The sequence below is a fragment of the Oncorhynchus keta genome, chromosome 4, assembly GCF_023373465.1.
Source record: "Oncorhynchus keta strain PuntledgeMale-10-30-2019 chromosome 4, Oket_V2, whole genome shotgun sequence".
In the NCBI taxonomy this organism is placed as follows: domain Eukaryota; kingdom Metazoa; phylum Chordata; class Actinopteri; order Salmoniformes; family Salmonidae; genus Oncorhynchus; species Oncorhynchus keta.
The window spans coordinates 22,112,814-22,232,856 of record NC_068424.1 but is presented as its reverse complement, the minus strand read 5'-3'; the positions used below and the strand labels follow the sequence as shown (position 1 = coordinate 22,232,856).

General features: G+C 43.7%; 2 protein-coding genes, 1 long non-coding RNA gene and 1 other non-coding gene across 9 annotated transcripts; 1 reads left to right on the top strand and 3 right to left on the bottom strand.

Moving 5' to 3' along the window:
* The first annotated feature begins 21,472 nt into the window (after positions 1 to 21,472).
* On the top strand, positions 21,473 to 65,684 carry LOC118370858 (rho GTPase-activating protein 18-like). 5 transcript variants are annotated; one of them, XM_035756052.2, is made up of 15 exons: positions 21,473 to 21,749; positions 48,257 to 48,450; positions 48,578 to 48,798; positions 52,025 to 52,109; positions 52,391 to 52,578; positions 52,866 to 53,031; positions 53,260 to 53,351; positions 55,754 to 55,831; positions 56,323 to 56,482; positions 60,936 to 61,018; positions 61,795 to 61,992; positions 62,591 to 62,722; positions 62,940 to 63,067; positions 63,187 to 63,251; positions 63,355 to 65,684. In XM_035756052.2, exons 1-15 carry the CDS (start codon positions 21,628 to 21,630, stop codon positions 63,444 to 63,446), a joined length of 2,004 nt encoding a protein of 667 aa, XP_035611945.1. In that variant the 5' UTR covers positions 21,473 to 21,627; the 3' UTR covers positions 63,447 to 65,684. The 5 variants fall into 5 exon arrangements, with proteins under 5 accessions (XP_035611945.1, XP_035611979.1, XP_035611974.1 ...); XM_035756086.2 differs by lacking the exon at positions 21,473 to 21,749 and adding an exon at positions 24,100 to 24,418; XM_035756081.2 differs by lacking the exon at positions 21,473 to 21,749 and adding an exon at positions 34,706 to 34,977.
* A 293-nt stretch (positions 65,685 to 65,977) lies between these two features.
* Positions 65,978 to 119,161, bottom strand: LOC118382690 (laminin subunit alpha-1). Its single transcript, XM_052503978.1, is given in 54 exon segments — positions 65,978 to 66,452; positions 66,632 to 66,982; positions 67,280 to 67,433; positions 69,630 to 69,782; positions 69,997 to 70,186; positions 71,843 to 71,949; positions 72,078 to 72,267; positions 72,490 to 72,669; positions 73,056 to 73,207; positions 73,352 to 73,519; positions 75,118 to 75,232; positions 75,454 to 75,595; positions 75,783 to 75,927; positions 76,101 to 76,373; positions 76,554 to 76,835; positions 77,078 to 77,221; positions 77,399 to 77,553; positions 77,822 to 78,004; positions 78,179 to 78,295; positions 78,414 to 78,516; positions 78,765 to 78,903; positions 79,094 to 79,257; positions 81,005 to 81,121; positions 82,034 to 82,244; positions 86,467 to 86,623; positions 86,852 to 87,062; positions 87,208 to 87,350; positions 90,595 to 90,788; positions 91,808 to 91,897; positions 92,223 to 92,479; positions 92,601 to 92,721; positions 92,828 to 92,955; positions 93,124 to 93,309; positions 93,393 to 93,572; positions 94,846 to 94,989; positions 95,144 to 95,377; positions 95,545 to 95,681; positions 98,471 to 98,651; positions 101,969 to 102,075; positions 103,635 to 103,846; positions 104,113 to 104,199; positions 105,646 to 105,773; positions 106,979 to 107,089; positions 107,822 to 108,148; positions 108,393 to 108,494; positions 109,866 to 110,030; positions 110,264 to 110,404; positions 110,608 to 110,765; positions 111,556 to 111,661; positions 112,885 to 113,063; positions 114,528 to 114,645; positions 115,585 to 115,674; positions 115,973 to 116,152; positions 118,880 to 119,161. Coding segments are annotated over 54 exon segments (8,952 nt in total). The 3' UTR covers positions 65,978 to 66,291.
* On the bottom strand, positions 90,835 to 91,800 carry LOC127920213 (uncharacterized). 2 transcript variants are annotated; one of them, XR_008105399.1, is made up of 4 exons: positions 91,680 to 91,800; positions 91,456 to 91,583; positions 91,264 to 91,423; positions 90,835 to 91,231 (listed from the first exon to the last, which is right to left on the bottom strand). It is a non-coding gene; the product is annotated as an uncharacterized LOC127920213 (long non-coding RNA). The 2 variants fall into 2 exon arrangements; XR_008105397.1 differs by having other exon boundaries at positions 91,264 to 91,583.
* On the bottom strand, positions 94,509 to 94,651 carry LOC118384100 (small nucleolar RNA SNORA29). The gene has a single exon (XR_004825802.1). It is a non-coding gene; the product is annotated as a small nucleolar RNA SNORA29 (small nucleolar RNA).
* Positions 119,162 to 120,043: the final 882 nt, after the last annotated feature.

The following is a 120,043-nucleotide window of genomic DNA, read 5'->3' as shown; positions in this document are numbered from 1 at the left end:
GACCCCCGCACCTCTCTGATTCAGAGGTGTTGGGTTAAATGTGGAAGACACATTTCAGTTGAATCCATTCAGTTGTACAACTGACTAGGTATCAGTTTGAGAGCTTGGGACTTGTCACACTTTGACCATTATTTGTGTTGTTTGTTTCTATGTTTTGTTTGGTCAGGGTGTGATATGAGTGGGCATTCTATGTTGCATGTCTAGTTAGTCTGTTTCTATGTGTTTTGGCCTGATATGGTTCTCAATCAGTGGCAGGTGTTTGTCGTTGTCTCTGATTGGGAACCATATTTAGGTAGCCTGTTTTGTACTGTGATTGGTGGGTTATTGTCTATGTGATGTTGCATGTTTGCACCCTAGTGTTGATAGCGGGTTTGTTTTAGTGTACTTTGTTTTTTGTCATTCATTAAAAGTATGTATTCACACCATGCTGCGCTTTGGTCTCCTCACTACGACGATCGTGACAGAATAACCTACCAACAATGGACCAAGCAGCGTGGTAACTACGATCGTGACAGAACCTTATAGTCCTATCTGCAAAAAGATGATTGTGAGATATTTAGCTTTAAATTTCCGAACCTTCATTGGTTTGAATGGTGACATCAATTTTAATCTTGTATTCTTTTAAACTTAACATGAATTGGGGTATTTAGAGTACCATATAGGTAGAGAACATTGAACAGAACAAGGCTATATCAACTACATTTTGACAAAAAATAACCTCGTCCCGAACTCTTGAATTTTCACTTCCGCTTTTAAAACTGGTTTCAATTGTAAGACTATGTAAAAGTTTTAAACTTAATTTCCTCTAATTCTACACATTTTGCCATTACTTATGCCATGTTATTATGACATCTGAGTGAGACTAACAAAACCAATGGGGGCCTTTCTCTGTAGTTTTACAGGACACAAACATTGTGAATCTCATTTTAGTGTCGGTGCTCCTTTCAAACCTGTTCCAGTGATCTTAGTCTATCCAATTAAGAGCTTGATCAGATATCTGCCCATGTTAAATTACTAATGTATTCTACAGAGGTGAACTGGGGGATAGATGTGATAATAGCATTTAACTTACTTATTGAACAAGCCTAAAAATTAACATTAAAATAAACTTTGACTATCATGATCATAACTACACTATACTTTCACAATGCTGTTTCAAATTTAAAAAATAGCTTGTTTAACTTTTAGAATTTGTTTTATCTTCAAATCGTTCAAAGAGCAAGCAAACAAGTCGAAAATAAATGTTTAAAGGTCCTCTCTGTGCTGGTTGGACTGTGGAGAGTATCCTTGTCTCTCCACAGAGGATGTTGCTCCTCACTTTCCATGCCAAAAGCAACTGCATACCAAACAATCCACTCCAGGAGGCTTTGCCAATTGTAAAACCACTGCACTGTAGAAAAGTGAAATCTTAATCTAACCATCTTGGAATGTAAAATAATGGTCTTTCAGCACAATGTACAATATTTAACAGACTCTCTCAGGGGTGTCATGTAAAAAAAAACTCAAAGGGTTTCGCTCATACACCACCTTGTAGACTGTGGCACAGTACCACTTCTGCCCTAGTATTACCTAGCGTGTAGCTGTAAGGATAATATGTGTCGGGTGGATTGACAGTAATGTTACAGGAGATCTGGTTGCCGTCAGAAACCCTCCAGAAGTCAAGTGACTTTTTTCACAGTAAATCATGTTCACTCATCTGAGAGAAAGAATTGAGAACAACTATTTTGTAACTAACGAGTCCGACCGAGGGTGTTTCCCCTTCCCGGGCGGGTGGAGCTCGGCGGTCGTAGTCACCGGCCTATTAGCTGCCACTGATTGTTTTTCCTCCCCCTCCTTGTATGTTTAGTGGTAGCACCTGTTCATGTTAATTAGTTCGTCTTTATTAGACAGCCGGCCCGGCCCGTCTGGTTGTCGTGCGGGATTATTTCAATGTAACCTTCGGCTCTGTTGTAGAGGTACGTGTTAGTGCCTGGTCGTGATTTTTTCCATTGTATTTTTTGATTCCCTGTGGTTGGGAACGTAACTTTTGTGAGCACCCTGTGGTGCGTTGGTGCTATTAAAAGACGCACAGCATTGAACTCTGTCTCCTGCATATGACTCCACACCCACGACACCCGGAGCATTACAGTAACACTTTACTCGAATCTGTCCAGATATGATGTATTATGATGTGCTTATAATACATTATAATGCCATAATGCCATGCCATAAGCATTTATGATCCCCTTATCTCATAATGACCAGCCATTTTGAATGATTTGAAATGTGCTATAGAGATACCTAACATTATTTGAGGCCTTATCATAACACGTTATATAGGCTCATACAAGCGTTGTACTTTCTGGCTAGTGAAGTGTCACCAAGAGAGAGAGCGCCATCATATATTGTTCATCAGACAGATCACAGGATGTGTGTCAACACTGAGCCAACTGAGCTAACACATTTGATTTGTTCTTGTATTCAGTTCTTGAAATAAAAGATCAAGCACACAATCCTGTTTTTATTATCTTAGATAATCCATGCAATGAGTGTCTCTGGTCATGATAGGTTAAATGATTGGGATGCTCAGACAAGAGTGTTTGCTAGACAAGAAACAGAAACATAAGCCTATTTGACAGACACATCCAATTTAGGATGTACTTGACAATGTGGCTCATAATCACTTCTACTCTGAGAAACTGAGAAAAAAAGTTGGATGGGGATGAAACTATTACAGAATGGCAGATGAATAAGAATAATAGCCAAACACAAACCTGGATGATGCAACTGTGACCACAGCACAGACATGGAAAATCCCTCTCCCATCAAAGTAAACACTCAGCATTCGTATTAGAGGAGTTTCCTTTCATAACAAGGAGAAACATGCCTGAAGTGATAGAGGTAGACAGTGATAAATAGAGCTGCCATCGTCTCTGAAAGTAGTAGGTTGTTGAGACATGAGCTGAGCTGCCACTGCTCAGGTTAGGGAAAGCAAATCACTCTGCAATGTGGACATATTTCTGTCAGTGAAAAAACATAGCATTTTCCGATACTGATTATCTGAAAGACATGGCCAGCATTGGCCACCATATGAGAGTATTGGAAGAAATTGTACATGTGTCATATTGTTGTTGAGTACTTAAGTATAGCTGTAAGCAGAAATATTCCATTGACCTTCTGGCTATTGATTTTGAGGAAGATGTGCGTGTGTGGAAGATTTCTGATAAATGCATGACCGTGTTTACCGAAACAGTGAATAATTCCACTTTAGACACACAGACAGATCGTAAGCAAATATGATACTGAGCGCGGTCAAACAAACTGTTCCGTTAATCAAACAGGAAATTAAACATAGCAGAATGCATTTAAAAAAATACACCATGCTTATTATAAGAAATTCCAAATTCCAAGTACAGGTTTTGTGGTCCTGAATCCTGACATATTTTCTTTCGTTGAACCTCATGTTGATCAACCATTGGATGACAGAATGAACTTTGACAGGAAAATGTAGGCTACAAAACAAAACAAAAATATTTTTTTTCCTTTTTTTTCCCTCACCTTTATTTAGCCAGGTAGGCAAGTTGAGAACAAGTTCTCATTTACAATTGTGACCTGGCCAAGATAAAGCAAAGCAGTTCGACACATACAACGACACAGAGTTACACATGGAGTAAAACAAACATACAGTCAATAGTACAGTATTAACAAGTCTATATACGATGTGAGCAAATGAGGTGAGATAAGGGAGGTAAAGGCAAAAAAAGGCCATGGTGGCAAAGTAAATACAATATAGCAAGTAAAACACTGGAATGGTAGATTTGCAATGGAAGAATGTGCAAATTAGAAATAAAAATAATGGGGTGCAAAGGAGCAAAATAAATTAATTAATTAAATACAGTAGGGAAAGAGGTAGTTGTTTGGGCTAAATTATAGGTGGGCTATGTACAGGTGCAGCAATCTGTGAGCTGCTCTGACAGTTGGTGCTTAAATGTGTGAGGTAAAACCTGATTCTGCTTGCAATGTTTGTTTTTACCATGTAGAGCATTGTATAGCTAGTAAAGCATGAAAAAGAAAAACAGGCCCTGAAATCTAGACTCTTTTAAAGCACTGTGCAATCAGAGATGTCATCCTATGACAATGGAAATCCTGCTTGGCTTGTTTACATGGGTCTGTTAGAAACTGGAACTCTGCGATTGGTGGGTGGCAAGTACATTAAAGTCATAAGGACTAAGGAGTAACTTTCCTGTCCCTGAGCTTGGAGGTTAAAGTCTGGGGATTTGTAAGGACAGGTGAAGCTTTGAACTCACTAGGACCCTAACAAATCACAAGATAGGGTCCCTCCAACAAGAGATCAATCAGTTAGAGTAACAGTAGAATGCAGAGGCTTGACAGGGAGCTGATGAAAGTCCAAGCAAACAGCCCTGAGATATGGCTCCAATTTCATTTGTTTATAAAGAAAGTACTTCAGATAAAAACAATGTGAAGGTGAGAGAAGAGTAACGGCTACTTTGCAATTTACGTATTTTTTTGCTTTTAAATGAACATTGTACTGTAATTGCTAATTGTTTTGTCAGCATACAAGTAGGCTTCTTCTGTATAGTGTTGAAAAGTCTTCAAACCCTGTTGTTACCATTTTCAATTAATTCACTTTTTTTGCATATAGTTCAGAAATGTTATCAAACATACCCACTCGACACAGACGTCATTGCAACGTCTAGTTTTGATTTTCATTTGATTGAGTTGATGTTATTGGATTTAGGTGAATTTTTTTTGTTTACATTCATTTACATTGATGACTTCAATCCAATCAGTTGCCATGTTGATTCAACGTCATCATATTGAATTGATTGAATTTGTTTGAAATTATGTTCAAACAACATTGATTCAACCAGTTTATGCCCAGCTTGAGAGTTTTTCAGCAAACGAAAGGAACTCCTTATCTGGGAGTGTATGTCCATTGAATGAGGGGTCAGAGTCCAGAGCTATATGTCAGTGCTTCTTATTATACCTCATTGGTTCTTATTATACCTCATTGGTTCTTATTATACCTCATTGGTTCTTATTATACCTCACTGGTTCTTATTATACTTCATTGGTTCTTATTTTACCTAATAATAATAATATATGCCATTTAGCAGACGCTTTTATCCAAAGCGACTTACAGTCATGTGTGCATACATTCTACGTATGGGTGGTCCATTGGTTCTTATTATACCTCACTGGTTCTTATTATACTTCATTGGTTCTTATTTTACCTCATTGGTTCTTATTTTACCTCCGTGGTCCATATAGAGAGCGTTGGAAAGTCTGAACATTCAAGTGGAAAAAAGGGAGTCTCACATCAAGGACTCTCCACATCCTGCCGACCCTCTGACACCCCTCCCCTCTCTACTTCCCTCTCTCATCACCCCCCCCGTCAACACCCCTCCCCCATCCCACTGTGCCACCAGCTGCTGTCCCCTCTTCAACAACTGCCACTGTGTGTCACTAGGGACAAGAGACAGCACAGCCAGCACAGCCACACATTAATTCACATCTATACTGCATACTGTATGTGGCCATCAAATTCACTGCATCTTTGTGAAATTATTTTGTTTTCATAGATACCGTATGCAAGACATACTCTAAGTATTTAGAAAAGGATAACATCTGAACTGCCTTTTATGTACACAAAGTATTGCCTTGAAGTTTTTCTTGTCTCGACATTTGACTGTTTTCCCACTTAAAAATCAAGAAACAGCATATCAGTTCATTATAATAATCAGCATCTCTGGGCAAGAATATGTTAGCTAACCCATTATTTTCATGCACTGTTTAGGGCCCCAAACTTTCCATCGAAACAAGCGTTCAACTCTGAGTTGTTCCGTGTTTATGTGGTCTAGCTATGCCACTACTGTGTTTTCTGAGTGGAAGGATTGTCAGAAAGGAAAGTAAAGGTCTGGTTCCCTCGACCTATAAAGGAAGCAGGCATAGCGATCCTGCCATGGTCGACCGTGGATACACTGGATTGAGTGCCTCAGTGCCTGTAAGGTTGCCCTGCTAAGCAAAAAACCTTCTGGGTCGGCCCGGTTTGCACGGTCAGCTCGAGTTTCCAGCTCCTTTCATTCGCCTAGTTTCCAGCGACGAGTTACAAGGTATGCAGTGCTATCTCATGGCTGTGTCATCATGCCACTGCACCCACTGATAGTGGACTGTCCCAAACCAACTGATGAGCCAGCGTAACCATTTTTCACTTTTAATATGCATGGAAGGGGATGTCTGCTTAGATGTGGCTGCTGCAGATGGCTACATGTTTCACCCATGGCTCCTTCTAATAGAATGTATTAGATACTGGTGTTGTGTGATACAGATATATACACACCACACTGGTGTTGTGTGATACAGATATATACAACACACTGGTGTTGTGTGATACAGATACAGTATATACAACACACCAGTGCTGTGTGAGGGGATGTCTATGGAATGATAACACCGGGAATCTTTTTCTATTTTTGAGTTCGCAAGGGGCAAGGTTGGACATGAAAGATGGATCGGGGTGGAGCTGACAAGATGGCACGTGTGTGTGTGTGTGTCTGTTGTGTGTGTGTGTGTGTGTGTGTGTGTGTGTGTGTGTGTGTGTGTGTGTGTGTGCACACGCCTGCATGTGTGTAATTTGCAGACAGATGCTACTTAGAACAGGATACCCCCTCAGCTTTGGGACACTAAATATATTGACAAACTGTATTTCCCATTACATTCATCACACATATACATTTTCGTGAAGAAAAAAAACAGAGTTCTCTCTGGACCCTATTGACAAGGACAAATTTAGATGACTCACCGCCGGAGTATGTCAGATGGGCTGGGGATTAATTGCAATCAAAACCATTCATCTGAATAATTTATTTGCCGGCTTTACCTGTCAACAAAGACATGAATATTCTCTCCACTCTAAACATTTCACATTTTAAGTTGCCTGATTGAATAAATCTTAAGAACTAAGAAATGAACGTAGCTTGCTTAAAAACATAACTTGGGTTGTACATTTCCTCATGTGTTGTAAAGTAACGTTTTCCCCCACTTTATTAAAAGTCACTTGTTGGTACTTTACCCTGGGGTCCTATTTGTCTATGATGGAAGACAGTAGTCTGACCAAGGACTACTGTTCTTAATGATTTATCATGTCTGGGGCTTATGTTAGCTTCTCTATACTCCTGGTTCTCTCAACACCCTTCCATACACACACCCTTCCACACATACAAACACACACACACACACACACACACACACACACACACACACGTTGGACATTTCAGCACACTGAAGAGGCTAATTGTTAAGGACAGACAAAGGTCTGCTGTGAAAAAGATGACCCCCTTCTCTGTGGTACTGTTTTCAGAAGCCTCTCCCCCACACACACACACACACAAGTACCTCTCACACAGTTAGCAGATTGTTAGTCTCCAGCTGTCCTCGACTTGCGCCACCCTATCATTACCCACAAACCACTGCCTCATACAGGGCAGGGCGACGGACGGGTCGCACATCAATGGAGATGTTTTTAGTGAGGCGTTTCTTAGCACCGAAAGGAAATGTTTTGATTTAATGAAGGGGAGATCAGTGAGGCTCCTCTTCACCTGCTGGGATAAAAAGGTGGAGGATTTGAGGTAAACAAAATGGTCCGGAAGCTAAGGTTACACCTTGAGACTAGAACCGGTTACTTACCACAAAACGCCAGATAGCATCTTTACTCTGCAGAAAATGTATTTTCTGACTATTCCTCGTCGTCGTATGGTTTTCAGTGCCTTCAAATGTTGTCCTATCCTGTTACCCGTGGGATAGCAGCGAGTAAATACCCGGGATATAAAGGACTCTCTCCCTGCCATACATACACTGAGAAACATTGGAATTATATTACACTTGATCTTCTCACTATCCCCAATAAGTCAACAAGATAGACAGCAGTGTTTAATGCCCACAACCTTTGACTTCAACAGGAAGACGAGAACAATGTCTTAGGAAATATGATGGGAGCTGGGAAACAAACACCAAGGCTACTTATTTTCCAGTTAAATCAACTGGGAGTCCTGCCAAGTGCTCGGATAGAAGGACTATCTTTCCACCTAAATGGGTTCACATTAAGATTTCAACAGGGATTCCAAGAGTTTGTTGTGGAGGTCAGTGTGGCTGACAGTTATAACGCATCTCAATCGACAGTGTCAGAGAAAACATTATTGATCCATTTAAGGTATTGCCGTTTGTAGCAGCATTCCTTTGTACATTATGGACCCTCGAGACACTATAGTCCATTTGTTATTGGCATGCAGTCCATTGACTGAAAAACAATATCCAGTTGCGTAGGCCTGCAAATAGCACATTCATTCATAGACTACAGTGAATGTCTTCCTCACAAAGAGAAGCAATGATGAGGGCATTTAGGTGAATAAATAACTGTACCTACAAGCTGGGCCTCGTGGGACATTCCTCCCAGTTCCAAGAATTCCTCTGAGTGTAGTGCCTTAGTTATGTAGGTCACCGGGCTACAGGATTTGTGTTTGTTAGTCAAACCCCTGGCTGTACTGCTTGTTAGGTGATGAAGAACATCTGGCCTAATTGGGAGTTGAATGTACTGTAGTGAACGTGGAGTATTTAAAACATGGCAAAGCTCCAGCATTACTCAGTTGGGATGAACATACAGTACAAGTCAAACGTTTGGACACACCTACTCATTCCAGGGTTTTCATTTATTTTTACTACTTTCTACACTGTAGAATAATAGTGAAGTCATCAACACTATGATATAACACATATGGAATCATGTAGTAACCCAAAAAGTGTTAAACAAATCAAAATATATTTTATATTTCAGACTCTTCAAAGTCGCCACTCTTTGCCTTGATGGCAGCTTTGCACACTCTTGGCATTCTCTCAACCAGTTTCATGAGGAAGTCATCTGGAATGCATTTAAATTAGCAGGTGTGACTTGTTAAAAGTTAATTTGTGGAATCTCTTTCCTTCTTAATGCTTTTGAGTTGTGTTATGACAAGGTTGGGGTGGTATACAGAATATAGCCATATTTGGTAAAAGACCAAGTCCAAATTATGGCAAGAACAGCTCAAATAAGCAAAGAGAAACGACAGTCCATCATTACTTTAAGACATGAAGGTCAGTCAATGCGGAACATTTCAAGAACCTTGAAAGTTTCTTCAAGTGCAGTCGCAAAAACCATCAACTGCTATGATGAAACTGGCTCTCATAAGGACCACCACAGGAATGGAATACCCAGTTACCTCTGCTGCAGAGGATAAGTTCATTAGAGTTACCAGCCTCAGAAATTGCAGCCCAAATGCTTCAGAGTTCAAGTAACACACATCTCAACGTCAACTTCAGAGGAGACTGTGTGAATCAGGCTTTCATGGTCGAATTGCTGCAACAACAAAAAACACTACTAAAGGACACCAATAAGAAGAAGAGACTTGCTTAGGCCAAGAAACAGAAGCAATTGAAATTAGACCGGTGGAAATTTGTCCTTTGGTCTGATGAGTCCAAATTTGGGGAAAAGCAGCCAACCAGTGCTCAGCATATGTGGGAACTCTTTCAAGGCTGTTGGAAAAGCATTCCTCAAAAAGCTTATTGAGAGAATGCCAAGAGTGTGCAAAGCTGTCAAGGTCAAAGGGTGGCTACTTTTAAGAATCTAAAATATATTTTGATTAACACTTTTTGGGTTACTACATGATTCCGTATGAGTTATTTCATACTGTTGATGTCTTTAGTATTATTCTACAATGTTGAAAAAAGTAAAAAATAAAGAAAAGTGGGACTCTAACCCGGAAGCTTACAAGAAATCCTGCTATGCCCTGCGACGAACCATCAAACAGGCAAAGCGTCAATACAGGGCTAAGATTGAATCATGCTACACCGGCTCCGATGCTCGTCGGATGTGGCAGTGCTTGCAAACTATTACAGACTACAAAGGGAAGCACAGCCGCGAGCTGCCCAGTGGCACGAGCCTACCAGACGAGCTAAATCACGTCTATGCTCGCTTCGAGGAGAGCAACACTGAGGCATGCATGAGAGCATCAGCTGTTCCGGACGACTGTGATCACGCTCTCCGTAGCTGACGTGAGTAAGACGTTTAAACAGGTCAACATACACAAGGCTGCGAGGCCAGACGGATTGTCAGGACGTGTGTTCCGGGCATGTGCTGACCAACTGCAGGTGTCTTCACTGACATTTTCAACATGTCCCTGATTGAGTCTGTAATACCAACATGTTTCAAGCAGACCACCATAACCCCTGTGCCCAAGAACACAAAGGCAACCTGTATAAAATGTATCACTCCACTTTAAACAATGCCACTTAATATAATGTTTACATACCCCACATTCCTCATCTCATATGTATATACTGTACTCTATACCATCTACTGCATCTTGCCATCTTTATGTAATACATGTATCACTAGCCACATTAAACAATGCCACTTTTATATGTTTACATACCCTACATTACTCATCTTATATGTATATACTGTACTCATGTATATACCATCTACTGCATCTTGCCTATGCCATTCTGTACAATCACTCATTCATGTATCTTTTTGTACATATTCTTCACCCCTTTACACTTGTGTGTATAAGGTAGTTGTTCTGAAATTGTTAGGTTAGATTACTTGTTGGTTATTACTGCATTGTCAGAACTAAAATTTTATTTTATTTTAAATGACTACAGACCCGTAGCACTCACATCTGTAGCCATGAAGTGCTTTGAAAGGCTGGTAATGGCTCACATCAACACCATTATCCCAGAAAACCTAGACCCACTCCAATTTGCATACCGCCCAAAAAGATCCACAGATGATGCAATCTCTATTGCACTCCACACTGTCCTTTCCCACCTGGACAAAAGGAACACCTATGTGAGAATGCTATTCATTGACTACAGCTCAGCGTTCATCAACATAGTACCCTCAAAGCTCATCACTAAGCTAAGGAACCTGGGACTAAACACCTCCCTCTGCAACTGGATCCTGGACTTCCCGACGGGATGCCCCCAGGTGGTGAGGGTAGGTAGCAACACATCTGCCACACTGATCCTCAACACTAGAGCTCCCCAGGGGTGCGTGCTCAGTCCCCTCCTGTACTCCCTGTTCACCAACGACTGCATGGACAGGCACAAGTCCAACACCATCATTAAGTTTGCAGATGACACAACAGTGGTAGCTACGCCTGATCACCGACAACGATGAGGCAGCCTATAGAGAGGAGGTCAGAGGCCTGGCCGGGTGGTGCCAGAATAACTACCTATCCCTCAACATAACTAAGACTAAGGAGATGATTGTGGACTACAGGAAAAGGAGCACCGAGCACGTCCCCATTCTCATCGACGGGGCTGTAGTGGAGCAGGTTGAGAGCTTCAAATTCCTTGGTGTCCACATCAACAACAAACTAGAATGGTCCAAACACACCCAGACAGTCGTGAAGAGGGCACGACAAAGCCAATTCCCCCTCAGAAAACTAAAAAGATTTGGCATGGGTCCTGAGATCCTCAAAAGGTTCTACAGCTGCAACATCGAGAGGATCCTGACCGGTTGCATCACTGCCTGGTACAGCAATTGCTCGCCCTCTGACCGCAAGGCACTTCAGAGGGTAGTGCGTACGGCTCAATACATCACTGGGGCAAAGCTGCCTGCCATCCAGGACCTCTACACCAGGCAGTGTCAGACGAAGGCCCTAAAAATGTACATGAGCCACAGACTGTTCTCTCTACTACCGCATGGCAAGTGGTACCGGAGTGTCAAGTCTAGGACAAAAAAGGCTTCTCAACAGTTTTTACCCCCAAGCCATAAGACTTCTGAACAGGTAACCAATAGTTACCCGGACTATTTGCATTGTGTGGCCCCCCCTCAACCCCTCTTTTACGCAGCTGCTACACTCTGTTCATCATATATGCACAGTCACTTTAACCATACCTACATGTACATACAACCTCAATAAGCCTGACTAACCGGTGTCTGTATATAGCCTTGCTACTCTTATTTTAAAATGTATTTTCACTGTTGTTTTATTTCTTTACTTACCTGCACACACACACACACACAATTTTTTTTCGCACTATAGGTTAGAGCCTGTAAGTAAGCATTTCACTGTAAGGTCTACCTACACCTGTTGTATTTGGCGCACGTGACAAATACACTTTGATTTGATTCTGACATTATTTTCAGTGCAATGTGAGTTTATTAGTCAGTATGTGTAACGAATATGCTGAGAGTTGAGAAGCAGGTGCAACGTTTAATAAAACAACAAACATGGAACGAGACAACATAACAGTAGCGTCTACGCATAAACACAGGAACAATACTGATTGGGGAAAGAACCTAAGGGAGTGCCAGATATAGGGGAGGTAATAAGTGAGGTAAGGGAGTCCAAGTGTGCCTCATGATGACGTGCAGTTGCGCGTAATGATTGATGCCAGGTGTGCGGAAATGATAGATCCCAGGACCGGTGGTTAGTATACCTGTGACGTCAAACACCAGAGGGGAAGAGCGGGTGTAGACGTGACAGTATGGCAATGTAACATTAGCGATCTGTCTGTGTCCTTAGCTAATTCCCTACTTTTCACACTGACAAAATAATAAGCATCTTTAACATTACAGGCTTCACTGTCAAGGTGCACAGTAGAGGTCTAGGGGGACCGATCCCCTCCAGCAACTCTCACCGGCAGTCACGCAATGTTATTTTAGGCGTGATGCAGCTCACTTGCCAGCCATGGTCTTAGCAATGTTGCACCCTATAGGCAATAACAAATGCACAAAAATAACTCAAGAAATAGGTTAAATTAACAGAGATTCCCACATGGCCCTTACATTGTATTACAGGGCTATATCAGCCAATATGCTAGATGTAGTTCGAAGAGAGCATAGTTGGAGAGACTTGCACTTGCTCTTGAGCTATTTTTATAGCCTACCTTTTAGGAGTGGGAAGATTTTCAGACGGAGAAATAAGGGTGATCAATATTTACGCTATGTAGTAAACTATAGCCTTATCAAAGGCTTATTTAGGAAGTATATTCCCCCGGAAAGATAACTGCCCTATGCCTCTCCACCCATGCATAGGCTATTCGCCTACTCTATTTAATGGAGACCACAATCACACCTGATCTCGCAGGTAAGGATACTGAACTGGAAGCAGAAAGAATGATGACAGAGTGTAACGATCTGAGTGTAGTGGGTGAGGAGTCAGGCGCAGGAAGCAGAGAGTTCAGGTGAGTGCTATTTTAATGCACAGTCAAACGGCAAACATAAGCCAACCCTCACGAACACACAGGGCGTAATAAACAAACAAATGCCCCAAACAGGGGGATTTAAACTGTCCAGGGAAAACCCACAAAATGGGAAAACACAAAAGTCATAGACGTGCACACAAGTACACTAAACAGACGGTCACAATAATTAATCCCGCACAAGGAACCCTGCGGGCCGGCTGACTAATAAAGCCTTACTACCTAACTCAAAACAGGTGCACTCAATCAACACATAAGGAGGGGGAGGAAATAATCAGTAGCAGCTAGTAGGCCGGCGACGACTACTGCCGAGCGCCACCCGAACGGCAGTATCCCCCCCTTGACGCGTGGCTCCCGCAGCGCGCCGACACCTGCCTCGAGGTCGACCCGGAAGACGAGGCGCAGGGCGATCAGGATGGAGGATGGAAATCCCTCAACATTGACGGATCCAAAATGTCCCTGGTGGGTACCCAGCACCTCTCCTCCGGACCGTACCCCTCCCAGTCCACGAGGTACTGCAGGCCCCTCACCCGGCGTCTCGAGTCCAGAATGGCCCGTATCGTATACGCCGGGGACCCCTCGATGTCCAGAGGGGGAGGAGGGAACTCCAGTACCTCACCGTCCTGTAGGGGACCAGCTACCACCGGCCTAAGGAGAGACACATGAAACGAGGGGTTAATACGATAATAGGAAGGGAGTTGTAATCGATAACACACCTCGTTTATTCTCCTCAGGACTTTGAACGGCCCTACACACTGCGGCCCAAGCTTCCGGCAGGGCACGCGGAGGGGTAGGTTTCGGGTCGAGAGCCAGACCCTGTCCCCTGGTACAAACACGGGGGCCTCACTGCGGTGGCGGTCAGCACTCCTTTTCTGCCGTCCACTAGCCTGTTGAAGGGATTCCTGGACTGCCCTCCAGGTCTCTTTGGAGCGCTGCACCCATTCCTCCACCGCAGGAGCCTCGGTCTGGCTCGGATGCCACGGTGCCAGGACCGGCTGGTACCCCAACACACACTGAAAGGGGGACACATTAGTAGAGGAGTGGCGTAGTGAGTTCTGGGCCATTTCAGCCCAGGGGATGTATCTCGCCCACTCCCCTCGCCGGTCCTGGCAGTATGACCGCAGAAACCTACCCACCTCCTGGTTTACTCTCTCAACCTGCCCATTACTTTCAGGGTGATAACCGGAGGTCAGGCTGACCGAGACCCCCAGACGCTCCACGAACGCCCTCCATACTCGGGACGTGAATTGGGGGCCCCGATCAGAAACGATGTCCTCCGGCACCCCGTAGTGCCGGAAGACGTGGGTGAATAATGCCTCCGCAGTCTGTAGGGCTGTTGGGATACCGGGCAACGGGAGGAGACGGCAGGACTTAGAGAACCGATCCACAATCACCAGAACCGTGGTGTTGCCCTGAGACGGGGAAGGTCGGTCAGGAAATCTACGGATAGATGTGACCATGGCCGTTGTGGAACGGGGAGGGGTTGTAACTTCCCTCTAGGAAGGTGCCTAGGAGCCTTACTCTGGGCGCATACCGAACAGGAGGAGACATAAACCTTAACGTCCCTAGCCAAGGTAGGCCACCAATACCTCCCCCGAAGGCTTCCCATGGTCCTCCTCACCCCAGGATGACCCGGGGAGGGTAGGACGTGAGCCCACCGAATCAGTTGGTCCCGAACACCAAGCGGCACGTACCTCCGCCCCGCCGGACACTGAGGAGGCGCGGGTTCAGCCCGTAACGCCCGCTCGATGTCCGAGTCCACCTCCCATACCACCGGTGCCATCAGCTTTGAGGCCGGAAGGATGGGAGTAGGTTCGGTGGACCTATCCTCCGTGTCGTAAAGGCGGGACAGTGCGTCTGTCTTCACATTCTGGGAGCCCGGTCTATAAGATAAAGTGAACCGGAATCGAGTGAAAAACATGGCCCACCTTGCCTGACGCGGGTTCAGTCTCCTAGCTGCCCGAATATACTCCAGATTTTGGTGGTTGGTCCAGATGAGAAAGGGGTGCTTAAGCCCCCTCAAGCCAGTGTCTCCACACCTTCAGAGCCCTGACCACAGCTAACAACTCCCGGTCCCCCACATCATAGTTACGCTCCGCTGGGCTGAGCTTACTCGAGAAGAAAGCGCAGGGGCGGAGTTTTGGTGGCGTACCCGAGCGCTGTGATAGCACGGCACCCACCCCAGCCTTGGACGCATCCACCTCCACTATGAATGCTAGAGAGGGGTCCGGATGCGCCAACACGGGAGCATCCGTGAACAGCGCCTTCAACTTGTTGAAAGCTCTGTCCGCCTCTGCTGACCACCGCAACCGCACCGGGCCCCCCTTCAGCAGTGAGGTAATTGGAGCCGCTACCTGGCCAAAAAAACCCCGGATAAACCTCCGGTAGTAGTTGGCAAAACCCAAAAACCGCCGCACTTCATTTACCGTGGCCGGAGTCGGCCAATTACGCACGGCCTTACTGCGGTCACCCTCCTTATCCACCCCCGAGGTGGAAATGCAATAACCCAGAAAGGAGACGGCTCGTTTGGAGAACACACTTCTCAGCCTTGACGTATAGGTCATGCTCCAGCAGTCTACCAAGCACCTTGCGTACCAGAGACACATGCGCGGCGTGAGTGGCTGAGTAGATCAGAATGTCATGATATAAACAACCACTCCCTGCCCGTGCAAGTCCCTGAGAATATCGTCTACAAAGGATTGAAAAATGGCTGGAGCATTTTTTAACCCATACGGCATGACGCAGTACTCATAGTGGCCCGATGTGGTACTAAATGCGGTTTTCCACTCGTCTCCCTTCCGAATACGCACCAGGCTATACACACTCCTGAGATCCAATTTTGTGAAGAACTGCGCTCCCTGAAAGGAATCCACTGCCGTAGCAATGAGAGGTAGTGGGTAGCTGAACCCCACTGTGATGGCATTTAGACCTCTATAATCAATACACGGACGCAAACCTCCCTCCTTTTTCTTCACAAAAAAGAAACTCGAGGAGACTGGTGAAATGGAGGACTGAATGTACCCCTGTCCCAGAGACTCCGTGATATATGTCTCCATAGCCAAAGTCTCCTCTTGGGACAATGGGTACACGTGACTCTTGGGAAGCGCAGCGTTACCCTGGAGATCTATCGCACAATCCCTTCTCGGTCGATGTGGTGGTAATTTAGTCGCCTTCTTTTTACTAAAAGCGATTGCCAAATCGGCATACTCGGGGGGAATGCACACTGTGGGACCCTGGTCTGGACTTTCCACCGAGGTGGCACCGACGGAAACTCCCAGACACCTTCCAGAACACTTCTCTGACCACCCCTGGAGAACCCCCTGTCTCCACAAAATTTTTGGATTGTGCCGGGCCAGCCAGGGAATCCCTAACACCACTGGAAACGCAGGTGAATCAATAATATAGAGACTGATACGCTCCCTATGATTCCCCTGCATTACCATGTCCAGTGGAATCGTGGTCTCACTGACCACCCCTGACCCTAATGGCCGGCTATCTAGGGAGTGCACGGGAAAGGGAGAATCTATCAGCACAAGCGGAACACCTAATTTAATAGCAAGTCCGCGATCCATAAAGTTCCCAGCTGCGCCTGAATCGACTAGCGCCCTATGCTGGGAAGAGGGGGAACAATTAAGAAAAAATATCAAGACAAACATGTGACCAACAGGGGGTTCTGGGTGAGTTTGGTGCTGACTCACCTGGGGTGATCGAGAAATGTTCCGCCTGCCATCTCGACTCCCAGACGGACCCTCCCAGCACCGATCGGCCGTGTGTCCTCTCCGACCACAGTTGGTGCAGAGGGAGCCTCCTCCTCCGGTACCCCTCGGCAAAGCCCCTCCCAACTCCATCGGAACAGGAGTGGAGGTGCTGGAACACACAGGACCCTCTCTGAACGCCCGCGTGCAGCCAGCAGATTGTCCAGTCGGATGGACATGTCAATTAGCTCATCCAAGGAAAGAGCGGTGTCCCGACACGCTAGCTCCCTGCGGACGTCCTCCCAGAGACTACACCGGTAGTGGTCGATAAGGGCCCTGTCGTTCGACCCGGATCCTGCTGCCAAGGTACGGAACTCCAATGCGTAATCCTGGGCGCTCCTCTTCTCCTGCCGGAGATGGAATAGTCGTTTTCCCGCTGCTCGGCCATCTGGAGGGTGGTCAAACACGGCGCGGAAGCGGCGAGAAAACTCGGGGTAGTGCTCCTTAGCTGAGTCTGGGCCATTCCAAACTGCGTTTGCCCACTCCAGAGCACGACCCGTGAGGCAGGAGATGAGGACATTCACCGTCTCTGCTCCCGAGGGAGTGGGTCTGACGGTGGCCAGGTACAGTTCTAGCTGGAGTAAGAACCCCTGGCACCCTGCTGCCGCTCCATCATAGACCCTCGAGAGCGTAAGACGGAGGGTGCTGGAGTCGGGAGATGGGGAATCCTGAGGAGGGGGGACCGAAGGTGGAGAGAGGAGACCGCTTCTCTCCCATCGGTCCATTCTCTCCATCACCAGATCCATCGTCGTTCCGATCCGATGGAGAACGGTGGTGTGATGTAGAACCCTCTCTTCCATGATGGGAGGGGAGTGGCTGTTGCTCCTGCTGACTCCATTCCTCAGTGGTGCGGGATTCTGTAACGATCTGAGTGTAGTGGGTGAGGAGTCAGGCACAGGAAGCAGAGAGTTCAGGTGAGTGCTATTTTAATGCACAGACAAATGGCGAACATAAGCCAACCCTCACGAACACACAGGGCGTAATGAACAAACAAATGCCCCAAACAGGGGGATTTAAACTGTCCAGGGAAAACCCACAAAATGGGAAAACACAAAACCCATAGACGTGCACACAAGTACACTAAACAGACGGTCACAATAATTAATCCCGCACAAGGAACCCTGCGGGCCGGCTGACTAATAAAGCCTTACTACCTAACTCAAAACAGGTGCACTCAATCAACACATAAGGAGGGGGAGGAAATAATCAGTAGCAGCTAGTAGGCCACGGGAAGGGGAGTGTCCTTCGGTCGGAGTCGTGACACAGAGACACTTGCTACATTTTGCATAGGCCTATAGGATATAGCCTACTTTTAAGGAGGAGTATTTGTAGGCAGAGACAAATAAATGGGTATTCAAAACTCATTGAAAATGAAAAGACGTTGTGCCTTTTTCTTTTCAATTAGCATTGATTACCCTTTTTTTTGCACTTCGACTCACGTTGGTTGAGCGCCCTCCACTTCTTTCCATTATCAATATTTATTTACAGACACTGTAGTAAACTACGGTCTAATCATGCTTAAGTTAACTTCATACTCAAGTTAACTGCCACGTGATTCTCCGCCCATGTAGGCAGCCTACTCTATTTCAATGAGACTGCACATACTAGGCGCACTTTAACTCTCACGCCTAACTAGCAGTGAATTCTGAGTGTGTGAATAATGTGAAAAATATGTGATTTTAATATAATAGGTAGGCTAACGCATACAAAGCAGAAAGAGGAATGTTTCCAAATAATCTGTGGAACAAAAAAAAAATGTCATCCCAAAGTCGTCTGTCTGACCGGCAACTCCCTCCAACCACACTGATCTCCTTAGGCATCCTGCAGGAATGCAGCCCTCTAGTGTAGTCAGTACACAACACTATGCTCATCAGATTATCAGGATCTTAGCAGGATCTTATGCTCATGTAACGGATGTGAAACGGCTAGCTTAGTTAGCGGTGCGCGCTAAATAGCGTTTCAATCGGTTACGTCACTTGCTCTGAGACCTTGAAGTAGTAGTTCCCCTTGCACTGCAAGGGCCGCGGCTTTTGTGGAGCGATGGGTAACGATGCTTCATGGGTGACTGTTGTTGACGTGTGCAGAAGGTCCCTGGTTCGCGCCCGGGTATGGGCGAGGGGACGGTTTAAAGTTATACTGTTACACTCATCAGGTCTTAGCCGGATCAGAAGGTGACAGGGGTCCCAGCACAGCCAGGGATAACCAGTCTATGAAGCTCAGGTGAATTCTGCCGTATATTAACAATATCAGTGAATGTTCCATCTTGAATTGATGGCTAGACCTACAGTAGCTACAGGACAGCAGTTTAATCTTAAAGCTACAATCTGGGTTCATGGACGAACGGTAATTACACTTATTGAACCAATGATTCTATTATTGGATAATATAATGTACACCAAGGTAATTATGCCTTATTTTAGGAGGATCAGATGGTGACAGGGGTCTCAGCAGGGTCAGGCAGCCAGGGAAGACCAGTCTTTGAGGAGGTGATGTGAATTTTTGCAGATACAACACTTTATCCTCTCTGTCTAGCAAACACTGGACAAGCCAGATGCTATTTTACGGCAGTCTGTCAAATCTCCAAACTTGACTTCCAAACTGCATCAAGGGTTGATAGAGGCTTTTGCTGATGACACAAAACATGTAAAACAAAAATGTGAGGAAGACCTGGTGAAGCTATTGATGATAATGAATGGATACAGATGTGTTTGAATGCCCAGTCATGTTCGTATCATCTCAGACATAAATTACTGCAGTTTAAGACCATCCATAAAACTTACTATATGCCAGTGAAACTGAATTACATGCACTCAGAAATGTCCTTCCTCTGCTGGTGTAACAGTATAGCTTCCGTCCCTCCCCTCGCCCCTACCTGGGCTTGAACCAGGGACCCTCTGCACACATCAACAACTGACACCCACGAAGCATCGTTACCCATCGCTCCACAAAAGCCATCGCCCTTGCAGTGCAAGGGGAACCACTACTTCAAGGTCTCAGAGCAAGTGACGTTACCGATTGAAATGCTATTAGCGTGCACCACCGCTAACTAGCTAGCCATTTCACATCGGTTACACTGGAGGTGTAAAACACAAAAGGGGACATATTTGCATATGTTATGGTCTTGTGAAAGCTGTCTGAATTCTGGCAAAGAGTTATTTTGTTCTTTTATCACAGCATGTCTACCGATTCTCCCTTCTCCCTCTTTTTTGTTTGCTTAGAAATGTTGATACTGGAGAAACTATCTGAAGAAACTGTGTAACTAAGCATTCATAGCAGCTAAGAAATGCATTACCATTAATTTGAAGCTTGGTTATCCTCCCCCGATGTCAAGTTATGTATCACTAGATTTGATTTATTACAAGATTAAGGCTATACTATATGGAAAACAGTCCGAATAAAGGAGTATGTATTGAAAACATGCCCAAGTTAGGGTAGATACCCATTTAGGCAATCCCTAGCTGCTGGGCTGCTCAGTCCTGGCCCTGGGGGTCTGCTATCCTGTGGGTTGTCTCACTCGCCTTGACCTAACACACCCGACACCAATTAGATTCTAAAGCTGAGTGGGGTGTGTTGGTTTGGGGCGCTGCAGTGTGGTGGACCCATAGGGACAGGATGGGGCGGCCCAGTACTATTAGTCCTATGAGATTAATTATATGGAGGATTTGCTGTTTCTGTGTGTAAATGTATATTTAAGATGTATGTGGTTATTTTCTGTATTTTGTATTTTGTATTTTTTTCAAAATCAAAGGTGTGAACTGCGAAGGAAATTGTGTTGGGAGAGAGTTATTGACTAGTCTGGTGGGGGTCTAGAGTGCAGGCGGCTTGGGCAGGCTGGTCGATTTGGCCGAAATTTGATATAGAGGATGTCTTAATAAAACCAATCAAAACTCTTTGTATTTGTGTTCTTCAAGAGTTGTTCATTTGTTAGGCTATTGGTTCAATACCATTGGCATAAGGAGAGTCACTACCTATCAGGTAACTAGTGTGAGAGCTTGCTGAATAAGGGGGAAACACCCCACGTGGACCTCTCTTCTGTCATCACACCATTTATTAAACTTGTATGGGATGGTACATACCTTTCCCACTATGTGAACTCAGGGGAGACCATAGCAGCACAATGACAGATGAGGTGGTGGTTCTATAATCTCTCAACTGACTGAATGTCAACAAAGCAACTGCACATGTAAAACATTTATGAAAAGGGGTCAGAAAGATACCCGGGGGCATACAAAATCTCCACTGACCTTTCAAATCCTGTCACTTAATGAAATATATATTTATTCAGCTATATGGAAAGTAACTAGAACAATACACAAGAAGTTGAAACACGAGCTAAAATAAACACGTGTACTAATGTTGACATTTGCCCATAGGCTTATCTCATTTACATATGGAAGCGAAACGTTTTATGCAAATAAGCTGATTGGCTGTGCGGCATGATAGCGCCATACGCTCGACCCAGTGGTGTCGGATTTCACCGTGATCTGGCGAGAGAGTGGCAGCGGTGGATCGCTTTATTTATTTTCTGTAAAGAGTAGCGTAGCGAGTGCCCAATGCGAAGTACACTAAACCCCGCCGGTTACAATAGCCAGGCGCCTACTTTGGTATGACACTTTGACAGTCAGCGATGGAAATCATAGACACGGGCAGTGTGATTTTAACAGCTTACCATTCATACGCACCGTCCAGGATACATTTGGTGGATGAGGGCTGTGCGACTCCGCTGTCTCCAAGACACTCTCCTTGCAGGTAACTGGCACGCCACCTAATCTTTGTTGTTGAAAAAAAAACTACAGGAGAAATTAACTAGATGTATATGAGCTGTTTAACAACTACCATGGTGTTAGTATCCATATTCTTTGATGTAGCTTTTAAACAAATAGGACTGGGTAAGGTGCTCTGTGAGCGTGGGAAAAAAATTGGGTCTCTGCAGTCAGTTTACTGCCTCTCTACTTGCAGTGATGATGAGTAGCCTAGCCTAGCCTAGATCTATCCAAAAAGCTTTAAAGATGTTAATGCATTTATGGAATTGTTGCATTGGTTTCTACTGCAATGTCTTGTTTCTGTACACAACCACCATATATATATATGGGATTGTAACATCTCGGGCATAGTTCTGACACCCTCAGGACCTGAAGTGCTTTTCAAGGGTATCAAACAAACATGTGCTAATAAGAAGACACTCTATTTGATGCAATAAGAAGACACTCTATTTGATGCAATAAGAAGCCACTCTATTTGATGCAATAAGAAGACACTCTATTGGATGCAATAAGAAGACACTATTGGATGCAATAAGAAGACTCTATTGGATGCGATAAGAAGACACACTATTGGATGCAATAAGAAGACACTATTGGATGCAATAAGAAGACACTCTATTGGATGCAATAAGAAGACTCTATTGGATGCAATAAGAAGACACTATTGGATGCAATAAGAAGACACTCTATTGGATGCAATAAGAAGACACTATTGGATGCAATAAGAAGACTCTATTGGATGCGATAAGAAGACACACTATTGGATGCAATAAGAAGACACTATTGGATGCAATAAGAAGACACTCTATTGGATGCAATAAGAAGACTCTATTGGATGCAATAAGAAGACACTATTGGATGCAATAAGAAGACACTATTGGATGCAATAAGAAGACACTCTATTGGATGCAATAAGAAGACACTCTATTGGATGCAATAAGAAGACACTCTATTAGATGCAATAAGAAGACACATGCAGGATGATGTTACTTGCTGGCACTGATTTTTGAAGTCAGTTTGACATTGTAGGTTCTGATGGGTATAGGCCAGGGTTTGGGTATGGTTACCTGACCTCAAATCAACTATTTGAACAGCAGGATATCTAAAACTGTTCCGTCCTTCCCTTGATTTGGTGCCTCGGGGGTATTTAGAGACTTGACTAATTGTTGAAACTTCCATCTACATAGTCTGCAATTCAATAACTTTACAAAAAAGGAAGGCTGTACAACATACCATTAAAAAACCCTGTATAATTATGTATCCTGAATATTTAATCAAAGGAGACTGACAACATTGTTTAGATGGAAGGGGGGGAAGTATACCTCACTTTCAGGTCAGTCCGACAAGACACTCACTTTGCAGACATGCACTTGGCAGTCGGCCCACAGAGCACAAGGTGGCATTTAAAAGTGCTTATGTCTGAGTACGACCATTGAACATAACAACCGTAATTATGTGTATTAAATCATTACAACTAGCCATTTTCATAGACACACATAAAGAAAAGGAATAGCAAATTGTTCAGGTTTCAGTGGTGGATTTAACACGCCAATAGTTTATGATTGCTGTGGAGCAGCTTACTAATTAGGGCACAAAAAAATCAGCGTTTCTTATGAACGAGTTCAGGAGTCCCTCCCTGTTTCAATCCATTTTCTTCTGTTTGTTGCCTAATGAATACGACCGTGGATTGTTTGGACTGCAAACTGACTTAACCTAGCTGTGTGTATGTTAAAGTTGGCTGTATTTTACGTCATTGGCAGAGCTACATTCATTTGGCATTGAACTGGAATATTTATTGATGGACTGCTCTGTGTCTGTTATGGTGTTTGGAGTTGGAAAGTAACCACTGTACTGTAAATGTAGTCTTCAGACAACTTTCATGGTCTCTCTGGCTCTTTCCCCATTCTAACTATGAATTAATTACATAAACTGTGTGTGTGTGTGTGTAAATATTAGACCGGAAGATTAAATATTACTTGTACTTATATACATTTTATTGAACCTAAATCAGACCATGAGCCAGGAAAATGAACTCGCGCACATCATTGACTAGATGTTCTGTTATTTGAACACTTTCTTTAGAATTCACTCTATTTCCAAGGATCTGTGTGAGAGCTGTTGACTTGTACGGTGGTGGGTACAATACACGATGTCTGTGCTGACAGTATGTTCCATTTGCTGCCCCACCTGAACAACTCAAGAACATCTAATCTCCCAGCATGGCCAGTTTGCCCAGATGCTTGCTTTGTTTGGCCACTTGTCCCCAGTGTGCGTGCGCATGTGTGCCTGTGTGTCATCGGGGGGTGATGATAGTGATGTCAGCCCCGAGCTACCCAGGGTCAGGCACCGATAAAGGAGCCAGCCTCGTCTTGTGTGGCATGACAAAAAGTTGGCGCACCCACATCCATTAGGTCTGAAAATATTTACATTATCCGAGACACATTTGGTGTTTACCCTTAGATATTTTGAGGTCCTTAGATTTGTCAAATCGGTCTTGCTTTTTTGGTGTGAAAGATTATCTGTTTTTCTGTGGGTATTATGGCGGATATTGTCAAAATATTTTGGGGTGATCATATCTGATGGCGGTTGTGTGTTGATAAGACAAAAACTGCTACCTGTTTTCACATGGAACTATGCTTTGGCTACCAGTACAAGGTTAGATACATATTAAGGGCATGGTGGTTCTTTGTCTCTCTGCTGTTTATACAACTGTATCAGAACAGACACTAGGCAATCTCTTATGTTCATTTTGTATGTATCTACTGTATGTACTGCATACTGTATGTAATGCAACTATCAGAGGAATTATTTTTTACGACAACCATTAGTCATTATCAAATCAAATCAAATCAAATTGTATTTGTCACATACACATGGTTAGCAGATGTTAATGCGAGTGTAGCGAAATGCTTGTGCTTCTAGTTCCGACAATGCAGTAATAACCAACGAGTAATCTAGCTAACAATTCCAAAACTACTACCTTATACACATAAGTGTAAAGGGATAAAGAATATGTACATAAAGATATATGAATGAGTGATGGTACAGAGCGGCATAGGCAAGCTGCAGTAGATATCAAGTAGTATCAAGTACAGTATATACATATGAGATGAGTATGTAAACAAAGTTGCATAGTTTAAAGTGGCTAGTGATACATGTATTACATAAAGATGCAGTAGATGATATAGAATACAGTATACATATGAGATAAATAATGTAGGGTATGTAAACATTATATTAAGTAGCATTGTTTAAAGTGGCTAGTGATACATTTTACATCAATTCCCATTATTAAAGTGGCTGGAGTTGAGTCAGTGTGTTGGCAGCAGCCACTCAAAGTTAGTGGTGGCTGTTTAACAGCCTGATGGCCTTGAGATAGAAGCTGTTTTTCAGTCTCTCGGTCCCAGCTTTGATGCACCTGTACTGACCTCGCCTTCTGGACGATAGCGGGGTGAACAGGCAGTGGCTCGGGTGGTTGTTGACCTTGATGATCTTAATGGCCTTCCTGTGACATCGGGTGGTGTAGGTGTCCTGGAGGGCAGGTAGTTTGCCCCCGGTGATGCGTTGTGCAGACCTCACTACCCTCTGGAGAGCCTTACGGTTGTGGGCGGAGCAGTTGCCGTACCAGGCGGTGATACAGCCCGATAGGATGCTCTCGATTGTGCATCTGTAGAAGTTTGTGAGTGCTTTTGGTGACAAGCCAAATTTCTTCAGCCTCCTGAGGTTGAAGAAGCGCTGCTGCGCCTTCTTCACGATGCTGTCTGTGTGGGTGGACCAATTCAGTTTGTCTGTGATGTGTATGCAGAGGAACTTAAAACTTACTAACCTCTCCACTACTGTTCCATCGATATGGATAGGGGGGTGTTCCCTCTGCTGTTTCCTGAAGTCCACAATCATCTCCTTAGTTTTGTTGACGTTGAGTGTGAGGTTATTTTCCTGACACCACACTCCGAGGGCCCTCACCTCCTCCCTGTAGGCCGCCTCGTCGTTGTTGGTAATCAAGCCTACCACTGTTGTGTCGTCCGCAAACTTATGAGTGATTCTGTATGAAACCAGGACAAAAAAATAAGTATCTCTGCTACTTTTTAAAGTTTTGATCCAATTTGTACACATTACCAACAGAGTGAATGGGAAAATAGATTCAAAATGTTCGCCCTCTGTTGGTGATTTGCTAAATGTGGCATGATACAAGTAAAAAGTGGGCTGTGATGGGTTACATAGCCTATTGTGCCAATTTCTCTGTATAAAATGGGTCATCATTTTAAAACTAGCAAATATCCCACTCTGGAACTTTTACATGGCTGTAGAGTATATTATGTTACGTATATTATGTTCTCTATATATATATATTTTTTTTTTTCAAGAATTAATGAAAAAATATTTTATTTTAAAATTGTACATGCATACATACATACATACATACATACATACATACATACATACATACATACATACATACATATACACACACACACAAGTATGTGGACACAATTTCAAATGAATGGATTTGGCTATTTCTATGGCTTTTCATGGCCGAGCAGCCGCACACAAGGCTAAGATCACCATGCGCAATGCCAAGCGTCGGCTGGAATGGTGTAAAGCTCCCTGACATAGAACTCTGGAGCAATGGAGATGTGTTCTCTGGAGTGATGAATCACACTTCACCAACTGGCAGTCCGACTAACGAATCTGGGTCTGGAGGATGCCAGGAGAACGCTACCTGACCCAATGCAAAGTGTCAACTGTAAAGTTTGGTGGAGGAGGAATAATGGCTGTTTTTCATGGTTTGGGCTCGGCCCCTTAGTTCCAGCATACAATCACATTCTAGACGATTCTGTGCTTCCAATTTTGTGGCAACAGTTTAGGGAAGGCCCTTTCCTGTTACAGCATGACAATGCCCCCGTGCACAAAGCGAGGTCCATACAGAAATGGTTTGTCGAGATTGGTGTGGAAGACCTTGACTGGTCTGCACAGAGCCCTGACCTCAACCCCATCGAACACCTTTGGGATTAATTGGAACGCTGACTGCGAGCCAGTCCAAATCGCACAACATCTGTGCCCGACCTCACTAAATATCTTGTGGCTGATTGGAAGCAAGTCCCCGCAGCAATGTTCCAACATCTAGTGGAAAGCCTTCGCAGAAGAGGGGAGGCTGTTATAGCAGCAAAGTGGGGACCAACTCCATATTAATGATCTTGGTATAAGATTTTCAACCAGCGGGTGTCCACATACTTTTGAGAGAGCGAGAGATGTAGCACCTACAAATGAAACATTATGGAGTCTTAGAAAGGCCAACATGTCATAAATATGCCAACTTTGATTCAGTATTTAGGCTTTTAGATGCAAATGTCAACAAACCTTCAAAGGACCATTCTATGGATAAAATGTAGTGAATAATAAAAAATAATTGTCCCGGTTTTGTATACAACCACTCCTATGCCATTATCATCATGCCATTATAGTCATGCCATTCAAATTGGATTACTATTCATCTCAAGATTTGAGAAATAACTTTTAAGCAAGCAGAGTCTGTCTAAGAACAGAAGACTGTCTGGAATCAAGTTTGCCATATTACACCAGGACAATTCATCAAAACATCATTGACACTCACTGCTATAGCTGTTATAGTTGTATTTCATCCAGTCCACTGAAGCCAGTGCTTTTGGGAGGGGGTTCGTCTATTTTTAGGAGAGCTCAGTTTTCACTCTTGACTGCTTTATTAGCCCACTTCATGAACCATTTGATTTATAGTCTCAAATTAATCTCCCTATCTAACACTGTCTGAAGTGGCACAGAAGGTAACGATTGTTGGCCACGTAAATCAAAGGCTATTTATTGTACAGGACACAGCTGGTCATACCACCACGACTGATGATGTGATAAAATAGAAAAGTGGTAAAAAATAATTTTACTCATTGGATCAGATAAAACAGAGGAGTGTGCTGCTATACACTGAGATTGTGTGTGTCTCACTTCCAGGTAACATAATTCCCACATGCTAAAGGCTGGAGATGTTTGTGTGTGTAGGTCTGTGTACCTTTTTGATGTGTGTGCTGACGTTCGTTTCAGCACCGGCACGTGGGTAGGGGCATTTGGGTCACCGGCAGGATTACTTTCAAAGCTTATTCCCATAGAGTTGTGTGTGACACACAATGGTAACCTCTGGTACTCGGGTGTCTCCCTATGAATGTGCCTATTGTAGCCGGTGAAAGACAAGCTCTCCGCTCTCAACCGCCTTTGTGATAATTAGTGGTATTGATGGCTGCAGGGTGTGCTATTGGGACTTCAGAGCTGTTTTCTCACACACACACACACACACACACACACACACACACACACACACACACACACACACACACACACACACACACACACACACACACACACACCTGACATCTGTGGACATCCATATTGGGTGGCTATTTTTGGTGTTTTGATGACTTTTGGGGGGGGATGACTGTTTTGGCCTTTTGAACGACTGTGTTCTGGTTTTGGATGACTGTATTTGGATAACGTTTAGATGACTGTATTTAGCTTTTTGGATGACTTTCCTATTTTTGGGTTATGCACATTCAATGACTGACTTTGTCAATAAACTCTTTAATCGAAAAGCCATCCTGGCGCCAATCTATTTACAGTTGAAGTCGGAAGTTTACATACACTTAGGTTGGACTCATTAAAACTTGTTTTTCAACCACTCCACACATTTCTTGTTAACCAACTATAGTTTTGGAAAGTCAGTTAGGACAAGTCAGTAAGGACATCTACTTTGTACAAGACACAAGTAATTTTTCCAACAATTTGTTTACAGACAGATTATTTCACTTAATTCACTGTATCAAAATGCCAGTGGGTCAGAAGTTTACATACACTAAGTTGACTGTGCCTTTAAACAGCGTGGAAAATTTCAGAACATGGTGTCATGGCTTTAGAAGCTTCTGATAGGCTAATTGACATCATTTGAGTCAATTGGAGGTGTGGATGTATTTCAAGGCCTACCTTCAAACTCAGTGCCTCTTTGCTTGACAAAATGGGAAAATCAAAAGAAATCAGCCAAGACCTCCGAAAACAGTTGTAGACCCCCATGGGAGCAATTTCCAAACGCCTGAAGGTACCACGTTCATCTGTACAAACAACAGTACGGAAGTATAAACACCATGGGATCACGCAGCCGTCATACCGCTCAGGAAGGAGATGCGTTCTGTCTCTTAGAGATGAACGTACTTTGGTGCGAAAAGTGCAAATCAATCCCAGAACAACAGCAAAGGACCTTGTGAAGATGCTAGAGGAAACGGGTACAAAAGTATCTATATCCAGCTCAGCAAGGAAGAAGCACCTGCTCCAAAACCGCCATAAAATAGCCAGACTACGATTTGCAACTGCACATGGGGACAAAGATCATACTTTTTGGAGAAATGGCCTCTGGTCTGATGAAACAAAAATAGAACTGTTTGGCCATAATGACCATCGTTATGTTTGGAGGAAAAAAGGGGATGCTTGCAAGCCGAAGAACACCATCCCAACCGTGAAGCACGGGGGTGGCAGCATCATGTTGTGGGTGTGCTTTGCTGCAGGCTGGACTGGTGCACTTCACAAAATAGATGTTATCATGAGGATAGAAAATTATGTGGATATACAGTGCCTTGCGAAAGTATTCGGCCCCCTTGAACTTTGCGGCCTTTTGCCACATTTCAGGCTTCAAACATAAAGATATAAAACTGTATTTTTTTGTGAAGAATCAACAACAAGTGGGACACAATCATGAAGTTGAACGACATTTATTGGATATTTCAAACTTTTTTAACAAATCAAAAACTGAAAAATTGGGCGTGCAAAATTATTCAGCCCCTTTACTTTCAGTGCAGCAAACTCTCTCCAGAAGTTCAGTGAGGATCTCTGAATGATCCAATGTTGACCTAAATGACTAATGATGATAAATACAATCCACCTGTGTGTAATCAAGTCTCCGTATAAATGCACACCAAACATGTGGAAGAAGGTGCTCTGGTCAGATGAAACCAAAATTGAACTTTTTGGCAACAATGCAAAACGTTATGTTTGGCGTAAAAGCAACACAGCTCATCACCCTGAACACATCATCCCCACTGTCAAACATGGTGGTGGCAGCATCATGGTTTGGGCCTGCTTTTCTTCAGAAGGGACAGGGAAGATGGTTAAAATTGATGGGAAGATGGATGGAGCCAAATACAGGACCATTCTGGAAGAAAACCTGATGGAGTCTGCAAAAGACCTGAGACTGGGACGGAGATTTGTCTTCCAACAAGACAATGATCCAAAACATAAAGCAAAATCTACAATGGAATGGTTCAAAAATAAACATATCCAGGTGTTAGAATGGCCAAGTCAAAGTCCAGACCTGAATCCAATCGAGAATCTGTGGAAAGAACTGAAAACTGCTGTTCACAAATGCTCTCCATCCAACCTCACTGAGCTCGAGCTGTTTTGCAAGGAGGAATGGGAAAAGATTTCAGTCTCTCGATGTGCAAAACTGATAGAGACATACCCCAAGCGACTTACAGCTGTAATCGCAGCAAAATGTGGCGCTACAAAGTATTAACTTAAGGGGGCTGAATAATTTTGCACGTCAATCTTTCAGTTTTTGATTTGTTAAAAAAGTTTGAAATATCCAATAAATGTCGTTCCACTTCATGATTGTGTCCCACTTGTTGTTGATTCTTCACAAAAAAATACAGTTTTATATCTTTATGTTTGAAGCCTGAAATGTCGCAAAGTTCAAGGGGGCCGAATACTTTCGCAAGGCACTGTATTAAAGCAACATCTCAAGACATCAGTCAGGAAGTTACAGCTTAGTCGCAAATGGGTCTTCCAAATGGATAATGACCCCAAGCATACTTCCAAAGTTGTGGCAAAATGGCTTAAGGACAACAAAGTCAAGGTATTGGAGTGGCCATCACAACGCCTTGACCTCAATCCTATTGAACATTTGTGGGCAGAACTGAAAAAGCGTGTGCGAGCAAGGAGACCTACAAACCTGCCTCAGTTACACCAGCTCTGTCAGGAGGAATGGGCCAAAATTCGCCCAACCTATTGTGGGAAGCTTGTGGAAGGCTACCCAAAACGTTTGACCCAAGTTAAACAATTTAAAGGCAATGCTACCAAATACTAATTGAGTATATGTAAACTTCTGAAAGAAATAAAAGCTGAAATAAATCATTCTCTCTCCTATTATTCTGACATTTCACATTCTTAAAATAAAGTGGTGATCCTAACTGACCTAAGACAGGGAATTTTAACTAGGATTAAATGTCAGGAATTGTGAAACACCTTAGCCAAATACATTTAAACTCAGTTTATGTAAACTTCCAACTTAAACTGTATGTCCTATACTTCAACAAACGTGTCAGTTGTCGATGGTAGCTTTTCTGTGAAACACTTCCCATTTCAACGTAGGGAAATTCCACGGTGACAGAGTGATGTTGAGATGAACTTGTTTCACTTTAAAATGTATGCCAAACAAAATATTTGATTGCTAAGTTTAACAAACCATACATCCATATGCAGAAGTCTTCTTTTAACAATTGCCACATTATTGGACTAAAACACACTTGAGGAACAGTGCAGATGCTAAGTTTAGTAACAGAATGACAGTCAAATCTCTCTTAGTTTGTGACCATGTTTTCAAAGATAATGTTAAATATCTATTCTGAATTAAGATTCGAAGAAAGATTGTGGTGTCAGCTTTGATATGAAAAATATCTTTCTGTTATGTTTCTGTTTCTTACTACAGTAAGTGAAGTATGTTTTGTCCATATAAATTACATCAAATTGATCAGAAATACAGTGTAGACAAAGTCATTTACAACATGAACAATTGGAGCTGGAAACGGCAGATTTTTTATGGAATATCTACAAGGCGTACAAAGGCCCATTTATCAGCAACCAACACTCCTGTGTTCCAATGGCACATTGTGTTAGCTAATCCAGTTTAACATTTTAAAAAGGTTAATTGATCATGAGAAAATCCTTTTGCAATTATGTTAGCACAGCTGAAAACTGTTGTGCTGATTTAAAGAAGCAATAAAACTGGCCTTCTTTAGACTAGTTGAGTATCTGGAGCATCAGCATTTGATTGATTCTATACTTTGTTTGACATGATTCTATACTTTGTTTGACATGATTCTACGACCTGTAATATAACTTTTTTGACTTTTCGTCTGACCTTTCGGCTGGACTTGCACGTGTTTTTTAAAATTTACCAAACGCCCTAACAAAACGAGCTATTTGGACATAAATTATGAACTTTATCGAACAAATCAAACATTTATTGTCGAACTGGGATTCCTAGGAGTGCATTCTGATGAAGATCATCAAAGGTAAGTGAATATTTATAATGTTATTTCTGACTTTCTTGAAAGTCTTTCTAACTATTTCTGACAATATGGTGGATATCTTTTTGGCTTGTTTGGTCTCTGAGCGCCGTAATCAGATTATTGCATGGTATGCTTTTTCCGTAAAGTTTTTTTAAAATCTGACACAGCGGTTGCATTAAATAGATGTTTATCTAAAGTTCCATGTATAATAGTTGTATCTTTTATCAATGTTTATTATGAGTATTTATATAAATTGATGTGGCTCTTCAAAATCACTGCATGTTTTGGAACTACTGAACATAACACGCCAATGTACAATGAGATTTTGGGATATAAATATACACTTTATCAAACATACATGTATTATGTAACATGAAGTCCTATGAGTGTCATCTGATGAAGATCATCAAAGGTTAGTGATTCATTTTATCTATATTTCTGCTTTTTGTGACTCCTCTCTTTGGCTGGAAAAATGGCTGGGTTTTTCTGTGACTTGGTGGTGACATAAGATAATCGTTTGTGGTGCTTTTGCTGTAAAGCCTTTTTAGAAATCCGACACTGTTGCTGGATTAATGAGAATTGTATCTTTAAAATGGTGTAAAATAATTGTATGCTTGAGGAATTTTAATTATAAGAAAAAAAATGTTTTAAAATGTATTTGTCGCCCTGCACCTGCAATGCAGGTGTAGAAGTACGGTGGCTAGGAAAAACTCCCTAGAAAGGCCAAAACCTAGGAAGAAACCTAGAGAGGAACCAGGCTATGTGGGGTGGCCACTCCTCTTCTGGCTGTGCCGGGTGGAGATTATAACAGAACATGGCCAAGATGTTCAAATGTTCATAAATGACCAGCATGGTCGAATAATAGTAAGGCAGAACAGTTGAAACTGGAGCAGCAGCATGGCCAGGTGGACTGGGTATGTGGGGTGGCGGCAAAGGGGGACCAACTGCAAAATAATGCCCATGATTTTGGAATGAGGTGTTCGACGAGCAGGTGTGCGACTCTGGATTTTTTTAGCTTACAGTTTATTCACTGTTAGTCAGAACCTCTACACTAAATAATTTTCTCTGGGTGTTCGCCAGCTCATGCTTTGTTTGACGAGCAGTCATGTAGTGTACTTCAGGGAATTGTCTGATGCCCTCCCAGCTCCCCTGTCCCAATCCCTCAGAATCCATCTCCAATAACCACCATTAGCTCTTAAAGGAAAACTCCTCCCAAAATTATATTTTTGTATTTATTTCATTAGTCCATTGTTGACATGGTTCGAAAATGTTTTGCTTGTCAACAATCCAAGTTTTTAAGATATGTAACTTTCAAAGTACAGAAATCATCCCCATATATACTGGCAAACAAGAAATAATTGTGACCTCCTCTCCTAATTTGGCCAGAACTCTTATTCATTTTACAGCAGGTTTGCATGTCATAAAAACGTATAGAACTACATAGTATATAAATTCTTACTTCCCTCTTTCCCAAGCCAACATAAACAAAATTGTTATCAGTAACTAGTAATTAATTGGTAGGTTTACATTTACTTGTTAATTACGTGAATTTTCATAATCTGACCCTCATTAGGGAGAGAAATAAAAAGAAAAATACATTTAAATGTGTGTTTTTGGTAGTAGAATAACAAGATGAGACTTCTTACAGAAGGCACATCATTTCTGCAAAACTAAATATACATGTTGATATTATTTTTCAAGGGCCTTCAACATAATTGTCTTCAAATATTTTTAAAACCATAAGACTTTTTCTAGTAGATGTTTAAGCCCCATTTTCCATGTATGTGACCAGAAATCTAAGCCTTTGCTTAGCCCCATTTTAGGATGGTTGAGTTCCTTCATTTCTAGAAAAGTTTGGTCATACGCCCATCCTTAAAAACATAGGTGCTGGACTAATAAAGAACACTAGTATAGAACATTGCTTGCACACTGTTAAAGCTCCCAATTCACCGCAGTATGTGGGCCTTCTTGTTCTATACGGAGTTCATTTCCCAAAAATATAGACTCTTAGTTTTCATTTGACATTCGATATGCTCCTATAAACTTCATGTTGGTGCGCATAGATCATTTAACATGGAAATGACCTGTTGTGTTACGGCGTGTTTTTAATTCAGGCAAAGTGACGTGGAACTACAGTGATAAGCCTGAGGAAGTTGTTCTTCTGCCTGACTAAATGGATCAGCAAAACCCAATGAGAGTTTCTATCAATTGCTATTACTATCTGCACATTTCATAATTTCTCACATGCCCCAGTGATTGAAATGAATTAGAAGTGCATGCTTTGTAGAAATGAAAAAAGTACATGGTAAAGGGACATGCACTTTGATTGACTGGTTAAAGTCTGTGAATAGCAAAGTCAAGTGTGGCGCATTGTTTCTGACATCATTCCGCTCAGTGCTTTATTACCTAGTGAGTGAAAACATCCCCTCAAGGCACTCATAACTTGCAGGATGTAGCCTTCAATGACGGGTTTCAAGAAAACAATCATGGAAAAAAGGGTCTATAGTTCAACATGTGCACAAAGGGATTATCGGAAACAAGAATGTGGGTACGCGTGAATGAACTGAAATGTGTGTGGACACTGAACCTGGCGTATCTGAACTATACCCCTTATGATGACCGAAACAAAGTACACTATTCAAGTACTTCTCAAACTGACTCACTCAGTGTTGACATAGTGGAATTGAAACGACCTACCTACGGTGAAGACGTCGGACAGAAATAGCAGCCTTAATACACATGAAATAGGACAACGATTACCTCACCAAAATGAAATGACGAAGGCGACTGACAGGAAGAGTGACTTCCTCCGTTGCACTTTTGCCAATGTTGCCTGTCCACATTCCACTACTCTATTCTCAGGTAGGACTGAGCGATATACAGAGTATACCTGTGCGTTCTGGCTGAGTTTCAGGCAGTCATCAGCTTCCGGAGCTAGTGGACTGAGCTATCCAGATTGTAACAGCTGACTTTAGACTATTTCTGTACCTGAGCAGTCTTAGACTGGACTGTAGAAAGATTCTGATCCTTTCAATTGCTTTATCTCTACACCAGAGGGACTTTGAACATGTAAACACACACTCATGTTCCCCTGTAACGTACACGGCTACTGTATGATATCAACAGTGTCTATGATAAGGGGAAGAAGTTGGACACTTAACAGCGACTCTGGTGTAAACAGTTGAGGGTGAGTGGTTGATTTATCCGGTGGAGAATTGTTTATTTGCTAAGGTGGATTTATTGTTTAACAATTTATATTCAGCACGTAAATGACAGACTACACAATCCTTCCTCCCATGTCTGTATTCAGACACGTGTTGTTTTTAAAAGGATGAGTTAAAAGACTTATGTTACAGTATGACAGGAATGTCTGTTATACATGTTAAAAAAGGAGAATAAGTCAACTGTGATTTTGTGAGATTAAAGGATACTTTGTACCTAGACTCATTTCTAAATGGAGAGTTGTGTTTTTACTGTAGCTCTGACCTGTTTGTCTGTAAACCGCCCCTGAAGTCATAAGATTTCTCTTGACAACAGTCTCAATGTGGAGACGATCTTTCAATCACAAGAGTACTTTGGATCATATCGCTTGATTTGATTATTTCTCTAAAGTAGGAAAGGATACTGCTGGTGTGTGTGTGTGTGTGACAGTTTCGCCCTTGTTGCACTGCCTCTTCCCACAAGAACTGCTTTGCATTATACGGCAGGAGGTGTGAATTTGGAAGGGAAATAATCACTATGCAGTTGATGATAGCAGACTCTCACGCACACACACACACACACACACTGTAATCTGTTACTGCATGTTGCCTAGATTTAGTCAGCATTATGTTGTGCAGTGCACTCTGTAAGAGATCGGGATGGACATGCAAGGCTGACCAAAACAGCAGGCAGCTCTCATGGTGAAAGTGTATTTATGTTAAAGAGACTACAAAAGTGCCTCTCAAGCCTAATTTGATGTTCTGAATCTGTTTTGGGTTACAGATTGTCACCTGTGCCCCCCAGCAAACAGCTGAATCTTCTTAAAACTAGGAATGTTGTAACAATGGAGAAGCATCACCATAAAATACTCAAAAATCTGGAGTGCAATGTCATTCCAGGTTTTATTTAACCCCTTACAGTGCCTTCAGAAAGTATTCACACCCCTTGACTTTTTCCACATTTTGTTGTGTTCGAGCTTGAATTTGAAATGGTTTAATTGATATTTTGTGTCATTGTCCTGCACACACATTATGGGGTAATGTTTTAACTTTCTATTTTTTGATTAATTAGAAATTAAAAGCTTAAATGTCTTGAGTCAATAACTATTCAACACCTTCTTCCAATTCTTATTTACAATGACGTCCTACCAAAAGGTCTCCTGCGGGGACAGGAGGCCTTTTGTGACAAAACACACATCATGACAAGAGAGACAACGCAACACTACATAAAGAGAGACCTAAGACAACAACATAGCATGGCAGCAACACATAACAACACAGCATGGACGCAACACAACATGTTAGCAGCACAAAACACGGTACAAACATTATTAGGCACAGACAACAGCACAAAGGGCAAGAAAGTAGAGACAACAATACATCACACAAAGCAGCCACAGCTGTCAGTAAGAGTGTCCATGGCTGAGTCTTTGAATGAAGAGATTGAGATAAAACTGTCCAGTTTGAGTGTTTGTTGCAGCTAATTCCAGCGAACTGAAAAGAGGAGTGACCCAGGGAGGTGTATGCTTTCGGGACCTTTAACAGAATGTGACTGGCAGAACGGGTGTTTAATATGGAGGATGTGGGCTGCAGTAGATATCTTAGATAGGGGGGTTTGAGGCCTAAGAGAGTTTTATAAATAAGCATCAACCAGTGGGTCTTGCAACGGGTATACAGAGATGACCAGTTTACAGAGGAGTATAGAGTGCAGTGATGTGTCCTATAAGGAGCATTGGTGGCAAATCTGATGACCGAATGGCAAAGAACATCTAGCCGCTCGAGAGCACCCTTACCTGCCGATCTATAAATTATGTCTCCGTAATCTAGCATGGATAGGATGGTCATCTGAATCAGGGTTAGTTTGGCAGCTGGGGTGAAAGAGGAGCGATTACGATAGAAGTCTAGATTTAACTTTAGCCTGCAGCTTTTATAAGCGCTGAGAGGAGGACAGTGGGCCATCTAGCCATACTCTCAAATACTTGTATGAGGTGACTACCTCAAGCTCTAAACCCTCAGAGGTAGTAATCACACCTGTGGGGAGAGGGGCATTCTTCTTACCAAACCACATGACCTTTGTTTTGGAGGTGTTCAGAACAAGGTTAAGGGTAGAGAGCTTGTTGCACATTAAGAATGCTTTGTTGTAGAGCATTTAACACAAAATCCATGGAGGGGCCAGCTGAGTATAAGACTGTATCATCTACATATACAGTACATGGATGAGAGAGCTTCCTACTGCCTGAGCTATGTTGTTGATGTAAATTGAGAAGAGCGTGAGTCCTAGGGTTGAGCCTTGGGGTACTCCCTTCGTTACTGGCAGTGGCTGAGACAGCAGATTTTCTGACTTTATACACTGCACTATTTGAGGTAGTTAGCAAACCAGGCCAAAGACCCCTCAAAGACACCAATACTCCTTTGCTGGCCCACAAGAATGGAATGGTATACCGTGTTAGATTTTCAAGACGATTTTAAATAATAAAACTAATGCAAGACTTAATAATGGCTGTCTAGCAGTGATCAACAACCAATGGTGTATGGTATGTAGATGGGTGAGGGGCAAAAAATTATATTTGATACATTTTGAATTCAGGCTGTAACACAACAAAATATGATAAGTCATGGGTATAAATACTTTCTGAAGGCACTGTACATTTAACCTGTTGGCTTGATTATGTAAATTGTGTTAGATTAAAATGTTATCACAATTTCTAAACTCTCTAAAGTCTATTTTGTTCTACTGAATGCACTTGGTTAGGTTAAAATAGCTCCTGTAGCCTAACTTGATACAAACAAATGTACTCAATATGGTCCACAGCCACTCCTGGCTTGAAACTGGGAAGTGAATTTTTACTTCTCAACCCATTAACAATGTCACATTTTAATTAGGGAAATGTTCTCTTAAGGTTGTTTTTTACTTAGCTTTTTAGTCTATGGTTCATTGTATTATGGGCACATTTCAGTGGTTTCTCAAAGACGTCCCTTTTTATTTTCATTCACCATTTTTGTTTTGTTTTGTCAACAGGGCAGGAGTTTACAGTCCAATACCACTAAATCTCTAGTCTAGATAGATATGTTTTCTACAAGCGGTATTAGGTAAACCTTAGACCATTTGGTAATGATTACACATACCATACTATGGCTATCTTTACAGGCCAAACAGGATGTATCTGCTGCTGCAGTCAACTTCCCCCTGAAACATTATCAAGAGTAGCCTGTTTCTCACAACGGACCTCAATACCATGAATAATAACACACACAAAATGTGCTGCTTTCCCTTTCAATTAATTCAATTCATCTTGAGATGTTACAGGCTGTGTTTGTAATGTATCTAGCGGCTTTGACAAGCGAGGAAAAGGTCATTTGATTAGCAACGCACATTCCTCACCCACCTGAGGATCTCTCCTTTTCAGCCATCTATTTCCTGTTTTGACCGGAGCAAAATCCACTTGTGACTTAAATTTTGCATTTTGCTCTTTCCCATTCTTGTTTGTGCCAGTCGTTTTTTTTCCCGTTAACGTAACGATCGCGGAACCTGTCAATCACACTCTGGTAATGGCTGAAATGGATTCAATTGAATACATTGGCTTTCCGTTGCATCTATAATAACCCTAAAGCTTCGTCTGGGATTTAACACACCATCTCGACAGTTACATCACAAAAAAGAGAAGAAAGATCTAGTAACTTTATTTTTAAGGGTTTTAATATATGTGCAATTTTGATTTAATACATTTAAAATGTTTACAAATGATATGTGCTGTAATGAAGGCAACTACCGAAAATGAACACTCGGATTATAGTGATATTATGTCTGATCTCACAAACAGTATAAAGTCTGTATGTTAAAGGTTTAATTTAGAGCCAAGCGTTTTGATGTTTTAGTCGGATGGTCATCCTTCTCTTGACAAACTTGTTGAATTATTCAAGAGAACGTGACAGCGTCGGTAGGCCTAGAGACAGAGCAAGTTTTTGGTGGTTGAAGCCCTTTTTTAAATCAAATCAAATTGTATTTGTTACATGCAGCAGGTGTAGACCTGACAGTGAAATGCTTACTTACAAGCCCATAACCAACAATGCATTTCAAGTATTAGAGTTAAGAAAAACATTTGACTTAATAAACTAAAGTAAAAAATAAAATGAAAAGTAACACAATAAAATGACGAGGCTATATACAGGGTGTACCGGTATCAAGTCAATGAGTGGGGGTACAGGTTAGTCGAGGTAATTTGTGTGTTTTAAAAATAAATTAAAAAATAATGTAAATGGACAATGTTAAATTATCAGTGTAATTACACACATTGATGACAGACATGGAGACCCACCCAATACTCTGTTGCTGATAAATGCAGGAGCAGATTTCAGGAGCAGGACAAGACACCCTCTTTGACTGATGACTGACATAAGGGCATGTATGTGACAGGCCTAAGTGGCTTATATGATTATGATGGTCATAATACACTTTATGACGCTGTCAAGAAGTATTTTTCTTAGTCCAAGTAAAGTGACACAGGATTGTAATAATGTTTCATGAGTGTCATAAAGTGTATTTTATACAATTGATTTGAAATATATGATGAAAAAAAATATTGTAAAGAATTCATTACATCAACAATCTCAGAAACAAACCTTCAAACGAAGGGAAACTTAATTAGAATATATGTGTAGGTGTCATAACCAGACATAAAATAACGCAATTTAATGTTACAACAGGTGGAAATATATGGGTTATAACCACCGGTTGGTTGTAAGCTGTTATGACACTAGGTGTCAAGTAAAGTATTAAAGAATAGTAAAGTATTACCAATTTTTTTCTTTTAAGCCTTTTTAAAAATTGTACAAATTTTTCTCCCCAAATTTGTGGTATCCAATTGTTTTTTAGTAGCTATCTTGTCTCATTGCTACAACTCCCGTACGGGCTCGGGAGAGATGAAGGTTGAAAGTTATGCATCCTCCGATACACAACCTGGAAGCCATTTGCACCAATGTGTCGGAGGAAACACCTGGCAACCTTGGTTAGCGCGCACTGCGCCCGGCCCGCCACAGGAGTCGCTGGTGCGTGATGAGACAAGGATTCCCCTACCGGCCAAACCCTCCCCAACCCGGACGACACTAGGCCAATTGTGCGTCGCCCCACGGACCTCCCGGTCACTGCTGGTTACGACAGAGCCTGGGCGCGAACCCAGAGTCTCTGGTACAGCTGCAGTACAGCGCCCTGCGCCACCCGGGAGGCCCTTGTTTTTTAAACCTTTTAACAATTTCAGTTGACCGCTGCTACTATGATGAAGAAGGATGAGTGTCCATTTTGCAATATTATTAACGACCATTTTCAATTTAAACAAACTTGACAGTGATGTAGCGCTAGGCTTATCAACAATAGAGATTGTGTTGGGGGAGGAGGACGTGAATTCATCCCGCAAAACATGAGTATATTTGGCTGTGCGTGTCCCAACACGATTTGAACAAAAGTGGACACAACACAAGATGATGAATTTCCATTAAGAAGAGCCATAGAGTAGACATTAGTCATGGGCAGCCACTGTTAATCAGCCTGACTTATGATGACGATCGCTTATGTCATTACCAGCATTTGAGCACTGACCAGGTCCTGAGTTCAGATCCATTATCTAACTAATGACCCTTAGAGACCCAAAACATTCCCCTATAACTTCTAAAACATTACTGATGTGACTGGTTATCTTCCGCTCCTCACTCACATATACACACACACACACACACACACACACACACACACACACACACACACACACACACACACACACACACACACACACACACACACACACACACACACACACACACACACACACACACACACACACACACACACACTCCACTCAAGGAACCTATACATTCCCAATCAAGTGTATTAATCAGTGAGAGGCAGCCATTACAGCCTTGTTCCTATTGATCTGTTGTTTGAGGATGTAGCATGCTGTTAATGCCCCTGCTTTTAAACCAGCCCTTTACTGAAGAGGAGCGCTCGATGTGCTGACACAGCCCATCGTGTGTGTGTGTGTGTGTGTGTGTGTGTGTGTGTGTGTGTGTGTGTGTGTGTGTGTGTGTGTGTGTGTGTGTGTGTGTGTGTGTGTGTGTGTGTGTGTGTGTGTGTGTGTGTGTGTGTGTGTGTGTGTGTGTGTGTGTGTGTGTGTGTGTGTGCGTGTATCTTGCTTATTTTAAGGCCATAATAACCATAATGTCCACAGGCAGATCTGTGGGATCTGAGAGAGGTTCGAGAGGGTCTGCAGACTAAATAGAGTGGCTCCTGGCCTGCGGCGCTAGACTAGACTTGCTGTGTGTCCGGCAGTAGAAGAATTGGCCCTAAGGCTCTTGCTCTTCACTTGCCAGTAACAAGGGCCTCTTGTGTGCATCTGCTGCTGAGGTGGGGGCGCCCCACTCTGACCAGGTGTGTTGGAAATGGACAGTCCCTGTGTCTTTATGTCACCAAGGGACTGTTGAAGAAATAGACAGAGAAGGCCTATAGCTGGTTGAGTAAATGATTGATAGCAGTTGTTGTTGGTTGGGTTTAAGCATTATCCTACCAAACTGGTAGATGTAGGATAAGCTGAGTTGGACCATATGTACCAGACTCTGAGTTTATTTCTGGAAAGCCAGATGTTTTAGCCCCTAGTAGCCAGAGGACTAATCAAGGAAAAGTAGACTTTTAAATTGAACCTCTAAACTGATTTAAGACCAACACGTGTTGATGTTATTTGCACAGCTTTAAAGTTAAGAGGAAATAAACAATCAGTCTACATTTTAGACACATGTCCTAATGTCAGCAACTTGGCACACACATGCTTTTTATTTTATCTATCCTAAAAGTGTATGGACAATTTAATCAATAAGAGAGATGGAAAAAGGTTTTAGCTGATTATCAACTTAGGAAGAAGAGAGAAGGAGACTCCAAAGTAGCTCTGGCAGATTTTGATGGCACACTTCCAATACTTCACCTTTCAGCAGTGGGACAAAGACATTGGCTAGACAGGAGAGCAGTGTTGTTGGTCTGACATGTTTAAATCTGCAGTGAGTGAGGCCAAACACATGTAAATGGTTTTGCTTTTTGGGGGTATTGTTGTTGGATTGCAGACTTGGCTCTTTGGCCCTGGTGTTAACATTCTTTGAGGAATTAGGTGATGATTGGAGGGTCCCTGAGCTTTCTACTCCGATTACAGACCTTCGTGCCCTCTCTCTCTCTCTTTCTGTCTGCTCTCTACTCTCTGCTTTCTCTCCGTCAAGCCCAGACCAGCTCCACATGTTTCCAGTTTAGTCTTTTCGTCACCGTTGACCTACATATAATGTTGGGGGGCATATGCTCCAATTTGATTTCCTGGAGCTGAAATTTCCGCTTTGGTCGTTAAAGAAATATGACATTTTCTCTCTGATTTGAATGACTTTGTAGCATCAGTATTTCTGAACCACATTTCTCTACAGAAACTCATCCCGAAGGGATGTTTTTCAAAACATTTTGAAGATATTTAAATGAAATTATTGTTTAGAGCAGAGCTTTTTGCTCTTTTTACTTATGAAAAGACCTCCGAGTGTAACAATGTTAATGTAATTGAAGTTTTTGGTATTCCCTGATTTTTCTCATTTAAGTGTGCTCTGCATTTGTAGTATGAGTAGTCAAACTGTACAAACTAATTAGTGTATTTACAGGGATCTTAGAAATAAATGACAGTAGTATTGTGAGTGCTATTCCTAATTAGACTCATTTTGGGTTAGATTTTCTTAAATGTAGCACAACTGCCATTTTCTCTTGCTCTCTCTCTCTCATCAAAAAGAGAGGGAGAGGTGTTAACACGGTGGACATGTAATGACCTATAAAGATGAAAGCAGAGAAGAGGAATGGTAACCGGTCAATGTGTCGAGAGGGAGCAGTACAGGGGGAAGGGAGAAGGGAAAGGGTGAAAAAGAGGAGGAGGATTAGAAAGAGACTGGAGGAGGAGGGGAGAAAGCTGGACACTGAAAACTTGTGCCTCCCGCAGAGGGGGAGTGTGACGGCTGGAGGGAGAAAAAGAGGGGGGTGAGAGAGATGAGCTTGTGTTCCACAAAGACTCTCAGTCCATTGGAGGATATTCTGAGATTGAGTTGTGTGTCTCTCTCTCTCTGACTGGCTTCAAACAGCTTTGTTTATATACAAGATGCAGGCACCTCTCTCACACATCTCGAGTTCACTCACTCTTCTCTTCAGCTGGATGAAGAACTGAAAGGTAATCTTCTCTTTCCTCCTCTGAAATACACTCGTTGTGTGTGTGTGTTCTATTAATTGTCGTGAAGTAGAACATTAACTGTATGAGGTGTTAATGGTTACTTATTGTATTCACTAAGGTATTTCCATTGAACATTCGTTACTTTGGTTTATAACCAGTGGTCTTAGATTACGACTTCTTATCTTGCGTTTTGGTATTTGTATGAATGTTTGATTTCTATCAGGGGCAGAGATATTTCAGAGCAATTTTTATTTATTTATTATATCTTACCACCTGAAGGGGTTGTACTAAATTCAATGTCTCTGAATTGACAGTAGTGGAACTGTAGCCACATTGTTCAGTCATTTTAGCAAATGCTCTTATCCAGAGCAATTAGAGTTAAGTGCCTTGCTCAAGGGAACATGGACATTTTTTACTTAGTCAGCTCAGGGATTCGAACCAGCAACCTTTAGATCACTGGCCCAATCTCTTAACTACTAGGCTACCACCCAGTCATCCTCTCCTACAGTACATTACTTGCACCTTAGTTAGGAATATCTCTGTCCAAAACTCTTACTCATGAACTTGAATTTCTTTAGGTTACTTGAACTTGAATTTCTTTACAAAACCTCCTTCACATGACCTAAAGGGAAATGGCTGCCAAGAACTGTGTGTCTCTGTCATACATACCTTTACTGATCTCACACTTCTCTATTTGTGCATTATAAGGATTCTTTAATTATGGGCTTTAACCAGATGTGTTTATTGATGTTTTGAAGACTGGAGATGAACCACTCTGTGGATCAACCAATGTGACTTTGTAGTGTGTCAACTATTGACTTTAGATTTTCCCCCTCAAGGCATAAGTGTTGAAAATTGAGTACTCAAATAATCATTCTGTTCTAGAAAAAAATAACATGGCCCTATATTCACAAAGTGTCTCAGAGTATGAGTGCTGATCTAGAATCATTTAAAAAATATATATATATATCTTTAAGCTCATAAGATTAATGGACAGAGAGGAGTCAGAGGCCCTTATCCTAGATCAGCACGGCTACTCTGAGACACAGTGTAAATACAGGTCTTGACCTTTTTTATATTACCTTACTTGCCAGCATCATAGCAGGTGATCTAGCTAGATAAAATACCCTGTTGTTCACAGGCCGTGTAGGGTGAAGATTTGTTGTGGTGCCGTCCACTGATGGGTGTAAATGGCTCGCCATCAGAAGGCATTGGAGGGTGAACAGAGACCTTGTGTTGATGCCAATCACAGATCTGAATCCTTCCTTCAGCCTGTATAGCTGTGCCTCATAAAGTCAGATGCTTATCAAGAATAGATCTTGTTTTGAAATGAGGAATGAACAAGGAACACTCAGTCACACATATATATATATATACACACACACACACACACACACACACATCCCATTGATTGGGGTGAAAGTGTGCAGATGAGGTATAGCATCTGAACCTGCTCTTCAACAAGTACAGCATATTTCTACATATTTCTACAGCATATTTCTACATGTCAATAGACCAGCCCTACACCTGACACTCCCAATGCATTTTTATTTCATTCTGCTCACATGGAATCCTAGCAAAATGGTTTGTGTGTGTGTTCATTAAAATGTGTATGATATCTGCGTGAGGACACCTCTGTCCATAGGCCTACAATATATCAGTAGTGATAGTTAGAGGCTCAGTGTTCTAGCTGCTTAGCTAATACTTTGCCTTAGTGTGCTCTACAACCATCATACTAAGTACTCTTCCTGTAATGGAGAGCATAGTCCTATACTTTTGGCCATGCAGTGTATGTGGACACCCCTTCAAATGAGTGGATTCGGCTATTTCAGCCTTATAAAATCGAGCACACAGCCATGCAATCTCCATAGACAAACATTGCCAGTAGAATGGCCCACTGAAGAGTTCAGTGACTTTCAACGTGGCAACGTCATAGGATGCCACCTTTCCATCAAGTCAGTCCGTCAAATTTCTGCCCTGCTTGTACAGCTACGAAGTTGTAGGCCACACAAGCTCACAGAACGGGACCGCCGAGTGCTTTCCTTGGTTGAAACACTCACTGCCTCTTGACGCAACGTCAGCACAAGAATTGTTCGTCGGGAGCTTCATGAAATGGGTTTCCATGGCTGAGCAGCCGCACACAAGCCTAAGTTCACCATGCACAAAGTCAAGCGTCAGCTGAAGTGGTGTAAAGCTCGCCGCAATTGGACTCTGGAGCAGTGGCAATGGGTTCGCTGGAGTGATGTATCATACTTCAACAACTGGCAGTCTGACAGACGAATCTGGATTTGGCAGATGCCAGGAAAACGCTACCTGTCCCAATGCATAGTGCCAACTGTGAAGTTTGATGGAGGTTGAATAATGGTCTGAGGCTGTTTTTCATAGTTTGGGCTTAATGCTCCAGCATACAATGACGTTCTAGACAATTCCGTGCTTCCAACTTTGTGTCAACAGTATGGGGAAGACCCTTTTCCTGTTTCAGAATGACAATTCCCTCATGCACAAAGCAAGGTCCATACAGAAATGGTTTGTCGAGATCAGTGTGGAAGAACTTGACTGGCCTGCACAGAGCCCTGACCTCAACCCCATTGAACACTTTCGGAATAAATTGGAACGCCAACTATGAGCCAAACCTAATCGCCCAAAATTAGTGTTGACTTCACTAAAGCTCTTGTGGCTGAATGGAAGCAAGTCCCCACAGCAATATTCCAACATCTAGTGGAAAGCCTTCACAGAAGAGTGGAGGCTGTTATAACAGCAAAGGGGGGACCAACTCCATATTAATGGTCATGATTTTAGTATGAGATGTTCAACGAGCAGTGTTTGCTATTCCTTGAAATCTCATGTGATAACATCATGAGTGTGAGGTAAAGGGGCACCCAGGGGAACAAAAGCCCATTAAAACAAAGTTCCTCTCTGAAAGCTCCATCCGGACCCCCAGCATGCACCACTCCAATCAATAATATCTTCTTAAGTGAGGCCAGGGCCAGCTTTCTGGAGCACGCAAACACACGCACACGCACAATATTTGAGTACAAAACAAGCATGGGTCGTTTTTCCTGAACACTGATGTATTTGTGGCCCCTTGTGTTCTTGCAAACAACATTGTCCATTGTGCTGCAAAGTAACAAATACAATTTACATATTTTAATGAAATTGGGAAGGTTTTCCATGCTGACTAGATAGTAGGAAACAACTGAGAGCCCTGGGGAAGACCCCTTGAACCTCCTCCTCGCCTCCTATTCGTGTCCCTCCTCCAGTTGTGGAGGTGGAGATAAGGGTGTGTGCGTGTGTGTTTGACTGGCTGTCTGTGTGACACTGCCCTCAGTACTCTTCTACAGTCGTTTCCCATCCTATTATTCTTTGGACCAGGAATCCCCTATCCCAGCATTGTCCTGGCCCATCAGATCAGACCCCACCAGACAGAGGGCCAGCTATCCCGGGTAACAGGGCCGACAGGCCACATCAAGGTGCTGCTCTCCTGACCACTCATAACTCTGCCTCTGAAATGAAAGGGTCTGTGATGTGGCCATGCCCCTCTATAATTAGGGAGTTGTAATGAGAACCAGACTGTGACTAGAAGCAGACAGACCTGCGAATGGATTCCATATGATGTTTATGTCAAGGAGTGATCACACGTGTGCACAGCCTGCATGCTCGTACATGCAGGCACCCTCTTTTGTGTTCATTTCAGTTCACCAACTGTTTCTCGGCCGTCATTGTAAATAAGAATTTGTTCTTAACTGACTTGCCTAGTTAAATAAAGGTTCAATTAAAAACATATATAATAATTGATCATTGTGACAAGTGTGCTTGTTAGATGGTGTAGGTAGCGCTTTGTTTGAAGTGCATCTTAGGAAGGCTTCATAAAGCATTCATACATGTCATAACTGTGTGACATAATCATACATTTATTTATTCATATTCATCCTTTATTTAGAGTTGGCTTAACTGTGAAAAACCGCTGGATAAAAAAAAATGTATTCACAATTTAATGTTGTGCACTAATTTGTTTACATTCGTTCTAGTGAGCATTTCTCCTTTGCCAAGATAATCCATCCACCTGGCAGGTGTGGCATATCAAGAAGCTGATTTAAACACCATGATCATTACACAGGTGCACCTTGTGTTTGTATTTGTATTTATTATGGATCCCCATTAGCCAAGGCAGCAGCTGTACAAGGCAAGGATGGGGGCAATAAAAGGCAACTCTAAAATGTGCAGTTTTGTCACATAATGCCACAGATGTCTCAAGTTTTGAGGGAGCGTCCAATTGGCATGCTGACTGCAGGAATGTCCACCAGAGCTGTTGCCAGGGTATTGAATGTTAATTTATCTACCATAAGCCATCAATTCAGAAAATTTGGCAGTACGTCCAACCGGCCTCACATCCGCAGACCACGTGTAACCATGCCAGCCCAGAACCTCCACATCCGGCTTCTTCACCTGCGGTATAATCTGAGACCAGCCACCCGGACAGCTGATGAAACTGAGGAGTATTTCTGTCTGTAATAAAGCCCTTTTGTGGGGAAAAACTCATTCTGATTGGTGGGCCAGGCTCCCAAGTGGGTGTGTCTGGCTCCCCAGTGAGTGTGCCTGGCTCCTAAGTGGGTGGGCCTATGCCCTCCCAGGCCCACCCATGGCTGCGCCCCTGCCCACCACCAATACCAGCCTATTGACTAACTGACCTCCCCCTCATCTTCCTCCCCACCCCAGGAAGGTGCAGTACCAGAAGATAGGCCTACTGGGCAGGATGAGTTCCAGGGGTGCCAGGCCCTCTTCTCCCCCCAGCTCGCTGGAGCGCCCGGCATCACAGGACTCCATGGAGGACTACTGGAGCGAGGTCAAGAACATCGAGGAGGATGTCGAGCAGGGCCACGAGGACCTGCTGGAGAGGGGCAGCATGGATGGTCTGTACCATCCAGGGTTGTATTCATTCAGGCATGCAACAGAAAAACCATAGAGGTGGTTACAAATGTAGATTTTGATCGATATTATATACTGATTTGTCTAAATTATTCTTCCTCCACATTCCAGAGGCTGAGCTTGAGGAGGCGTGGCTGCAGGAGGCGGGTCTGTCCACATTGGTGTCGGGGGAGTTGGGGGAGGGGCCTGCAGAGGCGCTGCTCTCCACGCTGACGCGCTCGCAGGCCGCCATGGTGAAGAAGCGTGTGGACAACTACACCCTGACCATGAGGAAGAGGAACAAGCAACCGGCCAGACACGTCCAAGACGTCTTCTCCACGCCAGATACATTGGTGGGTGCTTTGGGTTACGGCAAGGGTGCTTTGAGTTAAGCACTCAGTAGTTGTGTTTATGGAGTTGGTCTCTATATTTCCGATTTGAAATCCTTACAGGAAACATGTTGACATGAAGTCTGTCTTATGTCTGGCCCTTGATAGGCTATGACTGGTGCTTCTGCCCCTTGGTGCCCCTATGGCCTAAATTCAACTAGATATAGAAACTTTGGTAATCTCACTTTGTGCTACTGATCCTCTGGCAGAGCCAGACAAGCCTCTGTAACCTCAGTACGTATCCAAATCCTGTGTGTCAGGGATGGGGGTCGGGTCACAAAAAAATCTGATCTCATCATGAGGGGCCGCAGTGAATTGCGGGTCAGCGTACCCACATAATTTGTTTTTATCTGACTTGGTTAATTGACTGACTATCAGTAGCTAGGTATCCATCCAATTTGCGACAGATTGTCATGTGAAAATTCAAGAATCTGCGTAAAACAATATGCACATTTTCCAACAGAGTGTTTCCATCAAACTGACTTTTTGTGGACAAAAGGCTTTACGTGATGACGTAGTACACAGAGAACTAACTGAGGCCTAATGCAAGTTAAATGGGTTTCCATTGCATTTTCAACTCAACTGATGGTTTTGTCACAAAAACTGTTGTGTTATACTGTAAAGCAAATGTGCCCACTTGAGCACACAGCCATGCAATGTCCATATACATATCAGTGACTTTCAACGTGACACCGTCATAGGATACCGCCTTTCCAACAAGTCAGTTTGTCAAATTTCTGCCCGGCTAGAGCTGACCCGGTCAACTGTAAGTGCTGTTATTGTGAAGTGGAAACTAAGAGAAACATCAGCTCAGCTGTGAAGTGCTCGGCCACACAAGCTCACAGAATGGGACCGCCAGTGCTGAAGCGCGTAGCGTGTAAAAAAAACGCCTGTCCTCGGTTGCAACAATCACTACCGAGTTCCAAACGGTCTCTGGAAGCAACGTCAACACAACAACTGTTCGTCGGGAGCTTAACGAATTACGCTTCACCATCTGGCAGTCCGACGGACAAATCTGCGTTTGGCGGATGCCAGGAGAACGCTACCTGCCCGAATGCATAGTGCCAACTTTAAAGTTTACTGGAGGAGGAATAATGGTCTGGGGCGGTTCTTCATGGTTTGGGCTAGGCCGCTTAGTTCCAGTGAAGGGAAATCTTAATGCTACAGCATAAAATGAAATGGTTTGTCGAGGTCATTGTGGAAGAACTTGACTGGCCTCCACATTCACCCAGCCTCAACCCAATTGAGATGGTTTGGGATGATTTGGACTGCAGAGTGAAGGAAAAGCAGCCAACAAGTGCTCAGCATATGTGGGAACTCCTTCAAGACTATTGGAAAAGCATTCCAGGTGGAGCTGGTTGAGAGAATACCAAGATTGTGCAAAGCTGTCAAGGCAAAGGCTGGCTACTGTAAACACTTTTTTGGTTACTCCATGATTCCATATGTGTTTTTTCATCGTTTTGACGTCTTCACTATTATTCTACAATATAGAAAATAGTAAAAATAAAGAAAAAGCCCTGAATGAGTAGGTGTGTCCAAACTTTTGACTGGTACTGTATATCATTTTATTTGGGGGGGATGGATCCAAGGCCCTTAAAAAGGGGCCACCAGTTGCCCAGTTGGCTAGAGTAAGGAGACGTGCTTCAGTAGACGTGCTTCAGACACTCAGGTGTGTTACCAACCAGTATTTAAACACCAGCCCAGTTGGTATGGGCCAGAACCATTATCAGATGAGAGGGGGTGGACAATGGAAACACAATGTTCTCATGCTTGCCCAACCCTATAAAGCAGCTCTCGGCAGATAGCTGCCTCTTTCTCGGAAATAGAACTGGACCCCTGACTGACTGTTAGCTGCAATCTGGATGAGCAACAGGCAAGAGAAGAGTGACGGGGAAGTCCAATACTGTTTTCAGATAGCAGCGTACCGCACACACTGCTTTAGATCCAAGGACATCAAATAGCATAGCAGCATTGTAATATGTTCTGTAGAAGGGTTGGTGGTATACCAGGTAGCAAGCCCACAGAGTTGTCATGGGAATTTGGAACAAATATCCAGACTCCACCCTGAGTAGCTAGCTAGCTGCTATGGCTATTAAAGGCTGTTGTGTGGCTATGAAGTCTTGATCGAGATTAAGATATTTACAGCATGAATGAATGGGGAGGGGTGTAACTCATAAAGCGCCCACGCCGAAGAGTGCCACAAGTGCCCCTGTCAGCACTGCTGTGTGGCAGTGGCAGTAGTCTCAAGGATGAGTCACAGATCTGGCAGGGGGCACAGGATTCTGAGTCATACGCACCCCTCAGTTCCAGTGACAGCTGATTCCAGGGCACAGAGAAAGCCTTCACCCTACTCCAGCTAGAATACTGTCTTACTGGCAGGCTTCACAGACCACAGTTGATTTTTTTGTTTGTATGATTAAGGAAATGGATTTAGGCCCCAAGGACATGGAGTCTGGATCCATTAACAGGCCATTCAGTCTAAATGAGGATGGATTAAAGACCATGGCCAGTTTTGTCAAAATCTGATAGTGGAAGATGGTGGCGTCTCTTTTTGTGTTTGGTTGGTGGAGTGTAATGTTACAGCTAATGTAGTTATTTTAATTGCTTACCATTTTAATTCATATGTAATGTATTTAGGCAAACGTTAGTATTTTGATGACTATGAACTCAAGCTCTTTCTCAGACCTGTGAAATGCAATTTTATGTACATGGAACAGTACAAAGGCAACATTTCTATATCCTAGTGCTGTTGACTGGGGTTTGGTCCATGCTCTTTTCACTGACTAGGAGGTGTACAACAAAACAAAACAGCTGTCTCTGTTGAGCGTTCCATTGATACCCACTCTCCTCTCTCCCCATGTCAGCAAATGTACTGCAGAGCCATATGCTAGTAAGTGCATTGGAACGAAACAGCCATATCCCTTATTGCTGTTCACACATCTGATACTGTGACTGATGAGATGGTCAGCTGAACACAATGATGGTGTTAATTCAGTTCAACGCCTGGTATCGTTTAGAAGAAAATGTACTCATTTCACCATAGTCAAATGCTGAAGCAGGATTCATATTTTCATGCGTCCCACTTCAAAATCTAATGTTTAGTTGTTGATAATATTTACTTTGTGAAACAAACTCCACACACACAGAAATGAGCATAAATGATGATCGTGTATGTCCCCTATCCTTTTAGTTGGTTGATCCCATACCGCCTGTGTCCCCCAAGTCACCCAATGGACACATGGCTTCCAGATGCATCCACCGGACGTCTTCAAGAGGTGAGTCTATAGTCTCTCAATATGTTACCACCATTTAATGTCCCCTATTAGTTTGGTTAGATTTGGTCGGCTGACGCAGCCAACTGTGAGGCTACCACTCCAGTGGGTTGAATCAATGTTGTTTCCATGCTATTTCAACCTAATTCTGTCAACGTGATTGGAAAACACATTGGACTGTGACCAACATAGATCATTTCCATCTGGTTTGGTTGGACTGATGTCTTTGCATAGGGGAATATACTGGTGATGTGCCCATCATTCTGACTGTGTGTATGTTCCAGTGCGGCCTGCTTTTCCCAGCTTCTCCCCGGTGGAGAGACGTGTTTCAGAGTGCCCTCCCTCTCAGGATACCTCTGACACCCTGTCTTTCGAGGTGCCTTACTCCGAGGGCGTCACTGCCCACCGCAGGGGCCGCCAGGGGGACTGCCAGGACTGCCAACGCATCCGCAGAGATGACCCCGACCTGCCAGTGAGTCTCACCTCTGACCTTTTGGAACTCCAAAAGGCGTTTATAAACAAATGAATGCAGTAGAAAATGAGAGAGCGACAGACGTGTGGAAGGGATTGTACAGGACAAAAAGTGTCAGAGCGGGGATTTGAACCCCAGAACCCCAGGTGGCTGTGTGTGGTCTGGTCTGGAGGCATCCATGTTAACCAATGGCCGACCTCTGGCAACCTGTTTGAATATATCAAATGTGTTGATGATCGAGACTGTTTCTTATGAATGACCATGGTCTTGTCTTCTGTCTTGTATAGACATTTCAGCTGCCTAGGCCTAAACTAGGCCTCACCCACATCCAAGATCTGTCTTGTGCGGACATGAAGAAGATCGGCTACATCTCTCTGATTGAACTGACCACGTTCTACGACTGCCTGGGCATTGAGCTCAAACGCAACCGAGCAGCACGCAGCAAGGCCCGAGGTGGGTGTTTAACTGGGTCATGTTCATGAGACAACAAACAAAAGAAACCCCACATAAACAGGACGGGACTACCTGGAAAATAAAACATTTTGTTTTATGTTGCAAGATGTTTTAAGACATTTTCAGTTGCGTGCCCTATTGAACACAACCTTGGTGTTTCACATCCTATTTTTACATAGACACGTCATTGGGGTTTTGAACTCTCTCTTTTTTCCCTCCCCTCCACAGAAAGTGGTATATTTGGAGTTCCCCTGACCACTCTACTGGAGAACGACCAGAAGAAATTCCCTGGGTCCAAGGTTCCTCTCGTCTTCAGAAAGGTACGGTACCTGATTGGTTCTATTTGTATTGGTAAAGCCCCCCTTACTTCTACTTTGAAACCACAAGTGTTTCTCCCCTCTGGTTATAGGAATATAGTTATAGAAATTATACTGGGGGGAAATCCCTGCTTATTCCCCAATGGAAAATTATATGGGGTTATTGTGCGTTGCCAGTTCTCCTATACTTCTATGGGTCAGTTAAACTCTCCCTAAATCTCTCACTCCCTTATTTCCTTTCTCTCTTTTTCTCTCCCCCCACCCCTGTTTCTCTCCTCCCCAACTCCTTCTCTCAGTGCTACTCACACCTTGAGCTGGGCAATATTTACAAAAATTCATATCGCTATAAATTGACTGAATTATTACAATAATAATACATTGAGCAATACATTTATAACTGTTGTTTTTTAAATATTACCTTTAAAACTTCTACTAATACTTTGAATGTTGTGCCTATCAATTTTACTATTAACAATCACCCATATTACAAACGTATTCAATTTAAAACTTCACATTTCTCTAGTAGGGCCCAATAGGTTATTTATCGTAATGAACAATATCAGAAAACGTCCAGAATAAGTGGTCGATATTGTCGTATCGATATACATTTTTGGTTTATCGTCCCAGCTCTACTCTCCCCCTCTAACCCGTAGTATCCTGACCCTCATCCCTTCCATCATGCTTTTCCTACTGAAGCAACCCTTTCCCAGGACCCATCACTCCCTGACTCCTCCTCCTCAGCTGGCCATCACTGCTTTGTGTTAACGTAATATGTGTCAGGGGATGCCCACACACGGAATGCTCCCTCCAAGAGCCTCTCCTGTTTCACTGTCAGTACTAGAGTCAGCCTTGTTAAGCGTTGCTTTCACACGTCCTCACAAAGACATTCCGGAGAGACTAAATGTCAGAAGTCCACCATATACTCCTTTTAAACCTACTGAGTAGGGGAGGGGAGGGAAGGGAGGAGAGTCAAGTGATGAACTATAAGCTATATATACTGTTATTTTCATTTGTGTTGTCATGTCAGCTAGGGATGGATGTTAGTTATTGTCCATTTCTATCATAGAATATGTTATCTCTGATATTTTAGAAATATGTCTGAGATGGTATATGCAGTGCCTTCAGAAAGTATTCACACCCCTTGACTTTTCCCATATTTTGTTGTGTAACAGCCTGAAATTAAATGGATTAAGTTGAGATTGTCACTGGCCTCCACACAATACCCCATAATGTCAAATTGGAATGATGTTTTTAGAAATGTTTACAAATGAATAAGAAATGATAAGCTGAAATGTCTTAGATGTAATAGAATATGTTAGCTATTATAGCTCATATATGTTAGAAATATATCTGTGACTGTATATAGGGAGCTGTACTGAAAATAACATCTGACTGTTTCGAGTCCCAGCAGCTGCCAGTCAGTCAGCCAGTGGCACGGACCTAACCTTGGCATAGCTGAGGATTAAGGCACAAATAACCCTGTTACCAGCAGTCAATTTCCAGTCTATCCAGAATTTGCCTAAAATAAGTCACATTGACTGTCTAGACTGACTACAATTACAGGTCACGTATAGTAAATGACTAGAGTATTGGGTATCAAGTTGATGTTTTATGGATTTGGTAGATAAGTGGCTTCTGAACGGGAATTATAGGACTTTTCTTTGAAGCAATTGTTCACTGCTATATCAGTGTTGGTTTATCTTTTGCAGACCTGGAAAGTGGTTTCTGGAGGAGGACTTGATGAACAAGGTCAAACCATTGCTTCAGAATGCAGATTTTGTGTGGTCTAGTAAACAGATAGTTAGCCTTTGGGATCCAAAGCTTGTCATAAAATACAATTGTTGGGTTGCCTTACTCTCTCATATCTGTCATATTGCACTTGCAAAGATCCCAAAAATGATCAAGTGTTAGTACCTTTCAAGGGAAATATTTTATCAGTCATCACGAAGAGGCAGGAAACAGGAGGGTTGTGTCTTTCTTTTGGAGTGGACCAGGTGTGTGTGAGATGGCGGGTCTGATAGCGTTAACCTCAGGTTGCTGACATCTTTCTGTAGAGATGAGATGACTGAAGTCTCCAGTCCAGGTGTGAGTCATGTTCAATAGAGGAAAACAAGTTTGGCGGTGGAGAACAAACATCAAGGCCCAGCAACCGAATCTGTGGGCGCTTTTATCTCTAGTTGTAAATATGAATTGAATGCTGTTTTGTTAGTGGTTTGAAGACCTCCCTGTAAAAAAAAAAAGTTTGCACAAAAAGGACTTCCCTGTCTGTGGAAACCAGGAAGAGGAAACGAATGCAGTCAGATTTGGTTGATTTTGTTTTCAGTTGAGAGTCGAGTTCACATAGAAATGTCCCTCTTGGTTTGTTAAACTTGTGGTTTATAAAATGTGTATGCTTGTGTTTGCAGCTCTTGTCCAAGCTGGAGCAGACAGGACTACAGACTGAGGGGATTCTCAGAGTACCAGGGTCTGCATCCAGAGTAAAGGTAAGCCCCTCTCCCCTTTCCACTAATACAACTGGAGCTTTTCATACTTTAGCTGTCTATCACCAATCATAGAGCTATCTTGTTCTGTGTAACTCTAGCCCATGTCTACCACTGTATAAACATTTCACTGAAGGGAAAGATATGTTTGTTCTTTGATTTATTGCTGTACTTGATCCCATCTTATATTATCCTACTGGGTACCCTCCTTTTCATCATTAGAACAAGCAGACTGAAGAGGGGATGTACCCCCCCCCACTCCCCTCCATTTTGATTTGTTAGGTATCATGGCAGGTCACCCCTCTACACACACTTGACATCTCAACTAGAGGAAGCATGTGGGTATTAGGTTCCCCAAGCACACATGGTGATGGTTAGGGATGTGATTTGTTTTTATGGAGGGGTCAAAGGTGACCGTGGAGTTGAGATTAACCACAGGAGGAACCATTGTGGAGATGATGTGTATATTTTTGTTTTGGTGTTGGTATTTGCAGCATCTGCGCCAGGAGCTGGAGCAGAAGTTCTATGAGGAGCGGTTTGACTGGGAGCAGGTGAGGCACAATGACGCAGCGGGTCTGCTGAAGATGTTCATCAGAGAGCTGCCTTATCCTCTGCTCACGCTCCAGCACTTACCGGCCTTCGCCGCTGCACAGAGTGAGTGCACACAAATGTAGGCCTGTACGCTTACCGTTAAGTGGATACATAATACAGTGCATTTGGAAAGTATTCAGACCCCTTGACTTTTTCCACATTCTGTTACATTACAGCTTTATTCTAAAATTGATTAAATTGTTTTTTTGTCCTCTTCGATCTACACACAATACCCCGTAATGACAAAGCAAAAACAGGTTTTTGAAGTGTTAGCAAATGAATATAAGTTTTTGGTTGATATTTCACATTCAGACCCTTTACTCAGTGCTTTGTTGAAGCACCTTTGGCAGTGATTACAGCCTCAAGTCTTCTTGGGTATGATGCTACCATCTTGGCACACCTGTATTTGGGGAGTTGCTCCCATTCTTCTCTGCAGATCCTCTTAAGCTCTGCCAGGTTGGATGGGGAGCGTTGCTGCACAGCTATTTTCAGATCTCTCCAGAGATGTTTGAACGGGTTCAAGTCCGGGCTCTGGCTGGCCCACTCAAGAACATTCAGAGACTTGTCCTGAAGCCACTCCTGCGTTGTCTTGGCTGTGTGCTTAGGGTTGTTGTCCTGTTGGAAGGGGAACCTTCGCCCCAGTCTGAGGTCCTGATGGCTCTAGAGCAGGTTTTCATCAAGGATCTCTCTGTACTTTGCTCCGTTCATCTTTCCCTCGATCCTGACTTGTCTCCCAGTCCCTGCTGCTGAAAAACATCCCCACAGCATGATGCTGCTTCACTGTAGGGATGTTGCCAGGTTTCCTCCAGACGTGACGTTGGCATTCAGGCCAAAGAGTTCAATCTTGGTTTCATCAGACAAGATAATCTTGTTTCTCATGGTCAGACTTTCTAGGTGCCTTTTGGCAAACTCTAACCGGGCTGTCATTTGCCTTTTACTGAGGAGTGGCTTTCATCTGGCCACTCTACCATAAAGGCCTGATTGGTAGCGTGCTGCAGAGAAGGTAGGACTTCTGGAAGGTTCTCCCATCTCCACAGAGGAACTCTGGAGCTCTGTCAGAGTGACCATCAGGTTCTTGGTCACCTCCCTGACCAAGGCTCTTCTCCCCCGATTGCTCAGTTTGGCCGGGCAGCCAGCTCTAGGAAGAGTCTTGGTGGTTCCAAACTTCTTCCATCTAAGAAGTATGGAGGCCACTGTGTTCTTGGGGACCTTCAATGCTGCAGAATTTTTTTGGTACCCTTCCCCAGATCTGGCCTTGACACAATCCTGTCTCGGACCTCTACAGACAAATCCTTTGACCTAATGGCTTGGTTTTTGTGGGACCTTATATAGACTGGTGTGTGCCTTTCCAAATCATGTCCAATCAATTGAATTTACCACAGGTGGACTCCAATCAAATTGTAGAAACATCTCAAGGATGATGAATGGAAACAGGATGCACCTGAGCTCAATTTTGAGTCTCATAGTAAAGGGTCAGAATACTTATGGAAATAAGGTATTTATGTTCTTGATTTTGATACATTAGCAAACATTTCTAAAAACCTGTTTTTGCTTCGTCTTAATGAGGTATTGTGTGTAGATTGATTTGTATTGATTTATTTTATTTCACCTTTATTTAACCAGGTAGACAAGTTGAGAACAAGTTCTCATTTACAATTGCGACCTGGCCAAGATAAAGCAAAGCAGTTCGACAGATACAACGACACAGAGTTACACATGGAGTAAAACAAACATACAGTCAATAATACAGTATAAATAAGTCTATATACAATGTGAGCAAATGAGGTGAGATAAGGGAGGTAAAGGCAAAAAAAGGCCATGGTGGCAAAGTAAATACAATATAGCAAGTAAAACACTGGAATGGTAGATTTGCAGTGGAAGAATGTGCAAAGTAGAAATAATGGGGTGCAAAGGAGCAAAACAAATAAATAAATTAAATACAGTAGGGAAAGAGGTAGTTGTTTGGGCTAAATTATAGGTGGGCTATGTACAGGTGCAGTAATCTGTGAGCTGCTCTGACAGTTGGTGCTTAAAGCTAGTGAGGGAGATAAGTGTTTCCAGTTTCAGAGATTTTTGTAGTTCGTTCCAGTCATTGGCAGCAGAGAACTGGAAGGAGAGGCGGCCAAAGAAATAATTGGTTTTGGGGGTGACCAGAGAGATATACCTGCTGGAGCGTGTGCTACAGGTGGGAGATGCTATGGTGACCAGCGAGCTGAGATAAGGGGGGACTTTACCTAGCAGGGTCTTGTAGATGACATGGAGCCAGTGGGTTTGGCGACGAGTATGAAGTGAGGGCCAGCCAACGAGAGTGTACAGGTCGCAATGGTGGGTAGTATATGGGGCTTTGGTGACAAAACGGATTGCACTGTGATAGACTGCATCCAATTTGTTGAGTAGAGTATTGGAGACTATTTTGTAAATGACATCGCCAAAGTCGAGGATTGATAGGATGGTCAGTTTTACAAGGGTATATTTGGCAGCATGAGTGAAGGATGCTTTGTTGCGAAATAGGAAGCCAATTCTAGATTTAACTTTGGATTGGAGATGTTTGATATGGGTCTGGAAGAAGAGTTTACAGTCTAACCAGACACCTAAGTATTTGTAGTTGTCCACGTATTCTAAGTCAGAGCCGTCCAGAGTAGTGATGTTCGACAGGCTGGTAGGTGCAGGTAGCGATCGGTTGAAGAGCATGCATTTAGTTTTACTTGTATTTAAGAGCAATTGGAGGCCACGGAAAGAGAGTTGTATGGCATTGAAGCTTTCCTGGAGGGTTGTTAACACAGTGTCCAAAGAAGGGCCAGAAGTATACAGAATGGTGTCGTCTGTGTAGAGGTGGATCAGAGACTCACCAGCAGCAAGAGCGACCTCATTGATGTATACAGAGAAGAGAGTCGGTCCAAGAATTGAACCCTGTGGCACCCCCATAGACTGCCAGAGGTCCGGACAGCAGACCCTCCGATTTGATGAGGAACATGTTTTATTTCATCCATTTTAGAATAAGGCTGTAACGTAACAAAATGTGGAAAATGCAAAGGGATCTGAATACTTTCTGAATGCACTGTACATATACTAAAATAGCTCTCTGACACCCTTATCTCTACTGACCTGTAAGCAGAGACTAATTATGCAGTCTATTCATACTATATATCACCATGGTGAGCATTGTTTACAGCACATGTAAAATGCACTACATGACCAAAAATATGTGGACACTTACTCGTCGAACATTCCAAAATCATGGGCATTAATATGGATTTGGTCTCGCCTTTGCTGCTATAACAGCAGCAAGTCTTTTCACTAGATGTTGGAACATTGCTGCGGGCACTTGCTTCCATTCAGCTACAAGAGTATTAGTGAGGTCAGGCAGTGATGTTGGGCGATTCGGCCTGGCTCGCAGTCGGCATTCCAATTCATCCCAAAGGTGTCCGATGGGGTTGAGATCAGGGCTCTGTGCAGGCCAGTCAAGTTCTTCCACACTCATCTCGACAAACCAATTTCTGTATGGACCGCGCTTTGGAACTAAGGGGCATTGTCATGCCGAAATAGGAAAGGGCCTTCCCCAAACTGTTGCCATAAAGTTGAAATTACAGAATTGTCTAGAATGTTATTGTACGCTATAGTGTTAAGATTTCACTTCATTGGAACTAAGGGACCAAGCCCAAACAGCCCTAGACCATTATTCCTCCTCCACCAAACCTTTGAGTTGGCACTATGCATTCAGACAGGTAGCGTTCTACTGGCATCGGCTAAACCCATATTAGTCTGCCAGACTGTCAGATGGTGAAGCGTGATTTATCACTCCAGAGAACTGGTTACCACTGCTCCAGAGTCCAATGGCTGCGAGCTTTACACCACTCCAGCTGATGCTTGGCATTGTGCATGGTGATCTTAGGCTTGTGTGTGGGCTGCTCGACCATGGAAACCTATTTCATGAAGCTCCCGACGAATAATGATTGTGCTGACGTTGCTTCCAGGGGCAGATTGGAACTCGGTAGTGAGTGTTGCAAGCGAGGACAGACAATTTTTACGCTCTTCAGCACTTGCCTGTCCCATTCTGTGAGCTTGTGTGGCTTACCACTTTGCAGATGAGCCATCGTTGCTCCTAGACATTTCCACTACATAATAACAGCACTTACATTTGACAGGGGCAACTCTAGCAGGGCAGAAATTTGACAAACTGACTTGTGAAGATGGCATCCTATGATGCTGCCACTTTGAAAGTCACTGAGCTCTTCAGTAAGGCCGTTCTACTGCCAGTGAGTCTCTATGGAGATTGCATGGCGGTGTGCTTGATTTTATACACCTGTCGCTCGTGGCTGAAATAGCCAAATCCACTCATTTGAAGGGATGTCCATATACTTTTGTATATGTTGCTTGTAATTTATGATTAATATCCAATTTTTCTCTTAAATGTATTCTTAACGATGTCAATAACAGTCAACAACACTTCCACCAGTTGGTAAAGTGAGCGTGTTTGCGGAGATATCAGTGTATTTTCCCCTCTGTCCCTCCTCAGGTGTCTCCTCTCCCAGACACCAGATCCAGGCCCTGCACCTCCTCATCATGCTGCTCCCTGAGCCCAATAGAGACACACTCAAGGTGAGCATGATCTTTGACTAATGTCCCTAAAGATCAGGGTTCACATCCTTTGTAGCTATCCCAAGACTCATGATCATGGACTGAGAGACTACACTTTCAACTGTGACCTCACCACCCTACACACACCTATCGCACATATCCAGTCCTAAAATAGCTCAAATAAGTGCAGAGGCTAAGAATTTTTTTCAATTGGGCAACTGTGTCCAACTATGCATTCCTACGACTCATAAGCCAATAGTCACAACCATGAGTGACTAACATTCCATTCTAAGGGGCGGTTGCCTTCGTACATGTAAACAACCATGAAGTGTTGCTCAAGCCTCAGTCAAGGCATAATATGATGACGTAACTTGGCACACTTGAAGTGAACTTGAAGAGTAACAACTATGTTTATGTATCGTCCCATGAATGGCTTATTATATGAAGTTTCGATAAGAGGTTTTTGAAGGTGTGAAGGGAAAATGGGTGACAACCCTCTGACGTCCTCGCTTCCTGAGTGGACAGTATATAAAATGACGTGTGTAGGATAAGATATGAGAATGTGTTTCAGTATGGGCACATTTTGGATCAGTAGGCCAGAGTTACCCAGTGATTGTGCCAGTGCAAAGGTTGAACCTGTTTTCTTGAAGGAATAAATCCGAGGAGCGCACACACACACACACACACACACACACACACACACACACACACACACACACACACACACACACACACACACACACACACACACACACACACACACACAGACCCAGTCTAACCCCTCTGTGCCCCTCTAGGCCCTGTTGGAGTTCCTAAGGAAGGTGGTAGCCTATGAAGAGAAGAACAGGATGAGTCTGTGGAACGTGTCCATGATCGTGGCTCCCAACCTCTTCACCTACCGGGGCAAGAACGCCAAGCAGGAGGAGATGCAGGCGGCAGCCGGGGCGGCCCACCTCGTACGGCTACTCATCACATACCAAGAACTGCTCTGGACCGTGAGTTTGCAACACACACGTACACACGTTCCTTGAACACATAGAGATGGGATACGTTCACACACGACTACCCCCAAACATATCTCAACAGTCATCTGGCCTCATCAGGACAGACCAGGGTGCGATTCAACTACAGTAGGACTGCAATTTCCCAAATTGGTGGTTGAAAGATTACGTCTATACTGCTCCAGCATAGCATCTGCAATTTTAAGACTTCCACTACAACTTCTGTAATTTTGCTGAACAAAAACCTCACGTTCAGTAATTCAAGACAAGTCATTTTTTATGTAGACCTTGAGCCTGGTTAAACAAGACTGAAAGCTGAGCTCACCATTGTTTTACTGGGGGGAAAAGTGTTTATGACGAAAACCCACGAGGGAAGTGATCCAGGCACGTTGTATGAAACGCAAAGAGACAAAGAGCAGCTTGACCCACATCTGGGGACTGCTGCCTGACCTATTAGAATACAATGCATAGGACAATGCATAGAATGTAATGCCACTACAGCCCAAATCACCAAGCGCCCGGGCAGACGGGGAGAAAGTGAAGAGAGAGAGGGAGGATAGAGAGATTAATAGGTGTATTATTCTCTCCTCAGGTGCCCTGCTTTCTCATCTCCCACGTGAGGAAGTTGAATGAGGCTAGCAAGAAGCCGCCCAGCTCAGAGAAGACCAAAAGGAAGCTGCTAATGATGAGGAAGAGGAACGCTGAGAAGACTGAGAGGAGCGAGGTAATGATTACTGACTTTATGGACTCTAAACTACTTTAACCCCAACTTGAAATGGTCAATTAGATTTATTCTCAATGTTAGTTTGACTTGACAACAATATCATAGGCTATTGGGTGTATGCTTGTTCCTGACTGTACCTAATTGGATGTGGTCGCCAGGTTGAGTTTACTCATGTAATGGGACTTGAATTGAAGTTGGGTCTTTTCTTTGTCCACAGTTGACTGACCTCCGAGAAGGGGTCATCAGGGTTCACGCCCCACTACAAGCTAAGATCTCCATGGCGATCCAGTTGGACAACGAGACCAAGGCCAAAGATGTGATGGCGCGCTTCGATTATGAGAACGGGTCAGTGGAGGAAAAGTGATGATTACTTATTTCTTCAATGCCTCTGTTGATGTTGCTAATGTATACTATAGGGATGTCTGGGTTTATTAAAATCATTATCTTTTTTTTTTATCTCGCAGTCGTGGCACCAGAAGCACTAGCCAGAGGCCAGTACAGTATTTGTTTGAGGTCGGAGGAAACATAGGTATGTATGATTACACCCGTTTGACTCAAATTATTTTCAATCAAAGGATTATTGTAATTTCTGTCTTCTTTAATGGAACTAAAACAATAACATTTCTCTCTAGGCGAGCGCTGCTTGGACCCTGAGACTCACCTACTAGACGTGTACCATGTGAATCCGCACTGTGAATGGCTTTTAAAACCCACGACCACATGAGAACTGAGGACTCACTCACTCAACAGTCAGCAAACTGAACCACTGCCCTCTTGTGGCCGTCTTGGTGAACTGAGCATGCATGGAGACCCCGTTGACTGTAGGTTCAGTTAAGGTTTTATCCCAAACTATGGACCACTAAAAAGAGCGAGAGCTGGAAGATGAACTATGAAGAGAGACATTCTCCTCCTGAAGGAAGGACTCAACATAGGCCATGTTTGTGGGATTGAACCTTATAACAAACTACTAAATAGGACAGAAGCACTATACTCTGACTAGCTGGGTTCTGGATGGAAGTATTTAGAGGTGGGACAGCTTTGTAAAGACATGCTCCACATACGTGACTGACGACATCCCATTGCTTGCCATTTGAATTTTTTTGTGCCAGATATTCACCTCCTGGGTCGTTCCACCAATTCAGTGCCTTTTGAGGACAGTAACCTATTTTACACTACCATTTCACTATTAGATGTTCAATTTTTCTTTTGAAAAATGTTTTTTAAAAGGAATAGTCTTGCCACATGAAAACGAGTGTTCAGTTTACATAACAGGATTGACCTTAAAATGAGGGACAGACTAATCACATGAAATAATAATCTTCAGAAATGACTTTGTCAAAGCAACAAAATAGCACGGTTTTACAAGGATGGTGAAATGTTGGGTTTAAGTTGCATAAAATCTTCTGAAAATCAGAGGGTGCAAGGAGGGACACTAGCAAGTCTTTATTTATATGAAAAATCTGATTTATTGAATTTTCCATGTGGTCTATATCAAAGGGCACTTCATTAAATAAAACAGGGTTTTAAAATTCAATATTGTTGCACAATTTCTACATAAAATATGAAAAGGATGCAAAAGGAACTCTTTGTGGAACGACCCTGCTACAGAGGCCATGGACACAATCACAGACCATGTGTACCACTTCATGCAAGACCCAGTTAACATTTACTTGCTATATTTATACCACAAATTTATCCTGATAATTGTATTATTACACATAACTTTATCATTTATAAGAGCATAATGTTGATTGCAAAACTATTGGGAATGAGGAGATTCAGAAGAATAGCAGTTTGGGTTGTTGAGTTCATGATGGTGAGGGACAAGTGGAGATGGGAGAGACCTGATACTGAATACAGACATTGGCTCTGTCTGAAACTTTGTTTCATGGTCTCCTGTCCTGCTGACCGCTGATCGGTGTCTAGAACTGATCAGGACAAGGCAGGTGAAAACAACGTAGTGGAAACCTATCCAGTCCTTTCACCTGCTAGTGGTCATCAAGGACATGAGATAAGGAGAGGAAGCGGTTTCAGAGTACTGAGACGCAGGCCCACATCGGAACTGTGACCAACGATTCAGGCCATTGTTCAGCCCACCTTCTTTGCTTTTTGGATTTGCATGTTGAGCACTAATATAAAAATATCTCCCTCCTGACACATCTCCCCACCCCAATGGACTGTGAATGTTGTATATGTGACTTGTAGAAAACAATGTACACACTACACTATGACTTAACAACCCTTTCAACCCTACCTGTAGGCCCAGTCTACATCAGAGACATGCATTACTAATGAACTAAACTGACTTTGCATGCCTGGAGAGTGCTTACAATACTTTAATGAAGGAAAGGAGAAAAGGCATAGAGTGGCCATAAAAAAAGGCCCTTCATAACAGTGTTAGCCTGGCTTCCAAACTGATTTCATTACATTTCACCATCGTTTCTTTCCAAACGATGGTAAGAGCAGTGTTCAGCCTGGTTTCACCAGGCTAGCAATCACTTGCTTATGCTTGTGAATAATGTTTACTTGCAGGTCGTGTCTGTTTTAGCCCAATCAACCTCTCTCCACTTTATTTTACTCTGTGGTCTTAGTAGTTCAATGTTTGCCTGTGCCTTGGTTGTCAGCCTGTGGTTTTTGTTGTTTTAAGTTTTATGTGCTTCCAAATGAACCTGTAGCAGTTGTGTCAACAAGACAAAGGTCGTAATGTTGATTTGACTTTGCGCAGGACTTTTAAAAATGATTTATCCTTCCAAAGCCAGTGTGTAAACATTTTTTGTAAATGAATGTGCACCATAGACTCTTACTATGTGTGTATTTTCTGTATATAGAATACTGATTTAGCATTTTTAACATTTTTAATTTGCATTTATTTTATGAATATTATTTGACCACTGTTGACAGTTTTGTGGCAAAATGTATCTGACACCGTAACAACTGAATATAACGTCAAGTTAAAAATGGACTTGTCTTTCTCTCTTGCCAGAACTGTGTTGTGAAATATGTTAGGAAAAAAAATCAGCTCAGTTTCTCCCCCAAAATAGCATGAACACTAAATTCAGAACACTATTCTGCAGGTACTCCTGGGAAACTATGCAGAAAGACAAACAGACATGGTATAGAACGGAAAACATCAGTAGGATGACCGCTATGGAAGCAGCTTTGACAAGCGTGTTATGCACTGCATAATATGTGGGCAGGCCTATAGTAATAGAGCCTACAGATCAACTATGACTTTGATATACTATGATATTGATATTTTTAAAAGTATTTTATTAGCAAATATTAATTTTCTAGAACATCGCATATAAAAACTAAGACATTCTATTGTCCAATTAATTTGGGGGAGTCAAAATGCACAAAAGAACTTGAACACCAACACAGAAAATGAGTTGATAAAAAAAAAAAAAACTTTCACATTGACCAAACATTACTTCAATCTTTCTTTACAAAACATTACAAATGGAAGTCATTTCATAGGTCAAATTTCAATGGTCAAATCACATGGTCATAGCGTTAGATATGGAATGGTTTGGTATGGCTGGTAAAGTTCTGGTATGGTTGTGGCAAGGTTATGTGGCGGTGCTGGGGCAGGAGTGGGGTGACACTCCTTGGAGGGTGAAGGCAGTACTGAAGTCCAGGATGTTGGTCATGTGACCCTTGATCAAGCGGATGTTACGCATACATCCACGGAACGGCATTCTGGATGTCAGGCAGTTCTGTTTCACACCGACTGTAAACAAAGAGCGAGGTCAATACATGGGTCATAACAAATTCATTTACTTGACACTGGAATTGATCAACATCAAAGCAAAGGGGTGACAGAGGCCCAGTCCAGTGAAGGGTCTTGCATTTAGGGTATAGGGGCTGTTTGTGGAAAGAGACTGAAGGTTTTATAGAGGAGGAACGTACCAGGGAAGCCTCCCACGTAGACCGGGTCCTTGGTCTCAGCCGAGGTGGACTGGGGGTGGGGGTTGTCGGTGAGCACTGTGACTCCGTCCACGGTCAAACTCAGAGCGTTCTTGGTCTTCTTTGCCAGCAGGGTGTGCCAGAGACCGTCACACAGCCACCAGCCCAGCCGCGAAGTGGCCGACACCCGCCCGGCACCGTTGTTCACGTGGAACACCGCCTGTCCGTTGGCTAGCTCCAGCCCGATGGCGTCCACCTTGGCACTGCTGACCCCAAGGAGGACTCCATCTGACACTGTGCTGCGGAACTCCAGAGACACCTCCATATCTGAGCCCACTTTGTACCCATTCTTTACTGCAGGGGACAAACCATAACGAACCAGTTTACATCACTATGTCATACAGTCAAGGAGGACACATTAAGGCACTCCCATTCATGTTTTTAAACAGTTAAATGTAGCTATGCATTGAGCTTGGTAAAATGATCTCATCCTAAGCATTATTCCGGTTGAAAATCTATCAGAAAGGATGTGGAAATGTTGACTTTTTAAATATAGTTGGCAGAAAAATGTAAAATGGCTTTTTTTTGTGTGTTTTTCGCTTCACAAAGACTTTGGCTTGAAGTACGGAGTTTATGGGCGTTATTACTCACTCAGAGCAGCGTATCCGCTCCCATTGAAGAAGGTCCCGTCCTGGGCTGCGGTGAAGCAGTGCGCAGTGGATTGTTCAGACACTGGACTCTGGGTGTTCAACTTAACACTGTTCAGCAACACCTTCTGGATGCAGCCTGCCAAACTATGGGTCACCTGCATGAGGGAATATAAATATTCACATTTGGGGTTGTGGATAAAAATTTACTCAGCAGAAAATGTACCACCTGCTTTCAACACAAACAATGACATAAAAACTATATTTCAGCATGAATAGCAAGTACACTGACTATACCAAACATTAGGAATACCTTGCTAATATTGAGTTGCACCCCCTTAGCCCTCAGAACAGCCTCAATTTGTTGGGGCATGGACTGTACAGTCGTGGCCAAAAGTTTTGAGAATGACACAAATATTAATTTTCACAAAGTCTGCTGCCTCAATTTGTATGATGGCAATTTGCATATACTCCAGAATATTATGAAGAGTGATCAGATGAATTGCAATTAATTGCAATGTCCCTCTTTGCCATGCAAATGAACTGAATCCCCCCCAAAACATTTCCACTACATTTAAACCCTGCCACAAAAGGACCAGCTGTCATCATGTTAGTGATTCTCTCGTTAACACAGGTGTGAGCGTTGACGAGGACAAGGCTGGAGATCACTCTTGTCATGCTGATTGAGTTGAAAGCTTCAAAAGGAGGGTGGTGGTTGGAATCATTTTTCTTCTTCTGTCAATCATGGTTACCTGCAAGGAAACACGTCCCGTCATCATTGCTTTGCACAGAAACGGCTTCACAGGCAAGGATATTGCTGCCAGTAAGATTGCACCTAAATCAACCATTTATCGGATCATCAAGAACTTCAAGGAGAGCGGTTCAATTGTTGTGAAGAAGGCTTCAGGGCGTCCAAGAAAGTCCAGCAAGCGCCAGGACCGTCTCCTAAAGTTGATTCAGCTGCGGGATCAGGGCACCACCAGTACAGAGCTTGCTCAGGAAGGTGTGAGTGCATCTACACGCACAGTGAGGCGAAGACGATGGCCTGGTGTCAAGAAGGGCAGAAAAGAAGCCACTTCTCTCCAGGAAAAACATCAGGGACAGACTGATATTCTGCAAAAGGTACAGGGATTGGACTGCTGAAGACTGGGGTAAAGTCATTTTCTCCGATGAATCCCATTTCCGATTATTTGGGGCATCTGGAAAAAAGCTTGTCCGTAGAAGACAAGGTGAGCGCTACCATCAGTCCTGTGTCATGCCAACAATAAATCATCCTGAGACCATTCATGTGTGGGGCTGCTTCTCAGCCAAGGGAGTGGGCTCACTCATAATTTGGCATAAGAACACAGCCATGAATAAAGAATGGTACCAACACATCCTCAGAGAGCAACTTCTCCCAACCATCCAGGAACAGTTTGGTGCCGTACAATGCCTTTTCCAGCACCTTGCCATAAGGCAAAAAAGATAACAAGTGGCTCGGGGAACAAAACATCAATATTTTGGGTCCATGGCCAGGAAACTCCCCAGACCTTAATCCCATTGAGAACTTGTGGTCAATCCTCAAGAGGTGGGTGGACAAACAAAACCCCACAAATTCTGACAAACTCCAAGCATTGATTCTACAAGAATGGGCTGCCATCAGTCAGGATGTGGCCCAGAAGTTAATTGACAGCATGCCAGGGCGGATTGCAGAGGTCTTGAAAAAGAAGGGTCAATACTGCAAATATTGACTCTTTGCATCAGCTTCATGTAATTGTCGATAAAAAGCCTTTGACACTTATGAGATGCTTGTAATTATACTTCAGTATCCATAGTAACATCTGACAAAAATATCTAAAGACACTGAAGCAGCAGACTTTGTGAAAATATATATATTTGTGTCAAAACTTTTGGCCATGACTGTACAAGGTGTCGAAAGCTTGCCACAGGGTTGCTGGCCCATGTTGGCTCCAATGCTTCCCACAGTTGTGTAAAGTTGGCTAGATGTCCTTTGGGTGGTGGACCATTCTTGATACACATGAGAAACTGTTGAGCGTGAAAAACTCAGCAGCGTTGCAGTTCTTGACACAAACCGGTGCGCCTGGCACCTACTACCATACCCCGTTCAAAGGCAATTCAATATTGTGTCTTGCCCATTCACCCTCTGAATGGCACACATATACAATCAATGTCTCAATGTTTATAAAATCCTTTAACCTGTCTCCTCCCCTTCATCTACACTGATTTGAAGTTGATTTAACAAGTGACATCAATAAGGGATCATAGCTTTCATCTGGTCAGTCTGTCATGGAAAGAGCGCGTGTTCTTAATGTTTTGTACAATCAGTGCATGTTGTGTGTTGTAGTTGAACTTACATTGCCTATCTTCTTGGCGGTGTAGGTCTGGGGAAGTCCTCCCAAATACAGCTTGTTCTCCACATCCAGAGTGTTTCCTTTAGCCGGCACTGGAGTTGACGGCTGGCCGTCGACACTGATAACCACACTCTTCTTATTGAAGTCCGTCTTCACCTGGACACCACAGATACACGACAGGGTTGGGGAGAGTCATGACAACCTGCATGGTAATATCACTGCTTTCAGTTATGATCCGAAACGAACTTGAATTGTGACATGGGCTTGGGCTTTTGTATTCATTAATGATATTGTTATGCGTCCCCTGAATCGACAACAATCACTGCAGTCTACTATCGCTCTTGGCCCAGAAGGGCATATAGTCACTAACTGTGTGCCACTGGCCGTCGTTGACGGGCACAGGGAAGGTGGCGGTGGCGGGGCCGCTGCCCTTGTCACAGGTGAAGAACAGATGTCCTCCCAGCAGCTGCAGAGTGGCGTAGTCCATCTGGTTGGCGTGGGCCATGTAGTAGATCAAACCACTCTGGGTATAGGTACGCACCGACAGCTCCAGAGAGAAACTGTCAGGAAGAGAAGCGAGAAGAGACATGAAGTATTTAAGCTACTGACAAAGCTATATTTTGAGTTAGCTATGATTTACTGTAAGATAAAGACTTTTGTTAATGGTTTGGTAGACCTATAAATAGGCAATGAATGGATATGACCATTTGTGGATAATAGTCAATAATACACAACTGAAGTGGACATTTGTTTAGGAGTACCAACCAATCTCATAATAATCATATATTGATGAATGCATCCACCAACCAAAAACATGTCTCACAACATGTTTGGAATGACAATAGGAGTTGGCAAGAGCATAAGCAGATCTGGGATCAGGCTAATTGAACTGTGCCTTCCTCTCAATCACAAACCATGTAGGCTACAGTGAAACACTTGAGAAGAGTTCTAGCTAAGTCAATGGGAATGTGTAACATTAGCCCTGCTCGTTTCCAAGCAGTCCTGGAGTGCCTGGTGAATAATACATATTTAAACAAAGAGAATGGGTCACAGCCGAGACAGGAAATTAGGTAGACCTTGGGGAGGCTATTATAATTCTTCTCTTTAATGAAGAGATATGCACTCATGCTCAGAGAAAAGCAATCAACGATGATGGCCTTGAGGTTTTTTTTGCAATTCACTATCCTGTATGTTACACGACATGGCCAAAAGTATGTGGACACTTGCTCATCGAACATCTCATTCCTAAATCATGGCCATTAATATGGAGTTGGTCCCCCCTTTGCTGCTATAACAGCCTCCACTCTTCTGGGAGGGTTTTTCACTAGTGAAAAAGGTTTGTGTGCTGCTGCTCGGCCATCAAAACCCATTTCAAAAGCTCCCGACTCCACTTTGCCCATGACAGCCAACAGAGGCTCATCATAAGACATCCCTTCTTCCATGTGTCTCTTAGGGTCAATCTTCAATGAGTTTAAGTTTTATTTTTGTAATAAAACGTTGCTTCCAGAGCCAGTTTGGAACTCGGTAGAGAACAGATGATTTTTACGCGCTACACACTTCAGCACTCAGGGGTCCTGTTCTGTGAGCTTGTATGGCCTACCACTTTGTGGCTGAGCTGTTGTTGCTCCTTCACAATAACAGCACTTACAGTTGACCGGGGCAGCTCTAGCAGGGCGGAAATTTGACAAACTGACTTGGCATCCTATGACGGTGCCATGTTGAAAGTCACTGAGCTATTCAGTACGGGCCATTCTCCTGGCGATGTTTGTCTATGGTTATTGCATGGCTGTGTGCTCAATTTTATAAGGCTGAAATAGCCGAATCCACTTATTTGAAGGGGTGTCCACATACACTGCATGGCCAAAAGTATAGGACTATGCTCTCCATTACAGGAAGAGTACTTAGTATGATGGTTGTAGAGCACACCAAGGCAAAGTATTAGCTAAGCAGCTAGAACACCTTCCTACGCCATTTCAATGTACTGGAATGCTGGCTTGAACCGGTTTTACACAACTAGCTATGGGCCAACTGATATCAAGGCTAACATGACTCAAATTAGATACAACACTATGAAGTGAGAATCCCTAAAGAAATTAATATAGAATTGTGACAATCATAGAAATGACATAGAATATAATCTCTATGATAAAAACAATGCTGTGCCATATGACATGTTTTGGAGAGGGTAGTTCAACGAGCCAGCTGTCAGTACTGACCTCCTCCTCACTGTGTTGGGGTTGATGCTGAGGACCATGTGACTATGTCTGGAGATGCCAAACTGCTGGGCTTCTGGGATGGATGAGGTGTTGTCCAGCGATGCACACTGGAGACAAACAGAGGGAACACAGAACGATGACGGACAACACTATCTGTGACAACATGGTGACCTGTTTGAAGAGCTGCAGCACAGTAAATCCCAACAGATAAGAGGTGTGTGTGTGTCTGCTGTACCGTGAGTGTGCCGGGGGTGAGCGCGCTGAGCTGGCCGGGGGCTGGTGAAGGGGTTCTGGCAGGGTCCGGAGTGGGCTCGGCATCTAGGTCAGTGTCATCAGGTAGGAGGACCCTTTTAGGCCTTTCCTCCAATAGACAGCTGTCCATGTCCACGTTGTGGTACCTCACAGCAGCTGACAGGTCCAACAACCTATAGGGACACAGCACAACATGGGTCAGACCAAAGAGTAACCATCAAGGCCCCAATTGAGGAAGGATGCCATACTCCTTGTTACCAGCGACCCCAAAAAATATTCCTTGAGATAATGCTTAGTCTTGCAAACGTACTTATGGCATCCTCGATTAAAAACATCAATTACTCCAGCACAGTGTGACAAATGAAGTATCGTTGTGTATTGGGTGTGTAACTCACTTGGAGTCCAGGGCCAGGTTCCTGATGCAGCCGTAGAAGGAGGAGGTGGTTCGGAGCAGCCCGGCGCCCTCTGCTGGTGGGACTCCGCCCATGTACAGAGAGGTGAGGGTCAGAGAGGCCTTCTCCGAGGACAGACGTACCATCTCCTGGTGGTCCTCATCCACTAGTACAACCAGCATCCTGGATGGATGACACAGACAGTGGTAAGTTACTACGTGTCAATAATAACAACGCAGTGCTATTCATCTTAGAATAGACTTGTATATTATTCCATACTGGACAACATGATTATTAAAAGATACAATCTGCAATATTTACTGCTGTTCAACGGCCATTTCAAAGTTGATTTAATCCCATGACAGTTGTTATATATATCCATCCTATGTATAACATCAGCATAGAAAGTTATTGAATAAGGTCACAGACAACACGACAAAGGCAGAGAACATTTTGTGTGCGGAAGTATAATTTCAAATGACATCATTTATAATGACTGAGCCATCCATCAGCATGAAATCATGACAGATGTTACAGGTTAATCAGTCCCTCTTCCTGGTGCCACTCACTTCCTGTTCCTCTGCAAGATGACCGAGTGCTCCTGTCCGTCACTGAAACTCCCAGAGTGTGATTTGACCACAACCTTGTGGACGCTCCCGCCCTCTGCCATGTTGACATGAACCTCCAAGCGCCCCGAAATCAGCATGACTGCCAGGAAGGGCTGGACACAAACACACAGAAAACATGGTCAAAATGCGGTTGAACCATAAGTGATTTTGGCAACATTATAAAGATGTATTATGAATGAACATGTATGAGCTCTTATAATGTCTAATTGTTTATCACAGTATATCTGTGGCCTTACCTGGCGAGCCTGTCTGCTTTTGCGGGTGCCTGCCTTGCTGAAGCCTGCCAGGATTATGCCAGTGTCATTGCGGGTAGAGAAGGAGGCCAACAGCTCCCCCTGGGGGTCGAGAGAAACAGAGGGCAACTCCACATAGCCCTCTCTCAGTACAGACACACTGCGGATGGGCTGGAACACACACACACACACACACACACAAGTTACTCATAGAGAATATGGAAAGTGTTTTTACATTCAGTGTAAGATGACTCAACAATATGCCATTATCATGTACTGCTGGGCATCTTCCTCTTTACAGAAATCGACAACAGCAAAATTAAAATGCCAAGACTGTCACTGTCACTATTCACTCTTCCCAATATTGCTGAGTCTACCTTTAATTTGTCTAGAGAGGAAGAAGGCCCCTGAAGAAAGGTTCTTTACTTTCAGCCTTTCTTACCTCTAACACACTGCCTTTCTTACCACTAACACACAGCCTTTCTTACCACTAACACACTGCCTTTCTTACCACTAACACACGGCCTTTCTTACCACTAACACACGGCCTTTCTTACCTCTAACACACAGCCTTTCTTACCACTAACACACGGCCTTTCTTACCACTAACACACGGCCTTTCTTACCTCTAACACACAGCTTTTCTTACCACTAACACACAGCCTTTCTTACCACCAACACACAGCCTTTCTTACCACTAACACACGGCCTTTCTTACCACTAACACACGGCCTTTCTTACCTCTAACACGGCCTTTCTTACCTCTAACACGGCCTTTCTTACCTCTAACACACAGCCTTTCTTACCACTAACACACAGCCTTTCTTACCACTAACACACAGCCTTTCTTACCACTAACACACAGCCTTTCTTACCACTAACACACGGCCTTTCTTACCACTAACACACGGCCTTTCTTACCTCTAACACGGCCTTTCTTACCTCTAACACGGCCTTTCTTACCACTAACACACAGCCTTTCTTACCTCTAACACGGCCTTTCTTACCTCTAACACGGCCTTTCTTACCACTAACACACAGCCTTTCTTACCACTAACACACAGCCTTTCTTACCACTAACACACAGCCTTTCTTACCACTAACACACAGCCTTTCTTACCACTAACACACAGCCTTTCTTACCACTAACACACAGCCTTTCTTACCACTAACACACAGCCTTTCTTACCACTAACACACAGCCTTTCTTACCACTAACACACAGCCTTTCTTACCACTAACACACAGCCTTTCTTACCACTAACACACAGCCTTTCTTACCACTAACACACAGTCTTTCTTACCTCTAACACACAGCCTTTCTTACCACTAACACACAGCCTTTCTTACCACTAACACACAGCCTTTTTTTTTACCTCTAACACACAGCCTTTCTTACCACTAACACACCGCCTTTTTACCTCTAACACACAGCCTTTCTTACCACTAACACACAGCCTTTCTTACCACTAACACACAGCCTTTCTTACCACTAACACACAGCCTTTCTTACCACTAACACACAGCCTTTCTTACCACTAACACACAGCCTTTCTTACCACTAACACACAGCCTTTCTTACCACTAACACACAGTCTTTCTTACCTCTAACACACAGCCTTTCTTACCACTAACACACAGCCTTTCTTACCACTAACACACAGCCTTTTTTTTTACCTCTAACACACAGCCTTTCTTACCACTAACACACCGCCTTTTTTACCTCTAACACACAGCCTTTCTTACCACTAACACACAGCCTTTCTTACCTCTAACACACAGCCTTTCTTGACACCATAGGAGTCTCGGAGCAGGTCAAAGTTGGAGCGGGCAATCTCCATGTTTTTGATGCAGCCCACATAGGACCGTGCTACTACTTGTCTCCTGCAAAAATAATTAAATTCACAATTTACCTCGTTTATTTTACTTCATGTAGAAAAAAACTAAAAAAAATACAAAAATACACCAATTCACACACTAAGCTCAATATTTACATAATGCAGTAGGAGCTCCACCAAAAATATATTAATGAGCGCAATACAAATGCATATCAACTAGGAATATCTTGCAGGTAGGTGAAGTATGCGCCAAAGTAGTTCCAGTACCTGATAGGGCGAGACATGGGCAGTCCCCCGATGTAGATTGGGTCCAGGTCGGAGCGGTTGAGGTCAGAGGCGGTCCCAGGAGACTCCGCCTCCATGATCTCTTTCTCTGATGAGTTGTCTGCCGCCATCACCGCCATATAAACTAGGAGGGGAGAGATACAATACTTTACATGACATAGACATTATACCAGGTTAATTACAACACAATAGGGGTATGAATAGTGTGTCCATAAAGTGCAAGGGAGAAATGAGAAGAAGAATATGTGACCCCAACATTGTTTAGTTGTCAACTCTACAATATAAATATGAGCCTATGACCTTTGACCCACCTTTGCGTTTGTTCCTCTGTAGGGTGATCTTGTACCAGCTGCCGGTGTTGTAGGCTTTGTTGGAGGTGAGGGTCAGAGGGCCAGAGCCCAGTTCAAAGGTCAGACGCACTTGGCCCTCCACCAGCTCAATGGACAGGAAGTCCCTCTGGAATGACAAATATACACATCAATCTATCAATCAATCTTTATTGTCCCCATAGGGGAATTTAGACACATCAGATGATAATAGCTGAACACTATATGCTAACTAGGCTATAAATACAGACTGTTCAGTGTGGTTGTAGTGTGTGTGTGTGTGTGGGCCAGCAGGAAGCGTACCGTGCCGTTGGAGGCCAGGTAGAGCAGCAGGCCGTTGGGGGAGAGGGTCTTGAACAGCATGACGATGGAGGTGGAGGTGGAGCGGAGGGGTTTCTCTACCACTGAGTAACCACTGCCATCAAAGTGGAAGGACGTCTCCTCTGTCTGCGGACTCATGAAGCAGCCGCGACACTGGCCCTCCCTCTCAGCGTAGTTCCACAGCCCGATGTTCTTCTCGTTGAGCGACGCCTCCCCCATACAGCCCTTAAACTGGGTCATTTTCACCACAGAGGACTGTAGACACAAAATAGATTGAATCAGTTGTGTTAGATTACACTGTTTTATTAGTGGAGGAAACATCATGAGAGATGTTGACTCAACTTGAATTGAATGAGTTCAAGTTCTCAAGGACCCAAGGTGCTGGCTAGAACCATGGCTGAGTGAAAAACCCCAAGACAGATCTTAATACCGTACCTTGATTTGGCCTCCCAGGCCACCAACGAATATCAGGGTGGACTTGTTGACTTCCAGGATCGTAGCGGAGCCTGGTGAGGTGGTCTTGACCGCGGGCAGGGGTTCTGACTCCAGCTGGTGGACTGACAGTGTGCCGTGCCTCCCAAAGCGCGTGGCGTTGATGTGGTGCCACTTGTTGTTGTTGATCTGGATGTCGGGGTACTCCAGCTTGGCGTGGCCTGAACCCACGTCCCACAGATACGCCACCTTGCCATGCTGCATCTCCACCGCCATGAAGTCCACCTGATATTCAGCGTAAAATTATACATTTACTTTACACATGTCAGAGAGCCATATGGTTATAGTGGTTACACCTTACATTGACATGATAAAGTGTTTGTGGAGGGGAGTTTACAGATAGATATAAATCAACCATCTGGTTGGAGGTAGGTTATATACAGTAGACTTAAGTTTAAAACTGACTTATGGGTAATCATGATTAGGTACGTCGTGGGATATTCAGCACGTGTCAGTGTGTGACTTACGCTGGAGCTGCTGCCCATGTAGAAGAGCAGGTTGTCAGGCTCGCTGGTCTTGACGGTCATGGTAAGAGTGTTGAAGTTACTGGAGGATACCTCAGGTGTGTAGGCCCTCACACAGTTTTTGTCTGCCAGCACTGCCACCTTGATCTATACAGGAGAGAGCAGGACATAAACAGTATTACAATTGAAAGCAGTGTGTGTGTGTGTGTGTGTGTGTGTGTGTGTGTGTGTGTGTGTGTGTGTGTGTGTGTGTGTGTGTGTGTGTGTGTGTGTGTGTGTGTGTGTGTGTGTGTGTGTGTGTGTGTGTGTGTAGAATTGACTAACAGAGGCAGCCTGTTTGCGGGCCTGGTTGATCATCTCTCTGATCTCAGACAGGTTTCTGCTCAGGTTCTCCCCCAGGGTCTTGAGGGGTTTGAGACGGTCATACAGTCTCTCTGTACGACTCTCTGCCTCCTTCAGCTTAGACTCAGCTGTACTGGCTGAGAGGGACAACAGACAGGACAGGTTCATGATACTTACGTCATCTTACTCATTCCTGTTAGTCACATAATATTTCTAGAAATTTGCCTCTAAAGTGATATGACAAGATAACATGATAACATGACAGGTATTTGGGGCACTACTTGGCTTTAAATGTGGTGTCGTTTAAAGATGGAAGCAAAGATGAAAACCGCTTCCATTACAAAGTTGCTGGCTATAATCCAGCTCGGACCATAGTTGGATGTCTGAATGATGTGTTAGTCTCACCAGTGGATTGTGAGTCGGAGAACAGCTGGTTGGTGTTGGAGATGCTGGTTCTGGCCTGGGCCACAGCCGTGCTGGACTTCTCCAGTCTGACCCGAAGCTCCTCCAGGCGCTCCAGCGCCCTCTGTAGGGAAGTGTTGGCCAAGGCAGCCTGCTCCTTGGCGTCCAGCACCTGCTCACTGGTGCCTATAGGGGGCAGCAGAGGCAACGTCACACAAACTGTTTCCCCACTGTCTAGCGTGCCTCTGAGTTTGTGATAAAGTGTTAAATATATGACATATGTCTACAGTAAGGTAAAGCAGAAAGGATATATAAAAGGACAGTTGAGTTGACAGGGCAGCAGATTGCAGTGCCACTCACCGTTGGGCAGGCTGTGGAGCAGGGCGCCTTGCTCTGGGATGAGACGGCTGGTGTTACAGAGTTTCTCTTTCAGCAAGGCCATTCTATCTGTCACATCACTGATGTTAGCCAGGAGACCTAGGGAGGACACACACATATATAATTTACTACCATAAGGCACTGTGTGCGTGTGTGCGTGTGTGTGTGTGTGTGTGTGTGCGTGCGTGCGTGCGTGTGTGTGCATACTCCAACTCACCCTCAGTGCTGTTTCTCAGGGTTAGACTCTCGGCCAGAATCTTCTCACTACGCTGCACAGCCTCAGATCCCAGATCAGTGAAAGACTCCTCTGGCTGGACAATCTACAGTCAACACACACAGTTATTTACGATACTCCTATAGCTAGCAGGTTTCTGACCCACAACACACTTCATATCCAACGTAGCAGTGGTTATTCTATAGCCTGGTCCCAGATCTGTTTTGTGCTTTCTTTGCAAAATCCTATGGTGTTTGGCATGACGATGACCATAGACAGCACAAACAGATTTGGGACCAGTTATTCTATTATTTGATGTTGATACTGATGTCCACTAAATGAGTGTTGACTCACCATATTGAGGGCCATAGTAGCAGTCAGGTTGGCTAGGTTAGCCATCTCCTCTGCAGGTTGGACGTTAGCTCTGATGTTAGAGTCGCCATGCTCTGCGCTGGTGGCGTTCAGAGTGGTATTCATCACCTCCATTAGAGAGCTACATACAGGAAGAGGAAGTTCGGCTGATGTACTGTACATGTATGGACGACATGGCTATTATATCTATTTAGTCTTTTTTCTATGGCCTAATGTTTGTGATGATGAGGCATTTTGAAATGCATAGACAAAGATACATATGTTGAAGTTCACGCACACACACTCGCCTGACCGCCGGCACACACACATACCTCTGCAGACCCTGGGCCTTCTTGCTGAGTTCCCGGGCGTGGTCCTCAGCCTTGTAGACCAGCTCCAGAGCATCTTTCTTCCTCAGCTCCATTACCAGAGTGTCCACATGCTTCCTCAACATGGGGTTCCACTGTTCCAGCTGGTCCTTGGCCCCCTCCAGCTGCTGTACAGGTCACACACACACACACACACACACACACACACACACACACACACACACACACACACACACACACACACACACACACACACACACACACACACACACACACACACACACAGAAACCAGTTCAAACACACTCTACTAGCAATACAGTTTTTTTTAAACACAGACTCTACTGGTAATACAGTCTTTTTAAAACACAGACTCTACTAGTAATACAGCCTTTTTAAAACACAGACTCTACTAGCAATACAGTCTTTTTAAAACACAGACTCTACTAGCAATACAGTATTTTTAAAACACAGACTCTACTAGTAATACAGTCTTTTTAAAACACAGACTCTACTAGTAATACAGTCTTTTTAAAACACAGACTCTGCTAGTAATACAGCCTTTTTAAAACACAGACTCTACTAGTAATACAGTCTTTTTAAAACACAGACTCTACTAGTAATACAGTCTTTTTAAAACACAGACTCTACTAGTAATACAGTTTTTTTAAACACAGACTCTACTAGTAATACAGTCTTTTTAAAACACAGACTCTACTAGTAATACAGTCTTTTTAAAACACATACTCTGCTAGTAATACAGCCTTTTTAAAACACAGACTCTACTAGTAATACAGTCTTTTTAAAACACAGACTCTACTAGTAATACAGCCATTTTAAAACACAGACTCTACTAGTAATACAGTCTTTTTAAAACACAGACTCTACTAGTAATACAGTCTTTTTAAAACACAGACTCTACTAGTAATACAGTTTTTTTTAAACACAGACTCTACTAGTAATACAGTCTTTTTAAAACACAGACTCTACTAGTAATACAGTTTTTTTAAAACACAGACTCTACTAGCAATACAGTCTTTTTAAAACACAGACTCTACTAGTAATACAGTCTTTTTTAAAACACATACTCTGCTAGTAATACAGCCTTTTAAAACACAGACTCTACTAGTAATACATCTTTTTAAAACACAGACTCTACTTTATAAATTTTAAAACACAGACTCTACTAGTAATACAGTCTTTTTAAAACACAGACTCTACTAGTAATACAGTCTTTTTAAAACACAGACTCTACTAGTAATACAGTTTTTTTAAACACAGACTCTACTAGTAATACAGTCTTTTTAAAACACAGACTCTACTAGTAATACAGTCTTTTTAAAACACATACTCTGCTAGTAATACAGCCTTTTTAAAACACAGACTCTACTAGTAATACAGTCTTTTTAAAACACAGACTCTACTAGTAATACAGCCATTTTAAAACACAGACTCTACTAGTAATACAGTCTTTTTAAAACACAGACTCTACTAGTAATACAGCCTTTTTAAAACACAGACTCTACTAGTAATACAGTCTTTTTAAAACACAGACTCTACTAGTAATACAGTCTTTTTAAAACACAGACTCTACTAGTAATACAGCCTTTTTAAAACACAGACTCTACTAGCAATACAGTCTTTTTAAAACACAGACTCTACTAGCAATACAGTCTTTTTAAAACACAGACTCTACTAGCAATACAGTCTTTTTAAAACACAGACTCTACTAGCAATACAGTCTTTTTAAAACATAGAACAACATTTTTTTATGTAAAGTGACCTCCTGCTTAAATAAAGATGAAATCACCACATTCACACAATAGGGGGATGCTACTTTATTGCAGTTCTACATATATATATCCCCTGTATTTGATATGGATATGGTGGTAATGTGGTGTTATGGTGTGACTTACAGAGGTGCCGTTGCTCATGTCCTCTGCTAGATTGACAGCATCAGCCAGGATGTCCTGAGTCTCCTCTAGTTGGGTTTCTGCTGTCTGGTTCAGCCGGCTCACATTCTGCTTCAGACCCTACGCACACAGAGACAACACAGTCTAAATACAACTACAGGAGAAATGTATAGACCTTCTACAGTTACGATGTTTGAAGATGACCAAAAGTCGAATTCAAATCACTTCGCAAAGTACATTTGACTACATTGTACGTGTATATTCCTACATTTGAATAAAAGTGACCTGATATGATTTGGCACAGATCAACAATATTGGCAAACTCGACTACATGTTATTTATGTTACGTTAAAGTACTTGAGTATATTGAGTATATAGTAAGTGCAGATTATAGACAAATATAATAGAATACATGTAATAGAATAAAACTTTGTCCATCCAGGATACAGATATATACACACATTCTCATATCAGGCACATTTAAACCACTCAGTCCATCATGATGCACACACTAACAACATAGAGGACATTAATACATTCACTCACAACCGACCACTGTCCCAACTGCACTCGATAGATAAGTGCATATACTGATACAATTTAGTAGTCCAACAGCACAAGGAACAAATTAATATTTGAGTACTGAATACAGTGATTATAGTAAGTTTGGTAGAGTGATTATAGTGAGTGTGAGTACTCAGTACAGTGATTATAGTAAGTGTGAGTACAGTGATTATAGTAAGTTTGGGAGAGTGATTATAGTGAGTGTGAGTACTCAGTACAGTGATTATAGTAAGTGTGAGTACAGTGATTATAGTAAGTTTGGGAAAGTGATTATAGTGAGTGTGAGTACTCAGTACAGTGATTATAGTAAGTTTGGGAGAGTGATTATAGTAAGTTTGGGAGAGTGATTATAGTGAGTGTGAGTACTCAGTACAGTGATTATAGTAAGTGTGAGTACAGTGATCATAGGACGTTTGGGAGAGTGATTATAGTGAGTGTAAGTACAGTGATTATAGTAAGTGTACTCACGTGGTACTCTGGCAGGTTGGTGTAGATGCTCCCCAGCAGGGTGTGTGTGTGGTTGTTGTTTTCCCTGGCAGTCATCAGTAGGGCATGGGCATCCTCTAGCTGTTGGTGGTGTTCAGTCAGGGTGTTAGAGATGTTCAGGGTCTGGGACTCTATCGCCCCCTGGGGCTCCAGAAGGTCCTCCAGTACCCTCTGGAGGAGAGCCTCGGTAGCACTGTGGTACAGGTGGATTAGTCACTTCAAAATGAATGAATCAAATCAAAATCAAATCAAATTGTATTTGTCGCATGTGCCGAATACAACAATTGTAGACCTTACCGTGAAATGCTTACTTACAAGCCCTTAACCAACGGTGCAGTTCAAGAAGAGTTAAGAAAGTATTTACCAAATAGACTAAAGTAAAAAATAATCATAAAAAGCAACACAATAACAATAATGAGGCTATATACAGGGGGTACTGGTACCGAGTCAGTGTGCGAGAGTACAGGTTAGTTGAGGTCATTTGTACAAGTACTGTCAGTAGGGGTGAAGTGACTATGTATAGAAACATTGAGTAGCAGCAGTGTACAAAAGGGAGGGGGGCATGCAGTGTATGTTGACACCTCTTCAAATGAGTGGATTCGGCTATTTCAGCCACACATGTTGTTGACAGGTGTATAAAATTGAGCACACAGCCATGCAATCACCATAGACAAACATTGCCAGGAGAATGGCCCATACTGCAGAGCTCAGTGACTTTCAACATGGCACCGTCATAGGATGCTAACTTTCCAACAAGTCAGTTTGTCAAATTTCTGCCCTGCTAGATCTGCCCCGGTCAACTGTAAGTGCTGTTATTGTGAAGGAGCAACAACAGCTCAGCCACAAAGTGGTAGGCCATACAAGCTCACAGAACAGGACCCCTGAGTGCTGAAGTGTGTAGCGCGTAAAAATCATCTGTTCTCTACCAAGTTCCAAACTGGCTCTGGAAGCAACTTTTTATTACAAAAATAAAACTTAAACTCATTGAAGATTGACCCTGTGAAATGCTTACTTACAAGCCCTTCACGAAGAGCGCAGTTCAAGAAGAAGAAAATATTTTCCAAGTAGACTCAAATAAAAAGTAATAATGAAAAGTAACACAATAACAATAACAATAATGAGGCTATATAGAGGGGCACCGGTACAGAGTCAGTGTGCAGGGATACAGGATAGCTGAGGTAATCTGTACATGTAGGTGGGGGAGAAGTGACTATGCATAGGTAACAAACAAATAGCTAGTAGCAGCTGTGCTCAAGAGGTCAATGTAAATAGTCCGGTGGCGATTGTATTAACTGTTCAGCAGTCTGATGGCTTGGGGGTAGAAGCTGTTGAGGAGCCTTTTGGTGCTAGACTTGGTGCTCCGGTACCACGTGCCGTGCGCTAGCAGAGTAAACTTTCCTCTGACACTGCCTATTATATAGGTCCTGGATGGCAGGAAGCTTGGCACCGGTGATGTACTGGGCTGTACACATTATCCTCTGTAGTGCCTTATGGTCAGATGCCGAGCAGTTTCCATACCAGGCGGTAATGCAACCGGTCAGGATGCTCTCGATGGTGCAGCTGTAGAACGTTTTGAGGATCTGGGGGACCTATCTTTTCAGTCTCCTAAGGGGAAAAGGTTTTGTCGTGCCCTCTTCACGACTGTCATGGTATGTTTGGACCATAATAGTTCGTTGGTGATATAGACACCAAGGAACTTGAAACTCTCGACCCGCTTCACTACAGCCCTGTCGATGTAGATGGGGGCCTGTTCAGCCCGCCTTTTCCTGTAGTCCACGTTCAGCTCCTTAGTCTTGCTCACATTGAGGGAGAGGTTGTTGTCCTGGCACCACACTGCCAGTTCTCTGACCTCCTCCCTATAGAATGTCTCATCGTTGTTGGTGATCAGGCCTACCACTGTTGTGTCGTCAGCAAACTTAATGATGGTGTTGGAGTCGTGTTTGGCCACGCAGTCGTGGGTGAACAGGGAATACAGGTGGTGACTAAGTAAACACCCCTGAGGGGCCCCAGCGTTAAGGATCAGCATGGCAGACGTGTTGTTGCCTACTCTTACCACCTGGGGGGCGGCCCGTCAGGATGTCCAGGATCCAGGTGTTTAGTCCCAGAGTCCTGAGCTTAGTGATGAGCTTCGTGGGCTCTATGGCGTTGAACGCTGAGCTGTAGTCAATGAATAGCATTCTCACATAGGTGTTCCTTTTGTCCAGGTGGGAAAGGAAAGTGTGGAGTGTGATTGAGATTGCGACATCTGTGGTTTTGTTGGGGCGGTATGCAAATTGGAGTGGGTCTAGTGTGTCTGGGAGGATGCTGTTGATGTGAGCCATGACCAGCCTTTCAAAGCACTTCATGGATACTGACGTGAGTGCTACGGGGCGGTAATCATTTAGGCAGATTATCTTCGCTTCCTTGGGCACAGGGATTACAGACTCGATCAGGGAGAAGTTGAAAATGTCAGTGAAGACAATTGACAGTTGGTCAGCGCATGCTTTGAGTACACATCCTGGTAATCCGTCTGGCCCACCGGCATTGTGAATGTTGACCTGTTTAAAGGTTTTGTTCACATCGGCGACGGAGAACATTATCACACAGTCATCCGGAACAGCTGGTGCTCTCGTGCATGCTTCAGTGTTGCTTGCCTCGAAGCGAGCAAAAAAAGCATTTAGCTCGTCTGGTAGGCTCGCGTCACTGGGCAGCTCGAGTCTGGGTTTCCCTTTGTAGTCTGTAATAGTTTTCAAGCCCTGCCACATCCGACGAGCATCAGAGCCGGTGTAGTATGATTCAATCTTAATCCTGTATTGACGCTTTGCTTGTTTGATGGTTCGTCTGATGGCATAGCGGGATTTCTTATAAGCGTCCAGATTAGTCTCCCACTCCTTGAAAATGGCAGCTCTAGCCTTTTGCTCGATGCGGATGTTGCCTGTAATCCATGGCATCTGGTTGGGATATGTACGTACAGTCACTGTGGGGACGACGTCGTCTATGCACTTATTGATGAAGCCGATGACTGAGGTGGTATACTCCTCAATGCCATTGGATGAATCCCGGAACATATTCCAGTCTGTGCTAGCAAAAAAGTCCTGTAGTGTATAATCTGCATCTGCTGCTGGAAGTGGTGTTGGAGGGCCAGTAGGAGGCACTCTTTCCTCTGGTCTAAAAAAAATATCCCAAAGCCCCAGGGCAGTGATTGGTGTAGGGTGCCTGTGTAGGGTGCCGTCTTTCGGATGGGACGTTAAACAGGTGTCCTGACTCTCTGAGGTCATTAAAGATCCCATGGCTCTTGGGACTTCGTAAGAGTAGGGGTGTTAACCCCAGTGTCCTGGCTAAATTCCCAATCGAGGCCTCAAACCATCACGGTCACCTAATAATCCCAGTTTACAATTGGCTTGTTCATCCCCCTCCTCTCCCCTGTAACTATTCCCCAGGTTGTTGCTGTAAATGAGAATGTGTTCTCAGTCAACTTACCTGGTAAAATAATGGATAAATTAAAAAGGAGGATAGAATTATGGTCAGATTTGCCAAACGGAGGGTGGGGTAGAGCTTGGTATGCATCTCTGTGTGTGGAGTAAAGGTGGCCTAAGATTTTTTTCCCTCTGGTTGCACATGTGACATGCTGGTAAAAATGTGATAAAACTGATTTAAGTTTGCCTGCATTAAAGTCCCCGGCCACTAGGAGCGCCGCTTCTGGGTGAGCATTTTCTTCTTTGATTATGGCCTTATAGAGTTGGTTGAGAGCGGTCTTAGTACCAGCTTCGTGCTGTGGTGGTAAATAGACGGCTACGAATAATATAGATGAGAACTCTATTGGTAGATAGTGTGGTCTACAGCTTAACATAAGGTACTCTACCTCAGGCGAGCAATACCTCGAGACTTCTTTAATAGAGAAGAGAGATAGAGATCGCACCCCAGCTCTTATTCACCACAAGACACACACCTCCACCCCTCGTCTTACCAGAGGTAGCTTCTCTGTTCTGCCGGGGGCATGGAAAATCCCGCCAGCTCAATATTATCCGTTTCTTCGTTCAGCCACGTCTCGGTGAAACATAAGATATTACAGTTTTTAATGTCCTGTTGGTAGGATAATCTTAATCGTAGGAGTACTCACTCGCCTACGTATTCTCAGAAGGCAACCCGATCTGCGGCCCCTTTTCCTGAGTCTTTTCTTCAAGCAAATTACAGGGATCTGAGCCTGTTCCAGTGAAAGCAGTTTAAACTTCTCATCTGACTTTTTAAAGGAAAAGGTTTCTTCCAGTCCACGGCGAGTACATTAATACGCCATAGTATTAATGTACTATAGTGTAGTAACTAAACTTTAATACAGCTTTACTAAACACCATTACAGCTCATAACAGTGTTACACAGTAGGCCTATAGTCAATCACCCCAGTATGACTAGAAACAGTATTACTAACATTAACTGACCTGAGTTCTGTAGAGACGCTGGCGTTGGCCTGGGATAGGTTGACTAATGTGATGGTTTCCAACATGGCCGCCACCTGCTCCCAGAGACGTGTGCTGTTAGCCTCGTCCTTCTCCAAGTTCTCTGTCCTGTTCAGACCGGCAGCTTCCTCCGCCAGGACTGAGTCAATCACAGAGAGGGAAGGGCTTTGATGTTAACCATTTGTCTTATGAACAAAAATATTTAACTTTTACTCAACCAGGAGATATCACAAATATTGTTCAATATCACAAAACATTAAATTGTTCACTAAAGGGGCATACTTTGAAGTTACACATTTCCTATGGAAACCTAAGATGGAATATAAAAACATAGCAATGCATGTTGTGCGGTTGCTATTTGCTGTACCTTGTATGGCAGTGTGAATGGTGGTGATGTACTCCAGAAACTTGGCCCCCTGGGTAACCCTGTTCTCTGTGGACTGAGCCACTTCCTCTCCATCAGCAGACAGCCCTGTAGCCTGCCGTAGCAGTCCGTCTATGTCCTGGGTGAGATTTGTCAAGTCCTCCTCCACCCTGTTCAGGTGATATGCTGGGCTACTTTCCCAAGACATCAGATTCTAGGAGAGAAATGAGGTCAAGTGTGTTACAACAGTCTTTCCCTCATTGAATGTGTACTGAGTACTTCTGAACTTAAGACAGGGGGTTCAAAAGGTGACTTCCTGACCTCCTAGACAGAGAGGTATAACATGAGTCCTCTTTTACCTTGACCTCTCGTGTGTCGTTCTCCAGGCTGACCAGTGTGCTGTAGGGGGACAGGATGACCCCGGTCAGGTTGACAGACAGGAAGGAGCTCTCTAATGCATCCAGGTCATCCAGGAGGACCCCCGTACACTCATCATCACACGCTAAGGGGAGAGGGAGGGAGGGAGAGGAAGGAGTTCAGGATATCAGATTTCAATTAGGACATTACCGCAGTGCGTGTGTGTATGTGTATGTGTATGTGTGCGTGTGCGTGTGCGCGTGTGTGTGTGTGTGTGTGTGTGTGTGTGCGTGCGTGCGTGCGTGTGTGTGTGTGCGTGTGCGTGCGTGTGTGTATGAAAGATGCAGCAGAGGTAACCGCTGGTACAAGTCTAGAACTGATATGCCCCCAACATTTACACTAATGAATACACCAACAAAGTCTACTCTCGTCACGAAACATATACAGTTGAAGTGGGAAGTTTGCATACACTTAGGTTGGAGTCATTAAAACTCGTTTTTCAACCACTACACAAATTTCTTGTTAATTAACAAACTATACTTTTGGTAAATTGGTTAGGACATCTACTTTGTGCATGACACAAATAATTCTTCCAACAATTGTTTACAGACAGATTATTTCACTGTATCACAATTCCAGTGGGTCAGAAGTTTACATACAATAAGTTGACTGTGCCTTTAAACAGCTTGGAAAATTCCAGAAAATTATGTCATGGCTTTAGAAGCTTCTGATAGAGACGCTGGCGTTGGCCTGGGATATAAACACCATGGGACCACGCAGCCGTCTTACCGCTCAGGAAGGAGACGTGTTCTGTCTCCTAGAGATGAATGTACTTTGGTGCGAAAAGTGCAAATCAATTCCAGAACAACAGCAAAGGACCTTGTGAAGATGCTGGAGGAAACGGGTACAAAAGTATCTATATCCACAGTAAAACAAGTCCTATATCGACATAAGCTGAAAGGCCGCTCAGCAAGGAAGAAGCCACTTCTCCAAAACCACCATTAAAAACTGCACATGGAGACAAAGATCGTACTTTTTGGAGAAATATCCTCTGGTCTGATGAAACATAAATAGAACTGTTTGGCCATAATGCCCATTGTTATGTTTAGAGGAAACGGGAGGCTTGCAAGCCGAAGAACACCATCCCAACCGTGAAGCACGGGGGTGGCAGCATCATGTTGTGGGGGTGCTTTGCTGCAGGAGGGACTGGTGAACTTCACAAAATAGATGGCATCACGAGGAAAGAAAATTGTGGATATATTGAAGCAACATCTCAAGACATCAGTCAGGAAGTTAAAGCTTGGTCGCAAATGGGTCTTCCAAATGGACAATGACCCCAAGCGTACTTCCAAAATTGTGGCAAAATGGCTTAAGAAAAAAAAGTCAAGGTATTGGAGTGGCCATCACAAAGCCCTGACCGCAATCCTATAGAGAATTTGTGGGCAGAACTGAAAAAGCGTGTGCGAGCAAGGAGGCCTACAAACCTGACTCAGTTACACCAGCTCTGTCAGGAGGAATGGGCCAAAATTCACCCAACTTATTGTGTGAAGCTTGTGGAAGGCTACCCAAAACATTTGACCCAAGTTAAACAGTTTAAAGGCAATGCTACCAAATACTAATTGAGTGTATGTAAACTTCTGACCCACTGGGAATGTGATGAAAGAAATAAAAGCTGAAATAAATCATTCTCTCTACTATTATTCTGACATTTCATATTCTTAAAATAAACTGGTGATCCTAACTGACCTAAGACAGGGAATTTTTAGTAGGATTAAATGTCAGGAATTGTGAAAAGCTGAGTTTAAATGTATTTGGCTACGGTGTATGTAAACTTCCAACTTCAACTGTAGTTATTTTGGACATGAGTTTAATGTTGCCGGCGAGTGGGGGGAACAAGTGGAGGAGCTTGTCCGCGTGTATCCAACCAGTCTTGATATGATTGACATTTCCCCCTCTGCCCGTGGTCATGAATCTAGAAGCTGTGAGACAGGTGGCCCTGGTAAAGATTTGCTTGCGAAAGTGCCTCTTCCACAGAAGGTTCTGAGGAAAATGAATAACAGAACTGTTCAAGTGATGACAAAGTGGCTATGCTTCAACACACACGCCACATGTGACGTTGCCTTCCTGAGTCAAAGAGAGGAGGGTTTAGGTGTCCTGAATATTGAGTGGATTTACACTGCTACCAGACTGCCTCACCTGTTGAACATGCTCAACTGTGACAATGTGACAGTTAAGGAGTTAGCCAGATCTTCCCTCCTTCGGGACCTAAAGAGGCAGAAGGTTCCACATACCAGGGACACTGAGGACAACTTCCTGGGCTTCAGTAGGAAGGCCAGTGGAAAACTGGACACTCGGGCTGCGTTGGTGTCTGGTCAGCCTGGCCGGACCTCTATGACCTGTGCAACCAGACTGGAGTGGAGCTCAGGTGGACATGGACTGATATGGAAACTGAGCCAGTGACTGCCTCTGATACAGTTGTGGCAGATTGTGGTGTTATGAAGGCTTCTGTCACCCATGATGGAACATCTCATCCTACATTCAGGACAACACTCCTTGGTTTCAGACGGATGCAGCTACTGCAACACTGGACTGGGTTGACCACTCTGTCTCCCATTCCATGTACCAGAATGCTTCCATGTACCAGAATGCTTCCATGTACCAGAATGCTTCCATGTACCAGAATGCTTCCATCTCCAGAATGCTTCCATCTCCAGAATGCTTCCATTGGCGAGGACATTCTCATCTTTACTGTTAAGGTGAGGCTGCAAGTTCTACCAACAAAATATAATCTAGCCCTCTGGTACGCTTCAAACCATGAACCCATTTTGTATTCTACATAAGTCAAATGTAATGGAGTCCATTGCCCATGTTGTGAATGGCTGCTGTTCATATGAGGATTTGTACAATGCTAGACATGACCGCCTTGTTGACCTGATAGCCAGCAAGGTGAGACAAGTCGTCTCACCAACAGCACACATACATAAACATTCTTGTGTAAGAGGAAGCTGGTTTGATGTTGATGTGTCTTCCTGTGTGTTAAATACACCAGATGTTGTTGGTGGTGGTCTCGGCCACGTACACAGGCTTGCAGTGGGTGGCCTCCAGATTGCGGGCCTGATAAAAACTAGGGCAAAGCAATTGGCTAAGCTCTGCTCTGTTTCAGCTGTCATGGGCCGCCAAGCTGTTTGGAGAAGGAGGTGCTTTATGTACCCTTGAGTACCATGCATACAGGCATCCTTTTTTTGTAAATTTGATTAGTGGATTCAAATAAAGTATTTAACGTGTGTGTGTGTGTGTGTGTGTGTGTGTGTGTGTGTGTGTGTGTGTGTGTGTGTGTGTGTGTGTGTGTGTGTGTGTGTGTGTGTGTGTGTGTGTGGGTTGATACTCACAGACACACTGGTCCCCGTCCAGGACGTGTCTCGCCTCGCACTGGTCACACAAATGTCCCCTGACACCGGCCTTACATTCACACTGGCCCTTCAGAGAGTCACACACCAGATGGAGAGAACCTGCAGTACTACACTGACACGCCTCACACTTCCCTCCTGGACCAGACGGGTTCCCATAGTAACCCACTGAACACCTGAGAAAGGGAGGGGGGAGAGAGATGCGGGGGGATGGCAAAGAAACAGTGAGACGGAGAAATAATGTAATAGAAAATGAAAATATAACGTTTGTCTCAGTCTGAGGTGTAGTGATGGCTTCTAGTGACAGAGACACTGACTTTGATCCAACAAGTCACACAGTAGCTGTGTAGTACTCTCTCTTACCTCCACTGTAGCTGTGTAGTACTCTCTCTTACCTCCACAGTAGCTGTGTAGTACTCTCTCTTACCTCCACAGTAGCTGTGTAGTACTCTCTCTTACCTCCACAGTAGCTGTGTAGTACTCTCTCTTACCTCCACAGTAGCTGTGTAGTACTCTCTCTTACCTCCACAGTAGCTGTGTAGTACTCTCTCTTACCTCCACAGTAGCTGTGTAGTACTCTCTCTTACCTCCACAGTAGCTGTGTAGTACTCTCTCTTACCTCCACAGTATCTGTGTAGTACTCTCTCTTACCTCCACAGTAGCTGTGTAGTACTCTCTCTTACCTCCACAGTAGCTGTGTAGTACTCTCTCTTACCTCCACAGTAGCTGTGTAGTACTCTCTCTTACCTCCACTGTAGCTGTGTAGTACTCTCTCTTACCTCCACAGTAGCTGTGTAGTACTCTCTCTTACCTCCACTGTAGCTGTGTAGTACTCTCTCTTACCTCCACAGTAGCTGTGTAGTACTCTCTCTTACCTCCACAGTAGCTGTGTAGTACTCTCTCTTACCTCCACAGTAGCTGTGTAGTACTCTCTCTTACCTCCACAGTAGCTGTGTAGTACTCTCTCTTACCTCCACAGTAGCTGAGTAGTACTCTCTCTTACCTCCACAGTAGCTGTGTAGTACTCTCTCTTACCTCCACAGTAGCTGTGTATTACTCTCTCTTACCTCCACAGTAGCTGTGTAGTACTCTCTCTTACCTCCACAGTAGCTGTGTAGTACTCTCTCTTACCTCCACTGTAGCTGTGAAGTACTCTTTCTTACCTCCACAGTAGCTGTGTAGTACTCTTTCTTACCTCTCACAGTAGCGTCCCTCATAACCAGGCTTGCAGGCGTTACAGTGGAAGTCTCCCATCACTCCCTCCATTGCACAGGTTGGACTGAAGCTAAACCACAACACACACAAACTGTCAAACAGTGCTATACACACAACTATAGCTCCTCACTGCCCCCTGCTGGGAAAAGGTCTGTATTACCAGAGGATACCCATTCACTAAATCACCCTTGAACTAGAATATTGCCAAGCAGCTTCAGCATTCTAAGAAAAAATACATCTTATGAGATTGAATATGTGCTAGTGTGAAATCAGTAGTTGGACTATCTCTTCAAAAAACATACTATGTGTGGAATGAGATATTATCATTTCAACTCCAAATTCAACACGTCACTTATCAGAACATGCGACTGACAGGGGGAGAGTGAGACAGGTACCTGTTCTCTTTGAGGGGGCAGGCACACAGAGAGCAGTCACTGACAGAGCCTTTTACGTTCCCATAGTACCCAGAGCCGCACACGTTACAGTGCTCGCCTGCTGTGTTGTGCTGGCAGCCCAGACATTCTCCCGTGTCCAGGTCACAGGCCTGGCTGTGGTTGTTACACTGGCAGGGCACGCAGGGCTGGATCAGGGGTCTGTTCCCCCGCAGGTTCAGATCAGTCACTGGTTGGCGGTAGTAGCCGGGGGAACACTCCTACACACACCACAAACGCACACCGATGACTGAGACGAAGTTAAATAATAGACTCAAAATACAGTAGTAAGTAGTAGTACATAATAAATGGTGTTGTTTTTGGTGTGAAAATATATCTGACCTGGCAGGACAGTCCAGCGTAGCCAGCTGGACACTCGCAGGTCTCTATCAGACATGCCACCTCCAAACCCTCTGACCCCTCCTCTGCCTCTAGGGCCGTATCCATGGTGATATTGGAGATTCTAGTGAAAGACAAACACAATATTTACATCATAGTCGCTTTATAGCGTCAACACAAAAATAAGTGTGTGTGCGCGTGTATGTATGTGTGCGTGTGTGTGTACTAACCTGCTCTGCTGCAACCCTGTACCATACGAGGCCTTGATGGTGATGTACTCGATATTGCTCAGGACCGCCAAGAAGTCGGAGTGACTCACAGCTTTCTCTGACACAGAGTTGAAATACTTCCACTTGTGCTGATCAAGAGAAATCAAAGCAGATTTAATTATATTAATTCATTAGTAGGATTTGTAGGCTTTAGCTCAGCCGGATAACAGTCTTATAGCATGCTGGACATAATGGGTTTGAACCCATGGTAGTCCAACTAGTCCAGCTTTAGGTATTGTTTCTGGTGTCCTCCTTACCTCCGTCAGTGGGACGTCCTGACGTGTTTTGACCCTGTTGTCAGGGGCAGGCATATCGATGTAGATGACCTTCTTTCCCAGATGACCCCCCCTCATCAGGACCTGAGGCTCGTAGTTGGCCAGGCCAGCCCCGTCCAGAGCATAGAACGCCACCATGTAGGACAGCTTCCCTCCATACGACAACAACTAACCAGAGAATAAGATGTGTATGTTTATGATTCAGCATCGCTCTCTCACAGACACAAGTAACAGAGGTCTGAGATACACACCTTATTTCCCTGGTAGTGTTTGGGAAGCCTCCAGTAGTAGGGTCCAGGCAGTGTGATGTTTTCTTTCTCCCTGGCGTCCAGCAGCATGTCTGGGGCCTGGTAGTAGACCCCTTCCACACTGCCCTGGGGGTCACGCTGACTGACCACATGCAGCAGCTCTGGGTCAGACCCCAGTGTGATCTGTATGGTAAATATACACAAATGCATGAGCATGTGCATCACACACACACACACACACAAAGATGCAGCCACACTTATTTGCTTCTCCTACAGTTCTTCATATCAAGAGATCTCACTATCGTGTCATTCAGTTTATTGCAGACTTTTCCCAATCAGTGAAGAACCACTCTTTTTCCTCACACCCCCACAAGTAGGTCTACCGCCAGCTCAGCTGTGCCATCTCTTATCACTAATTAGTACCAGGAAATAAATAGACCCGGCTAGCTACATCTGGGGTCCTTTCAGATTCCTCTGCCTGGGTGGCCCGGGAAGGAGGGGGGTGGGTGCCACCTCCGTGTGCCCACGCTAAATGGTACACAGGGCACGTGCGTCCTTGAGCCGGGCACCCAGCGGGCACACCAGGCTGCGAGCAGCAGGCACCGTACGTGGCATCACTAAGCAGCCGGCACACAACAGATGGGCATCCTGTTTAGGCATCTGTCTGGGCATTTCATTTCCTCTTCATTGTGCCCAATTAAAATGAAGCTAATTAGGAGCATTCAGTTCACTCAAGAATAATGAGGATACAGACACTTTTCTTCATCCAGACACAGATGAGAAGAGTAGAGACAGAATACAGCTGACTAGTTACTGTGAGCAGGGACCGAGACATCGCCAGGATGACCTGACCAAATAGCTTAGAACTTCCAAATAACTTGTAGATGATAACTTCCTGGTCATGACACATTATCAGGAAAAACACCAGGCTCCAAGCATGAATCTTTAGATTTGACTTATGCCGTTGGTTAATTGGCTACAAGGTTATAAACAAGCCAGAGAAGACGATTTTGAGCCAAGTTGTTATATTAATGTTTGTTATTTGAAAAATATAAGAGGATTTACCAAACAAAGGTATTACCATCCCAAATGGAGAAAAGAAAGAACAAGTATTTTGTTTGAAAAATGTGCCGTAATTTCATATAGAGGTGGAGGAGTGAAGGCTGCTCAACCCCTTCAGACAATGACGGACGGTTTCTCTATCCTGTTAGCATAGCCACCCATCTGTAGATGAAGCAGATGGGCGGGACTAAAACAGGAATCCTGGGCTGTGTTCAGGGACCAGAAACGTTCAGAACGTTGCACATAGAAAAAGAATGAATAAAGCTGACAAGATTCACTATTCTATGCGACAGACCAGAATATCTGTTCTACATTATACATTTCTATCTAAACCTTCTATAATGTTTATCTCACTGAACAGACCCAAAGTTGAGTTTTGATAGACTTTACTCACCGGTACACGGACCATCCCACCGAGCTCCTCGCAGTCTGAGGAGACTCCGAAACAGAAACAGGGGCTGCAGCCGTCCGGGTTAGGACCAGATAGGCCGAAGGATCCCTTCTTACACTCATCACAGCCACCTCCGCCCACATTGTCCTGGCAACCACAGAACAATTCATTAAAACAGACAACATACATTCGAAAGGACACAATAAAACAAAACACTATTGCAGACCATAACGGATAAGATATTCCCCCATGTGGGTTTACTGCTTGTTTGTAAAACCAGTTTAACCAGAGGTTGCAGTACCTTGCACACACAGTTCCCTGGGTCCTCACAGCTGCACAGGCCCAGTTCCTTATCACAGAACTCCTCTCTGGTGCCGTTGATGTTGCAGTTGCACGCCGTGCATTCTGGGTAGCCCCTGTAGCCCATGGTGCACTGGTCACATTTCTGCCTGGCAAAATCCGGACGGCACAGGCACTGCCCATTGGTGAGGTCACACTGGGTGGCAGAACTGCCCGCCTCACTGCAATCACATGACTAAGGGGGGCAAAGATTAGCTTTTATGAACACCTATTATGATATGAATGTGCTTATTAATCATTTATGAAGCATCTATGTCGGCCTTAAAAGAACATACATAGGCATATGTATGCATTATAAAGGCTTATAAAGCTTATACAGTTGTGTTTATAGAGGTGTTTTACCTTACAACCTGCCACAGTGTCGTGACCCCAGTGACCTTCCTCACACAACTCACACTTCTCTCCTATGGTGTGGGGAGGGCAGATACACTTGCCTGTCGTCGCATTACAGTTTCCGTGGGTGTGGGCACACTCACACTCTGATGGAGAAGAGAGAAAAATAACAGCGAGAGAGCGAGAGAGAGAAAGATACAGAGAGAGAGAGCGAGAGAGAGAAAGACACAGAGAGAAGGACAGAAAGAAAGACAGAGAGAAAGATACAGAGAGAAAGAGAAAGAGAGAGAAAGAGAGAAAGATAGAGAGAGAGAGAGCGAGAGAGAGAAAGATACAGAGAGAGAGAGCGAGAGAGAGAAAGATACAGAGAGAGAGAGCGAGAGAGTGAGCAAGAGAGAGATAAAGAGAGAGATAGAGAGAGAGAAAGAGAGAGAAAGAGAGAGAGAAAGACAGAGAGAAAGAGAAAGAGAGAGAAATAGAGAGAGAAAGACAAAGAGAGAGAAAGAGAGAGAAAGAGAGAGACAGAGAGAAAGAGAGAGAAAGAGAGAAATAGAGAGAAAGAGAGAGAAAGACAGAGAGAAAGAGAAAGAGAGAGAATGAGAGAGAGAAAGACAGAGAGAAAGAGAAAGAGATAGAAATAGAGAAAGATACAGAGAGAGAAAGAGAGAGAAAGAGAGAAATGATCAATGAAATGATCAAATATACAGACATCAAATTCCAATTGGCTATACTAAAACTCTTTAACATCATACTTAGCTCTGGCATCTTCCCCAATATTTGGAACCAAGGACTGATCACCCCAATCCACAAAAGTGGAGACAAATTTGACCCCAATAACTACCGTGGAATATGTGTCAACAGTAACCTTGGGAAAATCCTCTGCATTATTATTAACAGCAGACTCGTACATTTCCTCAATGAAAACAATGTACTGAGCAAATGTCAAATTGGCTTTTTACCAAATTACCGTACAACAGACCATGTATTCACCCTACACACTCTAATTGACAACCAAACAAACCAAAACAAAGGCAAAGTCTTCTCATGCTTTGTTGATTTCAAAAAAGCCTTCGACTCAATCTGGCATGAGGGTCTGCTATACAAACTGATGGAAAGTGGTGTTGGGGGTAAAACATACGACATTATAAAATCCATGTACACAAACAACAAGTGTGCTGTTAAAATTGGCAAAAAACACGCACATTTCTTCACTCAGGGTCGTGGGGTTAGACAGGGATGCAGCTTAAGCCCCACCCTCTTCAACATATATATCAACGAATTGGCGCGGGCACTAGAAAAGTCTGCAGCACCCGGCCTCCCCCTGCTAGAATCCGAAGTCAAATGTCTGCTGTTTGCTGATGATCTGGTGCTTCTGTCACCAACCAAGGAGGGCCTACAGCAGCACCTAGATCTTATGCACAGATTCTGTCAGACCTGGGCCCTGACAGTAAATCTCAGTAAGACCAAAATAATGGTGTTCCAAAAAAGGTCCAGTCACCAGGACCACAAATACAAATTCCATCTAGACACTGTTGCCCTAGAGCACACAAAAAACTATACATACCTTGGCCTAAACATCAGCGCCACAGGTAACTTCCACAAAGCTGTGAACGATCTGAGAGACAAGGCGAGAAGGACATTCTATGCCATCAAAAGAAACATAAATTTCAACATACCAATTAGGATTTGGCTAAAAATACTTGAATCAGTCATAGAGCCCATTGCCCTTTATGGTTGTGAGGTCTGGGGTCCGCTCACCAACCAAGACTTCACAAAATGGGACAAACACCAAATTGAGACTCTGCATGCAGAATTCTGCAAAAATATCCTCCGTGTACAACGTAAAACACCAAATAATGCATGCAGAGCAGAATTAGGCCGATACCCACTAATTATCAAAATCCAGAAAAGAGCCGTTAAATTCTACAACCACCTAAAAGAAAGCGATTCACAAACCTTCCATAACAAAGCCATCACCTACAGAGAGATGAACCTGGAGAAGAGTCCCCTAAGCAAGCTGGTCCTGGGGCTCTGTTCACAAACACAGCGGCAGAATACCTGACCACTGTGACTGACCCAAAATTAAGGAAAGCTTTGACTGTGTACAGACTCAGTGAGCATAGCCTTGCTATTGAGAAAGGCCGCCGTAGGCAGACATGGCTCTCAAGAGAAGACAGGCTATGTGCTCACTGCCCACAAAATGAGGTGGAAACTGAGCTGCACTTCCTAACCTCCTGCCCAATGTATGACCATATTAGAGAGACATATTTCCCTCAGATTACACAGATCCACAAAGAATTCGAAAACAAATCCAATTTTGAAAAACTCCCATATCTACTGGGTGAAATTCCACAGTGTGCCATCACAGCAGCAAGATTTGTGACCTGTTGCCACGAGAAAAGGGCAACCAGTGAAGAACAAACACCATTGTAAATACAACCCATATTTATGCTTATTTATTTTATCTTGTGTCCTTTAATTATTTGTACATTGTGTGTATATATATATATATATATATATATATAATATGACATTTGTAATGTCTTTACTGTTTTGAAACTGTTGTATGTGTAATGTTTACTCTTAATTTTTGTTGTTTTTCACTTTATATATTCACTTTGTATGTTGTCTACCTCACTTGCTTTGGCAATGTTAACACATGTTTCCCATGCCAATAAAGCCCTTGAATTGAATTGAATTGAGAGAAAGAGAGAGAAAGAGAGAGAAAGAGAGAGAGAGACAGAGAGAGACAGAGAGAGACAGAGACAGAGACAGATAGATAGATAGATAGATAGATAGATAGATAGATAGATAGATAGATAGATAGATAGATAGATAGATATGGGAGATATGGGAGATAGAGAGAATGAAGATCAGATCAGAGTGAAACTCAAATGAATGTTAGTTAAAGTTTGGGTAAAGTTTGTGGCCTTACGTGTACACCCTCTGTCCTGGTAGTTGAAGTAACCATGGTAACATCGGTCACATTTGTCCCCCGCCACCCCTGGGATGCATTGGCACCGCCCCTCCTCCTCACATGCTGTGGACACAGATCCTGATTGGCTACAGTTACAGTCTCTGCACCCCTGTCCACTGAGAAGACTGTGGAAGCCCACCTGGAAAACACACAGAAGAAAATACCAATTGTTACTAACTTCCATCAGCTAACCATCTGAATCTTCTTGATTTTCCCTCAAATATATCCAGACATACAGATGTAGGATCTTCAGACTTGATTTTCAATGACAAAAAATTTAGCAACCCCTACAAAATGTCCATGATTTATATTCCACATAATAATTCACATTTCCTGTTGCTGCAGGATTATTTTCCTGCTGAAACAAACTGGCTCAAATTAAGATCCAACATCTGTAAAAATATGCGTATTACTCTATCTGTATCCTTAGTAGAGAGCATGTAGCAGGATGCCAAGAGACACTAGAAGTAATACTTCTCCATGTCCAATGACATCATCACTATCAGCAGAGGGTCTCACTGTAACCAATCACCTCACAGTTACCATCTAACATGAACAGGCAGGAAGTACATCCCATCACCTCTAATTCCTGGCGGGGGGCTTCATCTGTCTCTATCAGTCCTCTCTGCCAAAGCTGTCAACTCTCAGTCCACATTGGACCCAACGGAGAACCAGGAACCAGACAGTCAGGGCCAGGACGTGGGTCAGAATTTACACCAGCCAGAGCATCTGATTCTGGGATTAGAGAGAAGCTGCTGCCCCAACTTCCCTCCCCATCTCTCTATATCTACATCCCCAATTGGGTTAAACATGGATAAAACATACTGAAAGAGAGAGAAGACCAAGACTGCTCGCTGTTCTCCCTAGATAAATATGATCTAAATTCATGAGCTTTTGGGTTTGGCTTTTTATTTGAACAGTCCTTTTGGTTCCATTAGAACAGTCCTTTTGGTTCCATTAGAACAGTCCTTTTGGTTCCATTAGAACAGTCCCTTTGGTTCCATTTGAACAGTCCTTTTGGTTCTATTAGAACAGTCCTTTTGGTTCCATTAGACCAGTCCTTTTGGTTCCATTAGAACAGTCCTTTTGGTTCCATTAGACCAGTCCTTTTGGTTCCATTAGAACAGTCCTTTTGGTTCCATTTGAACAGTCCTTTTGAACAGTCCTTTTGGTTCCATTTGAACAGTCCTTTTGGTTCCATTAGAACAGTCATTTTGGTTCCATTTGAACAGTCCTTTTGGTTCCATTAGAACAGTCCTTTTGGTTCCATTAGAACAGTCCTTTTGGTTCCATTTTAACAGTCCTTTTGGTTCCATTAGAACAGTCCTTTTGGTTCCATTTGAACAGTCCTTTTGGTTCCATTTGAACAGTCCTTTTGGTTCCATTTGAACAGTCCTTTTGGTTCCATTAGAACAGTCCTTTTGGTTCCATTTGAACAGTCCTTTTGGTTCCATTAGACTAGTCCTTTTGGTTCCATTAGAACAGTCCTTTTGGTTCCATTAGAACAGTCCTTTTGGTTCCATTAGAACAGTCCTTTTGGTTCCATTAGAACAGTCCTTTTGGTTCTATGTCCTTGTCCCCCAATGGTGGAACAAACTCCCTCACGACGCCAGGACAGCGGAGTCAATCACCACCTTCCGGAGACACCTGAAACCCCACCTCTTTAAGGAATACCTAGGATAGGATAAGTAATCCTTCTCACCCCCCCCCCCTAAAAGATTTAGATGCACTATTGTAAAGTGGCTGTTCCACTGGATGTCATAAGGTGAATGCACCAATTTGTAAGTCGCTCTGGATAAGAGCGTCTGCTAAATGACTTAAATGTAAATGTAAATGTATTAGAACAGTCCTTTTGGTTCCATTTGAACAGTCCTTTTGGTTCCATTAGAACAGTTATTTTGGTTCCATTTGAACAGTCCTTTTGGTTCCATTAGAACAGTCCTTTTGGTTCCATTAGAACAGTCCTTTTGGTTCCATTTGAACAGTCCTTTTGGTTCCATTAGAACAGTCCTTTTGGTTCCATTTGAACAGTCCTTTTGGTTCCATTTGAACAGTCCTTTTGGTTCCATTTGAACAGTCCTTTTGGTTCCATTAGAACAGTCCTTTTGGTTCCATTTGAACAGTCCTTTTGGTTCCATTAGACTAGTCCTTTTGGTTCCATTAGAACAGTCCTTTTGGTTCCATTAGAACAGTCCTTTTGGTTCCATTAGAACAGTCCTTTTGGTTCCATTAGAACAGTCCTTTTGGTTCCATTAGAACAGTCCTTTTGGTTCTATGTCCTTGTCCCCCAATGGTGGAACAAACTCCCTCACGACGCCAGGACAGCGGAGTCAATCACCACCTTCCGGAGACACCTGAAACCCCACCTCTTTAAGGAATACCTAGGATAGGATAAGTAATCCTTCTCACCCCCCTAAAAGATTTAGATGCACTATTGTAAAGTGGCTGTTCCACTGGATGTCATAAGGTGAATGCACCAATTTGTAAGTCGCTCTGGATAAGAGCGTCTGCTAAATGACTTAAATGTAAATGTAAATGTATTAGAACAGTCCTTTTGGTTCCATTAGAACAGTCCTTTTGGTTCCATTAGAACAGTCCTTTTGGTTCTATGTCCTTTTCCCCCAATAGTGGAACAAACTCCCTCACGACGCCAGGACAGCGGAGTCAATCACCACCTTCCGGAGACACCTGAAACCCCACCTCTTTAAGGAATACCTAGGATAGGATAAGTAATCCTTCTCACCCCCCCCCCCCTAAAAGATTTAGATGCACTATTGTAAAGTGGCTGTTCCACTGGATGTCATAAGGTGAATGCACCAATTTGTAAGTCGCTCTGGATAAGAGCGTCTGCTAAATGACTTAAATGTAAATGTAAATGTATTAGAACAGTCCTTGCCCAGCCAAAGACCCCTCCCCAACCAAACAAACCAACTCTGCTCTAAATAAGCAACAAAATATTATCCCTCTGTCTGTCTCTCTCTCTCTCCCTCCCTCCTTCCCATATTCCCTCGCTACCTCTCTCTTCCCTATCTCTCTTTGCCAGGGTGTGAGACAGACAATCTGATCGTGCTAATGAATATATCCAAAACATTGGACTGCATTTTGACCAGCTGGTCTTTATTGGAAGGCGGGTGTGGGAAGCGGAACGCAGGGAGGAAAGAAGCAGGAGACCTTGGACACCCTCTGAGAACTAAGCGTTCCAATGGACTGGGCTGGAAACTTAGCATGCCTTTCCAAATTCCAAATACTAATTGCAAGGAGAGGTATGGGAATAGGGTGGAATTACACAGCAAATGGAGGGTGGAAGGAAGGGCCTGGACTTTTTCTTGGTGTGACCAGAGACCATAACTAGGGACAATAGTTTTTTTCTGGTAAGAAAAACTCTTGGCCCTATGGTATGTGAGTTTGAAGTTGTGAATATATTATGAAACAGATAAAGATATACAGTCTACATACCTGACACTCGTCACACTTCTCTCCCACTACGTGGGGTTTGCAGGTACACTGTCCAGTGAGCAGGTCACACATGGCCGAGTATGACCCATTTCCATGGCAACTGCAAGCTACACACAGGGGAGAAATAGGAGTAAACAGTCGTTAACGTACATGTTTATAACACCAGGACACTTGCTCCAATTTAATGTTGAAAATAATATCGGTAAGTGGAGAGGTATATCCTAAAATAATCAAACAATTCTCAAAGTGCCATTTTGATGATAAAATCCAGGTTTTTTCATGTAGTATAGACATTACACAGACATGGAAAAGATTGTAGAAAGGTTACTGCAAGGAGGCTGACTTGCAGTATTACGATATTCCCCTAGGTGTCACTCTATCCATTATAAAGAGCCTTTCATAAGAAGGAAATACACACATTTGAAGTAAAATTGCACATCTATCACAATATATTTGACCATGTTTGATGGTGAAATGAACGCCATTCTAGGTGTTGACTGAATCCATTACCAGCATCACATATCTCACTATGAACATTAGATTCCTATTCTCATAACATCTACAGATTTTCAATGTTGTGGTATGCTGACATTGTCACAAAACCAGGTCTGGGAATGATGCATAATTACCATAATTCTTATAAGACTTCATAAACTGTTCATGAGCTGCCTTGAGATGGCAGGTCCCATACCATATCTTGACCAATTATTTATGTAAACACTAGACTGACAGGGGGCGCTGTTTAACTCTCCGTAAAAAATATTGTAAACAATATTTTGGAAGCTATAGAAATGTATTTATTGTCTACATTTGTTTTTGACACATTTATTATATTACAGACACCTTAATGCATACTTTTAAATTAGATTATGTCAACTAAACATTAACATTTTCCTAAAAGTATATTATTTGAAACTACTGTTACTTTCCCCACTACAATAAAAAATATATGCAATTTTGTCCTTTGTCCCATTTAATTGAAATGCTGTAGAATTCTATTAATTCCTATGGAGGACTGCTCCTTCTGGGGAGTACCAAAATGGACGATCAGTGGCTTCAAAGCCTCTCGTTGGCAAATACATAGCATTAGCTATCCAGGGTTTATACACATCATTGTTCGTATCCCGGCAGGGATTGAGCCTAAACTTTGGCCTCCCAGTGCCTAAGGTAACATGGCTGAGTCTGTATTCACGAAGCGTCTCAGAATAGGATTGCTGATCTAGGATCAGTTTAGCATTTTAGATCATAATGAATGAGATTACATGGTCAGGGAGGACCCGATCCCAGATCAGCACACCTCTATTCAGAGACACTTTGTGAATACGGGCCCTGACCCATAACAGACCTTATTGTTAGGAACAGGTCAGACACATGACGACGCAGAACTAGGTCAAAGTTGAGACTTAATCTGTGAATGGTTGGCCATGTCCTTCACTCAGCATTCCACTGACTGACTAAATGCTACTCAGAAACAAGCAAACGTGTATATTTCCTGTCTATTTTCACTGTGTAATCTGTGACCTGATTTGGTACATATTATAGATGTACTGCACATCTAGGTGAAGGATGTTTCTTGTAGTAATAAATGTGTAACTGTGAGGGGATCTGTGGAAGAATCCTCTATAAGGACAAAAAAACATCATCATCATCATCACAGCTCTCTTACCCTGGCAGTTCTTGGCAGTGATGGCGTCACCATAGTAGCCGTCCTCACACCTCTCACAGTCGTCTCCGCTGGTGTGGCTGTGACACTTCAGACACACACCGCTGCTGGTGTCACAGTGGCCCGGCTCCCAGGGGTCCACGTTTCCGTTACACTCACACAGCACACACTCCTTGCCTGCCACAGTCGGGTCGCCATGGTAACCATTAGCACACCTGGAGAAGTCAAAGTTCGAAGATTAACACCTAATATAATAAACTTAATCATACGATTCATGAAATGGTTGAGACTAGAATTGGTGTATACTGTAACTTAGTTTCACTTATAATACATATTTTTCCAAGCAAACTGTTAAGTGTAATTACTAATATGTACTTAGCAACAAGTGAAACATGTCTGATTATATATATAGTATAGGTCTAAGAAGTGAAGACAGGGTCAAACAGACAAGATTAGGTTTAAGAACATTTGGTCTACAGACCTCTCACACTTAGTCCCAGTGTAGCCCTGCTGGCACTGGTCACATGTCACCTGTCCAGGGCCCTCCAGGAGACAGGTGGGGCTGAAACTGAAGAAGAGACCAGCAGGGTGAATAGACAGGAGTGTTAGAGGGAGTCTAGATGACGTATCACTAAGAGCTACATATTTTATGATGATGATTTGTGTTTCTATAGGGCTTTTCTTCAACTTGAAGCATTTCATATTGTGTGGGGGCAGAACTAACCTCTTATCTCCACTACTAAAATTGTTCCACAACTACGTTTGTGCTTCGTATCTATTCACACAATAAAGTATCTGGGGCAGTTGAAACATTCTGTTGTTGACATAAGAACCTAGACTGAGTGCACATAACATTAGGAACACCTGCTCTTTCCATACCATGGACTGACCAGGTGAATCCAGGTGAAAGCTTTGATCCCTTATTGATGTCACCTGTTAAATACACTTTGAGACAATTGAGACATGGATTGTGTATTTGTGCCTTTTGTCAAGAACTGCAACACTTCTGGGTTTTTCATGCTCAACAGTTTGTATAAAATACTTTTAATGTCAAGGTGTGTTTAAAGGTGAAGTCAGGTGCAGGAGAGCAGAGTATGATAAATGAAGCGCACTTTATTATAGTTCCAAACAGGGAGCACAACAAAACAAACACGCTCAAAAACACGGAACAATAATGGAAAGAGCTAAAGAACATCGCTTGACATGAAAACAATTACACACAAAACATGATGGGAAACAGAGGGTTAAATACAAGTAGATTGATTGGGGAAATGAAAACCAGGTGTGTATGAAAACAAGACAAGACAAATGGATATATGAAAAACGGAGCGGCGATGGTTAGAAAGCCGGTGACGTCGAACGCCGCCCGAACAAGGAGAGGAGCCGACTTTGGTGGAAGTCGTGACATTTAAACTGGAAGAACTTGTCCCGATTGGTATTTTTAAATCACCGATGAAGGATCTTGATACTGATTCACTGACCTGTCAATGTTTTTAATTTGCTGTTTTTGATTTTGTTATACTCTTGTGAATTCTATGGTTTTTACTAGATTTACTTGTAGTTTTTCATGTTGTTTGTCTGTAATTTTTGTAATGACTTGGTGCTGCCTATCTTGGCCAGGACGCTCTTGAAAAATATATTTTAAATCTCAATGAGCCCTTCCTGGTTAAATAAAGGTTCAATAAAAAGAAAAATAAAGAATGGTCCACCACCCAAAGGACATCCAGCCAACTTGACACAACTGTGGGAATCATTGGAGGTAACATGGGTCAGCATCCCTGTGAAACGCTTTCCACACCTAGTAGAGTCTAACAAATTGAGTCTGTTCTGAGGGCAAAATGGGGTGCAACTCAATATTAGAAAGATGTTCCTAATGTTTTGTGCACTCAGTGTGTAACGGCCAAACTCTCCACCACCCAGAGCCCACGCACATGTGACCTATCTATCGCCATGGAGAGGGTTTCTAGAATCTGAATGAATGGTACATTGGCACAGAGTTGACACAGTCACTCACTTGTTCGTCGCCACTATCAGCGGGCAGGCACATCTCTGGCAGTCCTCTGGGGTGCCCTCTGTGGTGTCGCCATAGTAACCGGGAAGGCATTGGTTACAGTGGGGCCCAGTGGTATTGTCTGTACAGTCCTGGGGAATGATTTAAGGCAACAGTGTCCCAATTAAACTTGTTCCTGCTCTGACACACATGCCCTTACACTGCCATACACTCCATAGCAACCACGATCTCTTGGGATAAAACCTCCACTGCCATGTTAAAGGGATAGTTCGCTTTTTTATTTTTTTCCAACTTAAAAAAACTGTTTGGATGACCACCCTAGGTAAGTAAGATAAAACTTTGAAATGTGAACTACCCCTTTAAGTGCACCAAACTGCTAAACCTAACCGAATCAAAGTGAATCATCTTCACGTATTCAATTGAACATAGTAGCTACTGGGTTTAGCATGCTTTTTGATTTACATTGTATATTGACAGAATGATTGCCTGGCAGTAGCCATTGAATAATCATTGCTTTGTCACACGCCATTTAAACACCTAACACAGCATTACTCAGGATTAACTTGTCATCCAATAGGGGGAGGAATTCATTTGAAACCCAAACCCGAATTCATTTGAGCCCAAACTGCGCACACTGTTCACTATAAAGCCGTGCACTGTATAGGGAATAGGATGGTCGGCTCGAGCCAAAAGTCGTACGCTATATAGGAAATAAGGAAGCCATTTTAGACCCAGAACAGTGACCCATTATATGGCTGTCAACAAACACAGCTCAATCCAGGAAGCTTCATACTGAGGGTTTGTTCATTGGTTTAGCCTCTAGCTGTGAAGTGAAGCTCCAACTAGTTTAGAGGTTAGCTAGTGCAGATGTTAGGGTCAGATAAACGACTGGAAGTGACCATGTCCTTATTTTACAAAGATGGTGGTGGAAGTAGATGCGATCACGCTTAGATCCCACAAACAAGCCATAGATGTATGGTATACCTATCACAGGAGGTTGGTGTTACCTTAATTGGGGAGAACGTGCTCGTCTTAATGGCTGGAGCGGACAAGGTGGAATGGTATCAAACACATCAAACACATGGTTTACATTTGCTCCGTTCCAGCCATTATTATGAGCCGTCCTCCCCTCAGCAGCCTCCACTGATATCTATGGGTCATATTCCTACGTCTCTGGCCCCTGTCTAAACATGACGTGGGACAGGAAGATGACTCGCCGGACAGACTCCATTGACAGATGTATGGAATACATTTATGGTATATCTACTTCTCATATGTCTACGTCTCTGGCCCCCTGCTGTCTAAACATGACATGGGACAGATAGGTGAGACTCACCAGACAGACTCCGTTGATGTCACATTCTGTAGCGTGGTCGTTACACTCACACTGGAGACAGTTACCTCCGAACAGGATCCCACCGACGCGATAGAATCCAGATGAACAGAACTACAAACACAGAGAGAAACATCATCATTTTGCGGTCCCTTTTACCCAAAGTCACATAAAATAAGAACGGGTATTCAGACTATGCGGCACAACTTTCGACGACATAGACTGACCAGGTGAATCCAGGTGGAAGCTATGATCCCTTATTGATGTCACTTATTAAATCCACTTCAATCAGGGGAGGAGACAGGTTAAAGAAGGATTTAAGGCCTGAGACAATTGAGACATGGTTTGGGAATGTGTGCCATTCAGAGGGGCATGGTAATAGGTGCACACCGATTTCTATCAAGAATGGTTCACCACCCAAAGGACATCCAGCCAATTTTACTGTGGGAAGCATTGGAGTCAACATCGGCCAGCATCCCTGTGGAACACATTTGACACCTTGTAAAGTCCATGTGGCTGTTCTGAGGGCAAAATGGGGGAGTGTAACTCAATATTAGGAGGATGTTCCTAATGTTTTGTACACTCAGTGTATAACATGATTTAGAAGTTGTGTTTATCTGAAGTGATCTATAGTAAACACATGTATTGAAAATATATGGATTATCTGAGAATCGAACCCACAACACTGTTGCTCTTATAACTCTAGCTAACTTAGCCATCTGAAATGCATAATGAGCTTTGCTTTTACAATGGATGCTGACACAGCACAAGTCATTAACTAGAATTAGACACATACAGTAGGAAACAGTATCAACCCGGCCACCATCACGTGACCTGGGTGTTTACCTCACAGGATGTGCCCAAGTAGCCCCAGGGGCACTCACACTGCTCCACGTCCCGGGCCTGGACTGGGTTAGCAGCCCTGATGTCTGCCATGTCCAGAGATACTGTGCTCAACCTGAGTGCCCCCTCTGCGCTGGCATTGAGGTGGCCTCTGATCCTCAGTCCGGCCAAGTCCGCCAATACGGTCATCAGCTCGTCCCTGTCAACCCTCTGGCCTGTGTGTAGGTCTACGAAGCCCTGCGGTAGGAGCTCCACGGAAACAAGCTGCTCCCGCAGGGGCGTCAGGAAGAGCTGCTTGGGGGGCGTCTGACGCAGGGTTCTCCCGTTCCCCTGGGGACGCATCCAGACAAGGCATTTAGCAACAAATGTTGATTTATATTAACGGGGGTTGGTATGCTCAATCCTTAGGAATGGTTCTAGATTTAGGGCTGATTCGGGTGATTCCATAATGGTAATCAAATCTATAATGGTCTAGAAGTTTCTTTTACTGTAAACTAGGTTCACAATCTTGCATTCCACAGCTAATATCATAGCCAGGTGGAATACATATCCAGTTAGCACAATATTAACTTACCTCAATAATCAAATCAAACTGTGATGGCAGAGAATTATCCACATTGTCCACAGAAACATCATAGGCCACAGTGTAGTTTAAAAGCCCTCCATATGATGTCAGCTTCACAAAGCAATGGGGAAAAAAACGAAAAGGGGAAAATTGTAAAAATAAAGTGTTAGACTCAAGAAAACATTACCTACAGCAAATATGCAATAGTCGAAATTCGTTACACTAAATATTGAAGTAAAACCAGGCCCACGGGGATAATTGCTGCCTCGATCTTTCTCTCCCTCCCTCAAGATATTAAGGCCATTCCAGAAATAATGACTAATTCTAATTAATTAATTCTAATCACTGGAGGGACTAATGGGTACAGTAGAACACACACGACAGGGTTCTAATGAATGGAACCTCATTAATTTGGCAATTAATAAAGTGCCCGGCCCTACTTGACTATAATTACAGGGCACCCTGTATTAACACACAGTGGGAGGAAAGAAGAGGGACTACAAATGATGAGTGGAAAAAGAGAGAGATAGGGGGAGTAAGAGAAGAGAGAGAGAAGAGAGAGATGAGAGACAGGGGGAGTAAGAGAAGAGAGAGAGGAGAGAGAGAGGTAGGGGGAGTAAGAGAAGAGAGAGAGGAGAGAGAGAGGTAGGGGGAGTAAGAGAAGGGAGAGAGGAGAGTGAAAAAGAGAGAGGTAGGGGGAGTAAGAGAAGAGAAAGAGGAGAGAGAGAGGTAGGGGGAGTAAGAGAAGAGAGAGAGGAGAGTGAAAAAGAGAGGTAGGGGGAATAAGAGAAGAGAGAGAGGAGAGTGAAAGAGAGAGGTAGGGGGAGTAAGAGAAGAGAGAGAGGAGAGTGAAAGAGAGAGGTAGGGGGAGAGGAGAGTGAAAGAGAGAGGTAGAGGGAGTAAGAGAAGAGAGAGAGGAGAGTGAAAGAAAGAGAGGTAGGGGGAGAGGAGAGTGAAAGAGAGAGGTAGAGGGAGTAAGAGAAGAGAGAGAGGAGAGTGAAAGAGAGAGGTAGGGGGAGAGGAGAGTGAAAGAGAGAGGTAGAGGGAGTAAGAGAAGAGAGAGAGGAGAGTGAAAGAAAGAGAGGTAGGGGGAGTAAGAGAAGGGGGAGAGGAGAGTGAAAAAGAGAGAAATACAGTAGCAAGAGAGACAGAGAGAGATAAATCTATAGGGAGAGCAGAGGTCTATTTCCTCCCTCCTGTGGGGATTGTGAAATCAATTTGTCCCAAGCTAATACATGCAGGTCATTAGCTTGCTGAACATCTCATTGTGACGGACAACTTTGAGTTCAGGAGGAATACAGGAACTCCATAGGTGAGAGTTTAGCGTTGGTAGCATAGGTGCAATATACTGTATGTCAGCAAAACGCTTACCCTGTTCCCCATAAGCAAAACGCTTACCCTGTTCCCCAGGAAGCAAAACGCTTACCCTGTTCCCCAGGAAGCAAAACGCTTACCCTGTTCCCCAGGAAGCAAAACGCTTACCCTGTTCCCCAGGAAGCCCTCCGGAGCGGCCCAGGTAGACACAAAACGGTACGACTGGATCATGGTGATGCTGGGGACAATGAGGTTGTTGTCGTCATCAGTGAGGGGTGCCGTGTAGATGGAGACGCTTTGGGTAGGAAGGAGCCATCCATTGGAGTCAACAGTCTATGGGCCAGGAGGAATTTGTAATGAGAACATCACAGGCTGATCCAATTTACCGGTTATGTGTTATTGAGTTCTACAGTATCAAAGAGTTTAACGGCTCCCAACAAAACCATGTGGAACCATTGGAGTTGGTTGCTGCATATTGTGGATATTCTTGTCCAAAGGAACAACTAAGTAATTAAATGGATGTGTGGATGAGAGTGTATTTGCATGTGGGAGTTGCGGTGTGTTACCTGAAACAAAGACCAGGGTGAACTCTCACACACGTCAGACACACCGAAGCAGAAACACTCTGTGCATCCCTCAGGGTTACGGTCCTCCAGGTTGTAGAAACCCTGCTTACACAGGTCACAGTTGGCCCCCATCACGTTCTCCTAAGTCACACACACACACAGTGGAGAAGATCAGTTTAAGGGGATTAGTTTGGTAGGAACATTCAGGGACAATGAGCACAAGACTGTCTTAGCCTGTTGAGCTAAAAACCTAGGCATTAGCTCAGGGAGCTAAACGCAAGTTTCAGGTCTTCAGGCAAGGTTACTCATCATGCAAGTGTTACCCTATATTACCCCAGTTTTACCTTGCAGATGCACTCTGTGCAGGGGTCGATGTTGAGGCTGCCTTCCAGACTGCACTCACAGCGTGAACACAGGGGGAAGTCCCTGTAGCCAAAGGCACAGCGTTCACAGCGCTCACCCACAAAGCCCTCTTTACACAAACACTGCCCTGGGTTCAGACCTGCACAGCACAGTCAATACAGCACCGTTAGCATTGATCAATTAGCACAGTCAATACGGCACAGTTAGTGTAGTCTAGTTAGCACAGTCAATACAGCACAGTTAGCATAGTCTAGTTAGCACAGTCAATACAGCACAGTTAGCGTGGTCTAGTTAGCACAGTCAATACATCACAGTTAGTGTAGTCTAGTTAGCACAGTCAAACAGCACAGTTAGCATAGTCTAGTTAGCACAGTCAATACAACACAGTTAGCATAGTCCAGTTAGCACAGTCAATACAGCACAGTTAGTGTAGTCTAGTTAGCACAGTCAATACAGCACAGTTAGCATAGTCTAGTTAGCACAGTCAATACAGCACAGTTAGCGTGGTCTAGTTAGCACAGTCAATACGGCACAGTTAACGTAGTCTAGTTAGCACAGTCAATACAGCACAGTTAGCGTGGTCTAGTTAGCACAGTCAATACATCACAGTTAGTGTAGTCTAGTTAGCACAGTCAAACAGCACAGTTAGCATAGTCCAGTTAGCACAGTCAATACAACACAGTTAGCATAGTCCAATTAGCACAGTCAATACAACACAGTTAGCATAGTCCAGTTGGCACAGTCAATACAACACAGTTAGCATAGTCCAGTTAGCACAGTCAATACATCACAGTTAGCATAGTCCAGTTAGCACAGTCAATACATCACAGTTAGCATAGTCCAGTTAGCACAGTCAATACAGCGCAGTTAGCATAGTCCAGTTAGCACAGTCACAGTACAATAAAATCAGTACAGTTCCGTGTTTGTACCTTTCTCCAGCTTGGCGTGGTTGTCATCTCTGATGCAGGCAGGAGTCAAAGACCCCTTCATGTCACAGCCACACTCCACACATGGGTTCTCACTGTAGGGCGACACCTACACACACAGACACACGCACACACATATATATACACGCACACCCAGGAGGAAACAAATACACAATTTTATTTTTTATTTTTTTATTTACCTTTATTTAACTAGGCAAGTCAGTTAAGAACAAATTCTTATTTTCAATGACGGCCTAGGAACAGTGGGTTAACTGCCTGTTCCAATGACCATTCACATTCCACACAAGGTACACACTGAAATTAAAAGTTGAATAAATCGCCATTCATCCATCCGAGCAAGGACCATGATACCAATGTAGTTCCACTATACAGTCATTATAGGACACAGCAACAAATAACTCCATTATCTTTCGTTGAGCCACAGAACCAAAACTACAATGTAGAAAGAGGAGGAAGGGAAGCGCTACTAAGGTACACAATAGTACATTTTGGTAGACAGAAGGTGCTCTTTGGTCAAAGGGGTGAATTGGTCATCAAGAAGAAAGGAGGACCAAGGCACTCTTCATATAATGAATTAAAATGCCTTTATTTGTATGGCATGTTCAATGGAAGTTTCGGCATTTTAAAACTTTGTTTCCATTGAACATGCCATACAAATAAAGGCATTTTAATTCATTATATGAAGAGTGCCTTGGTCCTCCTTTCTTTTTGAAAACTACAATGTGTTTGTAATCAGGACCACACACACACACACACACACACACACACACACACACACACACACACACACTGATTTTATTGTCCAATCACAGACAATAGGAATGTACACAACAGTGCACAGAAAGGCGCACGCCACTAGGCAGGGACACAAAGGAAGACCAGGGGGGTCCTCAGGTAAAGGGGACCATAGGGACACAAAGGAAGACCAGGGGGGTCCTCAGGTAACGGGGACCATAGGGACACAAAGGAAGACCAGGGGGGTCCTCAGGAAACGGGGACCATAGGGACACAAAGGAAGACCAGGGGGGTCCTCAGGTAAAGGGGACCATAGGGACACAAAGGAAGACCAGGGGGTCCTCAGGTAACGGGGACCATAGGGACACAAAGGAAGACCAGGGGGGTCCTCAGGTAACGGGGACCATAGGGACACAAAGGAAGACCAGGGGGGTCCTCAGGTAACGGGGACCATAGGGACACAAAGGAAGACCAGGGGGGTCCTCAGGAAATGGGCACCATATTGATGGATTGGATTACAGGGACCATAGGGACACAAAGAGGGCATCGGATTACGGGACAGTGAGAAGACAGTACCTCGTGGGGTCTGTAGAAGCCATCTGCGCAGGTCTCACAGTTGACACCGGCCGTGTTCTGGGTACAATCGATACACACACCCCCGCCATGGAAGTGTCCATGCGAGTTCATGCTCATCTTGTGGTCGTCCATAGTTCGGTTGTAATAGCAGTCCTCGGCCTTGTTGTGGCAGTTACATTCTAGTGGAGGAGAATATTAAATATGTCAGATAACAACTTATGTATCTTATAGGTAGACTCAGATATTGCGATGAGGGAGATGCAGACTTCGCTCTCACACCCTGTCTCTGCACATGTGCATGGGTTCGCTTCACACTGTTAGAGCCTGGTAGGTACGGGACCAAAACAGCTGACAAGTTTAGCTTCGCGCTCCACCGCTCCTCGTTGTTGCGGAAATTGACCCACTATGCTGTTTACTTTGTGCACCAATGTCATATCGCTGAGTCTACCTTTAATGTGAGAGTAGTGAAAGGTTAGTTTATATTAAGAATATACACTGAGTGTACAATACATTAGGAACACCTTCCTAATATTGAGTTGACCCCCTTTAGCCCTCAGGACAGACTCAATTCGTTGGGGCATGGACTACAAGGTGTCGAAAGCGTTCCACAGGGATGCTGGCCCATGTTGACTACAATGCGTCCCACAGTCAGCTAGATGGGGTGGCAGGTAGCCTAGTGGTTAGAGCATTGGGCTAGCAACCAAACGATTACAGGATCAAATCCCCGAGCTGAACAAGGGGCAGTCTTTGTACATAAGAATTTGTTCTTAACTGACTTGCCTAGTTAAATGTAAAAAATAAAATGTCCTTTGGGTGGTGGACCATTCTTGATACACACAGGAAACTGTTGGGTTGTGAAAAACCCAGCAGTGTTGCAGTTCTTGACACAGTCAAACCGGTACGCCTGGCACCTACTACCACACCCCGTTGAAAGACACTTAAGTCTTTTGTCTTGCCCATTCACCCTCTGAATGCCACACATATACAATCCATGTCTCAACTGTCTCAAGGCTTAAACATACTTATTTAACCTGTCTTCTCCCCTTCATCTACACTGATTGAAGTCGATCTAACAAGTGACATCAATAAGGAATCATAACTTTCACCTGGATTCACATGGTCAGTCCATGGCATGGAAAGAGCAGGTGTTCCTAATGTTATGTACACTCAGTGTATGCATGTTCAAACAGGTTTTGATTTGATTCTGTACTCTGAGTAAACACAACTTAAGTGCAATTTCATTAAGGTGCTGAAACAGCTCAGATATGATGATATAAAATAGGACATTAACATGAAAAGCTTGTAAAAACCCATACAGTAGCTAACTCTGCTTCACATCTATGGATATTCAAATGTTTGAATTACTTCACAAGTGTCTCATGGAATTCATCATAGGGATGGAAAACAAAAACCTCTTTCATGTGTGTCAATGAATAAGTGAGACATGCAAGTGGATTTAATTGAAAAGCGTGAAAGATATTTTATCTGGCACACTTTAAATCAAGTCTAAATCCAGCATGTAATTCCCATGTCTTTATTTACCAAGTGACAAACCAAGGGCAACATGCACAGTATGGACTTCTACTTAAGATAAGGTTTGAACTTATTTCCCCTTAGGCCCAAAAAGACCAAGTGCAGCTTACTCTCGCATGTGTTGCCGTTGGAGAGGGTTCCCGGTTGCCACGGTTCCTGGTGGTAGCCGGGGCAACACTCATTACAGCTCTCCCCACACGTATTGTGCTCACACACACACTGCAACTTCTGAGAGGACAAAAGAGAGAGAGAGGTGAGGAGGAGCCACAGGAAGTGACCGATTGAATGCTTATGCTCTAGTCCTATTGCCAGCTGGGAGTGGGACACACACACACACACATTATTTTCCAAAATGTTCATTGTCAAGCAAATAGCTGGTTCTATACAAGGTGTGAAGTGACACTTGTGTGTTGTATGGTTATCATGTCATGATGTTTGTGTGTTACAGATGTAGGATCTTAATTTAAGCCAGTTTGCTATAGCAGGAAAATAATCCAACAGCAACAGGAAATGTGAATTATTATGTGGATTATAATTAATTGACATTTTTGTAGGGGTTAATAAAAAAAATTCACAAGGACAAATCAAGCCTGAAATTTAAAAGCCTTTTAAAACTTCAAATATACTTCAAGTTTTACATTTCCTGCATTTCCTGCATTGCAGGTAAAATTAAGATCCTACATCTGTACGTTGGTGTGAAATGTATGAGTGCATTTCCAAGTGGCAAGTTGAAGGGTCACAGGATTAGTGCTTGCTTTCTCATCCTCTTGTTAAGGTGACATTCCCCCTTAATGAGGAAGGCAACTGAGCAAGTGTTGGGCTGTACCATTCCTTCAGGGACTATAGGGGGTGCTGAGAATACTAAATTCACTTATAAAAACAATTTGTTTGACAAATATAGTTCTCATAAAGAAGTATTACTACCATACTTTGCATCAAATTGATATAAAAGTACTCTTTAGAATAAGTGTGTACAGCAGTTACAACAAATTAGCAATGAACCAATGTTGATCCTGATAAGAGGAGCTTAATTGAGTCAAAATGTGACATGTTTAACATCTCACACAATATGTGAAAGGCAGTAAACAAGTTTTACACTAAACAAAAGCTGAATGACAGCCACCGTGTGAGTCTGAATGGGCAAAACTGAAAACGGCCTGGAGTTACCTTGGCAACGGGGTCCCAGGGGCAGCTCTGGGCGTGGCCGTAACAGATGCACATCCCGCCCACTGAGATGTCCTTGATGGAATAGTAGTACTGCAGAAGGAAACACAATGCCAATCAAGTTAGAATGACAAGACAGAAACAAAAACACTCAAATCTGCCTGGAGAGATGACAACTGATGTCTAAACTTATACTTCAGACATTCTGATGCAAATATCTCGTAATTTAATGTTTGTTAAAACCATAAAAATGCAATATACATTTTTTTAAATCGTTTTTCAAAACGTACAAACCACATATTTTGAATGAACGACCAATTTGGTTTAACATAGCATTTAAACAGAAAACAGAACAGTTAGTGAGAGCTAGTGCTAGGTGCTTTAGCCATACCCGTCTGGTGACGATGGGGTCCACCTCCTTAGGGTCACGGTAGCTGAGGGTCATGAGGTCGGCGTTGAGCGTGCGGATCCTCTGCAGGCGCAGCCGGATGTAGCGGGCTGAGGTGAAGTCTAGCAGCTCTGGGGTCAGTTGGTCAGCACTGGGCCGCCCGTTGATCAAAGACGTGTGGATCTGAATAGGACAGAAAAAAAATGGAAAGACTAGTGGCAAAAATGAACAACACACATACATATTGACTGAAATACATCATTACGGTCATTTTTTCTCCCATATCACTTGCCAGTCAGCCCACCGGCAAATGTCATAACACAGGGCTAAACAATGTAAGACACGATCAAGGATCTCACTGTTGTGACGCCTTGGTCTTAGTATTTTGTGTTTTCTTTATTTATTTGGTCAGGCCAGGGTGTGACATGGGTTATTGTGGTGTGTTTTTTGTCTTGGGGTTTTGTGGGGTGTCTACGTAGTCTATGGCTGCCTGAGGCGGTTCTCAATCAGTGTCAGGTGATTATCGTTGTCTCTGATTGGGAGCCATATTTAGGCAGCCATATTCTGTGAGTGTAGGGTGGGTGATTGTTCCTGTCTTTGTGTTTGCACCAGATAGGGCTGTTTCGGGTTTCGTTATTTCATTTAGTTATTTTTGTAGTTTCTGTATGTATAGTTTTTCCTCCATTAAAATATCATGAATCATCATCACGCTGCATTTTGGTCCGATCCTTGTTCTACCTTTTCGTCAGAGGAGGAGATAGAAGAGAGCCGTTACAGAATCACCCACCCCACCCGGACCAAGTGGCGTGGTAACAGGCAACAGCGACAGCAGGAGCAGGGCGACAAGAATTTCTGTACTTGGGAGGAAATCCTCGACGGGAGAGGACCCTGGGCTAAATCAGGGGAGTGTAGCCGCACCAAGGTGCAGCGAGAGAGGGACTGGACATGGGAGGACGAACTGGGCGGTGAAGGACCTTGGGCTCAGCCTGGAGAATATCACCGCCCCAAGGAAGAACTGGAGGCGGAAAAAGCGGAGAGGCGCTGGTATGAGGAGGCAGCACGTCGACGCGGATGGAAGCCTGAGAGTCAGCCCCAAAAATTTCTTGGGAGGGGGCTCACAGGGAGTATGGCTATGCCAGGTAGGAGACCTGCACAAACTCCCTGTGCTTACCGGGGGGCTAGAGAGACTGGGCAGGCACCGTGTTATGCTATGGAGCGCACAGTGTTTCCAGTGCGGGTGCATAGCCCGGTGCGGTTCATACCAGCTCTTCGTATTGGCCGGGCTAGAGTGGGCATCGAGCCAGGTAAGGTTGGGCAGGCTTGGTGCTCAAGAGCTCCAGTACGCCTGCACGGTCCGGTCTATCCAGAGCCACCTCCACACACCAGTCCTCCGGTGGCAGCTCCCCGCACCAGGCTTCCTGTGCGTGTTCTCGGTCCAGTTCCACCAGTGCCAGCACCACGCATCAGGCCTACAGTGCGCCTCGCCTCTCCAGCGCTATCGGAGTCTCCCGCCTGTCTAGCGCTATCAGAGCCTTTCTCCTCTACAGCGCTGCTGGAGTCTCCCGCCTGTTCAGCGCTTCCAGAGCCTTCCTCCTCTACAGCGCTGCTGGAGTCTCCTGCCTGTTCAGCGCAGCCTGAGCTGCCAGTCTGCATGGAGCAGCCTGAGCTGTCAGACTGCATGGAGCAGCCAGAGCTGCCAGGTTGCATGGAGCAGCCAGAGCTGCCAGTCTGCATAGAGCAGCCAGAGCTGCATGGAGCTGCCAGTCTGCATAGAGCAGCCAGAGCTGTCAGTCTGCATAGAGCAGCCAGGGCTGTCAGTCTACATGGAGCAGCCAGAGCTTCCAGTCTGCATGGAGCAGCCAGAGCTGCCAGTCTGCATGGAGCAGCCAGAGCAGCTAGATCCGCCAGTCAGCCAGACTCTTCCAGATCTGCCAGTCAGCCAGACTCTTCCAGATCTGCCAGTCAACCAGACTCTTCCAGATCTGCCAGTCAACCAGACTCTTCCAGATCTGCCAGTCAACCAGACTCTTCCAGATCTGCCAGTCAACCAGACTCTTCCAGATCTGCCAGTCAAACAGACTCTTCCAGATCTGCCAGTCAACCAGACTCTTCCAGATCCGCCAGCCAGCCAGGATCTGCCGGAGCCAACTACCTGCCTGAGCTTCCTCTCAGTGCTGAGCTTCCTCTCAGTGCTGAGCTTCCTCTCAGTGCTGAGCTTCCTCTCAGTGCTGGGCTTCCCCTCAGTGCTGAGCTGCCCCTCAGTCCCGAGCTGCCCCTCAGTCCCGAGTTGCCCCTCAGTCCTGTCTTTGTGTTTGCACCAGATAGGGCTGTTTCGGGTTTCGTTATTTCATTTTGTTATTTTTGTAGTTTCTGTATGTATAGTTTTTCCTCCATTAAAATATCATGAATCATCATCACGCTGCATTTTGGTCCGATCCTTGTTCCTCTTCGTCAGAGGAGGAGATAGAAGAGAGCCGTTACAACTGTGGGCTTTGGGGTGCGTCTCAATAGTCTGAAGTGGCTTCATCTCCTTGTCTCCCTAACCTTGTTAAACTACTGAGATGCACTCTCAGGAGCTGTGAGTAATCACAGAGTATCCTAACCACAGACTCTGCCTCGGCTAGAGTTACATTAGCCCAGCAGGCTGGCGTCTAGAACTCTGGGAAAGCAGGCTTTCATTATCGGAAGGACGGTTGAGTCATCCCACTGTCTGGACTACATGTGCTAGAGGGGGGCACACAGAGCCCATTCTCATCTAATTGTCTGCCTTGAACCAGACCTAATAAAGCAGTGGTCTCAAACTCCCAGCCTGTGGGTCACCAACGTGCAGCTCATGAGCTCAATGTGGTTTGCGGTCCGGGAGTTTCAGACCACTGTGGTAATGTAAAGTTTAAATAAATAGATAATTACCTCTCCGTGCTCCAGGGGTACGAGACGTGAGTAGTAGGAGGTACAGATGACCTCGTCGTCTCGTTTGTAGGTTGGGGGTCCGAAGCGGGGGGTGATGTTGTAGCGGGTCAGACATTCTGTGTCGCTGATGGCGTAGTACTGCCAGGGTGTGTAATCCACACCATCCATTGAACGCTCCAGCACCCAGTTACCGGGACGAGGGGAGTTGGCTGCCTTGATTATGATGTAGGCCACCTGGAAAATCTGGAGACACACACAGACAGACACATTTTAATATTTCATATTTAACAGTGAGAGTACAAAGGACACACACACACACTTGTGCACTCATGCACACACAGACACACAGAGTTATTCTCCCACCCATAATATTTTATGTCTGGATCTCCATTTTGTTGTGCATGACTGGAAGCTCAGGCTGTGCACCTTAAATACAAGGCTTTTCATTCATAAGAGCACAAATAAGTATTTGATTGACAAGGAGCACATATGCAACAGATCTGTTTTGACATAATAACAGTGTACTGACACATTTAACCACTCAGTTACCGCAAGCTCTCTGTAACCCTCTTTCATGTGATGTTGTCGCAATGTTAATTGCATGTTTGATTGAATTCCAGTCTTAGTGCATCTGGCCCTAACAGCGCACCGTATGACCCCTATGACCCCATACACAGTCATAAGATAGGCTACCAAGCTAAATTGTGGGGTGGGGTTACAGCTCCCCTGAACCCCACTGTGAGACCTTGCCTCCACTCTCTCACTGTCTCCTCAACACTCCACTATGGACCTTACACAATCACAGGGCACTACTAGACTGCCATTGCAATTCCCTCTCTTTCACCTCTATATGACCCTCTCAGTGAGACTAATAACAGTCTAGCCTGCCTCACATAAACGCACATAGAACCTGAGCTAGCCGTTATCGGCTTCTCAAATTGGCTTGTCAATGGTGCGTTTCCCCAGGGGCTGAGTGGAACCCCCCTCCGTTAAATCCTCCCTAAAGGTTCCAGGCAGTGGCACAAGGCTGTAAGTCTACCTCCCGGACAGGAGGCACACCGACTGGCGTGTCACAGCTGATTTACGGCGGATTCATAACTTCCTCAACGGCGAGGGAACGCGAGCATTAGCGGGTATCGTCGCCAAGCCACACCGAGTCGTTCC

Bases quoted from the DNA above. Each gene is read 5' to 3' on its own strand.
- LOC118370858 (XM_035756052.2), top strand. From the start codon at position 21,628: ATGGAAATCATAGACACGGGCAGTGTGATTTTAACAGCTTACCATTCA. The intron at 61,993-62,590 runs GTGAGTTTGCAA...TTCTCTCCTCAG, and splicing joins ACCAAGAACTGCTCTGGACC to GTGCCCTGCTTTCTCATCTC. The intron at 63,068-63,186 runs GTCAGTGGAGGA...TTTATCTCGCAG, and splicing joins CGCTTCGATTATGAGAACGG to TCGTGGCACCAGAAGCACTA.